The following is a 144,179-nucleotide window of genomic DNA, read 5'->3' on the forward strand; positions in this document are numbered from 1 at the left end:
TGTATTCTTCATTCTAGACAGCTGGGTACCAGTTAAAAATTGGAAGGTAATTTATCATGGAAGAAAAGGAGAATGGATATGACAACCCGAGTTTTCTGCTACAGTGTGCAAACCAAAGTCATTATCATTCCCCATGGCTAGTTTTTCCTCTTATCATTATTAGTAGTACTATCCTTTTTTCTTTCACTAAGACTCAATCTTTTCCTGTTAAATGCATTTTTAGGGAGGTAAGGTAGACAAATGAGGGATTATAACATCTAACAGGACTGAACTTGCAAGAGCCTTCTGCTTGGAAGTTCTGTTTATTAATATAAATGTTCTAACTCCTCTTTGCCTCAACTTCCTATTTTCACAAACAGAAAAACCAATGACCTTTGACCTTGAAATTAGCAAGCATTATATGCAGTAATTTTACTGAAATACTAAGCACCATACTTTACAGAGTATTCAGTAAATACTAGCTTACCAGTCTCTTCATCTTGCCTCTTCCCTTCCCCCTTCATGATTCATACCAACCCAGTTGTCACTTCCTTGAAAGTTCACCCAAAAAATGTGTCTGCAACTTCTTTTCCTTCATCATGCCGTGTGCCCAGCTTTATTAGCACTCACATGGTTATCAAACCTTGCCTCCTAAACCAACCTCCATGATTTCATTCTTTTTTCCCTGAAAGCTATTCAACTTAACACGCTAGAATTTCCAAATAACAAATCTAAAGAGATTTCTGATACTTATAGAAAAAAAAAAAGGATGTCTTGTATGAAAGATACAATATAGATGAAAGCATGCAGCATAATGCCTGATGCAAAAAGTTCAATCCCTTCGGTCCCCACCGTGCTTTACATAAACATGTCCTTGAGCTTGGTGCTCACATAATCCAAATATCAGCTCTATGATAACCTTGGTTTCCTTCTTGTCCCGTATTCTCTTGTCTTATCTCTAAGCAACCTCTGAATGACTTTATCCTAGTGCCTTACCTTAGAAAGTTTAACTAAAATGCACACTCTGGTTTTTCCACTATTAATTTCTAAATTTTTAAAGCAAATATGGAAAAATGCTTCCAACAGTTAAAGATGAAGGACTGGGCACATGGGTTTCACTGTACTGTCCTTTCTGGTTTCTCTATTTTTGAAATTTTCATTATAAACATTAAAAAAATTTTTTAAAGAATTCCAATGTGTTCCTGAAGAATGCAACAACCATCCAAGATGGAAATATGCTTTCTGTCTTTTTTTTTTTTTTTAACATGGCTAAAGGGTTGTGGCTCTCATACGACCTCTTAATTTTCAGCTTTACTGTAGTCAAGTGGTGAATATATGCAACCTCTGCTACTAGATTACAAGCTCCATGGGGGCTTAGTGCATGCCTCACTCATATATGTATATAATATAAACAACTCAAAAAAGGTCACCCAGACAGTAAATCCCAGTATCAGAGTCAGTTCAAAGAATGCTGTAACAAAAATGTTAGGAGCTGGGTAGGTTGTTAAACAACAAACATTGATTTCTCACAGTTCTGGAGGTTCTGTCTGATAGCAGGATGTCAGCATGGTCAGGTTCTTGGTAAGGCCCAACTTCTTGGTTTCTAGACAGTTCCCTTCTCACAGAGAGCAAGCTCCGGCCTCTGCATCTTTTAGGTGCACTAATCCCATCCTAGATTCTGTGTCCCTGTGACGTCATCTGAATCTAATTACCTTCTCCAGGTTTCATCTCCAAATACCATCATATTGAAAATTAAGTTTCCAATATATGAATTTTGGGAGAACACAACGATCAGTTCATAACACCTAATATCTGGCATACCTGTTAAAAAGAGAGATACCTATCTAGCACACATTGTCTGTGAGTAGAATTAGCTTCATAAAGACTTACTGAAGAAAAATAAAACATAGACAACAGCAAAAGCAAAAATAAAATACTATAAAAAATATTTTTCAAAGTAAAAAGCAGTGAAAATTATGCAGAAGAAAATAAAAATTTTCCCACAAATTATTGACAACTTTCTAGATGACCAAAGAAATTCTAGCCATTAGCACCATTCCCTGCCATATCATTTTTGACATCTCAAAAGCATCTATTGAGACTTGAATCTGGAGTTTTCTGCCAAGTGAAATCAGCACCAATTTACCCGCAAACTCCATGATCATACATATCACATATTCAAACATGTGCATGTCATAAGATTCTGAGTCATAAGAGGAGAATTGAATAAAATTTTTAAGTTGAGCAAAGTCGTAGAAATTGGTTAGAAAGAAGACACACAGATGCATTGAAAAATGACTTAATTTTCTAAATACATAAGAATATATTTGGTCTCATCAATAAGTTATCAGTGAGAGATGAGTACCTAGAAGGTGAGTTAAAACTTCCTACAGTTTTTCAGTGTGCATAAAAAGATATTCCTGAGTTTATTCTACAAATGTCTTACTTTACACTAAATATTTAGCCATTCTCAACAAATAGTTTTGACTCCTTCAGAAATTCCCAAGTTAGATATGCTGTGTTAGCTACCTGATCAATTCACTCAGGAATTGGGGCTCAAAGCAAGAAAATAAGATTATGGAGCAGTGTGAATTTCTGGATTTCTTAGAAATTATAAGTTCTATGCCCCAATAGATTATTTAGCACATTTAAAGCATGAAATTATTCAATGTAACCATTGTTAAGAGTAATATCTTTAGAGACAGCAGTATAAATAGCCCCTATTTCCACAGCAACTCAGTAGGAGAAATTATAATTCTTGCTGGAAAATTTTATTATCAGGAAAGGTTATCTTTGGTCATTAGAATGAAGGCTAACAGGAAGAGTAACGGAAGGTCTGCCTATATTCCTGATTGAAAGGCAGGAAGTAGCAAAATGACTTTTCCTCTTGATTTTTATCCCAGTAATTACATGTTTACAAGTTGTTAATTAAAGAGGCAGAAGGGTCTCTTCACCTAGATAAGTAGGTATATCTACCATCAAAGATGAAAATTAATTCTCCAAGTAGTCACCACCCCCCTGAATTTTTTCCCTCATTTGTGGATTCTGGCCTAAAACATTTATTTCTTTCTGTCTGGTTATATTTTTTACAAAGATCACGTGACACAGCACGTGAAATACAACACTTTTCTGTCGTTGCATGGAAGGATAACCTTTCCTCCGCACGGCAGTCACACAGGTTGAGCCTGAAGACGGTATTTACCAAAAATGCATCAGTATTTCATTTCTCCAACATAAATTCACATGGCCGCTCAAGGGATCCTATCTTAACCTTTTGGGAGTCATCTGAAGTACTCCTAACCACCCTTAAAAATTTCAAACTCAAATTAAGGAAGGTTTTTGGGTAATTGAGGCAAATGTAGCACCATGCCCACTGATGACCGAGATGTTGTGGGAGAGAAACTTCTGGTTTTCACTATGAGAGATTGGATAGGACAACCTTCCTGAAATTGGGTAGAATAATCTTCCTCCTCTTAGCTTGCAGACAAAGATGGAGTAGGAGAGAGAATGAGCAGGAGAGCCAGAAAGCAAAAAATTAAAATAAAAATAAAAATGGGACTTGAAGAAAGAGTAGCATCTCGTAAATACAAAATGGTAAGAAAAATCCTATGTGCAGGGCACAATTCAGGGAGGTGCTTCTCTGGAAGCAAGATAGGCATCTCCATAACTGAGCACGTGTGCTGGGTGCAGTCTCCCTGATATTTACCTTGTATATACTGGGGAATGCTATGGGGGTGGGGCCATAGGAGAGGCAATTTACAAACCTGGTCTTTGGAGTCTAGATTGGGAGTTCTCTACTTCATGAAATTGGCCCAGTGGCTTAAACTCCTAAGTGTGAATTTTCCTGACATTTAAATATTAACCTCATGGGACAATTCTATTAATATATCAGGTATTATATTATGTAATACCTAACACATACAGGGTTACTATGTGGTCAGCACTCAGTTCTTTTTTTTTTTTTTTTTTTTTTTTTGTAAGTTTTATTTATTTATTTATTTATTTTAGAGCGAGCAAGTGAGAACGTGCATGTGCTTCTGTGTGGGGGTGGGAGTAGGGAGGAAGATAGGGAAGGAGAGGGAGGACTCTACGCTGAGGCAGAGCCTCATGTGGGGCTTCACCTCATGACCCTGAGATCATGACCTTGAAATCATGACCTGAGCCAAAAGCAAGAGTTGAATGCTTAACCCACTGAGCCCCCCAGGTGCCTCTGTGGCCAGCACTGTTCTTAGTGCTTTTTTATTCAACTACTCCTTATTCTGCACAGCACCACTAAGAGGTAAATACTATTATTATGCCCTTTTATACAGAAGAAAATTCTAATCTTTTACAGATAGTATGTGCAAAGATCTTGCCAGTCTCTCATACACAAATAGAGCTCAGTTAACAAGAATCATTGCTACTTAAAATATTGCTCATGTATCTCATATGTTAGAAAATGTTTTTTTTTTAATGATGAAATGATCTAATTGCTAAACTATTTAGAAAAAGAATCTACAACAAAAGTATTTAGAAAGGAAATATCTCAACAAATAATTAAGGAAACTCTAATCATATTTATCTGATGATTGTTACAGAACTAGAAGTTGATAAAATTTGTCAAGTGTTTCTTTAAAAAAAAAAAAGACTCAATTATTTATCAAAATGGCATAATTACTGAAAAGCAAAACTTACTTCTCTTAGATTTAAAATGTTTCCCCTCTAAAATTTAAGAATGAAAATTTTGACTTTTGAGTCTGATGTCAATAAAATCTAGTACTATTAAGTATGAACACTATAAGGAATAAATATCTAGCTGGGCAATTCCACTTCACATACACCCAAGATGAAGCAATTAATATTTAATGAATGTAGGGTTTCTTTCTATAAAAAACAAAGATGTTTAACATGTTTAGTATCTATAGATTTTTCCAGTATTTCTTTCTGCTGTCCATCACCTCCACCCCCCACCAAGGAAGCAGAAGAAATAGCTCAGAAAAAGCAGTGGGGTTTTAATAATTCTGTTCATTTCCCTTTTAAATTTTACATGTTTATTGTTCAAAAGACATTCTGTAGTACGAATCCCAATTTTTTGACAGCTACATAATGCTCCATGAGTCCTAAGACTTCTCCTCTTAATTATTTTTCCTTTCTGGGTTCTATCTCGGATGAAATGTAAACTAGTTGTTTGACACATGTTATCTTATTACAGATTTGAACTGTTAAGTCCTATGAATAGTTCTGGACTAGTATTTAGCCCTTTGGCACCATCTAAGAAACAGTTGGACTCCATTTGGCAAAAATACTAGCCAAGTTACTCTTAGGAGTCAACCTGATCGAAAATGTGTGTCTAAGGCAGCCATCTGGAACCTGACTATCACTGGGGAAATGGAAGAGGATGTCACTCCCATTGTACAATGGAGGCGAAAAGTGTTTATTTCCTCTCATGCTGATTAAATTTTAAAGGGAAAGGTTAAAATGGAGAATATGAAAAACAGAACTTTGGTCCCATATGTTCTCTCTGCTTTCTCATGTAAATTTGAAAGCATTATGGGAACTGGCAGCTCCAAAGACTGCCAATAGCAGGAACTGACACAATCTAAAATTAGACATTAATGGGGAAAGTCTCTGGGGATGTTAAAAAATGTTCTTTTGTTTGTTTTCTTTTGTGTCATTAAGTAAATGTTGTAAATCATAGGTCACAGATCCTAGAATGCTTCTAAAAGTCAACTCCTTTTAACACTGCGCACAAAAACCAAGATAATTAGAGAGAGCCAATCAGGAATTCACTTTAAAAGAGAAAAATTCTCAAAATGTAATAAACTGGTTATATTAAACAAACACATAAACTAACTACCAATTAAGATAAAGTTGAGCTCTCAAGCTATAATAAGGGGTAGATAGTAACAGTTGAGAAATTAATTTTAAAAAAATCCATATTTATGAAATGTGCCATTTTGAGAGAAAGAATGACAGAAAAGAGTGAGAGAACTAAAAATCAGAATCTCAGTCAGTCCTTGCCTATAGAGAAAATCCTTAGTCTTTGATTATGAGCTAGACCTTGACTTGAAACCAATTCAATGCAGCTTTTCCTAATAGCCACCCTCTACCCAAGCAGAGTTAATAAACCCGCCCTCAGCAATCCTATTGCATGAAATCTGCATTTCTATTTCATATTTATGTCATTATGCTTCTTACTATAGCAAAGTAGGCATATATCATTCCAATTATGGATATCACAGATATTTGTTAATTCTATCCTATTTACCAGGAACTTGGAAAATGTTGGTGAATGGGCTTGTTGCTGGGGAACTTTCTCCCTACTAGGGGGAAAGGATAATAGATAAATCTGTAAAGAAACCGCTTAGAAATGACTTAATTTGACAGTGATGCAGCATTTGAGATAAAGATAGAGATAACAAAGACAAGGAGACTTAAGATCTATAGTGTGTGACTGGGGGCGAAGGGGCAGAATGAGACTGGTGAAGAGATGGTGATATTGTCACACCGAAGCTACAACCTGGTACAAAGGCCCTGGAATGCTGGGGAGTTTAGATTTGATTTTTCTGGTCCAGAATCCCAACTGGTAGAGATTCAGAAATGGATATTTTAAAACGCTTCCAGGATGATTCTTATGTTCAATCACCCAGCCTGATCAGAAAAACTAACCTTTTTGCAATTTGCAGAGACCACTAGCAGAGCTGATATTTTTCCAACATTACACAGCGTTATTATTTTTTTCATATTCTTACAATTATACACTATTGAGTTTATGTCAGTGATTTTTCAATTGAACCATGATGTTGCCATTTTTATAGGTCAAAAATGTTGAACTATCAGTAGTTACATATAATTTAATATATTTACTAAAAATTCCTCAGTATATAGAGAAAATAAATATTTTATGGCTTATTTTGCATAGGAGCTTTGTTACAAACCCTTCAGAAATGGAGTCTTAACAAATCAATGTATTCAGTGCATATTCATGTGTCTCTAAAATAGTTAAGTACCTAATATGGTCAGACATTGTTTTAAACACAGGGACACCACAGTGAAGAAGGCACAAATCCTTGTTCTTAGAGAGCTTATACTATGAACCTTATAAAAGTCATCCTAGAGGGGTGCCTGAGTGGCTCTGTTGGCTAAGCGAGCAGCAGCCTTTGACTCAGGTCATGATCCCAGGGTCCTGGGATCCAGCCTCACATCAGGCTTCCTGCTAGATGGGGAGTATGCTTCTCCCTCTCACTCTGCCCCCCACTTTGCTTGCTCTCTGTATCTCTCTCTCAAATAAATAAAATCTTACAAAAGATTAAAAAATAAAAGTCATCTTAGAACCAGGCTTAACATAGGAGAACCTGCATTCTATTTCTGTCTTAGCTCTGAACTGGCTGAATTATGAAAACAAAAACAAACAAACAAACAAACAAAGTGAAACAAAACCCAACCTAGGTCTCTATTCCATGACATAAAACCTTTTTATTATATAATCTCTCATATTATCTAGCCATAAAATTCCAAGCTTCCGTTTTCCCCAGATTTCATAAACTTGCAAGCTTTTCTGAGATTTTTATGTCAATTAAGTTATTAATATCTTACTTCATAATATTCTATTTGCATTTTGCTCATTCTATTCATAGTAAGACTTCTATTTGTTTATTGCTTCCTTTTCACTTTCTTTTTATTTGCATCCTCAACAGGTAAGTTTTCACTTTTTATTTCTTATTACCTATAGAGCTATCGAACAAATATGAGACAACAGGTGAAATAAAGCATTGCCCAACTGCCTGTAAGGCTAACAGGTTGTGAGCATTACCTCGAGAAAGCCTTATAGGAAAGGATAAAGAACCCCAGGAAGGCAGACTCTATTCCCTCTAATAAATACCTCTTTGATAAGAACAAACTGTGCTTTCTCTTTTGCCTTCTCTGTACTTTCTCTTTTTCTGCAGAACAAAGGGAAGGAGAGAATAGAGAAAAAGAAAACAACGCTAGTTTCAAATATTTGTAAGGGCACCGTAGTTTTTAAAGTTTAATATTACATTTGAAGCATTTAAAATAACAAGTAGTAGTATGTCATAAACCATAAGATTGTTAAAAATTTTTAAAAATTCAAAATATAATGAAGAAGTTAAGTACATTGACGGTTGTCTTAAAATAACTTCAGAGAATAAGAAGAAGGGCAAAGTAGGAAAGCGTAATAAAAACTGTTAATTATTCATTTACTTATTCTCTCATTTAAGTGGACATGTAGTGAAGCAGTCAGAAAATGCGTTAAGGGTCTTCCCTGCTTCAAGGACCCTAGGGGAGACAAAATTTTAAAAGATCCATAAACATATCCCCTGCTCAGTAGGATCTCCCAGCTCCCAACTTCCACAGTTGGGAATAAACCTCCAGGAAATTGAGGGTGAAGCAGTAAAACTACTGGGGTCTGGAGGGGCGGGGGGGGGGGGGGGTGAGGGAGAGCGTGGGGCTCTAATAAGGATTAGAGCCTCAGGATGACATAATGAGTTTCCAAAAGTTTAAAACGTGAAAGCCCCAAATTTTCTACTCCATAACTTTTTCTAGATGAGATTTTTAACTAAAAGAAATCAACAATAGCTTTGTGATCAGGAGTGAAGAAAAAGCTGAATGTGCCCTTTTACTATGTTTGCCTTGAAATTCCTTTTGGCTGGTTGTCAAGATGCGTTAATAGGAAGAAAGCCCTGAAGAAGTCAGGCTATAGGCAAATAGCAGATGAAGTCAAGGAAAAAATAATCAGAGACTCTTATTAGTCCAGTGACGCCCCAGTATCCTCCTCGGCATTCACACTGCCTCTACGAGAATAAAACACAAGTAAGTTTACCTCAAGGTATACATTAAAGGAAGTAAGTGAGCTACTTTATAGTTGGATTTCTGTACCAACCTTTTTTTTTTTTTAATTAAATATTTTATTTATTTGTTTGGCAGAGAGAGACACAGTGAGAGAAGGTACACAAGCAGGGGGACTGGGAGAGGGAAAGCAAGCCTCTTGTTGAGCAGGGAGCCCGATGTGGGGTTCGATCCCAGGGATCCTGGGATCATGACCTGAACTGAAGGCAGACGCCCAACAACTGAGCCACCCAGGCACCCCATCTGTACCAAACTTTTAAAACTACTTACATGTTACAGAACAACACTGCATACAAATGATAGCAAAAATAAAAATGTTTTAATTCTCATCTGTCAGTGACAACTTGAGTAATAATGAGAGCATGAGTGATTGAAGGTAAATTGGCATAAGGCATTGCATTCCTTTGATTTACTAAATTCAAATTTCATATTTTCTTTCACGTGATTCCTTTGCATTTCTCTCAGATAGGCCTGGTAACTAGTCTACACAGTAAGGTTTTTAAGTCCTCATGTAAGTATGCATTGAAAGTTTTTTTTTTTTTTTATTCTTCCAAAGAAAGGCTAAAGCACGTGTTTATAAATATCTTTTGCATATATCCACAAAGATAATTATATCCATGTTTAAGACCCCCAAAGCTGATGCACCCAGTACAACTAAGACTAGATGCTGTCATGTGAAAGAAGAGACAGAGGACTAGGCATGAATTAAGTAACCCAGCAGATCCGAGTGCATTCAGAGTAGAGGACACGGGATTGTGAGGCTCCTATCATGCCCCTTCAAAAAAGAAGCCCCAGATTAACTCACTACCAAACCAGCTTTCTATAAACACTGCAGTTAATCTCCCCCGAGGAGATATGTGGTGCCCCAATCACTGCTACTAGGGGAGATATGGATGGGCTTTGCTTGACAGAGTTGGTCCCTAGATTATGTGTCCTCTCTGGTTGGTATATTCTGGCTCACTTGTTAAAAAAAGACTTTTTGAAAATAGTAACTCGTTGACTGGGCCCCTTATATCTTTCACAGAGGGATGTCTGACCTACTTTATTTTTCACAACAATCTTATGAATTTCACCTGAGTGTTCTGAAGTACTTGTTGGGAATTTTAAATTTTAAATTTAAATTTAAATTTAATTTAAAATTTTAAATCAATTTTTAAATCTGCTTTAAAACTACTCAGAAGAGGGGTATCTGGGTGGCTCAATAGGTTAAATGTCTGCCTTCAGCTTATGTCATGATCCCAGGGTCCTGGGATCAAGCCCCACATTGCGGGGGAGCCTGCTCTGTGGGGAGTTTGCTTCTTCCTCTCCCTCTGCTGCCCTCCCTGCTTGTGCGAGCTCTCTGAGTCAATTAAATAATCAGAATCTTAAAAAAAAAAAAAATACTCAGAAGAATAGACTTTCTAGGTTTCTATTCCAGAAAGCTCTTTAATAATTAACATTTTAAGGTATATCCATCCATTTATTTATTCACTCATTACTCTAGCAGGATTTATTGAAGGCCTTGATAAGCCAGGTACTATGGAAATGAAAAGGAAAAAAAAAATGAAATCATTCTACCCAGAAAGTTCTCAGTCCAATTCAGAAGACATAATCTTACCTGTGCAAAATGAGTTGGAAATAGTTATAATGGAACTGTGTGCCTTCCACTATTATTTACCTTTCAACTTAGATAATTAATATATATTAATATATAATACATATCTTCCTTCACAGAAGAAAAAATGTATTCCTAAGGCATGGAAGAGAGGGATAGCTTTCCCTGACCCTTTCTAATCTTCCCTTGGTCAGTAATTTTTATGGAACAAGAGAATGAGTGATGTGAGCTATGCTAATAGTTTCTGGCCTATGACTAAAGCCTCTCTCTTCCTTTCCTTTGCATTTATGGTTATAAAATAACTCAATAATTTAACACTGCTTTTTCTTTTTAAGGTTTTATTTATTTATTTGACAGAGAGAGAGATCACAAGCAGGCAGAGAGGCAGGCAGAAAGAGAGGAGAAAGCAGGCTCCCTGCTGAGCAGAGAGCCTGATGCGGGGCTAGATCCCAGGACCCTAAGATCATGACCTGAGACGAAGGCAGAGGCTTAACTTACTGAACCACACAGGTGCCCCTAACACTGCTTTTTAATATTCTGAGAAATAAAATGTGAAAACAGAGCAACAACATAGAGAAAACAGATAAAAAATATTTGGGTGAGTTAACATTATAAAGGTGCCAAAATAGTTTTTCTTAAAAAGCCTGGCCAATGTGGGAACGTAAGACTCTGGAACTGGGTGGTGGAGAAATGTGGAACCACTCAAAAGATATGGTATGCTTATCAATCCACTTATTCTAATTATAAGCAGAGTAGATTCTTTCTTGAGAATATTGCCTATAGAAAGAAGCAATATGCTAGAAGAAATTGAGCAAGAGTTGGAAGTAATATATGCTTTCATTTAACAAAAGTGTTATAATCTGCATTCTTAGTAGTAAGAGACCTAAAAACTAAAATTCCTGAAATAAGACATTCTCTCCCCTTCTGGGAAATAAGCTCGAGAATGCTAGCACACCAGTTAGAAAACAGTTCTCTAAATAACAGGAATAAACTGCTATAACCAAATATTAAAGAAAATAAAAGTAACAAGGTCTTGGAATTTGATTAGAATTGATGTAAAACATAAAACCTGGAAAAAATATGGTAACCTGCAAACAATTTGCAAACTATCACTAAGGTCTTCTGTGAGAAAATTTTTCATTCTTGCTAATTCATATACCTAAAAAGAAAATATACTTCATGTACGTTTGTCCTGGAATATTAGGAAAAAAATTAAATAATCACTCTTTTAGATAAAATAGGCCTATAACTCAGAATACAAATGTCTCACTTTCTAGAAATGTAATTAGTAACAATGGCTTAAATATCTAAATATTCTTCAGCATTCAATTATGAACTTTATATGTATGAGTTTATAATTCATATAGGTGCACATAAATGCATTTTATGTACAGTAGAAAATATAGAAATAATTATCTTCATGTAGTTATACTGGAATACAGAAAAAGTTTCTTCTTTATTTCACTTGTGAAACATTCCCCACTACTCTGTTCTCAGAATTCTGGTTTTTTTGTTGCATCAATGTTATCTGTATGTAATGACTATATGAAATAATTGTTTCAAGTTCCTGAGATTTTGGCATTATTTGTTAATGCATTACTTCTTGTTCTATTCTGATTGATGCAGAGCCCTAAAATTATATCAACTGATTAAAGAGAAAAAAATCTTTCCCCCAAAATGTCCATAGCTTAGAACTATGCCCAGCCACATTCAAAACAATTTGATTATATCAAATAAGCCAATCAACAACAACAACATTTCAACACAGAAATCACTTGTTTGTTTTTTTAATTTGAGTATATACCATGTCAGGCATTATGTCAAGATCAAAGACTAGGATAGTAAATAATACAAGAATCCTCTCTAGTTATTTTGGAACCTAACTTAAGAAATTAACAACTATGCAACTTTCTTTATTAGTGAATAATACTAGCAAGATAAGCCAAGACAGAAGGAGCAGTTTGTGCAAAATATCTAGAGTTTAAAGAAAGAATATCATGACTATAAACAACTTAATATGATTACAATAGGGGTGTGGTGTGATGGCAAGGAAATGTGACTGGGGAGTGAAGGAAGAGCTGGATCAGGAAGAGCCCTACGTACTGTAGTAAGACAACCTGCTGCTTGTTGAACTGAACACCAAATGAAGCAAGCTCTCAAGCAGGCAGCCTGAATGAATGAGCAAGTGAGTGAGGAGAAAATTTCTAAGCTTGAAGATATCTTGGTAGAAAACTCTAAAATTGAAAAGCAAGAGAAAAAAGAATGAATAAAACCAGAACAGAATATTCAAGAACTGTGGGACAATACAAAAAGTATAAAATATGGGAATACCAGGAGAAAAAAGAAAGGAACAGCAGAAATACCTAAAAAAAAAAATGACCGATAATTTCCCCAAATTAATGTCTGACACCAAACCACAAATGCAGAAATTTCAGGGAACATCAAGAAGGACAAATGATAAAACAAACAAATAAACAAACAGAAACCAAAAATATGCCTGGACTTATTATATCCAAACTACAGAAAATCAAAGATTAAACATAGATACTGAAAATGTCAGTGGAGGGGGGAAGAAATACTTTTCTTATACAGAAACAAAGATAAGAATTATAACCAACTTCTCAGAACAATTTAAGTAAGAAAAGAGCGGAATGAAAATATTTTAAAGTGTTGAGAAAAAAACCCTAAAATTCTGTACTCTAAGAAATCATTCTTCAAAATTGAAGGAGAAATGATAATAAAGTAGGTGTTACATATTGACACATCAATGTGTCATGTAATTGTCACATAACTGACACATAAGGGTATCAGTTCTCCAGAATGATCCTTAAGGTATATGTACATAGCAACAAAACAAGATAAAAAATAGAACTGCAAAGACAAATAGATGAATCCACTGGCACAGTTAGAGACTTCAGCACCCTTTATCAGAAATGGACAGATCCAGCAGGCAGAAAACTAGTAAGAATACAGTTGAAAAAGCAATACCATCAGTCAACCAGAAACAACAGGCATCTATAGACTACTTTATGCAACAACAGCAGAATATACAATCTCCTCATGCTTGCATGGAATAGTCATCAAGATGGATCACAGTCTGTATCATGAAGCACATCTCACCAAATTTAAAAGGGTAGAATCACACAATGCAATTAAACTAGAAATCAATTACGAAAAGGTAGAAATTCTACCAAATACTTGGAATCAATCAGCACACTTTTAAATAACACATGAGTCAAAGAAGAAATCTCAAGAGAAATATTAAGATATTTGAACTAAATGAAAATGAATGCACAACTTATCAAAATTTGTGGGGGTGAAGTGAAATCATATTTAGATGATGATTTATAACATTAAATGCATATATTACAAAAGACTAAGGATCTAAAATTAATCATCTAAGTTCCCATCTTAGGAAACTAAGAAAAAAATGCAAAGTGAATAAAAGAAAGAATAAAATAAATAATAAAAATTATAACAGAAATTGATGCACTTTCAAACAGGAAATCAATAGAGGGAAATAAATAAAACCAAAAGCTGGTTCATCAAAAAGATCAATAAAATCAATAAGCCTCTATACAGACTAACAGAAAAAAGAGAGTGGACAAATCACTAATGTTACAAATGAAAGAAAAGGTATCATTACCCATTTACGTTAGAGGGAACAGCTGTATGCCCACAAATTTGATAGCTTCATTGAATCTGATAACCTAGACCAATTCCTTAAAAGACACAGAAATAGATATTTAGATGGCAAATAAGCATATGAAAAGATGTTCCACACCATATGTCAGAGATGTGAAAATTTAAAAAAAGAGATAGTGACCATTTTCACTTATGAAAATGATCAAAATCCAGAATACTGACAATGATGTGGAGCAACAGGAATTCTCATCCATTGATGGTAGGAATGAAAAATGGTACAGCCATTTTGGAAGACATTTTGGTGGTTTCCTACAAAAGTAAACATAATTTACCTTTTAATCCAGCAATTGTGTCTCTTGGTATTTATACAAGAGTTCAAAACTTATGTCCATACAAAAATCTATATGTGGATGTATAGAAGTTTTATTTGTAATAGCCAAAATTTGGAAGCAACCAAGATATTGCCCAGTGGGTGATGAAAAAAATAAACTGTGATACATCCACACAATGGAATATTATTCATTGCTAAATAGAAATGAACTGTCAAGCCACAGACATGGAGAAAACTTAAATACATATTGCTAAGTGAAAGACAGCAATCTGTAAAGGCTACATACTTTATGATTCCAACTACATGCCATTCTGGAAAAGGCAAAACTATGCAGATGGTAAAAGAAAACCAAAACAATAACAACAACAACAAAAAACCCAGCAGTTGTCGAGGATTAATGGAAAAAGGGATATGTATAAATAGAACACAAAGGGTTTTGAGGGCAATGAAGCTACTCTGTATACTATAATGATTGATATATGCCATTATCTACTTGTCCAAACACAAAGACTGTACAATACCAAGAGTGAACCCTAATTTAAAGTCATGGACTCTGGGTGATAATGATGTGTCAATGTAGGTTCATTAATTGTAACAAATGTACCATTTTGGTGGGGATGGTAGTAATGGGGGAGGCTATACATATAGGGACAGAGATATATAAGGAATCTATGTGTTTTCTGCTCAATTTTGCTGTAAGTCTTAGATTGTTAAAAAAATAAAGTCTGTTAAAAATGAGTAGACTTTTTTTTTGATGTGAAAATAAAGTGAGATTAAGTGGCAAAAATACCTTGGATGATTGATTCAAAACGTTCAGCACACAAAATGCCATGTAAATGACAGGTTTGCTAGAAGTTGTGCTTTTGTTATCGGTGGCAGCCTGTTTTGGCTTAGAGCATGCTGTTTGGTGTGGTTCCCCAGGAAGCCAACTCTGAAACAAGACCTTTGTAAAAGAAGTTTATTAGGGAATGCTCCCAGGATTAACATCTATGAGGAAAGTAAAAGTATTAAGAATTAGGTTGAAGGAAAAGGTAGGGTGCCATGCAGTAATAATGTTTCCGAAAAGCCCACAGGGAGCTCTGAAACTGAGATGGTTCTTCAGATTTGTCTTGACTGGAAATCCCAGTCACTAGGTGCAGACTACCCCCCTTTGGGATGTATGACCTTGGGCGAAGTAGATATTTTCGGCTGCGGGAAATTTCTGTGGAGAAAACGAACAATCCCACAGCTATCATCAGGCAACAACATTCTAGCATTTGAAGGGGAGTAACCTTCAACCCAGAATAAGGGTGTGGGTGACTAGGCACAGGATCCACAACAGGATATCTACGCAAAATCCTAGTAAACATGTCCGTTAGGCCACCCACAGGACAAAGAATTGTGTTGGAGATATAATCATCAGTGGTTACTTAGGTGAGTCCTATCAGAACATCTCTTTTTGGCATAGGACCAGGAAGAATATACTTCTTTTTAAAAAACTGCCACAACCCAGTCATTGTTTTAATATTCTCCCCTGTGCTAGTTCATTTGTGACAACAGACAGATCTTATTGTCATTTTTAGAGATTACTTAAACTCGGTGAAATCTGCTTGACTTTCCATTTCCCTAGACTGCTTATTAAAACAGCTTTCATAGTGTGATCTTTAGAGAGTAGAGCAGGTCTGAATTAAGAGGTTCTGTTTCGTGGGAGGGTTTGAAAAGTGTGTCATTTAGAAAATGGGAAGTTTTGTGGGTCTCTGAGCTTTTAATGAAGAATGTACCAAGAGATAGGAAAAGAAAAGCTCTCCAAAGGAGTTAGGGTGGTAGAAATAATGATGTCACTCATTTGCTATAGGGTAGCTCTCTTTAAAGGGGTTGGTCTTGGGTCAAATAAAACTACGGGAATGATTATTTAGTCATGTCCACTCTTCATTCCAGGTAAACATCTGGTGCATAATAAAGCCTCTTCTGCATCCTGCCCATGACCCCTTATCACCCTCAGTGGAAAATGTGTGGGTTTACCTAATTTTTTAAAGCTAAGAAAGAGAAAGGAATATCTAACTCTTACTTTTTTGCATCTGACCTAAATTGTTTGAATCAACATAGAACGCAATACAAATCTGCTACCCTGACTGCTAGATCTGCACTTCCCTAAAATAGATTTTCCAATTTACATACTCCACATTTTCAACTCTTAAATGAATGTTGCATAACCCTGGTATCATGGACATGTTTGGAATTCATAATGACATTTCACATAGAAATAACCTCAGGGAACAGAGAGAAAGTGAAGAGTTTGTTTTCGAAGACTGAAAAGTCCTGGGAGATTTTGCCTTGAACAGCAAAGAACTTACGGAAAAATGGTCAAGTATGAGACTAAATGGGGATACTGGAGCTATTTAGCAGAGAGAGAATGCCACATCTCCAAAAATCAATGGAGATTTTCAAATGAGGCTTACAAAAACATATTTAATCATAGTGTGGAGACTGAATGGGAAAGGTAAGAGTGACAGGCTAAGACGTCTATTATCTACAGCAGATTTCATTATGAGCTGTGCGCAGGGATGGAGCGATGTTCATGAACCTCACAATTCTGACATTCCAGGCCAAGATTTCTACCCCATTCCTCCAAAATAACCTCCATTTTCAAAATAAAATAATGATGTCTCTCTTGAGTACGAGTCATGAATTTTCAAATGCCTATTATATGTTGCCTCAAGGAGATCCTTCCATTATGTCAAATTAAATAAATGTTAGTCTTATTTCCTATTTCAAATATGTTGGTGTTTTGTTTTTTTTTCCAAATCCTGTTCATTCACACTACCACCATTCCAATTCAAAATACAAAATGCATTGCCATCCCATCATATTACAGTTACCCAGCAAACTCACTGGTAATGTTAGTTTTATGTTACGGAGGAGATAACTGAGGCTCCGGGAGGCTGGGTATGTGATTAAATTCATGCAAAAAGTGAAAGCTGGATTTTGAGCCCAAGATTCTTTGACTCTAAAAAATTCCTTTCATTACACCAAGTTTTCATTCCATGTTCTCCTTTTCATAAAGCATCATTTATTTTTTTGAAGATATGATTTCTTCTATTTGTATTACCTTTAAGTGATACAAATATCACTTTTCCACATTTGGTATCATAATTCTAATCCATATTTTCTAATGTTTCAACTAACGTACTGGACTCCTGACTTGATGTTTTATTCCTATCTCTCTTTTTTCCAAGTATGGTACATAAGTTTCTACTCTCAAAACACCACTTCTACTTGGCTACTGTGTTACTGAAGAAAATTCATCAGCTGTTTCCCATCTAGATGATAAACTCCTTAACTTGGAATAAAATGCCTTTCACAATCTTGTTTCAATCTATTTTTCTAAGTTGTCTCACATTGCTCCCAAATACACAGAATTTTTGAGCCAAACTGATCTGTTCATGGTAACTCACCACAGTGTCTCTTAAACTCTCTTGAGTCTGTGGGAATTCCTGCCTCTGGTTCTCAGGACAAACAGCTTCCTACATCTGGAAAAGTCATAATGCTACTCTGTACTGAAATCCTGCAATCCTCCGAGCACCATGGGGGGAGTTTTGCAGACATTATTATCTAATCTTCAAATAACAGAAAGAATGGTGTAAGTCTCTCACTTTACAAGGGAAGAAAAATCAGTTTTTAAATACTAAGAAATTTGCAAAGGGTGATACAACTACCAAGAGAATCATGTGCTTATAAATTCCATGTCTTTGTGGTCGACTATACTGTGCTCTACATGCGTTTTACTTTATCTATTTGAAACTTTACCTATAATTCAAAGCATAGCTAAAAGCGTCACTTCATACAGGATTCCTTATATGTAAACGATACAAAAGTATTAGGTCTCTCCTCTGAATTCCTTGAATCTTTATGCATATATGTGCGTACGGGTATTTTTTTTTAAGGTTTTGTTTTGTTTTGTTTTAGAGAGAAAGAGACAGAGGGAGCTGGGGAAAGGGCAAAGGGAGAGGAAGATAATCTTGAACAGACTCCCCACTAAGCATGGAGCCCAACACAGGGCTCAGTTTTACAACCTGAGATCACGACTTGGGCTGAAACCAAGAGTCAGACACTTAACTGACTGAACCACCAAGGTGTCCCTTACAATTCTTGGGACATTAACCATAAAACTCTTGTACCACAGTTCTCTTTTCTTGTGTATTTTATTATTGACTGATCCATTTTTTTATATTCTTTAGGAATATCCTTCTGCGGTATGACCACAGTTCAAAACTTCAGTAGAGATATAAAAATTGTTAAAAAGGTACAGAAATCATTTGAGGATTTTCTAGGGAAAAATAATTCAATGGAGACATGAAATCATTCTTTTGCTAGCACAACGAAGGTAGAGAAATATGTGTAGTTGCTGAAACAGATGACCTTTTCTTCCTGCTACCAGCAAGCACCCAGTAATGTCTCTCTGACCCCTCGGCACAAAGAAAATAGGAACCACAACGAATAGGAAAGAAAATACTAGATCAGGGGCTAGTGTCTGGTGAGTAATGGCTCTGTGACTGTTTTTAGGCTTTCACATGTTTTGAGTAGTGTGGGGGAAAGGGCAAAACCCTCACATTAGAGTTAGTTAGCATGAGTCAGAGACAGGAGGCCAAAGGTGGCATGTGCAGTGCAGTGTTGCAATGACTGGGTGAGATATGAATCAGAGCAGCATTACCTCAAGAGTTTGCATGTGGTGAGATGAATGGATTGTGATGACAGTTACACAGGAAATCTCACTGTACACATGCAGGCCAAGTACATAGTAACTGAAAGCTTTTACCTACTTGTACCTATTTAAATTTAAACCCAAAATTTAAAAAAAAAAAAGGTATGAAACAAAAAAGGTATGAAAAATAGTGATTAATTTTGGCTAGAATTTAGAATAAATGTAGGAGAGAAATGTAAAATTCAGGAGAAAGGTGGATTGAGATCAACTAGTAGAGGCTTCAAAGTTGTTTTTGTTTTGTTTTTACAAGGCATTTTATTTTATGATGTCTTCCTTCAAGATGGAAACACAAGGTTAAATATTTCCAGAGATATTTGGAAATGGAAGGTCTTCTATAATGGATAACATCAGTAGGCTTACAGTTCTTTAGTCTTAGTGGTACGTTTTGGTGTAGGGTGGAGGGTAGGTTTTATTTGAACTCGTAATTCAATGATTCTTCTGGGAATATATGGTCAACAGTGGGGGGTGGATGTTATGTAATTTCCATAAACAGAAATTATTGAGCATTTCAAGTTTTTAGGATAATGGTTTCTCAAATCCTACTGTTTACATTACCAAAAACTTAAAAACTAGAAAAAAAAACCCAAAACTAGTTTCTGTTCTTCAGGCCTTCTAACAGTTTTTAATTTAAACAATGGACATGTATAAGGGACACTGTCATTCGTTCCTTGGGAAGATAAATCTTCTGTCCCTTTGATGTCAGGTCCAATAAGAGTTTAGTTTTTGCAGTCTCTAATTTCTCTCCCCATTTTTTCACTCTTAATACTTCTTTAAAACCACTGTTATCAAGGTCAATTCTTCTAAATTCTGTACCATCTCTATATTCAGTTAAGAGGGGACCCTTTTCTGAGCCCCACAACTTAGAAATCCCTGCTCTGGCCCTTCAGGGCTTTTTTCATAGAGCAAGGAGTTCATGAGGCCAGGACATGACCACTTAGAGCCTATGCTCTTCCTCTAGAAAATATTTCAGGAAACCACAACCCCCTAATTTCCTGTTAAAATCACTTAAGTCCACTTCAGGATCTTCATGGGCCTCTTTCTTGAGTCTGACCCCTTAAGAGTTGATCACACCAACTGTATACTCATCCTTAGTCCAGAGAAATTGCCAATAAGCACCTGCTTGTATGGTGTTAAGAAGTTTGGCCTGAGCTTGCCTATGCAAGAATTATGTCATGGCAGAGCACAGAGTTGATGGTGGAAGAGAAGAGGGACAGGATCCTCATTCTTTCATATTTTGGTATTGAAAAGCCCTCAGTAAGCTAAATTTGAGCGTCTTTTCACAGCACTATGAAGTTCCTTTTTTTTTTTTTTTAAGAGTAAAGAATACCTTTTTTCCCCCAATTGTTAGCTTGATTTATAATAAATATTTAGATGTTTAGTATATGAATTTTGAATGATATTCTTCCTTGAAAATGTTAGTGGTAGATCTGATTAGAATCAATGATTAATTCTCAATATATTTTCTTATCAGTAACATTTGACAGAATGAGTCATTGCCTTCACTTAAGAACTCTCCCTTTCCTTGGCTTCTAGGAGGACAGTATGTTTTCCTGACTCATCTCCTTTCATATTAGCAACAACTTCTCAGCCTTCTTTAAATTGTTGTACCTAAACTCTGAGCTTCATTTCTATCTTTACATATTCCCTTGATTATATCGTCTACTTTTGAATGCTCTGAATTCCATCATTTGCTGATCACTCCCAAATCATATTCTAGCTAGAATTTTCTGAGCCACTCTTCTACCCATAAACTCATGTACAAACGGCCTGCTTAAACACTTAGTTTTAATAATTTGGACTAATAATTAGTCCAAATATATGATATTCAAAATTGAGCTTCTGATCTTTCTCTACCAAATTTATCTCACAGTCTTTCCCATCTCAATACATAGCAACTTCACTCTTAATAATTCAGGCTTCTCTGAAATGCTGAACCTCTCATACTATGTCAGTTCTACCTATAACCTGCATCCAAAAATCTGGCCATTTGCTACATGGTGATAATCTAGCCTAAACCATGTTGCCTTTCACTTTCATTATTGTGAAATCTTCCTAATGAATTTTCAGTACGCTATTCAGAATTGTGCTAACCCTGCCATGTTTTCCAATATCTCAGAGAAAAAGTCAAAGTCATTAACCTAAGAGTCTCTAACCAGTCTGGACCACCCACTCCCACACTTACTAACTCTGCTTTACTCTTCTACAGCCCTGCACTCATTCTACTCCAGCGACTCTTGTTCTCTCACAATTCTTCAGTCACAGTAGGCAAAATGTCTGCCTCACGGCTTTCGTGTTACCATTCCTTTTGCTCAGATTTGTCTTTCTCCAGACAATTTTGATTTTATTCCTCATCTCTCTGATGTTCTTGCCTAAATACTGCTGAAGTGAGCATTCTGCCACACCACTCAGAACTCCTTTCATGACTGTGATTCTTGTTCTTTCAGCTGATAGGAGTGCTGGCTGCTGAGTCTCTCTTGAGGAACTGTGCTTGACCAAAAGGAGCTGTCTTTCCCAAGGTTTTAAATCCTGCCTGAGGGATGGGGTGTAAGGCTTCCTCTCCCTTCTCAGACTTTGAAGACTCATTCTAAAGACTCCTTGTAAATGCATTGTAGTCCAGCCTTTGCTCCTGCCATATTTTGACTCTAATTCTGTAAAGGCGTATCTGCCAAGGGCATTCCCCACCCCACTGTGTCATGTAAATCTGTCTCAGATTCTGTTTCAGGAAACCTAATCTGAGAGAGCTGGTGCAAGGGTGTACCTAACAAGCGGACTCTAAAATGGACACTGGAAAGAGATTATCCACCCCTTACCCTCAACTTCTAGCCAGCTGAACAATTAGACTCCCTTTATGGATGGTAGGTGTATCACTGACAGCTCCTGTCTTCAGGAGCAGTTTAGTTTTGAAAGCTTTTCACCTGAAATGGCATACCAGTGACAGTCAATGCATAGGTGAGCAAAATATTAGTGTTTGTGTTAAGGAAAACAGAAATTATAAGGACTTTGGTGATAAACTATGGATTCACTAGATAAAGACAATGAAGGGCCAAAAGTGATTAATCAACAATTAAATGCAAAATACAAAAGCCAACAGATCTCTTGTGCTGCATAAAAAGAGACTCTCATCTTTTGTAGTAGAAGTAAGGGTGGAAAAACTGATGATCAGCTGTAGAATGTAACTTTAAGTAAGGGTAGGAGAGTTCCAAAGAAATTGAATTTTCAACCTTGACAAGACCACCACACCAAAATCAAAGTCCTCATTCGAAAGGAATCCCTGGTCTGATGCATCAAAAAATCTTGAATACTTAGATTTGGACCATCTCGACTAACAAAAGTAGGATACTCTTCCTTTTTTAAGGCTAACACATCCACTTGCATGAAGACAACACAGAGGCCTTTGTCTTATAACATTTAGCCTGGTGAAGATCTAATCCCACTGCTCTTAGAGATCAGGTAAATAACTATAATCTACTTATGACATAACCTGGCCAGGGAAGCTCTGCACCTGCCACCAGAAGAAAAAGCCACATACCAAAAGAGCTACAGAAATTAACCAACATGTACAGAAGCTAGAATAGATTCATATACATATATATCATATACATATATGACTGAATTCTAAGGTTGCTAGATCAAAGGAAGGTGAGACATAAAGTTAGATAAAGGAGAGGCAACTTGCAGAAACTTATCCCTATGATTCAGGGTGCCAACACCCTGGAAGATGGTATTAACATGTTTTAAAGGATGGCTCTTAGAAGACTGGATATAGCACTTTCCTATGGAAAATAGCAGAGAAGGGCAACAAGAGGCTTAAAGAAGTTGGTATCCTAGACTGGAAAATCAATCAGACTTTAGGAAATGAACAAATAGTTTTCTATGTATTAAAATAATAAGAAATATACCAGTGAAGAAAATTGCAGCATCACTGAGATAGTTCTTTATAGGCAATGGTTAATAAAAAATTCAATTACAGACCTAGGCTTCCTCAAATCAATAAGAATAAGATCCCAAAATAAGAAAGACCAGGTTTCAGCACTTAATTATGAGAACAAAATAAATGTAATATTGGAATGAGAGTCAAAGTCAGAGTGGCAGCCAGGAGACCCTTATATGCAGAGATCTACGAAAAAAGTTCACAGAACAGAATGTTCTTAAAGCCCAAATAAATGAGTAGGCAATATGAGTATTGCTTAATTTAAACAACCAGAAAAGTGAAGGGTAATCATTAGGAGGATAAGAACAGTCACTCTCAAAAAACTGTTATGAACTTTTGTTCTATTTCTATACCTGAGCTATTTCTCAAAGCCACGATCCAATGACTGAAAGATCCTCATGAATGACAGAACTTAAACACCATGATGTATGTATAGGGTGAAGATTTATAAAAGATACCTTATGGGTCTGTGTTAACTTTGATACTTAGAGACCAGCAATAGCATCATGGCCCTCATGCTAGAACGGAGACATATGGGAAGCAGGTAATAAATGGTATCCAGGACCGTATCAAGGTTATGGTGGATCCACTGGATTCATAGACTTAGCCAGTACTCACTTCTCAAGTCCCTAAATGCATAATTGGAATAAATATACATGGTAGTTGGCAAAATCCTCATTATCACTTTTTTTGGTTTATACGGTTAAGACTTAATACAGTGAATATCAAATGGATGCCTTAAATACTGCCCCACCAAGTCCTGGCTGTTATGGTCCTTAAAGGAGGTGTACTGGTCCAGTATTTGTGCTTCATTTAAATATAAATCCAAAGGACCATCTCAGCTTTTGAGCTCCCCATAGGAATGGCTGAGTTCTCTGTTGCAACTCCATTGCAATCTAATTCCTCCTCCTGCCAATATTGCTTGCTTTACTCATTTATGTGGATTGTTCCAAAAAACACTTTCTGGTAAATTTTCTGAATGCATTTTTTTTTTAAGATTTTATTTATTTATTTGTCAGAGAGAGAGAGAGAGCACAGGCAGACAGAGTGGTAGAGGGAGAAGCAGGCTCCCTGCGGAGCAAGGAGCCCGATGTGCAACTTGATCCCAGGACGCTGGGATCATGACCTGAGCTGAAGGCAGCTGCTTAACCAACTGAGCCACCCAGACGTCCTGTCTGAATGCATTTTTTGTATTAAAGTCAGATTTTAGAAAACTTGATCTAAAATAATTACTTTTTCAGTTAGGTCTTCCTGGACAAGTTATATAAAATTCTAATCTCTCATTCTCACCACAACCTTCATACTTCTTATTTCATTCTGGGTTTTTGTCTTTTATTTATTTATTTATTTGTTTGTTTGTTTTATTTGAGAGAGAAAAAAGAGGAGGAGAGCCCAGAGAGGGAGCGGGAAAAGCAGACGCCCTGCTGAGTACAGAGCCTGGTATAGGGCTCGATCCCAGGACCTTGAGATCATGACCTGAGCTGAAGGCTGATGCTTAACTGACTGAGCCACCCAGGTACCCCTTTTCTTTTTTTTTAATTCTGGTTTTTTTTTTTAGATTTATTTATTTATTTATTTGACAGACAGAGATCACAAGTAGGCAGAGAGGCAGGCAGAGAGAGAGAGAGGGAAACAGGCTCCCTGCTGAGCAGAGAGCCCAATGTGGGACTCGATCCCAGGACCCTGAGATCATGACCTGAGCCGAAGGCAGTGGCTTAACCCACTGAGCCACCCAGGCGCCCTTTAATTCTGTTTTAACACTTGCCACCATCTATAATTCTATATCCTTTTAATATTTATTATGTTTTTCAGACAATGTTTATTAGACAATAATGTGAGCCCCCATTCATACTCACACCCTAGAATATAAGCTCGATAAGAGGTATTATTTAATTTCTTTTCTGCTGAATCTGCCATACTTGGTACATAACAATTGTTAAATATATCAACTGTTTAATAAATTCCTGGCATTCTAGAAGTAGTATTTCATACTTGCAATCATGTAGGAAGGAGAATCACATATTTTCAAGACAGAGCAAAGAGGTGTCAAATGCCATATTTCCTTCAGCTACTTACTATTCACCAAATATTTCAATAAGGAAGGTTGTCTTCTATGTATTTTTAGTTTGGAGCTTGCAAACAGAAGAGAAGCAGAAGAGGGCATGGTCACTGGAAAGTATTCTGCCTCATTAATGAGGAAGAACAACCTAACCAGTAACAGACTCCTCTTAGGAATTTGGAAAGTAAAGGATCATCCAACGGATGGTAGCAGTTGTGGGGGTAAGGGAGAATATACATATTAGGTTCTTAAAGAATGGGTACTATGGAAAAACTGAGCTATGGAAAGGCAGGATATTCCTACTGAAGAAAGAAAGCATATGTGAAAGCTAAGTTGGGACATCTAGTTAGGAAAAAGACAAAAACCCAGCTATGATACAGAATGTGTTATGGGAAGTAATGGGAAATGTATTGGGATAGTTGGAGAGTGCCAACTAGATTCTGAGAATATGGCAGCAGGAAGCAGTCATGGTGAAGGAGTTCTTTGATTTTTCAACAAGGAAAATATAATCATGAAACTTGGGTTTGAGGGATTTTAACCTGAAACAATCAGACAGGTTAGAGTGCAACAGAGCAGAGACTAAATCTGTAAACCTAAGAGGTGGTTGCAATTACAGAACTGAAGTGACTGAGGAATAAGATTAAGGGGGTAAGTGGTAGAAACACTGTGTTAAAGAGATGCGGTAAGAAACCTCTTAAATAAGATCAGAATTTGGGACAGAAAGTGGCCCCTTGGGAGATAATTAAGATTCTCCCTTTTGTCGATTAAGCATTAAAGCATTTTCTTAATTTCAAATAATCATTCTGTATAAGCATATTCTAATCTAAAAAGAATATGCAGAATAAGTAAATGTAGAAATCCATTCCAATGAATAAAAATACCTATTTGTATTACCTCTTAAGACATAAGAGCTGCTCAATGCCTGTATTGTAAATTTATTGCACCACATGAATGTACTAACTTGAAGCAGCAAGTTTTGCCCTATTCCCTCCAGATCAAAAGACTGCTCTCAAGAAGTCCCCAAAGATGTGAACTCTCTGGTGGAAATACCATGCACAGAGCTCCCAGAAGTGCACATTTGAGTACCATTAGCAAAGGAGGGATGGTTTGCCTCAAGTTTCATGGGAATATATAAGAATAAAGGTCATTGCTAAGGCAGCCAGGACTCAATCCACCCAGGGACCCAATGTCTGAAGTCAACACCTCCAATAAAATATGGAAACAAAATAAAGGATAATACAGATGGTAGCCTGCATTTACAATTTTCAGAAGGAGCTGAGCCACTGAAGCCACTTATTAAAGTCAGCCACATAACACATCCTCGGAGGAAATCCAGTTTGAAGCCCAGGTAATACTGGCAAAATAGACATCTACAAAAATATGGTTTGAAATCTCATTATGAAAAGCATGTGGGGAATAATTGCATGTCATCTCAAGCTAGATGTGGAATTATGATTGTAAAAGAGTGATTACTCAGACTTTTTTTTTTTTAAGGCTAATGTCCCCTTCTGAAGATTACACTGAGACCCTGACCAAAAATACCAAGAGGAAAAATTATTCACACCATACAAAGCTTGCAATATTTCAGTAACCTTTAGAGCTGAGGACCCTCAAGTCAATTTTTTTTTTTTGCACAACCTGATGCCAAAAGAAGATATCCTCAGTCAGGCTGAAGCTATGAAACAAAGAAACATTTAAAAAGCAACAAGGTTCTTAGAAGTCATTCTCAGTGATTATTCTAAAAGAGCATGACACTCCATTACAATCTCTCTTGCCTTCAAGGTGTGTGTGTGTGTGTGTGTGTGTGTGTGTGTGTGTGTGTATACACAGAGCAATCTATCCCTTCAGCTGGGTAAGACATAGCACTCTATTTTAAAGTGTCTTGGATAGTTTTATGTTTATTTTCAAGAACAAAATTTATGGCCATATTTGTCCCCTGAATAAAAAGCATCTAATTTAGTTACCTTTCCCCATTGTCAACATTTTTTCTCACTATGAAAGGAGGTTTAACCATATAAAGGGAGTATGCTAATGTTATTTTTAAGGCTGAAGGGGATAAAAAATGGTAAATGTTGGCTTAGCAGTTGTAATTGTATATAATGACATTGTTTCAGACCAAAACTGGGCTTTTCCATTGATTTTTGGAGACACCCTAAAATTTCTAGGTTTGAGATAGACCCATTATGACAATGAACCTTGGAAAGGAACCCTAGCCAAACTGTCACCTTGGCAGAGGAGAAGAAATAAAAAGGACTCCAGACCTCATTTATTAGCAAGAAATAATTTTTGAACATTTTCTATGGCTAACGCTGCCATATACTAGACCACATCCAAGCTAGGAAGATACTGTCCCTACTCTATTGGAGTTTACTATTTAATTTTCATCATTTTCTTAAGTCCAGAAAACTATAATCCTAAGTGCAGCCACAAGGCTAAGAGCTGTATTAACAACCCTAGCTCATTAGTAAAGCTGTGGCCCAGGTACCCAGGGGAGACAGCTGAAGAAGGAACCATTCTCTTCTCCCTGGCTCTTCCCAGCCTGCCTCCTCTAAATATAGAAACTTCTTGAATTTTATATCAAGCTTATTTTAATCGCTGATGAAAAAAATCACATAATCCACTCCAAATTGATGACTAAATCTTCTGGGTTGCACAGCAAAGTAGAAGTTTATAGTTTTACACAATGCAGAAAATTGTATATAGCCCTGAAAATGTTGGTCAGTTTAATAACCTACTCAGAGTCCACAGTCTCTCATGGTTGGTCTGAGAATCAACTGAGGGTTTTGGACAGGAGGAGGGTGGGGTGTTGGGTAAGCCTGGTAGTGGGTATTATGGAGAGTATGTGTTGCATGGAGCACTGGGTAAGGTGCATAAACAATGAATTTTGGAACACTGAAAAGAAATAAAATAAAACAAAATGAAAAAAAAAAGTTAATAACCTACTTAGGAAGGCTGAGTAAAATGCATACTTTTTCAAAGGCCAGGTTATGTTTCCACCAAAAAGCATATTTACTTGAATGCAAATTAGATGAAGTGTCTTAGTTTATAATTGCTATGAAACATACAAGAACTTGTATAGTCAAGGTACTAGGTATATTTGATTTTGACATGAAACAGTAGACAAAAACAAATATATTTTAATTTTTGTTATTTTGCATTGCTGTCAGAGTGAACTCTGTGTTCAGGGATGGGGATAAATAAACGAAGCAGTGCACATCTTGTTCCTTTGGGGCAGGCCTTTTGCATTGTAAAAACAATACCACACGATTTGCACGAAGCCTTGCGTACCCACCTCTCCGCATCTCCGTGCTATCACAACATGGCTGTGGAGAGGTGAAATCTAGGAGTTTTGACTATGCTTATATATCTGCAGCCTAATATTGTGTGTGAAAAAGTAAACAAATCAGGAATATGTATTTAATTTGGAAGCCTAAAATTTCCTTCTTTTGTGAATATGCAAAACCCCACCTGTTCAAACTTTACATAAGTTCTCCAAAGAAGAAGAGCACTGATATATTGATGGGCTGACTGTATTCTATCATTTCCTGGCTAGGGCACATTCACACATCCCAAAATATTCATTGAAAGATCTGCCTGCTGCCACAGGTAGCCAACCCTGTTTATAAAATTATATATTATATATCTACATATAATATACAGCCTATATATTAATTACATAATTGAGATATATATCAGTTGAGATTATGTATCAATTATATATAATTCTACGTATTTCAATTGTCATGTAGCTATATATATCTCATATATATAATATATATGAATATATATGTATCTCTTAAGATTATATTATATGTCAATTCTATATGATTATATATTTCAATTATTATATATATATATCTCAACTGAGAGATATATGTCAGTTATGTAATTTATTATATAGAATATATAAATATATCTCAACTACCTTACAAGTGTTTTTCTAAGCCTCAGATAAACAAAAAGTTGTATAACATAATTTTGGCCCCCAACCTTGCAGATCTTCAAATGCATGGTATCTGTTGGGATAGGTGAAAGGCAGTGAACATATTCAGGCATATTTACTGTTCTTACTTTTCAGGAAGAGCCAAATTACCGACCATTTCAAAGAACACTGTTTTTTATTTCTTTGGTACCAAATCAATGAAAGTCCTTCCAGCTCAGCAGCTGTTGCTTAATGGCCCCAAAGAGTGAATGCACTGCCTAAATTGAACACTGTTCAGTGTCTACACCAAGTGGGCCCTCAAGTAATGTTGATAGACTGGTTTTCTCACAAGCAGTAAAAGCTCAAATTTTAGAGACAGATCCTAGGAGACTAAAATCAATAATTTAAAAGCAGTATGGGGGCGTCTGGGTACCTCGGTATGTTTGGCTTCTGCCTTCGGCTCAGGTCATGGTCTCAGGGTCGTGGAATTGAGCCCCTACCGGGCTCTCTGCTCAGCAGGGAGCCTGCTTCCTCATCTCTCTCCACCTGCCTCTCTGTCTACTTGTGATCTCTGTCAAATAAATAAATAAAATCTTAAAAAAATAAAAAGCAATGTGTGTTGAATTCTAGGTTTGTGGCCATACAAAAATATGTATAAATATAAGAACTGCATTCATTTGTTTCCATTTTTTTAAAAAAACCTGTTTTCTAATTAATACTAAGATATTTCCAATAATTTTGAGTGATAATCTGAATATACAAGACTATAAATTTGGATGATTCAATATAAATATTCTGATAGTGATACTGGAAGGATTATGAAGAATTTGAAGACTTAAATATCTGAAGATACAAGCTTGTTGATTAGTAATAACTTTAAATCACAGTAACAACGGTATGTTCCAATTGAACTGTTCTTTGCAGATTATCTTTAGTGTATAGATTTACACCACGTTCTACATTATTATACACTGTTCTTTAGGAAAGATGGGCAAGTTTCTGAAGATGTGCCATAAATGGTCATTAATTTGAAAGCATAATGAATTTCCTCTTTTGCCTCTAGCCATGCAACCATGGGGTTGTGTGGTTTTGCCCTGTGATCAGGTGATAGCTCTGAAAGCATCTCCTTAGGCAAAGCAGGGTCTCAGAGAGTGTGGGAATGGGCAGTTAGGAAGCTCCGCAGAGCACTGCTTCTGCATCTTCCCTCCAAGCCGGAGCTGTGTTCCACATTGGAGAAAGCTCAGGCACAGAAACAAACAAGTATCTACCACCACGAGATGGGGAGCGGAATTAGCTCAGAGAGCAAGGAGTCAGCCAAAAGATCCAAAGAACTGGAGAAAAAGCTTCAGGAAGATGCTGAACGAGATGCAAGAACTGTCAAGTTGCTGTTATTAGGTAATATTTTTTTCCCTCTTGCTTTCAAAACCCCCATTTTTCTTTGCAATTAGGATGTATTTCTTTTCTCAAATTTTAATTTCAGGTAAATTACCATATGGGGAATTTATTATGAATATGTGCTTGGAAACTTAGAGAGATTTTATACGCCCTCTATAAATGTTTACTTTTCTTATTTAGTATTTTATTTTATTTTGCTTAAGCAGAGAGACAAATATTTATGAGATGATTCAATTCCTCTTTGTCAATAATACAATTTACTACAATTAAAGGGAAACTCATATCCATTTATTATTTTCTCCTACACTAATCATTTTCTGAACATCAGTTATTTAGTAGTGAAAACAATCCTTTAATTACAAGTTATATAGAGTTACATTATTTTGTTTGAACAGAAATAACCGTTGAGTTGTTTGATATCAAATTTAACATGTTATTTAATTACTGTGCTGTCAAAACCAATTAGTATCAAGTTATTTAGCGAGTAATGAATGATAAGTTACCTTAGATTAATAACATTGTTCAGGCTTTTGAATATTGCCTGTGCCACCATTTGTATACTTATAAAATACTCCACTGAAACTTTTTTAGGATATTTATATATTGATTCAGGTCAGGATTATGTTCCTTCTTTTTACCCCTTTTTTTTTTTTTTTTAAGATTTTACTTATTTATTTGACAGAGAGAGAGATCACAAGTAGGCAGAGAGGCAGGCAGAGTGGAAGAGGGAAGCAGGCTCCCTGCTGAGCAGAGAGCCCGATGTGCGGCTGGATCCCAGGACCCTGGGATCTTGACCTGAGCTAAAGGCAGAGGCTTAACCGACTAAACCACCCAGGTGCCCACAAAAAGACTGCATTTTATTTCAGAATTGTGTATTGTTCACACAATACCCTCATTTTTTAAGTGCCTCCTTTCCTGTGTCTAGTTTGCTCTCAGTGGCAAAGGTGTCTCAGAGATCAACTGTGGGATTCCCAGCACTTGCTCCGCAAAGAAAAGAAAACGTTCTCTCCTTTTATGCACAAGTTCCATGGCTCACACCTGCCCACAGCACTTGCAAGGAACCACCTAGGGTTGAGTAACTTGGAAAGATGTTGAAGCCAACTCTTACAACTGGAAATATTTTCCCTCTCACTCCAGAGCATTCTCTGAGGCTTTCTTTGATCAAGAACAGAAGTAATGTGGACAAAGAAAAAGCAAATAAAAGATGAGAAGGAAAGCCAAACATTCCTACAAGTGCATTCAGTGTCCCACTTGTACTAAGAACAGTGGAATAAGAGTAATGGTAAAACAGATTTAAAAGTCCCTATTTTTATAATTTTTTTAAGATTTTATTTATTTATTTGACAGACAGAGATCACAAGTAGGCAGAGAGGCAGGCAGAGAGAGAGAAGGGGAAGCAGGCTCCCCGCTGAGCAGAGAGCCCGATGCGGGGCTCGATTCCAGGACCCTGGGATCATGACCTGAGCCGAAGGCAGAGGCTCTATCTAACCCACTGAGCCAGCCAGGTGCCCCTAAAATCCCTATTTTTGAATAAAGTTTCAAAAGACTAGACCTATTCTCAATATGCCAGTTCTTTTTAGATTAAAGTGGTTGGGTTAGATCAAGAAATGAGGGTAACTTCTAGTACCAGAGATTAAAAAAAGGATCATTAGTAGCATTATTTTATCTTTTACTTTCCCCAGACAATTTCATAAATTCAGTTCCAAAGATACCACACAATATGCTTGGATTTATTTGGTTCTGAAAATATGTGTACTGAACTTATTTACACAAGTGAATCAAATTCTCAAGTCTTCCTCTCCTAGTTTATTCCAAAAGTTTGTCTAAGTTTTCCCTTCTGGACTATTCTATGCATGATCTTTCAATTGTCAAGTTCAAAACAATAAAGTCTTGTAAAAACTTTGCTTCAATCCTCCTTTTTTTACTTTAACTCAAATTCTCTAAACAGTATCATTTTATTTGCAATATGGCCTCATTAAGACATACAAGCCCTGGGTGGCTCAGTGGGTTAAAGCCTCTGCCTTCAGCTCAGGTCTATGATCCCGGGGTCCTAGGATCGAGCCCCGCATCGGGCTCTCCACTCAGCGGGGAGCCTGCTTCCTCCTCCCTCTCTGTCTGCCTCTCTGCCTACTTGTGATCTCTGTCTGTCAAACAAATAAATAAAAACAAACAAACAAACAAACAAAAAAGACATACAAGCTTTCAATGGAACTAACCTAAACCTTCCCATCCTCCAACTCTCAAATCCCCTCACAAATGAAATCTACTTAACCTCTCCTATCATTGAAACAGTGATTACTAATGTGTGTAGGTCACGTGGGACGGACTAGTTAGGCCTTGGTAGTGATCAGATTCTGATTCTAATTCAATTTCTGTAAAGATTCAGATTGAAAAATATTTTTGACAGAATTCATTCTTTATGCTGATCCTCTTATCTAATCAACTGTAGGTGCTTAAACACATTAACACAAGTTACAAATTTAACATGTGCTGTAAAGCAGATGTACCATTTTGTATTATTATGGGACATAAGGCTTCACTGAAATTAAAGAGCTATCTAATTGCTATTTTACAAATAAAGGAATACCTTGCAGACAGTTCCCTCTTTATTATGCCTTTTAGACATTTAGTAAAATTACAGAAGAGATGCCAAATCTTTCTCCTTTGCAAAAAGCAGGCTTCTAGGAAACACTGGAGATGACTCAGACATTCCTAGCACATTTGAAAACTGCTGTAAGAATAATAATGCCATGTGCCTTAAAAAAAAAAAAAAAAAGAAAAGCCTGTAAAGATTACCCAGAAAGAGTACATTTTAATAAGAAGAACAAATTCTAATGAATAACATGTTCTCTTTTGGAGAATTCTTTTTTTTTTTTTTTCCTTTTGGAGAATTCTTAAGTAAGTTATTTCTTGAAGACTTAACTTATAAATGTTTGATTAAATTTTATTACTGTCCAAAAGAAACACCTGTCATTAAATTGCAGAATCAGAGTGGATCATTTCCATTCTTTCCATGTCCCCTCTCTTCATATTTTACATTAATTTCTTTTATACGTTTGTAGATTCAGAGCTTAATGGGAAGTATAAGGAAAAATTAACTTTGTTTTCGTATTTGGAACACTGTCACATTTACTCTATAATTTTCAGTTATGATATTATAATTAGCTTTTAGCCAGTGATTTCCAGCACTATCCTATACTGTTTATCATTAATTTTCTTTTAGATCTAAACCCTTCTTTTTTTATTTAATACCATGAAACTTAATGGTGCCATTTGAGCTCTGTTTTAAAATATTATTGCAATCATCTGACTCTTAGGAATGTAAACTTGAACATCCAAATATAAAAGAATATCTACTTTAAATGTGTTTGTATTTACTTAGGTAATCAACATTTTCAATTTTTTCAAATGGTCCCATTTATTCAACAAATGGATATTTTGGAAAGTATATCATTTTTCCAGTATGATAGTGGGAGAATTATGATAATTTTGACACTGTTTAAAAGTTTATTACAAAATGGTGAAACAAAATCTGCACAGCAGAATTGACTAAATAGGTTTATCCACCTGGAAGAGTAGAGACTATAATTCAACACATGTAGAGTACAATGTATTTTTAAACCATTTGAGATAAAACTAATTGATTTAATGCTTTCATTATGATATGCTTTTTTCACATCTCTGAGTTACCTCAGGCTAGCCACATAACATCAGAGAAATGGTGGATGTCAAAGTACTTTATAAACTGCAAAAATCCAGACAAATATGATATATTTTTGTAGTGTAATAGATTTGCAAAACTGAAATAAATTAAATGTCAATAAACATATACAATTTTTCTTCCTTTGTTTTCCTGTTATGTATATCTAAGAGAATAGAAGAGAGAAACTGAGGTTAAATCAAAGTTCTTACTTTTATTCTTTTTTAAAAGTAGGTCTTTATTTTTATTTTTAAAAAATATCTTTAAATATGAGTGGGAAAGTATGCAGGAAACTGGATGTGTTTCTGTCACTGGCTAGATTATGAATTCATCAAATGTAAGAAATTCTATTTTGAATTTCCATTATACCAAGAATCAATGCTTGACAATGGATGTGATCAGACAATGAGATTCCCCCGGAATAATTACTTCAGGATTAACCAATCAATTTCTTTCTGATCACTAGTGGTAAGTGAACAGCATGTAAGACATATTCCTATATGTTTTCAATTTTTTTGTTTTATTTATTCAAATTAAAGCTACCCTTTCCTTGCTATAATAATGTATTTTTGTTTTAAAATATTATAAAATAATTTTATGTTTCTAAAGATAACCAATCTTGTGGATGCACAAATATATTTAATGCAAATGTTCAAAATTGATTTTCAGGAGAGAGAAAACAGGCAGAAAAGTCTACTTGGAGAGTTTCAAATTTTATCAAAAATGCAATGAACTGTTTACATTATAACAGTATGAAAGTTCCAAAAGCAAACCCAAATATTTGTAATATTGTATTTATTTACCAAGAATGGCAGATGGCAGTACCAAATAGCTCTCTATAATGTCTCTTTTCCAACATGCAAAAAGTGCTTAGACAAATGTTTTGCATATATTTGGTTGTTTGTTTTAAGTTAATTTATCTTAAATATGCAGTTAATCTTATACATAGACTCAAGTCTCTCACATAAAACATGCAAACCATGTATTAAGGTATTCCATATTTAGCCAAACGACGATATTTGCTAATGAGATTAAATCCTCTGGAAAAGACTCTTGTTAATGCTGACTTATAACAGAACCTCTCTAGTAATACTACACAACTTTTCTGTATTCCCTTTTTTTCATTCAGACTCTGAATTCTTGATTCGAGAGCAAGCGATTCCATACCTTTCAAAACATTTATAGAAGCATGATGAGCAGCCAACAAAAAGTTATTCACTCCTCCAAACTGTTAGAGAGATAGGAGGGTAGTGAACATTGGAGAGCATAATGACTCCGTGATAGACTGCACATCAAATATACTTCCAGTTAAGATTTTAGACTCAAACCCAGAATCCATCTGCTTATCTAAGTTTTCTCCAAGTATTGATGTATAAATACATCAGTGTAGCCTTGAACCTATAGAAGTAGGATTGATTCAAGGTGAAACTGAGGATAAGACCAATCAAGATTGGAAAAACCACCATTCTGTTGATTAGATCCTGATGCTTTAAAGCAGAAGTCACAGCTGTCATTCCTGCCTCACTATTTTATATTCAAATAGAATAAATGTGCTACTTAGAACTGTTCCTTTTTTAAGGTATCTTAAAGTTTTCATCTCTGACCATTATATTCTCTCACTCTTTGACACATGTGAGTTAGTTCTTCGATTTCATATACCTTCCCGACCCCTTCAATTGGAATCAGCCTAATTTTAGCTGTATTCGTCTGACAGGTCTGAACCATCCTGTCCCTTGAATCTGCTGCCTTAATTGAGATTCATACTCTGCACCCTAGATAATTCCTCAAAATTCCCCATCCACCATTGTTCTGATACACTGAAACCAACCAATCTCCACCAAAGCGATGCTATTCAACATCTTTTCAGCCCTGAGTGCTGATCCAACCCTGACCCCCACGCATTCTCCTAATTTCTTTCATTCCCAGGTGTTGTAGAATAAAATGGCATCATTTTCTGTTTCCTGGCTGACTAACTTTTTTTTAACTTTAGCTGGGCCAATAATTATTTTACCCCTTTGGGGCAACTGTTTCTGTATTCCCAATATTATTTTCATCTAGAACTCCTCCCCTCCGCCTCACCCAAGATGAACAACAGTGTACCAGATAGGGATCGGTCATCATCTCCAAATCTCACTGAACTATTCCACTTTCAGTTTAAAGCTAATTTCAACCACTGTGTTATAAATTTCACCCTCTTCCATATCTTAAGAATTTTGCTTTATGAATTATTCTCTCTTTTCTCTCTCTCTCTCTCTCTCTCTCTCTTTTTTTTTTTTTCTAAGTGATAGAAGTTTATTAAGTGAATTTTCAGAATTCTCTGCTGGCTCCTCCCTTTTGGAACATAGATATATTTCTCTCCATGAGCCTAAAAAACATTCTTTGACTCCATAATCTCCTTGAATTGACCTTACATAGGTACCTTTTTAAACACACTTTTATACTGAAATACTTCTAGTGTTTGCTCACTGCTTCTGTTTTCTTATCCTCTACATTCTCTTTAGTTAACTGCAATCCACCTGTGTATCTTCCTCTCTACTAAAATGCTCTCTCTCACAGAGCCCTGATAACCCCCAATTCACAAAATTCAGACTTTAGTAACTGTGTATCTCTTCTTTAGACATCCTATAATGCTGCAATACCCTCTAGTGTTTTATCCCCTCATGGCTCCCTTTATTGAAGCTTGGTTCTTCTCCCCAGTCTTAAATGGTTTCACCTATCAAGGTTTGTCCTTGGATCTTGGTTTTGCAATCTGTCCTGTCTCTTGCAGATCAAAGTTAACAATCTCTTCTGGAAGAATGACACTAATATCCTTCCTTTTGCCCATGTCTTGATCCATATTTGCAAATTTCTGTGAACTGTGAACTGACTGTACCTTAGGAGACCTCAAAATTATTGTTCAGGTTTATCTCACTGCCTACTTATCCTTAAGCTTTGTATTTTATGAGGCTCCCCATTATATTCTTTCCCATTATATTAACTCTGTATTTCAATCTTCCTTATCTCTTTTGTGATCATTCTCTGCCCACTGCCAGAGGGCAACCTTGTGGCAAAGTTGAGTTTTACTTCTATCTCTGATAGAATGGATCTCGTATTTCTCCACCACTTGCTATTGTTTTCTATCTATGAAAACACCCCTACGAAATAGATATTATCTTCATTTTACAGAGGAGAATCTTAAGAAATTAAGATAATTCAGTTTCTAAGATTACAACATAGTTGACAAGAAAACAAAGCCTTTTTTTAAAATCCCTATTAGTATCAAATTTTTATTCGCATTCTAGGGTCTATGAAAACATGTCAGGTTTTGTTCTTCATTTTATTCCTATGACTTAGCACAAGAATGCATGCATGATGTACGTATGGAAGAATGACAGAATCAGAATCTAAAATATTCCTGTAAGTTGTTCATAGTGTCTAACGCATGGACATATGTTTGGAATGTGGAAAGAGAGCTAGAGAAAAGCCATTATGGCATCCCATAAAGAGCTTATTTAATTCAACTGGGATATATTGATAGGTTTTCAGAATGTAAGTGAAAATGATTATACTCTTTTTTTTTGGCGGGGGCGGGGGAGAGGTCCGAAACCATCCCCGCTATGCTATGAGACAAAGATTTTATGAGAATGATTGAAGTAGGTGGGTCAACTAGGAAACTGTCACTATTTCACAAATACTTGCTAAGATTATAAATTAAAGTGGAAAGTACAAGTTTCAAAGTTAAGATCTGAAGGACATCCAGAGACAAGGTCAACAAAACTTGGTAGCTGACTGCATATGGGTTTTAAATGAGAAGAATGATTAAAGGTAGAATTGAAAATGGTGATCATTTTATTCATTGATATGTGAAAGGCAAAACAAAGTTTAGGTTGGGGGAGATATGAAAGGAGAAATGATTTAGGACATTCAAATGGGTGATGTTTATAGCATAATGAAGTGGAGATATCTATTAAACAGATGAATATCTGGGTCTGGAAATTAGGAGGGACAACTCCAGTGAGCACTAGAGATTTGATATATTCAATCCTCTCTTTTCTCTTACCCAATTCTCAAATGTGTATAAAATAACCATGTAATTAACCAAGGCCTTTTTTTTTTTTAAACTTTAGTATACAGAAAGGTGTGTGTACCTGTTCCACAATTAATGAACACTTAGACAAATCTATCATCTATGTTTCAGTTAAAATAGGCCTCTTTGGGGAAAACACTTTCCCTTTTCAGCCTACAATGTATAGTAATAAGATAAGAAAGAAGACATATTTTTAAAATACTTGTCAAAATCCAAAAAGGATCATATAATCTTTTAAATATTATATTTTTAAAACAAGTATAAAATTGGAAGTATTTAAATTTCATTAGAAAAGATAGTATATAACCACAATATTTCTCACAAATGAAACATGCTTAGTTTGCCTGATAAGGTGTTTTACGGATTTGTGATGTTTATAGTATTCTATCACAGAAATAGGAACTTAGCATACTATTAGTCACAGAAATGTATCAGACACCATAAGCGTACTGATGTGATGCACCAAAAAAACACAGTATTATATCATATTTATGCTAAAATATTTATGTTGAATCTAACCAGGTAAGTACAGAATACTGGATATTATATAAGAAGTTACCCTACACTTTACAAAAATGCAAATGTCATGAAAACAAATTAAAAACAATATGAAAATGGAAATATTCTGAAATTAAACAAATTTAAATAGCATAATAACCAGAGGGAATATATAAACATTAACTGGATTTTGGATCCAAGAAATATAAAAGGCATGAAAAAGATTTTTTGGAACAAACAGACAAACTTAAATATAGAATATATATTAGCTCACATTTTGGATTAATATCAATTCTCTCAAGCATGAAATCTTGTATCATGATTTTATTATGCCTTCTTATTCTTATGCCTTCTAAAGTGTTTATGGGTAAAGTGTCTACTGTCAGAGGTTCAGCAAAACAAAGTATATTATATATATATATATATATATATATATAATATATATATACACACATACATAACTATTTCATAGATGTACGAAAGAAAGGAAACATGACAAAACAAAAACTGGTGAACGGTGTAAAATATAGATTCTTAAGGAAGGACAGGAAGATGGTAGAGTAGGAGGATGCTCAGCTCATCTCCTTCCTTGAACACACTGAGATAATAACATGTACACATACGCAACTAACTCTGGCAATGACCTGCAGATGGGCCAAACAGACCTTCCATAGTTAATTGTAGAGCGGAGTCCACACTGGAAAAGGTGGAGACACAGCTGTGAACCAACCACCCCAAGTGAGACTACCATAAACAGGAGGAACACCACAAGTGCAGCAAAGCAAGAGGATTAAATTCCACCCTGGAACCCCGGGAACTGGGGACTCACACTGGGAGGACAAGTTTCCATAAGGTCTGGCTTTCAAAACTAGTGGGGCTTAAATTTGAGAGGTTTTACAATTCATGGGGTTTAACCCTGACTACTTTAAAAATAAGTGGGCTTAACTCCAGGAGAGTCCAAAAACAATAGGAAACTGAGTCCCTGCCCTTAAAGAGCCTACCTACCACACAGTGCAAGCAGCCCCAGCAGGAACTGGCACCATTCCAAAATGATTCCTGTCTTGGAGAAAAGGGAAGATAACCCCCTATACCAGCATATCCACAATTCCTGCATCCAAGCTTCATTGCCGGCTACACAGGGAGCAAGCCCTGCCACTGGTGTGTCTGCACCCAATGCATTGCAGATGGCTGGGAAGAAAACAGATGCAACTGAGTGACAATAGTCAGATACATGCAGTGACACAAGAGCCACAAACCTCTGGATCATCTGGTTCTGGTGACCAGGGGGACATTGTGATACAGGGCACCAGAGGAACTCTTTCACACAACGCCACTATTTTTGAAGACCAGGAAATATTGTTGATCACCCTATTGCATAGAAGCAAACACAGAGTTAGACAAAATGAAAGAATAAGACAAAAATCACAGAAAAAAAAAAAAAGCTAAATGAAACAAAGATAAACAATATGTCTGGTAGACAATTCAAAGTAATTGTCATGAAGATACTCAGATAACTGGATAAATTCAGTGAGGTCTTTCACAAAGATACAAAATATAAAAAAGAACCAGTCAGAGATGAACCATTCAGTAACTAAAATGGAAAAAAAAAAAAAAATACTCCAGAAGGAATCAATAGCAGATTGGAAGCTGCAGAAGAACAAATCAGCAATGTGGAAAAGAGTAATGGAAAGCAAGGAAGCTGAATAGCAAAGAGTAAAAAATGGAAATCAGTTAAGGGAACTCAGTGACATCAAGAGTGACAAACTCTGGGGGAGGAAACAGACATTTGGGACCAAGAATCACAGAAAGTCCTTAACAATTAACCCAAGGAGGTCCACGACAAGACATTTAGTAATTAAAATAGCAAAAAATAATGATAAAGAGAGCATTTTAAAAGCAGTTAGGAAAAAAAGAAAACTGTTACATACAAGGGCAACCTCATTAGGCTATTTGCTGTTTTTCAGCAAAAACACTGGAGACCAGAAGAGAGTGGTATGATATACTCAAAGTACTGAAAGGCAAAAACCTGCAACCAAGAACACTATACCCAGTAAAGTTATCATTTGGGATAGGAGGAGAGATACAGAGCTTCCCAGAAGAACAAAGTCAGAGGAGTTCATTGCCACTAAATCAGCCTTACAAGTAATGCTAAAGGAAATTTTTGAGTGGAAATGAAAGGTCATAACTCGATGAAAATTATGAAAGCGAAAGATTTCACAGGTAAAAGTAAACATAGAGGAGAGGTAATGGATTAATAACTTATAAATCCTGTGTTAAGGTTAAAACACAAAAGCAGTAAAATCAATTATATCTATAAAAAAGTCAGTCAAAGGATACAGAAAATAAAAGATATTAAGTAAGACTTTATATACATAAAACATCAAAGGGGGAGAGAAAATTGCATGTTTTTAGAATGTGGTTGAACTTAATGATTATGAACTTAATGATGACTGCTCTACACATAAGATGCTATATATGAACCTAAAGGGAATCACAAATCAAAAGCCTGTAACAGATACACAGAAAATTAAAAAAAAAAAAAAAAAGAATTGAGGGATAACATTTAAAGAAAGCCATTAAATCACAAGGGATGAGGACAAGACAAGAAAGAAACCAAAAAGAACTATAGAAACAACAGGAAAACGATGAACAAAATGGCAGTAAGTACATACCTAACAATAATTCCTTTAAATATAAATGGACTAAATGTTCCAATCAAAAGATATGGGTGACCAAAGAGAATTAAAAAACAACAAAAGTCTGAGACCAGATGCCTTCAAGGTAAATTCTACCAAACATTTAGAGTTAATATTTATTCTTCTCAACATCGTCCAAAAAATACAAGAGGAAGGAAAACTTTCAAATGCCTTCTATGAGAACAGTATACTCTAATATCAAAACCAAAGACACCACACAAAAAACAAAAGGGGAGGGGGAGGAAAAAGAAAAAAGAAAAAGAACTACAGGCCCATACCTCTAATGAACTTTACAAGCAAAAGTCCTAAAAAAAATATTAAGTTAAATTCAACAATCCATTAAAAGAGTCATTCACCACAATCAAGTGGAATTTATTTCAGGGATGCAAGGGTGGTTCAATATTCACAAAATCAATGTGATACATCACATTAATAAGAGAAAGGATAAAAAATATGATCATCTGAAAAAGCTTTTGACAAAATAATATCCATCCATGATAAGAACTTTCAACAAACAGGGAATACTCAGTGGTGAGTAACTAAAAACTTTTCCTCTAAGATCATGAACAAAATAAAGATATCCATTTCACTACTTTTATTCAACACAGTACTAGAAGTTCTAGGTACAGTAATCAGACAAGAAAAAGAAATAAAAGGCATTCAACTGGTAAGGAAGAAGTAAGACTCACTATTTGCAGATGACATGTTACTCTGTGTATAAACCCCCAAAGATTCCACCAAAAATATTACCAGAAATGATAAATGAATTCAGTAAATTTGCAGGATAGAAGATTAATATGCATAATCAGTTTCATTTCTATACACTAACAATGAAGTAGCAGAAAGAGAGACTTTTTAAAAAAATACCATTTACAAATGCACCAAAAAGAATAAAATACCTAGGAATAAATTTTACCAAGGAGGTGAAAGACCTATACTCTGAAAACTATACAATATTGATGAAAAATTTGAAGACAACACAAACCTATAGAAAGCTGTACCATGCTAATGCACTGAAAGAATGAATGCCATTAAAACGCCCATACTGCACAAAGCAATCTACAGAGTCAAACGAATTTCTAGAAGAACACCAATAGTATATTTCACAGAACTAGAATAAATTATCTAAAATTTGTATGAAACCGCAAAGACCCTGAATAGCGAAAGTAATTTTAAGAAAGAACAAAGCTGGAGGCATCACAATCACAGATTTCATGATATGCTATTGAGCTTTAGTATTCAAATAGTATGGCACTGGCATAAAAATGGACAAATAGGTCAATGGTACAGGATAGACAGCCAAGAAATAAATGCACACCTATATGAAAATTAATATCCCAAATGTATAAAGATCTTATATAACAACACCAAATCATCATCCAATTAAAAAATACACAGAGAACCTGAACATTTTTCCAAAGACCTACAGATGGCTAACAGACATGTTAAAAGATGCTCAACATCAGTAATCATCATTCACGGTGCAAATCAAAACCATAAGATGTAGGGAAATGCAAACCAAAAACCATGGTAACCTATCACCTCACACCTGTCAGAAACATTAGTATCAAAAAAAGATAAGGGGCGCCTGGGTGGCTTGGTGGGCTAAAGCCTCTGCCTTTGGCTCAGGTCATGATCCCAGGGTTCTGGGATCGAGCCCCACATCAGGCTCTCTGCTCAGCAGGGAGCCTATTTCCTCCTCTCTCTCTGTCTCTCTGCCTGCCTCTCTACTTCTGATCTCTGTCAAATGGATAAACAAAATCTTAAAAAAAAAAAAAAAGGTAAGAAATAACCATTGTTGGCAAGGATGTGGAAAAGGGAACCCTCATGCCCTATTGGTGAGAATGGAAATTGGTGTAGCCACTATGGAAGACAGCTTGGAGTTTTCCCCCAAAATTAAAAGTAGCAATGTTGTATGAGCCAGTGATTTCACTGCTGGATATTTATCCAAAGAAAATGAAAACACTAATTTGAAAAGACATATGCATCTGTCTATTTACTGCAACATCATTTACAAGAAGCAATATATAGTGTCTAATTGACGCAAGTGTCTAATAGATAAATGGATAAAGAAGATGTGGTAAATACAATGTACTCTTAGCCATGAAAAAGAATGAAATCTTGCCATCTGCAACATGAGTGGACCTAGGGATATCATGCTAAGTGAAACAAGCCAGAGAAAGATGCATACCGTATGATTTCACTCATACGTGGAATCTAAAAGACAAAACAAATGAACAAACAAAAACCAAACAGATTCTTAAATACAAAGAAGTGGTGGTTGCCAGTGGATGGGCAAAAGAGATAAAGAGAATTACAGACTTCCAGTTATAAACTAAGTAAGTCACAGAGAAGAAAAGTACAGCATAGGGAATATAGTCAATACTATTGCAATAACATTGTATGGTGACAGATGATGATTATACCTATTTTGGTGAGCATTTATTATATACTCAATATATACAATTGTGTAATGTACAGAATTGTTGAATCAATATGTTGTATACCTGAAACTAATATAACATTGTATGTTAATTATACTTCAATTAAAAAAATAAAATAGACGTTTGCAATGAACTGTTTTCTCAAACTTCTGCAGGTTTTAAGATTATTAGAATAAAATGGAAAAATAAGTGTACACTGAGATATTGTTTATTATCTGGCAAAAGAAAATGTACAGATTTATCTGAAAATCCAGTATGGCTTTGTAAGTAAATCCTATCAATTAGCTCATGAACAAATCACTTAAAATTACATAAAGAAAGAAGTACTTGTGAATGCATTCTCTGACAACTTAACAACAAAATTTAACCGACAGTTACAGGCCAATCTCCCTCCTCAGAAACATAAATACAAAGACCAAAGCCAATACTAGCAAGCTAACTCTAACAATGCATAAAGTGTTTAAAAAAAAAAAAAATGTGTATGGGGGGTTTGTTATCCCAAGACTGCATGGTTAAAATAGTATTAGCACATAAATATCGTTCACTAACTTACCACATTAAAAGAGAAAAATCATTATAGTTATGATAGAAGCTGAACTAAACACAATAAACTTCTTTCATCCATTCCTGATAAAAACGCTTATCAAATAAGCTATAAAGGCAATCCCTTAACCAGACAAGCAGTATGTACAAAAACCTTCAGTGGTTGCCACAGGTAACTACCGTCAGCTCTGTGTACTACACGGCTAGTATTGTTAGCTGCACTAATGATGATTCAGGGACTTGACACAGTTTCCTGCCCCTCACCCTTTCCTATTCAATGCTCTTACCAGGGATTTGGGTGAAGGAGGATTTTCAGCATTTCACACTCAAATAAGATTCAGAGTTTGGTGACATAGAGTGACAAACAAAGTCAAAATTCTAACTACCAGAATTCAACTACCAGAAATGACTGGTCCAAAAAAAAAATGGAATTTAACCGAGATCTCCAACTGAGGTTTAAATCAGATGATGTGTGTGTAGTATGTGAAAGGGGTGGTGTGGAGTAAAAGTAGGAAAATCTTAACTTACTCCAAACTTAATATAGGTAAAGAATGTGATACAGTTACAGAAGAAAAGAAAAAAAAAAAAGAGGCAGCAAATGAATCATGGTCCGAATTAAGTGTCCTATTTAAAAATAAGCACCAAGGGCAAGGGCAGCCTAGGTTGCATTCCTATCCTGCTACATCAGAGTTATCAGTGCTGTTGATAAATCTCCTGATATCTACGGCACAATTTTCAGTACCAGTATTTCAAACACTGTTTTTCACCCAGCTTTGAGTGGAAGGGGTTGAAATATATGTTCTACAAGAGAGGATTAAAGGAACAGGACATATTAAACTGGAAGTCTCTTAGGAAAGAGAGAGAGCATGCTTTAATTAAAAAAAAGTGTTGAGAACTCACCTTAAGTTTAAATATGTCCTGCGTATTTCCTGTCTCTAAGTTAACCTGCCCAGACCTTAAGAGGTAGACATTAATAGCCCCATTTTGTAAAAGTAAAAAACTGACTCTCGATTAAATTTGATCAAGATACCCAAAGTCAGAAATAACTGTGAGCCTGTATTTAATCCAAAGTTCTGATCACATTTTCCTACCCTCAGTCTAGACGATTTGAAGGGTTGTCATGTGGAAGAGACAGATAATTTTGTTGTTGCTCCGTAAGAAAGAGGAAGAGTCAGTGCAACAAAATTAAGTTGGTTCCAAAGGGTGACCCTAAAAACCTTCCATGCCTGCAGGCTATAAATGGATGAAAAGCATAGACTGCATCCCAGTATCTATGACAAGTACACTGCTTTCATGTTAATTTAAAATGAAGGAATTTAAAATAACTTACGTGTTCAAATCATATTGATATTGACATTACCAGAACATATTTGAAAAAGCAACAACATTATAGCATTAACATCGGAGTCAGAAAATACAGCTTCTCTGTTTTAAGCTAGGTTTAGGACTTTGGGTGAGAATCACAATTTCTACTAGACCCATTTTTCTCATGCACAGAATGAAGAGATAGCATAGTTGGTTGATTTCTGAGGTTTTATTCTACTGCACAACTGTGTGATTTTTAAAACCACCTACAAGAAATCTTATGCAGGATAACAAGTTGAAGTGTTTATTCTTATTTTGCCTCTTTTAGCAAATGAACAATCAAGCCTAGAGTATGTTCAGCTGAAGGTCAGTTACAAGGATAGGTACCATGTAGCTTTAACATTATTTTTAATATTTTCAATAAAAATATGGAATAAAATCTCTAATTCTTAGGAATAATTTATAAGTATTAAAGCATGAGGCATAAACCTAAATATTTAATTATTTGAAATATCATCCACTTCCAAGTAATAAAATTCCCTTAGTACCCCTTGACCCAGAAAATAATTTTAGTAATTACCAGTTTGGAAGGCAGAGATTATTTCGGGACACCCTCAGCCTATGTGAACATGCTGTTTTGAGGTCTATATTTGACTCTGTAACATGATCTCATCGTACAAGAATGGAATGGTTATTGTGAACTATGACCCAGAATGATTGTGAGAATGGGACTTAATCATTTATTTCAGAGGTAACTTTATAGAGTTTCAGATAATAAATGAGATTTTAGAGAGATTGACTTTTCTTCAGGAATTTTCCTGTTAATGCTATAGCTGACTGTAGTGGATGTTCATATAGAAGACTAGGGTCACTACATTGAGCAAGCAACAGTCTAGATATCCTTTGTAAAGTCTTCCAAAGAAAATACTCGTATTTCATATACAGGTCCATAAAAAAAACCCACATACTGTTTTTTAAACATGACTGATTATTCTGCTTACCCAAGAAAGGTCATCAATGATCATTTTATTATAAGATACCCTCTAGACTCAGAAATAATTTTGGAAACATGCCAGATCTTAGTGCTGTATGATTACCAATTAAATATAATAGTCAGAAATGAGTTCGTTTTCTCAGTCTCATATTTTCTCCAAAGGTTTTTTTTTTTTCCCAGTATTTCCATTCTGATTGAACAAAATGTAACACTAAATACACATGGCATGAATAAGCAAGAGAGTCCCCATTGGGCCCATTGGCTTTCTGCCCACATCCCTATGACCCTGTAGTTTTCCATATAGCAAAAAGACTATATAGCAAATTATTTATAAATATAAATCTAACTATACATATAAAATGGAGAGATATTCTCCAAATCCATCACCTACAGAGGATGATGCTATAATTTCTTATGTCTACATCTACCATTAGAGAACATAAAACAAAACTACCAAAAACAGTTTCATAATCTTGCCAGATAACTTTTTTATTTTTCCAAAGTGATGCACAGCCTGAAGCAAAATAACAAATTTTCTAAAGCTGGCAAACCAAGATAGTGTACAAAGCTCATTGATTTTCTCTTACCACTGTTGCAAACAAGCAATGCTCAGCCATGCAAAATAATATAGCCAGTTGTCTTCTGAAGATAGGTGAGGTGGTACTTTTTAATTTTTTAAAAAGATTTTATTTATTTATGTGACAGAGAGAGAGGGATCACAAGTAGGCAGAGAGGCAGGCAGGGTGGGGGGTGGGGGAGCAGGCTCCCCGCTGAGCAGAGAGCAGGATGCAGGGCTTGATCCTAGGACCCTGAGATCATTACCTGAGCTGAAGGCAGAGGCTTAACCCACTGAGCCACCCAGGCACCCCAAGAGGTGATTTTTTTTAAAGATTAATTAATTAATTAATTAATTAATTTGACAGAAATCACAAGTAGGCAGAGAGGCAGGTAGAATGAGAGGAAGGGAAGCAGGCTCCCTGCTGAACAGAGAGCCCGATGTGGGGCTCGATCCCAGGACCCTGGGATCATAACCTGAGCTGAAGGCAGAGGCTTTAACCTACTAAACCACCCAGGCGCCCCCAAGAGGTGATTTTTTTTTTTTTTTAAGATTTTACTTATTTATTTGACAGAGATCGCAAGTAGGCAGAGGCAGGCGGGGCGGGGGGGGGGGGCAGCAGGCTTTCTGTTGAGCAGAGAGCCCGATGTGGGGCTGGATCCCAGGACCCTGGGATCATGACCTGAGCTAAAGGCAGAGGTTTTAACCCACTAAGCCACCCAGGTGCCCCCAAGAGGTGATATTTTAATGTGATTTTTATTTGCCCCTCAAAAATTCTACCCTTGGACATAGCAGTTTCTAGTAAATGAGATGGTTTTGCCCCATCTGCCAGTTCATGTTTGATTACATCTTAGAAAGTCTACAAAGAAATATTAGCAAATTCATGTCGCTGATTTTGCATTTATCAAATTTTACACTGTGTGGTGTGAACCACACCAATATAAAGCCATAAGGAAAAGTATGCTGGAGGCTTACCCAAGGGGTCCTCATTTATCCGCACCAGGCAGTAAAATTTCATTTCCCATTAACTTTGCCACTGATACCCTTACTATGTAAGGTGAGCAGCTATTTCAGATAAAACTAGATACAGTTAGATAGGCTGAGACAATACAAATTCGCTGTGAAGTAGAATTAAATTTAGGTGTCACTACAGCTTAAGAAAATAGTGCCACTCAGGCAGAAATGTTGCAATGTGAAAAATATACAAGACAGAGGGCAAAATTTTATTTCCAAAGTATGAATTTACAGAATTCATTTATTCCATTGAAATTCTACAATTAGGCACTCTTCTACGTGCTTTAGATCCATCAGGGAACAAAACAAAGATCCCCGCCCTAGTGCAGTTGACCTCACAGCATTGGAAGACAGATAAGAAAAATTAAAAACAGCATATGAGTAATTTGTAAGTTTGTAGAATAAGGTGAGTGATAGGAAAAAGCAGAGTAGGGAAAACAGAATAAAGTGGGTGATAGTGAAAGTTAAAAAGTGAAACAGGGTAGTCAGGATCCTCCAATTTAATACATATCTTGATATAAATTTAAATAAAATTCTGAGATTGAGGGTTACAAAAAGTCATACTACTTTTGCTTACATAAAAACAGAGGTAAAACAAGGCAATTGACTGCCATGCTGGTAAGGGATATACGTTTATTAGTTTTCCTGCATTTTGATTTTTCCTGGGAAATTTTAAAACTGCCTTAGCTGTGCTACTCTGAAATCTGTCCAAAATTAACAGGCACGTTGAGACTTCGAAGATGTCCCATGACCCAGTTTTTGGAGCTGCCAGTAACCTATCACGCCCCTTGCTTCTCTTAAAGATACAGCAATTAGGATAAGAAGACCAAAATATTTGACTCTTTGGTATTTTAGTTCAGGTCTTTGGTCAATACCATATTTTAACATCATATTTGCATGGATAAGGGTTAGTTGTAACCCAAGGATACATTCTAAAAAAATACAATTTCATATCAATTACAAAATACTGAATTTCCCCAAATACTTTCCAGATTTATAGGTGATTGTATCTTAATTTTATGAACAAATCTGTGTTATCAGGCTTTGCCAACTCATGACGACTCTGGTTTTCTCCTATCTATAAAATCCTCCTATCTATAAAATCAGAACATTCAAAGTTCAAGTGGTTGCTCCTTCCCTACCTCCTCCTTCACAGAGAGATAAATACATAGATATTTATCCCGTAGATAAATGCACTAAAGATAAATAGATATTTATCACATAAGTGCACTAAAAAGCATGTCTTTATATCCCATTTATACTCCATACAATATGCCCTACATATTGCAGTAATTTTAACTAAATTCTCCCATCATTTTCTCTCAGGAGTCATATCCATTTTTAGACTCTTCATATGGCAGCCATCCTCACATTAGTCATCATTTTAATCAACACTCTTATATAAACAGTCTTGAGTCCCACTGCCTGCATTCACCCTACTGTTTAAAATACAGCCATAAAAACATAATATCCTACTTTATAAAGCACACATATATCAGTGCTATTATGGTCCTATTAGACCTTAAAAATTGGTGAAATGGGTAAGGACCTACAATGTTAATGTTCTAAGTTGGTGATGGTGTTTGTTTTTTAAACAAGATTATTGAGATAAAATCTACATATAATAAATTACAAATACGGAAAGGGTACAACTTGTAGAGTTTTTATAGACATACACACCCATGACATCACTGTTACCATAATTAAAGATGCCGAACATTTTCATCACCCCCAAATTTTCCTCACATGCCTTTACAATCCTTGCCTTTCTCCTCTCCCATGAGCAGGAAGAACTAGTCTGCATCCTCACTATGCTTTGGTTTTACTTTCTGGAGTTTTATATAAGTGAAACAAATATACTAGGGACTATATGGGGTAAATAAACTTTTTGTCTTCTGTCCCTCAGCATAAATATTTTAAGTTTATTTATGTTGTTGCATGAGCCAATAGTGTGTTCCTTTTTACTGCTTGTAGCATTTCATTCTAAAGATGGGCTACATTTTGTTCATCATCCCCGTTAACGGACATTTGGGTATTACTGCTCTAGGGTTAAGAAACAAAGCTGTTATGGACATTCATGTCTAAATCCCTGTGAGGATGTATATTTTCATTTATTTGGAGTAAATGCCTGAGTGCAATGACTGGATCATATGACAGATTTATGTGTCAACATCTTAGGAGTTGCCGGCCGTATTCCAAAGTGGCTATACTATGTTGTTTTCTATCAGCAGTGTTAAGAGCCTTCCAGTTGCTCCACATCCTTGTCAGTACTTGGTATTGTGAATCTTTTAAATTTTACCCCAATTTACTGGATATATAATGCCATCTCTTTATGGTGCCATTTGTACTTCCTTGATTACTAGCGATGTTGGGCATCTTTTTGTAAGATTATTCGTCACATATCTTTTTTTGAGAAATGTCGGTTCAGGTTTTTTCCTATTTTTTATTGGATTTTTAGGTCTTCTCATTATGAATTTACAATAATTTTTATAAAACTAGACACCTGTTCTTCGCCTGACATACATGCTGTGAATGTTTCCTCCTAGTCAGTGGTTTGTCATCTCATTTTCTTGATACTGTCTTTTGGAGAGCAAATATTTTTAACAATGATCAAGTCCAATTTATCAGTTTTCAACTTTTCGCTATTTGGGGTTTTTTTTTTAATGTCTTATCTAAGGACATTTTGACTACTTCAAGTTTGAAAAGATTTTTTCATCTACATATTGCTCTAGAACCTTTAAAGAGTTTCATTATATACAAAAACACATACATGTTTATGAATCAATTCAATTAATTTTGGCCTATTGTCATATAAGTCAGTGTCGTTTTGCCACACAGACACGCAGTTGCTCCAGCATCATTCATCTGGTACATGTAGGGCATTTTGACACTCTTCTCTTTACAAAACACCACAGATTTTCTTTCATTCTTGGTTTCTTAAGTACATTGATCTGTTTTATTTTGCATGGTACTTGGCAGATAAGTTCATGCTTATTGTGTCATTACAGTCTTCTAATAATCTTGTGAGGTAAATTTCTTAGCTTATAAGGGAATTAAGGGGCTAACGAATTTACCAAAGATATCGCAGCTACACACAAACATACATGTGTGCACACATGGGGCCAGAGCCAAACCCTCAAACTTAGTTTAGGTCACTTCATTTCAGTACTTCTTGGGTTCCATCTCCCAAGTCAACACTCATATTAATGGCAAAGGACATTCCAGAAATATACTTGAAAGGCCTTGAGACATAGCTGGAAATAATCAAATTTTTTCATCAAAGTTTCCCTTTATATTTTAAAAATCATGTGAATTTTGGGGTACCTGGGTAGTTCATTTGGTTAAGCAGCTGCCTTTGGCTCAGGTCATGATTCTGGGTTCCTGGGATCTACCCCTGCATCAGGCTTCCTGCTCAGCAGGAAGTTTGCTTCTCCTTCCCCCTCTGCCCCTTCCCCCTGCACATACTCTAATAAATAAAATCTTTTTAAAAAATCACATGACTTTTCCATCTCTTTATACAATGTTTGCCAAACATACCAAAATAAAGTTGTATATTGTATATCATCAACTAAAGTAAATGTTCCAGGTAAATGTGACTGGTTCTCTATGTTATCACTGCCACCCCTGTTCCTTCCCATGGAGTGTATAATGGATTTTCAGATACTCCTGCATCATTGTTATCTGCAGGCTCTTTAGGTTTGCTTAGTGTTTTGTTATTAACTTTCCTTTAAGCAGAATATACCTATGTTTGAAGATAAACACAATAATAAAGATAAGAGTCCATTCTTCAATTAGGATAGGCTTCAAACAGTTCTGGAAATAAAGGACAATCATCTGGTGTTCTTTCTTTACTGCTATTTAATCAAACATGATATATGAGAAGACATCCTGGGAGACATTTTCTAGAGACTGCAAAGTTGGGACCACTTTCCTTGGGGTGCAAACCCAGGGGATAGAGCTTTCCAAATTATGTTCAATGCAATAATTTTATTTCCCTGAGAATATACATTTCTTGTTTTAGAAGATACCCTTTACCTTGAAGCCAGACCTATAGCTGGATTTAACATTAATATAGAAGGGTTTTATTTTCTTCTGCTGTCCTGAAAAGTAGGCAGCTAATACCTTTCAAGACTTGACGGAGATTATTTTCCTTCTTTATATAGGAGAGCTATCCGGTCAAGATTTACCCATGAGAAAATGACAACCCGAGGTTTTAGTATCTATATGAATTTAGTGTAGCAATTGATAACACTCCTCTCTTTTCGTTTCAGGTGCAGGAGAATCTGGAAAAAGTACAATCGTTAAACAAATGAAGTAGGTATACACTATTTTATATATTTGATATTTGAAGTCTGTCTGTGTACTTGACCAGTCTGAAAAGAAATACTTTGGGAAACTCTGACAGATGGTCTGTACATGTAGTTACTGGCAGAGCTGTCTCATTTGCCGGGCGAGCCTCTCTCCTATTCTTTCGCAGGGAGCATAACTGATGTGTGATATTGTAATTTCCATTTTTCTTTTAAATTTTGCCTCTCAACAAGATGCACACTCAAAGCAGTCATGTTTTAAATATATTCATCTGGGCATAATCTAGAACTTCGGTATTATGGGTATAAGCCATCAACATTTCAAAATACGTCCATCAGTGACCCATTTGAATTTAGGAGGAAATGGTATTTTAAACCTAAATTGACATTTTTGCCTGCCTGGGACTAAAGTGCTTATTTAAAGTTACTACTAACATGGATTTCAATTTATCTTTGTATTTCTTTTCTCTATTTTTTTTCTTTGTATAATGAAATAAATAGACATGGATTTCTTAATGAGACAACAAATGCAAAAACTCTAAAATTCAAGAATACAATGTCTAAACGAATAAAATTTACACTGGTAAGTGGAAGGGATTATGTAAAGCCCTTTAAGTGATGTAAAGCCTTTTAAGTGATGGCTCCATCACTGCTGGAGAATTTTGAAGGACAACTCTTGCCATAGGAGAAGAAGATAGTCCTTTTTTTTGGCTTATTTTTCTTTCCATGTTGGAGGATCTTGTCCTTTGGAATATGTCACACGAGGGTTCCATCCCAGTCAATGATATGATTGTCTATTTGGAATCTAAATCACTAGTTTTTTTTTTCTTTCCTTTCAGGTAATAAGGTCATGTAAGTTCCATACCAACAATTATTTAAGTTTCACTTTTGGAATTTCCTGACACATGTACTTGCAACCAAATTTAATTTTACCTTTTCTTCTGTCTTTAAAGAACAGGACACTGGTCTCTCCTGATCATTGTTCAGACTGCTCCATCCATTCATGCAAATCATGTCACACCCCCATCACACTCCCACTGTGTTCACCTGTTCTTTTCTTTCAGTTCTAATCATGCTGGAGTTCCTCCTATCTTATTTACCTCTCCATTCTCTATGAAGTTAAATGCAATAAAGCAAAAAATAAAGTTATTTGACTATCTAAAAATTAAACCCTTTAAATATATCAAACCATAATAAAATTTAAAAAGAGAACTAGGAAAAAACTATAATAAATATAAGTAACTGACTGTCATAATATAAAAAGAGTCATACAGACTGCTAAGAAAAATAAGCTGCCCAATACATATAAATGGGAAAAGATTATGAACAGACAGTTCACACAAGACAAAGTTCAAATATCTATTTAAAGCAATATAATGAGGGGCACGTGGATCAGTGGTTAAGCTTCTGCCTTAGGCCCTGGTCATGATCTCAGGGTCCTGGGATCGAGCCCCACATCGGGCTCTCTGCTCAGTGGGGAGCCCGCTTCTCCCTCTCTCTCTGCCTGCCTCTCTGCCTACTTGTATTCTCTCTCCCTCTCTCTCTCTCTTTCTGTCAAATAAACAAATAAATAAAGCAATAATGAGCTATTCTTCATCTTAGTAAATTAGCAATTTTTTTTAATTTTAAACTTTTTTAAATTTCTTCTCGGCGTAACAGAATTCATTGTTTTTGCACCATACCCAGTGCTCCATGCAATACGTGTCCTCCTTAATACCCACCACCTGGCTCCCCCAACCTCCCACCACCCCCCTGCCCCTTCAAAACCCTCAGGTTGTTTTTCAGAGTCCATAGTCTCTCATGGTTCACTTCCCCTTCCAATTTCCCTCAACTCCCTTCTCCTCTCCATCTCCCTATGTCCTCCATGTTATTTGTTATGCTACACAAATAAGTGCAACCATATTAGCAAACAATTTTAAATAATATTACCCAATAAGGGTGAGGTTTTGAGAACTTAATATTTCTCATTACTACTAATAAAATTGTTATAGCAAATCTGTAGAAATAATTTTTCAATCAAACTAAAAACCTAGGAAAATAATAACTTCTGATATAAATAGGTCTCTGAGAATTCTAGTAAAATAATTTAAATTTGAAAAAGCACAAAAGTAAAATGACATAAACATGAAAATACGAACGTTTATACACCAAGAGATTTAAATTAGTCTTATTTAAAATAGAGAAATGAGAGATTAAAGTACCCTAAATTAAAATAAAACACAAGGAAACAGTTTGCAAAAGTGTAGGACCAGTTTTCAATTGCAATATTTTGCATCCATTACAAGTTTCATGTACATGAGAAAGTTGTAATAGAAAATACTTAAACTAGCTGAAAAACTAAGACCCAAAACTGCATGAACATTTTACCCCAACTATGACAAAATACAGTTTTTTAAAAGGAATAATATAGGCCAATATTCAATGATAGTTATTTCTCAATATTGGGATTTAAAGTTACATTGCACCTTCATTTTGAATACTGCTGGGCTTTTCCCATTTTCTGCAAGGAACAAGCACTGCTTCTGTTATTAAGGGAGTCTCCTCATTACCTCCTCCTTCCTTCCTTTCTTCAGTTGACTCTGTGAAGACTAGTCTGCCTTAACTCTCTTCACTCTTCCTTCCACCTTCCATTTACCCTTTAACGATTCTCATCACTGCTGCCTTTGGCTTGCCACATCAACTGCCCTTAATAGCATTAATATTATCTCCAAGCGCCATTTTGTCTGAAATGCTCATGAGTTCCTATCTTAATTCCATTCGACTCCACTGGACTTTTCTCTTCTAAAACGTCACCCTGACTTTTGGAATAACTCCTAGTTTATGTCCTAATTGCCTGCTTGATTCTCAGATGCCACCTAACTGCTGGTGTCTCTAATGCACTTGGCCCCCTTCTTCGCTTACTCTATAGGTTCAAATGAAAACTGCTAAGGTACAATGATTTTCCCTGTCATCTTCAAGCAGACTTCCCAGATTATTTCTTTCACATTCACTCTGTCTAAATTAGGGAAGCAGGTACATCTACCTCCATATTCTATGGATAGGTCCAAATCAGAATAAACAATGCTAAGTTATCTCCCCAGCGGGCCTCCATGCCCCTACAATGAATTACAGCAGCTGCAGCCTCTAAAAGAACTAATCCGGGTGTAGATATGCTGACATTCACTTTCTCAGTTTTGCCACATCTAAACAACTTTCGTCTTCGAGGGTGTCCCTTATCCCTATTGTCGCTGCCTTAGCTTAAAAACCTCAAATTTCTGGGGCACCTGGGTGGCTCAGGGGGTTAAGCCGCTGCCTTCGGCTCAGGTCATGATCTCAGGGTCCTGGGATCGAGTCCCGCATCGGGCTCTCTGCTCAGCAGGGAGTCTGCTTCCTCCTCTCTCTCTCTGCCTGCCTCTCTGCCTACTTGTGATCTCTCTCTGTCAAATAAATAAATAAAATCTTTAAAAAAAAAAAAAAACCTCGAATTTCTGAACTGGATTAATACAATATCCTGCAAAACACTTTTTCCCTCCCTCTTCTTTCTTCCACTGCAGTATCCACACCAACACCAACGGATTTCTTTAAAAAGAAAACTTATCTCTTTCCTGAACTGTACTCTTCATGAACTGTCAAGAACAGACTCCTTGAAGGAAGCACAAGGCACTTTAGAATCCAGCTCTTATCTCTCTTCATTCTCAGGTCCCCTGACTTCCCCCTTCCTGCTTTCTACACCCAGAAATCCTGAACTCACATAGTTCTGCCGACTACAGAAGACAGGACAGCTTAGCGGCTAAAATCACAGGCTCCCAAATCAGAGTGCATACCACATACTGAATATGTACCACATACTGAATAAGTTAGGGGTAGTTCCTTCATTTATCTGTGCCTCCATTTCTTCCCGGTAAAATGTAGGTAATAATTTTACCTTCTTTAAAGGACTTACTGCAAGAAATGAGAAGATATATAAGAACTTAACACAGTTCTTGGCACACACTGAAAGCTTAATCACTGTAACCATCTATTTGGTCATAACTGATCGTTCTTCCTTTTCACTATCTGGAAATAATGACTTCTCCTTGAAAACTCAACTGATCATCGTTGCTCCCAGGCAGTCTCTCGTGATCCCTTATACCTACTCCCAATAAAGTTTATCACTTTTTCTTTTCTAGTTTATTGGACCACATGCAGACATTGTTGCTAAATACTATCACACTGCACAGCAATGGATTTTATGCTCTACCCTTCCGAAATCTACTACTGTCCAATAGAACATTCTATGGTGACAGGGAGATTCTCTTTCTGTGCTCTCCAATATGGCAGCTCCGAGTCATATGAGGCCATTAAGCATTTGAAATGTGGCTGGTGTGAATGAGGAATTTAATTTTAATTAACAGCTGGTGGCTACTATATTGGACAATAGAGCTCTAGCCTATAGGTTTTTGGGGAGGAGAGAAAGTAAAACTTATTCATTCTTTTCAGCACATAATACCCCATGTTGCAGAAAATGCTCATTAAAAGCTCATTAATTGGCACAGATTTAGGAATCAACTGCAAGTACAAAGGTCTATATCACAGAAATGTATTTATGCAGTCCCCAGAAAAACAAGGTTGCTTAAAGTCCTACTACAGCTGGATTTTTTTAAAGTATGCTTTTGCCATTTTGCCTTGTGATGTTTCATTATCCTATGATGAAAGGATAGGAATCAGAACTTGTTCCAGAAAGAAATGCTAAATGCCCCATGTTTACTGTTAACTGCTGTTTTAATTTAGTAACTAAAATAACTTCCTAATTTCAGTTTTTGAAAAAGAACTGAGATTTCTTGAATGAACTTATTCTTGATCTATCCACAAAGATTTTTTTTTAAAGATTTTATTTATTTATCTGACAGAGAGAGATCACAAGTAGGCAGAGAGAGAGAGAGAGGAGGAAGCACGCTCCCCGCTGAGCAGAGAGCCCGATGGGGGCTGGATCCCAGGACCCTGAGATCATGACCTCAGCCGAAGGCAGCGGCTTAACCCACTGAGCCACCCAGGCACCCCTATCCACAAAGATATTTTAACTGCATTTTTCTACAACCTTTAGTTGTCTGCTTTATTTACTCATTAAAGTTATTTGTTTAATCCAACAAGATAAACATGGCCATGCTTAAAATAGAAATACAGCAATTACTGGCAAGCAAATATCAAAAACAGTCAATAATGGATATAAGGGCTACCTCTCCTTTGGCTGTAAAAATTCTTGTATTTAAAAGTTTTACTATCTTGGGGGGCATTTGTATTCTTTTCCCTATGCTAAAGCCTCTCTGTGAATAGTTGTAAAACACAAATACTTCGGAATATGACTTCCAAAATGATGCCTACAGATAGCACTTCAAAAACAACAAAAAGGAGCAAGAACGTATTATACAATAAAGACACAATAAAATAACTAGAATATGCAGAGATTTTAGCTTTTGAAGGTAAAGCTATTTTAATCGATCATTCTAAAACTATAAAACGCTGAGTTCTGATTGAGTAGAAGGAAGAGAGTTCAACCAAGTAACATAAGCCTTTCAACTTTGAGAACTTGTGGAATGTACAAAGATGGAAAAGTAACAAGGGATTTAACAGCAGGTAACTACTTACATTAAAAAAAAAAAAGAGAGAGAGAGAGAGATGCCTTTGTTAATGCTATAAATAGAAAGCAGGCACTTCTATTTTCCAGTGTGTCTTAAGTGATAGGAAAAGAAATGAATGTTCTAGTAAATTACTTTGCTTCCTCTAGACATCAACATCATGTTACAAAGACTAGTTTCAGAACTCTGTATATTTCTTTGTCCTGCGAATCTGGAAATTTTTCTTCTGAAATAAATAAGCTTTCTAACTAAAATTCCTCATGATTTACTCATTTTAAATACTGGTTTACCAGGGCAATTTCTAAGTCCTCTTTATATTTAGCATGAGGAGCCCAGAAAGAAAATATTGTATTAAATCTCAAGGATAATAATAAAATCCAATGCTATAAAATTGTTCAGATTTAACATATACATATGGGTAATATTTTTTTGTAGCAAATATATACTGTAATTTTATTCAAGCAAATTATTGTTGATGTGTTTTAATATTATTTAAAAAACCAATTGCTCAACTCACAAAAGCTTTTCGTGTTTAAACTACAGGATCATCCATAAGAATGGTTACAGTGAGGAAGAATGCATGGAGTTCAAAGCAGTAATTTACAGTAATACACTGCAATCCATCCTAGCTATTGTGAAAGCCATGACTACCCTTGGGATTGATTATGTAAATCCCACAAGTGCAGTAAGTATACAAATAATGACAGTTGTAGTCCTACAATGGAGTTTGAGCCATAAAACAGTAGACCTAAATTTGCAGTACTAATCTACACCAAAAATTTAAGAACATAAAATATGAATTTTGGAAACTTTAATTCTGTTTGGTGTAAGATTTTTTTCTTTAAATGAAACTTTCTGTGTGCCATAATCTTATTTGGCATTAACTATTTTCCTAGGAATCAAACCTAATATCAAATAATATCAAATAATATACTGTATTAAAGAAAAATAATGATATTTACTAAATACAAAAGAGTTTATTCTATAAAATCAAACTGCAATAACTCCATTTTTATTTTCTTAGTTTAATTGTGAGTCATTTCATGGAGTGAACATTATAACATTATAGTAATAGTAATAACATAATTATTACTGTTCAACAATAACTATAAAGACAATGCTGGGTAGGGAAATGACTATTTTAGAGTGCTAATTTTTTTAAAAAGAATTCAAAACTGTGTGATTAAGATGTCTGTATAATAAATACACTCAAGTAGTCAGATTCATGTTTATAAGGTAGCTTCTAAACAGTTTCATTTCATTTTATTTTATATTTTGTAATAATAATTTTATGTTAAAATACATTAAAAACCCACTTCGTTTCAAACCATTTATGTGCAAATATATGTGTCAACTATTTTAGTTGACAAATGGAACACAGAGCATTCTCCAAAGAACAATAGTTAACCACATGCAAAAAAGGAATAAGAGTGCATGATCAACAGGAAAACACTCATTTCCATTTGTTCTGTCCTGGAGCAGCTGGTTGCTTCCAGATGGTATCCACTGAGCTGCTCCCAGTGTAAACTTAGATACCCTGTCCCCTAACAGTAAGAAAGAGAGGAAGAACATGTTAATTATAGAGAAGAATATGACCTTTGTACTTTACTCTACCTACCCTTCCAGAAGTTTAGGGTTTGACTATGTAAATTACCATTGGATGCCATTAGGATGAAAAGAAAAATACCTTTTCCATGCTGTTAATTTAAAAAAAAATTTTAATGGTCAACCCTCATCTTGTTCTGCCATTTTCCAACAAAGAGCACAGCAATTCTAAGTATGTCTTTAGGGCAGATGCTTTGTAAAGCACAGTCAGGAATTGGGTTAGGTTTCTCTTCCATTTTTAGTTTTCTCCAAACCTGGCTCTAGTAAGTCACCGCCTTCTTTAGGTTACAGTTCCCTTCTCACAAGTAAGAGGGGAATTTGCCAGAACCCAACTCCAATATCCTTGTATTCTTTACCATTCCTAGACTTGGTGATCTCCTTTTTTATTTAAGCGTAGTTTGGTTATCCCTCTGACTTTGGCTGTTCCTAAGGATCTGAGACTTTAAATTGGCCCTTCAGAAGCAACCTGGTATAAGCCCCATATTTAAAGATGTGAAAAATAAAGGCCAAAGACTATTAGCAAGGTAGCCTGCGTTGCACAGCGAGTGTTTTGGGCAAAACCCACCTCTTCTGGCTTCCATTAGAGCTTCTCCTGATGCAAGGATGTTTGTAAAAATACTTTTAACAATCCAAAATGTTCGCTAATCCTCCACTGGTTAACATCTTAATGATCTGGCACGCAGGCAGAGTGAAAATAATACAGACTCTGTAGATTGCTGCCACTATGCTGAATGAAACTTTAAGTAAATGCAATTTATTAAACTGTACGTTAAATGGGAAAAACAGAGCAATTTATGCAGCACTGGAAGACTGATACAACTTCTCAGAAGGACCTATACCCTCAAGGGTCAACATCAGCTGTCAGGTACTACATACCCCCCAATTTTGATTCCAGTTGTTGTAAACTATAGTAGTTTCAGTGACCTTCTTTAGTATTTGATTTTAAGATTAATACACTCTTAACTCTGGCTTGAACTATAACCCTGCTAAACATCTATGTGTAGTGTGTGGCTTTCAGAGTTCTATTCTATAGCTTTCAATTTAGCTATTTATACAATTTATGTATTTTTATATTACAGTCCTAAAGGAGAATGTCCATAAGCTTTATTGGTTACTGGTTCTGTAAATTTGGACGAATTACTTAATCTCTCTACATTTGGGTCTCTTCATCCACAAAACGTTAGCACTTTTTTCACTGAGGTTCAAGGACTATTCCAGAAGCAAACAGAAATATAGGAAATCCACTTAAAAACAAAATACTTTAAGATCCTAGTAAATACTGAGTATTTATTTTCCAGTAATCACTCTAAGTGTAAGCTCATTAAAATTTATATATTAAAGTCTACACATCAAACATCATTTGAAAAAACTATATATTTTTTTAAGATTTGATTTATTTGAGAGAGAGACAGAATCAGAGAGATAAAGAGAGGGAGAATACCAGGGAGGTAAGGGGCAGAGGGAGAAGCAGACTCCCCACTGACCAGAAGCTTAACACAGCGCTGGATCCGGGGACTCCAGGATCATGACCTGACCTGAAGGCAGATGCTTAACCCACTGAGCCACCCAGGTGCCCCTGAAAAAACTGTATTTCATTAAACTATGATTTATATGGCAGACACTTGACACGGGATGTACTGAGGAATCAGCAATGAATAAAACAAGAGAAGTATCTTCCCTCAAGAGAAGGAAATCTGTCACTGAACAAGTAATTACAAAGCATCAGCTATTTCAAAAGTGCAGCACAGCTGGATGGAGAGCCAAATTCTCATTTATGAAAAGAATCACTGAAAAAGAAAGTCTGTCACTGGGGGGGGGGGGGGCACAACTATTTAAGAAATGCGTCTGTAAGCTCTGTAACATGTCCACATGTATAAGTGGTTGAAAATGTACATTTCAAGTCCAAACGAGATAATTTGATAAGAGATCGAAATCTCAGTACTATTGGCATTACACTATGGTGTATAATGTGTATTAGGATATGGATGGGAACAAGGAGGTCAAATATTTACAAAGAGAAGATACAGGTATGAAGGAGAGTGGCAAGTTAGGTGCCTGTGCTGAAAAACTAACATTTTCGGGACACCTGGGTGGCTCAGTCACGGGCATCAAGTCCCCTTCAGGCTCCCTGCTCAGTGGAGAACCTGCCTCTCCCTCTCCCCTTCCCCTGCTCCTTTTTTCTCTTGCTCACTCTCAAATAAATAAATAAAAGCTTCACAAAAGAAAGTAACATTTTCTGGTCATTTGGGAGGAACAGGGAAGTTTGGAGGAGATGATGGGAAAGTAAGAGGAAAACCAAGTTTTTATCGAATCGCAGAATTCAATGCAAGGGTTCCAGAGGGAAGTTATCTAAGATGAAAAGTCGTAAGAGGTCAGGAAAGAAGTATATTTAAAGTCTACTGGATTTAATAATACAGAGATCACTGGGGTATCATGAAATGGGTTTTAGAAGAGTTGTGGATGCAGAATCCAATAAAGTATGTTGAGAAATGAGAAGAAAATATGGGAACAGAGTATAAAGACATTTTTAGCAACTATAGCTGAGGAGTAGGAGAGAGAGAAAGCAAACTTATAGCTGAAAGAAGAATGAAGCTAACAGAACATGTTCTTGTTTTGGTTTAATACTTGACAGACTAATTTCATAAATACACAACTTGTAAAGGGGAAAGTTAAAGAAACTAGAGGCGGACATAATATAGGCATTTAGTAAATTTCGACTTATCCTCTCTGGATATTATTCTATCTTAGAGCATCTAAAACATCCACTACCAACTTTTTTTTTTTTTTTTTTTTTTTTTTGACAGAGAGAAATCACAAGTAGGCAGAGAGGCAGGCAGAGAGAGAGAGAGAGAGAGGAGGAAGCAGGCTCCCTGCCGAGCAGAGAGCCCGATGCGGGACTTGATCCCAGGACCCTGAGATCATGACCTGAGCCGAAGGCAGCGGCTTAACCCACTGAGCCACCCAGGCGCCCCCACTACCAACTTTAAAAAATGTTGAAAGTTTTAACACTTTATCACATGATTTGAGTGTTGTTGTGACCATCCTTGAGACAGTGTTCTACAAAGTGAACCCTATAATATGAACCAATGAACACTGATTTCACAAGATGTTCTAGGAGAAAAGGTCTGTGATCAAGTAAGTTTGAAAGCATATATTATAACAACTTCTTGGAAATTGGCAAATTGCAGGGCTCAAAGGCCCTGAGAAAGTCCTGTAGTAACAAAACGACGCATTTCTTAACCTGATATTTCCCAAGATTACAAGGTTGTGATATCCTTTTCCTTCCTTGATGTATTGTTTCTGCAATTTTTGGAAATATGACTTAAAGGTTTAAAATGAGTTCCACAGGGTTCTAGGATCCCCACCACCTAATATTGATGAGGAAAGCCTGGGTAACTTGTAGAGAACATGTACTTTGCTTTCTATACAACACTGTTCCAGATCTACACAACCTTGAGAGCATGAACTATTCCAGAGCCACTATAATTCCCAAGCTTTCCTAAATATATCACAAGGAACAAAAATCTCTTCACAGTGCCACTCAAACTTCTTTGGAGCTATTTGAAAAATGTTAGAAATTACTGGAGAACCTTTTAAGTTTCTTTAGAAACTGAGGTCTGAGTTAATCAGTGTGTTCAGTTTGTTGACTCATTTGTTCTACAATATTTCTGAGACATTCAATGTGTTAGGTTCTGCTCTCAGTCTTAAGGATGTAGAAATAAACAGAACAAAAAAAAATCACTGCCTTCATGTGCTTACAATTGAATTTAAAAGATACAAAATAAAGACATATGCACTACATAGGTAGTAGTAAGTGTCATGAAGAAAAATCAAGGAAGGCAGGGGGCTAGAGAGTAAGGAAAAAATGGAAGTAAGGGTGGCCCTGGAAGGAATTCTTGAGTGGGTGATATTTTGAGAGAAACCTAATGATGTTGGAAATGGGCCACAGGGAAGACATGGAGGAACAGCCATTCGAATGTTCTCAAATGGGGGTTTCGTGACTTGAAGGAACAGCAAGAAGTCTAATGCACCTTGAGGAAAGAGAGACAAATTGGGGGGGGGGGGGGAGATGGAGAGGGAGAGACTGAGAGACAGAGACTGAGAAAGAAAGCTGAAAAGGAATACATGGGTTAAAACATGTAGAACCTTGTGAGCCATGGCATGGGATTTTGGGTTTTGAGTGTGATGGGAAATTACTGGAGCTTTTAAAACATGAGTAAGATTATCAGTAGGAGTCAGTTTTCCATCATTTGGCTGTTTATATAGAAGACAACTTTTTGTAATACTGGTTAATTTGGGTATTATATACTTTAAAAATTCAAATGTGATTGGGGAGCCCAATTTCTTAAAATACATGAATTTTGATTCTTTAAATTACCATGTCAATCCTTTAATAACTATAGAAGAACTTTATGAATTAACATACAGTATGTCTAGTAAGATATTACTTATGGTTAAAGAAACTCTGTATTGCCAGGATTCTCAGCTCAGGCTTCACATTTGAGTCACCGGAAGATTTTCAAAAATACCTTTGCAGAATCTGAACCCCAGAGGTTCTGCCTCATTTTGTTTCGGTTGAGGTCCTGGTGTCAGTATTTTTTTAAAAAGTGCCCCACATGCTTGTAAGCCACAGCCTAGTTTGAAAACCCTCACCATTGACTTTACATATCCAAGGAGTAAGCTAAAAAATAAAAGTTCCTAAAAGACAAAAACCAAGCTGATAGGATGACTGGCCCTTTGGGGGAAGTACTAGGACTGAAGTGGTGGTAGAAGAATACTTCGACACTTACATGTTCAAGATGAGAATGTTTTCATAGTATCTATTCAAATAAAGTATAAACTGAAATTGGGAAAAAAATTTTTAATATAAAGTGTATATTAGAAATTAGCTGGTCTGTAAAGGTATGCTAACAGGGACAACCTAGTTCAAGCAGCTGTTTCATTGCATCCTTTATCCTAAAAGGCACCCTAACAGTGAGAGGGGGCAAATGGGATAATCCCAGCTAAGCTGGCTGGGTCATTCTTTGCCGGATTTGCAGCCCTCTCTCACAACCAACTTATCGGGAAGAAGGACTTAAAAATGTACTGTGCCAGTATATGAAAATGCCGTCAATCCTTAGATGTGAGCCATTTATAATTTTTGGCTTAACAGTCATTGATCAATTTGGGTTAGCAATAAAATCTGAATGTGAAGACAGATGTAATAAGATCTTTAGTCTTAACAGAGCCTCTCTTTGACAATGAGACCACCTTTCCATTTTTAATGCAAAGAACAGATTTTTAGTAAGATGGTGAAATAACCATTATTACTTCTTTAAAATAATAAATTGAATTGTATCAGAAAAGCAGCAAGTTCTCATTGGCCGTTCTTCACTGGGAGCCACCTGACACTGCACAAAATAGTTTGAGCTGGACTCTTCTTCTGATGCTCATTGTCTTTCTTGGTTTGACAACTTAACCTCCTACTTTTGGATTCATTTGCAAAAGACACTGCATTTTCCCCTTGCATTTTGATTGAGATCTCAATGGATTTGAAGTATTATTAATCCCTTTGACATCATATTCAGAAGTTAATGATATATACCAAAATATCCTCATTTCACCATATAATGTTACATAGTTTCTGCAATGGACAACTCTTTCACCCAGCCATTAGAAGGAAACTGACCTTAAGATACATTCAATAAATGGTCAACAAAATTATTACCTAAAAGAATAAGATAAAAATAATAAAACTGAAATGCTCTATTTAAAAAAAAAAAAAGATATGTGATTCCAAATAACAATACATTTTTATCACTGTCACAAAAACATTGCTCTAGGAAGACCAGCAACAACTCTGTGCGATGGCCAACACTCTGCAAGATGGCGGCATGACACCTGAACTGGCTGAGGTAATAAAGCGACTGTGGAGGGACCCCGGAGTTCAGGCCTGCTTTGAAAGGGCATCTGAGTATCACCTCAATGACTCCGCAGCTTAGTAAGTGAATGCGATTGACAGCAATTACAGTTGAAACATTTTATGCTAAGAATTCTCAACATCAAAGATTATAAACCCTGTGTTTGTAATCACCATTGAGGAATGCAAAGAGCTTTATATTTTTAGACTGAAAGAGTAATTGAAGAGAAATAAAGATCAAAGTGACATCATGAGATTTAAAAATCTAAGCAAAGGAGCATTTAAAATAACTGATTTTGAAACTATTTGCCCGAGACCCCTGTTTTGCAAACATTTTCTCTCAAATGAAAGAATTAATCACTGTGCACTGTGCTCAACATCAACACAGTCTGAGGACATGCATACCAAGGTTTCTGGCTATTCATTTCTTTTCTGGTCCTAATACTGAAATCATCTTCTAAAATAAATTTATTAATGACACATGCTTTGGCTGCTTTGGTTCGATGATTAGCATACAGAATTATAGAAGAAAATAATGATTTCCAACACATTTGTGTACTGTGGGATTTTGTTTGAGTCTCAAGAAAGATTATTCAATTTTCACAGCTAGTATCACCCAGCTTGGCAATTACGAGCCACAAGGAAATTTGGAGGTTATGACAACATGTATAATTTCATTACCAAAATTATTTTAAATTTCTACTTTAGTAAGCAAATTTTAAGCTATGCTGTGGCTATATGCCTGCATGTGTGCACATGTATACAAATATAATTTACTTATTCTATATATCTGTCCATACATACCATGTCTAAAAAGGTATAAATAAAGTCCTTTTGATGAACTCCCAATAGAACATGTTAGTAGTATAAAGTCCAAAGCCTTTGGAGAAAAGCCCTGCTCTTATCTCTTTGGTGGAGGAGAGAATGTCTATCATCATATGATTACATAAACTCAAAAAACTGTTTTCTATGTCCAGGTACCTAGCCACATTTTAATACTAACAGAACTCTCTGTAGTATAGAGAGCCTGGCTTTTCTATATAAATCATTGATTAGGGCAGTCACAATTAAGAAACTGAATTGTGGAATATTTTCCTAAAATGTTGCATAACAAAATTCTAGGGAAGAAGGGAGAGATTAAGGGTATTGGTGTAAGTGCTGCCAAAGTGAGCACAAGACCGTGTTGGGAACCATAAATTCCTGTCCCCTCCAAGATCCTTCTAGCTGGCCTAAGAATCATATTGACATGAAACAGATTAACAGGAGAAAGTCAAATGTAATAGGCATACATACAGGGAATCTGCATGACCATGGACATTTCAAAGTCAGGCGAAATGAGATATATATGTTATTCTGAACTAAAGAGAAGGGGGTAGTGGTCAGGGACTTGAGAGGAAAGGAATGTGTTTCACAGAGCGATAAGAGCAGATGTTTGGTAATCAGATTAGTCTAAGACAAGTGTTTGCGATTATATATTATCATTATGCTTACCAAACACTTTGCTCTTTAACCGCAAAAACTTTACGCATTTTATTATTAAAATGGGCAGATGAAATGACCTTTTCTAGTATATTCTAGTATTTCTAACCTTTAGTTTCAGTTTTTCTGACATACAAAATACATAATTTACCATGAAACTATCACATTATAGAATCGTATTAAAAGCAATTAATTATCTGTTCAAGTTAAACGCAATTACACATTTGTACCAACTTTGTGAATGTTGCCCATATTACAATGGTTTTAAATACCCTGACTGATGTACAGAGCAGTAGAAGAAATCTGATCCACCCCGCCACCTTCACTCCCACCTCCACGTCTAAGAAAATTTTTATTAAAAAACCTCCACATTTAAATATTAACATTTTCTGCCCTTAGAAGTCCTTAAAAGATTATGTAAAACACAAAGAAAAATAGTTGAATGGCCACTGATTTCTTCCAAAAATTAACATTTTTTTTTCCAATACTGCCTTATATTTACATTTTACAAGTAAATATATTATCAGATAGGTACCAAACCCATTTCTATTTTGCATGTACTGTACAGGGCAATGGCTTCCTTCCCATGTCCCTTCCTCTCTTTCTCTTTCTCTTTTCCCTCTCTTTCCCTTTCCCCCATTTCCATTTTTTTCTGTTTTCAGTCAAAATAGGATATTATTTTTTCAAACCTAGAGCTCCTTCAGGGCGCCTGAGTGGTGCAGTCAGTTGAGCTTCTGATTCTCTGTCTCGACTCAGGTCGGGATCTCAGGGTTGGGAGACCAGCCCAGGTCAGTCAGGCTCTGTGCTCACCAGAAGACTGCTTAAGACTCTCTCTCCCTCTGCCTCTCCCCCTCCCCCGCCACTCCCCATCCCTTACCCTACTCCTACCCCCCCTCACGTGTGTGCCTGCACTGCTCTCTAGCTCTCTCTTTCTCTCTCTCTCTCAATTAAATAAATATTTAAAACAAACAAAGAACCTATCTCCCTTCAAATTTAAGCTCACAAAGAGGTGAGTCCTAATCAGAGCAGGGAATGCCCTGTCCTTGACAACACCCCACCAACCTGCCCCTATCAGTACTAGCAAACTGAAAGGAAGAGGGCAGGACAGTGACAAACAGGGGAAAGATTCTGATTAATACTTCAGGGTTTACTGATTGAGGCCATCTAGTGTGCTATTTAAATTCTATCAGCGTTAAGATTTAGCAAAGATTTTACCAGAAAAAAAAAAAAAATACTGTTTTTGCATGATTAGAAAAAGATTTTTTTTTTTAAGGTGATTTGAGCCATATGTATGTTGGTCTTCTGGTTTCAGTTCTAGACCACAGGCCTGAGCACTCAAGTCTTTTATTTATTAAAAGCAGTCATCTTAAATGCAAATTTGTTGCTCTGCTAATGCTTCTGCTTTGCTTGAAATCATTTGTACATGCAAATGAAAGTACATTAAATGTGTCTTTACCAAAGTATTCATTTAGTTATCATTCAAATGAATTTAACTGCTATGTTGACATGTTTGCTTTTGATGTTGTTGTTCCTTCATGAACCGACTAACAGTAGACTTTACCTTACGTGCAGACTTAGTCAATACGGAATTCACAAAGGATGGGGCTTCACAAAATAGAAAAGAGATAAACTGGAAAAATCTTCCAGTATTTTCTTCTGATATATCTGTATCTTGATATGTCTCTTGCTTTTAAGAAAAATTCAGCTTTTTTGGAATAAAGCATGGTGAGAAATTTTCACATCACACATACATATGTTTCTGAACTGTGATTGCCTTTTTGTCATCTGGCCAAAACCCCTTTGGGGCATTCAGTCCGTTTGTTTCTGCTCAAAAGCAGAAAGATCCTCAGAGAATAAATTATCCATATTGCTGTTGAATTTACTTTTTTAAAAAATGATAACATAGTTGTGCTGTTTAAGGCATTGTGTGAGGTGCTAATGCATACCAACTCTTCAACTGAGCCCCTGAAAAATTCAACTTCTGAATAATAAGTAATATTTAGCTGGATTCTACCCCTCGAATTCTGTCTGGATGGATGTTTGCCCATCATGACCTTCCTGTTAAGCTGCATATGTAAACTTCGTTTCATAGAATGGCCAGTTTTGTCATAAAAACCTTACCAGACTTTGACTGTCTCTATTTAGCATATTCACAGAAATAGCCATATTGCTAAGCTACTAAAGCCCTGGTATTGAAAGTCTAGAATAGTGGTTGTCAACTGTTTTGAAAGCAATTAAATGCTTTTAAAGATGTGATCTGGTTTCAAAACAGAGCCAAAGAGCAATTCCTCCCCTCTCATCTAACAGACTCTAAGAGAGCACAGGGTGTACTCAGACCTGTTCCTCCTTTTCAGCACCCCTAGATTCTGTGGCCCAAAAAAGGGCAGTATTAGGCTTGGGAATGGCAGAATTTTTAAATATGTCCTCTAGGAAAGAGTAAGGCCACTGACACACAGGTGGAAGAAGGAGTGAATGCAATGTCTAAGTTCAGCCTTCTGTCCCTTGGGTGGGTCACCAATGTCATGAGTTAGTTCCACTGTGAACCAGTAAGAAAGTCAAAGTTGTTTTTGTTTTATTTTGTTTTTTTTTGTGTGTGTTTTTTTTTAATTGCACTAGCTGCATATAATCATGGCACTTAAAACAAATAGTCCAGAGTCCTAAGCTAGACAATCTGTGGAGAACAACACTATTGCAACCAATTACTGTCTTAAAATTCAAAGTACCTAAATTCAAACCATAGCATTTTTAAGATAATCTAGTGCCTAGCGTGACAAGATAGCATTTTGGGGGAGGATGATCAAAACCTGAAAATAGAACTTCTCTCTGAAATATATCCATACACCGCCAGTTCTGTTACTAATACCTCATAAAACACAGGCTAAGGCAGCACTGGTCTAGCAGACTTTATAATTATAGAGACCTCCATGGGTCAGCGGTGCGCCACTCTTCGCCCTGCCGCATCCGGCCACCAAGCTCTGATGAGCACAATTTTAAAAGCACCAGCCTGGAGCTTCATAATTTTAATGGACCCTGAAGTAAAATTTTATTGGTACCGAATCCTGGTCTCTTCAAACATAAATTTAAAAAATATATGCTATTTTTGTTGTTTTATTAGCTATCTTAATGACGTCGACAGAATCACAGCTCCTGGATATGTCCCGAATGAGCAAGATGTGCTACATTCTCGAGTCAAAACAACTGGAATCATTGAAACTCAATTCTCCTTTAAAGATTTGCATTTCAGGTATGCACTATGGCTTTTCTAACCATCTACAAAAGTAGTCAATATTTTTTCACAGAGAAAGGTCTAACCTGTTTCTGAGCTTGGGCTTAGGAAGAATGCTTGGGTATTCTTCCCAAGCTTTGTTCACTCTCAGTACCACTTTCTCTTACTGCTTTCCTATGGCCTTACACCCTATCCCTCATCCTAAGCCCCATATCCTCCTCAAAGAAAAATGCCTTGTCTTGACTAGGTGGGAGCTCGATTTCATTTTCCTCTTGAAACTGATATCCTACTTTGAAAATGAGAGAGAGAGAGAGAAGGAGAGAAAGAAATTATATTTTAATAAAATTTAAGTAACAGGTGCCACAGATACGATGTCCTTTGCCCTCCAATCTCCCATTTGCCTGAAATATTCTTATTCATATCCTTAATTTAAAAAATGCAAATAACTGAGAGAACTATTTGAATGTGATGCTATTTACTGAAGTAACAAGACCTATTTTATAAGTATGGTTTGGGTATGAAAATGAGTCCACTAATTTTATTGCTGTCACATTACCAAGACCTTTCTAGAAATGCAAAACCACTCACTTACTATACCAAGAAATGGAAATCCAAACTGTAATATTATAAAATGTCATGAGACTTAAGTACCTCTCCCTGTGGATTGTGGATAAGATGGACTATTAAACATTAAAACCAGGCTCCAGATGTACCACTTAATAAAATGAAAAAAATAATTAAAAATGCAATAAACTCATTCATGTATGCAAACGGGGAATATTTTTTTAAAGTAGAAAAATGAAACAAAAGTGACATAAATTATCTGCATCCATTTGTGAAGCAAAACTTACTTCAGTGGGATAAAAGCTTTAAAAAAAAATTTTTTTTTTTTATTAACATTGCCGAATCAGATTATCTGCTTAGACTAGATGTTACATAGATAGCCAGGGTATTTTCAAGTTAATATCACAGAAAGCTCTTCAAAATTTACACCTGAATTTCAAGTCCACAAGTAGTTAATTTTCTGACAGATGAGACAAAGATCAAACCAGGATAAAGGGACTGCTAAGATTTGGATCAACATCTACTCTTGGCAAATGTAAGCAGTTTGTCTTCAGTCCTGTCATGGCCATAGTGCAATTCCTCTTTGGCAACAACCTTCTCCACACTCCTGGTTTTTTATCCAGTTTCTATTCCTGTGGGAATCCAAGTCCAATTGCTTAGCTCCTCTGCCCCTCCTAAGCCTGTCAAAGCATTACACAAACTAATAGAATTTTCTGGAGTTTAAACAGGATCATGGACCAGTTATGAAATTAATATCATGTACTGAATACCTAGAAGTTGACAACTCCAGTCAGCCTATGCAACACCAATTTGGTATCTTCTCAGAAATAGTCACTATCATAAATTATCTGCCGTATATATCTCTTCCTTGAACGTTCTAAACCTTAGGGCCTTTGTACTTGCTGTTCTTTTTGCCTAAAATGCTCTCTCTGATACTAGATCTCTGCAAAGACTGTCTCCTTCTTATTATTAAGTTCCAAAAGGAGTTGCCATCTCCTCATGGAACCTTGATCATTCTGTCTACCATCCCTGTGTATACTTGTCACTACTATACCCAATAGTGTCCTGGTAAGCCTATCAGTTGGCTCTCTGGGACAGGGGGAGAAGGAAAGCCTGACATGCAGTCCCTGAAGATCCCTTTGGTATAAAAATACTGTAACAGGGGCGCCTGGGTGGCTCAGTGGTTTAAGCTGCTGCCTTCGGCTCAGGTCATGATCTCGGGGTCCTGGGATCGGGTCCCGCATCGGGCTCTCTGCTCGGCGGAGAGCCTGCTTCCCTCTCTCTCTCTCTGCCTGTCTCTCCATCTACTTGTGATTTCTCTCTGTCAAATAAATAAATAAAATCTTTAAAAAAAAAATACTGTAACAATGGCTAACTAATACTGTAACAATAGCAATGAGAAGTCACTAAATGTAATACTGGGAAGAAACACAAAGAGCTCTCACTTCCCATACCAACATGAGGCAATGCCTTTACAAGATTGAAATATCATGCTGTTTTGTTCCAAAAACAAAACCCTTACTAATGTATGAAATTGACTTCTTTGTTTGTTTCTGTTTCTGTCTTAAATGCTCCGAGCTCCTGGAGGGTAGGAGCCATGTCTCTACAGTACCATCTCCTGTGATTATCATGGTGGCTAGCACAGAGTAGGCTTACAGTTGATTTTTGCCAGATGAATAAACGTGCTAGGCCAATCACTGTAGGGGCCCTAGTTGCTGCTCCTATGTTAGACAAAGAGCCCCAAAATGGAGGCTCAAATGAGGTGAAAGATTTCCCCAAGATCATACATAGAGGCACTATGTAGGTTAGAACACATCTTTCTAACTTCCAAGACCACACTTCCTACACTGAGTATCTCTGTGGGCCACGAGGTAAACTGGCAGAAACCATTCTTTCTTCCATAGAATAAGTGTTCCTTCCAATGTTTTTGGTCCTTCGTAATTCCCTTGAGAGAGAAGAGGGAACAGGGAATAAAACAGCCTGTTGGGTAGCTGTCTAGGAGTTGGCAGGCTCTGGTACCTTCGGATATCTGTGCTTCTGAAACCAAGGGACATGATGACTGCCAGTGAGCATCCCAAACCTCAGATAGTCACGTTCATTTTCTGGAACATCTATTTCTCTCAGTACTAAATAATATTAATAAAATTTAAAAAATTATATTCTGAGCGTAACAGCATTTGCATTAGTTTTTAAAAAAAAAAAAACCTTATTTTAAAGATATGTAACCTCATAATATGTCTCATCAGATTATACTTCTAAACCCCCATTGGTCCATCATCATTTTTCTGTCCTTCTGTGGTTTGTGAGGCACTGAGTCCTACAGGCAGGGGATTGCCTATGCTACTTTCATATCCCACTGGCCCTTACGAAGGAATACAAAAGGTCTTCTAATTCTCTATTGACAGCATCAAGGCTGAAATAGAAGGTGTTTGGGAACTGGATTGTAAAGTCAAGTTAGGACTTCTTTTGCCATAACATTTTCTATGCTACCCAACGGTGACCTCTTTGCCATTCTTAAGACAGGTTTTTAACTCTTGGGGCACCTGGGTGGCTGAGTTGGTTAAGCATCTGCCTTTGGTTCAGGTCATGATCCTGGATCTCAGGATCTAGCCCCACATCAGGCTCCCTGCTCAGTGGGGAGCCTGCCCCTCCCTTTGCCTCATATTCCACTTGTGCTCTCTCTCTCATATAAATGAATAAAATCTTTAAAAAAAACAAAAAAGATAGGTTTTTAGCTCTTTTGTTTGAATAGGTATTGTTTTTCCTCCTGCTCAAGAGGATTTGTTATTTAAAAGGCATCTTCCATAAGGAATGGAGAATATTAATTACTACTCAAATGCAGAGATTTTCTCTAAACACAAGTATTTAAACAATGGAATTTGGAAAATATTTAAATTTTGCTACAAAATATAAAAAAGGCAACTCTTCTTTCTTAAGGAACTATTTAAAACCACTTACTTACATTTTTAAGTTTAGTCACAGCAACTGAGATATATTAATCCCTTAATAAATTCCTACAGTTAAATCACTTTTTTTTTTGAAGGGCTGAATAGGATTATCTATAAATGCACAGGATTTTGTAGTATAAAATTTGGTAGTATTTCAAAATAGAAAGTACAAAAATAAGATACCTTCCAACTTCATTTCAGTAAGTGCCTAAGACATTAAAATATATTGCATTAGCATTGATTTGTATTCACATAGAATACATCATCCTATGATCATTTAAAACTAAAGATTTAATTTGCATATTAAATTAGAGAACTCTAGAATTTTAAATAGGAACATCAAAATAAAAAATTCTCTCTGCCAATATACTATATCATCTTCCTGTATCACCTAATTTAATGGAAATTACCTTAGTGTTCTTATCAAACCAGAACTCCAACTGCCAAACATAAAAGAAATTATCTTCATACATGTTAAAGTACTAGTAAATGGAAAATACAAGTGTGAGCTCTTTTATTTGTTATAAAATAATTCCTTAGGACAAAGAACTTAAAGATTTATAAGGCTTTATCAAACAATTATAGAAAAGTCACTTCCTAATTGTTCCACAATTAAACAAGAGAATTATAAAGACATAAAGCTATGAGGAAGTCAAAGAAGAGAAGTCAGCAACTATTATAATGTGAAGCTTTAGGTTTTGTAAGTTCAACATAACTATTTCCAACAATGTTCGAGTAGATCTATGATATAACATAAATTATAATTTTCTTGAATTTTAAATTGATCATGTGCATTGGTTTCCTTTATTGTGGGAGTATAAGTCAGCTTAGGAGTAAATCTGATTGTCTACCCAGCTGCTAGACTGTTTGACATAAAACCATAAAACTCAACAACTTTCCCAATTGTTTAAAATAGACTACACAACTCAAATGCTGACTATAAAGCCATAAAACCCTGATACCTTACCCTTTATTAATGCCATGGATAGTTTAACAAATAATCAATGTTCAGCTGTCACTTGAAAGCCTTGCCTGTGGATTTTTAGCTGTATGGTACAACTTGGGCATTTAAAAAGTTTTTTTTTTTTTTTAAACAATTCTAACTGAACTATCAGACTTCATAAGGAAATATATATAACCAAACAAATAAGTAAAATAAAACTTCTTCACCCAAACGAGAATTGCACATTTCATTCAATATCATTAATACTCTGGTTACTTTTACTACTCAAGGTATCAAGGGTATTCAATCTATATCACGCATATGTTTACTTCATTAATTATCTCTGTAGATCTGACCAATCCAAATGTCAGTTAGTGAAAAAGCATGTTTTTCTCTGATTTCTCCATTTGTTTTTCACAAATTGGTCATGATGGAATATACATGTATTCATATTCATGTATATTCATATACATTCTTACATATATTTTTTAGATCAGAGAACATCGATTCAATGAAATATGTTAGAAAAGACTTCTACTTTGGAAATCTCTAAAATGTTTCTAGGTTTTAATGCTTTATACCTCTAAAATAAACCCAAAATTAAAATTTAGAGGAAGAGGTCAAAGTGAAGAGGGATGTGTGAAAAGAAATTACTACAATAGCAGCAAAACAACACGTAACTTCTTAGAGCTAACATAATATCCAGTAGACTGAGTATAAGAGCAGAACTTACACAATAAGGTGTTGGTCTGATTTGCTAATGGACATTTCAATTCTGTTATGGCAAATAGCATTAGAGCAATGTTCTATGCTCCTTGGGCCTTTGTCTCTAACTTCAACCTGAGCACATGCACATAGATACACATCACTGTTTATTAAGTGAGTCATAAAATGAGAAGGTAACTAACATGCTAAGACTTTGAAAAGCCATTTTATCAATATGACAAGATCCTCAGAGAACAAATCTTTGTCTTTCGTTCCTCAGGAGAAAGCTATGCCTATTGAAACATGTTTTCTGAAGGCTGCATGATAAATTAAAAGAACAGTGGGCTAAGGGTTATATTACACATTATGCCCCTCACTTAATGTATATATTTACCTGAAGAGGAGAATAGATACCCTTATGCAAGGATGTTAATGTCAGCCGTAGGCTGTGAAGAAGCTGAATGATCAGAGAAAGCCAGGAGAGAGCCAGCGAGATTGCTAGGCTTGCTCTGAATTTCATCTCAAAGATTTTCCAAACATTCTCTTTCTTGGGAAAGCTATTTGAGATTACATTGTAGAAAAGAAAAACATGGAAACCACATGAAGTTTCTGTTTTTCCCTTTTCCTGGTGAGTTTAAATTCCCCTCAGAGTTCATAAATTGGTAATACCCATATCTTGATAATTATTATTGTTTTCATTGCAAGGGACTCCCTGCAATTTTTTTTTCTGATTTAAAACTATTGACATGAGCACAATAAGGTTACCTTCTTTGAGATAAAATATTTGATCACTGTGCCAGGAATATGAGAAAGGAATATTCTACTAATAGAACATCTTCAGATTTATAAATTTTGAATATAATCTAATTGAAAATATAAAAGTAATTAAAAAGAGAAATCATCAGATGGATGGAGATAGCTTACTTAGTAAGCCATAAGAGCAGAGGAAAAGAGGCTCAAAAAGAAAAGCTAGTTAGACAAGCCCAAGTCCTATCTATCTGGTGGAGAAAACTTAACCAAGGTGTCATGGAGTTTGGTTCCTATAGCAATAGCATTTCTACTGTGGAAATTGAATTTTGAGTTCTCTTAGCACTCATTCTATTCATCCAGCAACTTGTGTCCTCATTTGTGATTAGTTAGTTCTCCATTGTGGGATGCCCACGATGGAAGCAGACCTTGAAGAGAGGACTAGGATGAAAGACGAAACAAGAATTAAGGAGATACTTACATGTTCAAATCTAGTGGGTGGAGATACAATGGGTGGTTTTAGCTCAAAAGCTTACCAGGAGTTTAAACCTAAGGATGCATATTCAATCTTCAACACACCAAAATCCACAAGTTAATATATCTTTGTTTGATCACAGTATCACATTCCTTTGCCAACAAATGATCCATCATGTATCTGTCTATGACCAAATGGGGAGTATACACAACACCTAGAATTCTGACAGTCTATACTATCACCATTAAAATCATGGAACAAAATACCTGGGAAGGGGAGTTTTACATTTTTGCCCAGTTTGACAACACATAGAACTACTGTCGGAAATAGAAGAAGGACAGACTCTACAGCAAAGGTAATTCCAGCCCACTGATGAGAGTTTAAGAGTTTTCAAGCTAACTGTGGACACTAGGTATTAACTGAGGACCTCTGGCCCAAGTAAATGAAGTTACACTTGATGAGCTCATAACAAAGCTTCATGATTATACCCACAGCACCTATCATGCCGCTTGGTACATAACAGCCTCCACAATTATTACTTGAATTAATACACCTTGGGCAAGTGGCTTTATTAAAAATAAAAATCACAATTGTACTTGCCTTATGAGTTTATAGTTTAAAATTTGAGTCGATTGTTGCAGCTTACTCACATGCTTGGCAAATAAACTCTCACTGGGTGTGTTAAATTAAGATTAAGACATTATAATTGGTGGGAACTCATGGAGTTAAAAGTCATAATCTAAACTATTTCCATTTGGATTACATTTTATAATTTCAGCTAAGCTATAGATAAAATGATTTTTCAAAGTCTGAAAAAAACACTAAAATACTAAGATTACTTTTATAGATCAACAAAATATTTGACTAAAATTTGAAGGTCTGACTGCATAGTAATTATCTTTGCTTCCATAAGAGTCTTAACTCATTTTCTTAAATGGTTTATATATAATATAACCTTAAGTTCAAAATTATACATAATATAACCTTAAATTCAAAATTCTGTCTTCTTCCTCCATTTATATTACAAGTCTGAAACTGCAAAGGATTTGGCATTAGCAGTACCTATAATAGTGTTTGTTGATACTGGATTTAAATTTCCAAAGCACCTAACTACTGAACTCTTCAACATTATCTTGAGTATTGTTAGCATCTCCTTTTTCAATTTTGCATCGGGGTGCATTTTGGTGTGTGTGTGTGTGTGTGTGTGTGTGTACACACATACAAATTTGAGGAATTCAGTTCTATATGTCTGTTCTCTACCTGGTTCACACATCAAGTGGAAAGTAGTTGAATGGACTCTACGATGTATTCTACTTTTGATTATCTTCACCAAGTCAACTAATTGGAATTTATTATCCCAGGTACAGTTAATGCCTTTGAAATCTCTGTACAGCCTGGATGTTTCTCGGTAATTAACATGTTGTGGTTAAACTATTATGAAAGCCCCATAATTTCTTTTTCTGCTTCTAGTCTCTTATCAAATCTATCTTCTGGACTCAGATCAAAGTGACCTAACATAACAACAAGCAAACAAACAATGTTAATTCTCTGCCCCCAAATCTCCCATAATTCCCCCACTGATAGCTATATAAATGTCATCTTCTCATGTAATACAAAAGACTTAGTTAATCTATTTCAGGGCTAATATGCCAGGTTTGCTCCCACCTGCTCAAATCCTTTGCTCTTGCTGTTTCTTCTGCTGTCTCTCCCTGAAATGTTTTCCTAGACATTCACTTGGCTCAGTCCCTCAACTCCTTAAGCTTTTAATTAGCAGTTTCCAGTTAGTTTAGTTCAAATTATGACCCATCCCTACACTCCTTGCATGTCTCTATCCTAAGTCTGTTCACAAACACCACACAACAAGCCCCACCAACAACACTGCCACCACATAGACTAGAAGCTTCTTGAGGTTGAATCTCTAATGCTTGGCATGATCAATAAATATTCTTTGAATAAATGAATAATTAGGTCATTTATCGCCATGGTTTTACTTAAGTTTTCATGTTCCCGAAAATATACATTATGTGCTTACCCCAAACATGCCATGTTCTTCATTTCTTGATGACTGGCACATGCACTTGATAACTAGCCCCCCCACCCCGACCCCGTCCTATTAACACCATCCTATAATGCAATCCTTTCTCAGAAAGAAAGTGATGTGAGAGAAAGTAAATGGAGATTGGGAGAGACACAATTCACATCGGTTCAAGGCACCTTCCTTGTGAACACTGTGACAGACGCTGACTGTAAGACCTGCGAGGTGAGAATGAGGCAGGGTCACGTCATGAAGAAAGGAGTCGTGTCACCTGGGAAGGAGACGGGTTGTGCCAAAGTCCTGAAGCTGCAAAAAGTTAGGATTAAGAGCTTGAAGAGTAGCCTTATGATCAGATTATATGAAAGAGGAAAGTAGTATGAACAAAGGTGGGAAAAGTAAGCAGGAACCAAAATTGCCAGAGCCTCAAGGGTCATCAGACCAGCCTGTGTGTGGTTTGATGGCTGACAAGCCCAAGGAAAGTCACAGAACTCTGGCCGTGGCTCTGCTGAGAAATGTCGGTGGCTTGTACAAGAGAAGGGGCCTTAGAGAGAAGTGCATGAATTGGGAACTGCATTTTGCATGGGTATTATGTGGAGGGTAAGGGAAAGGAAGGTGTTAAGAATAACTCCTAGTTTCTTTACTGAGTTCCTAGGTCCATGAGGGTGACTTTAACCAAAATACTAACACTTTTACCAAAATACTAACATATTTTCAAACACCTCTTCTGATTCAGTTCTAAGATGACTCAGGCTGACTTAGATTTTCCTCTGAGCTCACATTTTACCTTGTGGATTGCTCTATTTATTATATAGTACCAAACATCTGGATGGGTCAGTCAGTGAAGTGTCCAACAGATGATTTCAGCTGGGGTCATGAACTCAGGGTCATGGGATCAAACCCCTGTTGGGCTCTATGCTTGACAAGGAGTCTGCTTGAGATTCCCTCTCCCTCTGCCCCTCCCCTCACTTTCTCTCTTTCTCTCAAATAAATATAATCTTTTAAGATAAAAGATTATTTATCATATAATCCTATAACATATTGTATTTATCTCTCCAAGACAGCAGGCTCTTTGAAGGTAGTGACCATATCTTTTCATCTTTCTATTGGTAGGCCTAACACAGTGCCCCACACAGAAAATGAAAATGTAATTGAATGAATGAATGAATGAATGTAGGAAGGACTAAGAGAAGAAGCAAGAATCAGAGTATCAGAACTATGTTAGCTTCCAATCTTTTTGTAGGTTCTGTTCATTTAAGACTATGCATAGACTTTTTTTAAATTTTAGTTCTGGTACAGTTAATATGCAGTGTTCTATTAGTTTTAGGTGTACAACATAGTGACATAACACGTCCACACTATGCATAGACTTGGGCCAAAAATCTCTTGAGTCTAATAAATTTCTTACTAAAACTATCAATTGCTAAAAATTGCCCAGTCCCTCAAAGTCAGTATGTGATTTTCTCTAGCTTGCATGAATACCAAAAAAAGAAAAAAAAGAAAAGAAAAAAAAAAAAGACAAACTCTTTTTCTGTAGTCCTTGAGCTGTAAATTGGCCAAAGAAAATATTTTTTAATCAATAAAAATCAAAAGATTATCTTTTGAAGATTTAAGAGTGTTCATTTATAGTTCTAAAAGTTAACATTAATGTGACTTTTGGTGGGTATGTCTAAGACTTGTTATCCTATTTTCATTTTTTTTAAAGAATGTTTGATGTAGGAGGACAGAGATCTGAGAGAAAGAAATGGATTCACTGCTTTGAAGGCGTTACATGTATTATATTTTGTGCTGCTCTCAGTGCCTACGACATGGTCCTAGTGGAAGACGGGGAAGTGGTGAGTCTCAAAGGAAAATAAAGTCAGGGTAAAACAAACAAACAAACAAACCCCAAGCATATGTGCTTCTCAACATTAATACCATATTCCCCAACTAGGGGAAGATCTTCCAAACATAGATGTTACTTCTCAAGTCTTGTTTTTTAATGCCCGATGTTAATATTTTGCAAATAATAATGCTACACATTCTCACCTTTATACCTAACAGAACAGAATGCATGAAAGCCTTCACCTGTTCAACAGTATCTGTAATCACAAGTACTTTGCAACCACCTCCATTGTCCTGTTTCTCAATAAAAAAGATCTCTTTCAAGAAAAAGTAACCAAAGTGCATCTTAGTGTCTGCTTTCCAGAATACACTGGTAAGATACTTTAATTCCATATAAATTCTTATATACACCTATATTTTCCTATCTTCATCTTGACAGGTAACATTTATCAAGTTGAGGCTTATGATAATTGCTTGAGTCATGTATATGATCCAAACTGGAAGAAATCTTACAGTGAAATAGGAAACCCTCTCAACACTGTTGGCATTAAAGCAAAGCTCTAAGGAATAAATGGGAGATTAGGTGGGCCAGCGCTGCTGCTCTATGTATTAAACACTGCAAACTATATTAACTTAAACATTATAAATAATATATTTCAAATTGGCATTTTTTTTTAAGATTTTTTTTTCGAGAGAGAGAGAAAGAGTCAAGTGCTGGAGAGGTGGAGTCTTAAGCAAACTCTGCACTGAGTGGGGAGCCTGACGCGAGGCCTCATCTCAAGACTCTGAGATCATGACCTGAGCTGAAACCAAGAGTCAGACACCCAGCTGACTGTGCCACCCAGAAGCCCCCACCAAACTGGCATTTTTTTATGTACTTCCTAATGAAACTTTAAAATGCAGTTGTTTTTCAAAGTCTGAATTAAGTTTCCTGAGGGATGGTCTCAATGATTTTTGAGAATAGTGACATTTTCTCTTTCCAGTTTTCATTTTCCAGTTTTCCTAGGACCTAGAATTTTAGTGCTAATCCTGTTAATGACTATAAATATCAGGTTCTGTCAGTAGTTTTTTTTTTTTCCTTCAGAGATAGGCTTGTTGTTGTTGTTGTTTTTGTATATAGTTACATCTCTGTTAATGAAATTGTGTGTAAGATGGAAATACTTATGATTTAAATGACAAATAGGGTGCCTGGGTGGCTCATTTGGTTAAGTGTCTGCCTTTGGCTCAGGTTATGATCTCCGGGTCCTGGAATGGAGCCCCACATCAGCTCCCAGCTCAGTGTTTGGAGCCTGCTTCTCCCTCTCCCGCTGCCCCTCCCCCCACTCATGTGCATGCTCACTCTCTCAAATAAATAAAATCTTCTAAAAAAAAAAAATAAATTTTAAAAAACACAAATAGAAGCTAATTCTACTACTTTGCTTTATGGGTAGCCCAGATGTTTCTAGAAGCATGGCAGTCTGTCATAGTAGCTATTTATGCTAATCTAAAACTAGTGCTTCTATCTTCCTTCTAGCTTTGTAAATATTAATTATATGTTATCACATTTATCATGTGATTAAATATAATCATGATTCCATTTTGAATAATACAAACTACATATAGACTCAGTAAAGCTCTGTATGTTTTCTTTTAACTAATAGGCTTATTTCTTAGAGCAGTTTTTGGTTTTCAGGACAAATGAATGGAAAATGAGAGTTCTATTCCCTCTCTAGTCAGCTTCCCATTTCTCTTATCATTAACATTTTGCACTGAGGTGGTGTATTTGTTACAATTGACTAACAGTTATTGATACATTATAACTAAAGTCCATAGTTTATTAGGGGCACTCTGTGTCATGCAGTTCTGTGTGTTTTGCAAATTCATGTCATGTCCCCATCATTACAGTAACATATAGCCTCACTGCCATAAAAATCAACTGTGTTCCACTATAAATCAGTGCTTTACCCCTCCCCTCCAAATTGTGGCAACCTCTGATCATTTTACTCCATCTATAGTTGTACTCTTTCCAGAATGTCATAGAGCTGTAATCGTACAATATATGGCATTTTCTGACAGACTCTTTTCATTATAAAATGCTATATGCATTTAAATTTCCTCCATGTCTTTTCATGGGTTGATAGTCCATTTCTATTTACTATTGAATAATATTTCATTCCATAAAGCAGTTTTTTTCCTCTTTCATCTATCGAAAGACATCTCAGTTACTTCCAATTTTTGACAATTATGAATAAAGCTGCTATAAAAATAGCACAGACTGTGCCAGAGTGTATGGTAAGACTCTGTTTAGCTTTGTAAGAAACTGCCCAACTGCCTTCCAAAGTGGCTATACCATTTGGAGTTCCTGTGGCTCCACATCTTTGGCAGCATTTGGTGTTCTGTTACTGTTTTGGATTTTAGCCACTCTACACGGTTTTAAAGACAGTCCCTCGTGGAATTTTTCTCCTAGTTACAATGAAGTGAGGAACAATAATCTTATTTCCATGGAAAATCTTCATGCTGCTTCCCTCTCCTATGTTAGGTTCCCTCAAAGTATATTCTGTTGTAAAACCATCAACACAAGTCATTTTTAGCTGCCTTGTGTTTCTTAGCATTTGTATTTTATTTCTTCCTTTCCCAGTTGATCCATTGTGAGTCCGGCTACAATGGTAACCATTCCCAACTGTCCCCTTGCCCCACCCCTTCCCCAGAACTCTCCATCTAGCTCTACTAAAGCATCAGTCAGGAGCAGCTCTCTCTAGTTCTACACATGCCATCTCAACTCCTCTGTTCGGTCAGCAACATAGTCCATAATCTGACCTATACCATCCATTCTACTTGATCTGCTGTAATTCTTCTGCAAAAATCTGTCCTTTCCATCCAACTCAACACTCCAAGGTGCACATTTGATCCTGAACCTTACCCTCAAGTCTAGTGACTCAGACTATTCTCACTCCCACTTTTTTTTTTTTTTTAGATTTTTTTATTTATTTATTTGACAGACAGAGATCACAAGTAGGCAGAGAGGCAGGCAGAGAGAGAGAGAGAGAGAGAGAGGGAAGCAGGCTTCCTGCGGAGCAGGGAGCCCGATGCGGGGCTCGATCCCAGGACCCTGAGATCATGACCCGAGCCGAAGGCAGCAGCCCAAACCACTGAGCCACCCAGGCGCCCCCCACTTTTTTTTTTTTTTAAGATTTTTATTTATTTATTTGATAGACACAGAGAGATCACAAGTAGGCAGAGAGGCAGGCAGAGAGAAAGGGGGAAGCAGGCTCCCCGCTGAGCAGAGAGCCCAATGTGGGGCTCGATCCCAGGACCCTGAGATCATGACCTGAGCTGAAGGCAGAGGCTTAAACCACTGAGCCACCCAGGCGCCCCGTCACTCCCACTTTTTGGCATTCAGTCAAACTACTTCCTTCTCTCTTCTAGCTACCCCTCAAGATCCAGCTCAAACACCACCTCGCTCCACTCATCTACAATTTCTATTCTTTTAGTTCATATGAAAACTCACACACCCCCATGTACACAGATACATGCACGGCCTTTGTCATATATATAGACTTCATTGCTCATTTATGTATATATGTTAGTATTTTTATTGTATTTTTATCAAGTAAAGCCCCCACTGAGACAAGCATAGTTCCCAGCACAAATTTAATATCGCATAAATCCTGGATAACTGATCATTGCTTTCTTGACTTTTTTTAACACTGAGTATATCAAACAGCAGCACACAAAGTAAAATCCTAAAACTTAATGACATTTCTAATATTATTGCTTTTAAAATGCAATTAACATTTCTTTCTTTTCTTTTTTTAATAAGGACCAAATACATTTGAAGATGCAGGGAACTACATCAAAAACCAGTTTCTAGACCTGAATTTAAAGAAAGAAGATAAGGAAATTTATTCCCACATGACCTGTGCTACAGATACCCAAAATGTCAAGTTCGTGTTTGATGCAGTTACAGATATAATAATCAAAGAGAATCTAAAAGACTGTGGGCTTTTCTAATCAATCTGTTCTTTCTTCCACTCTTGCTCATGTACACTTTTCAAGATACAAAAGGAAAGGTGCTGTGTGATGTGCTTAGTTTTAACAGTTTAGTGTTCTAAAGCAAAAACTTTTCATACAAAAAAATTACATATTCTCAGCTATATCTGGGTAGGTTTCAGTTTCTCTGGGACACTGATTTTCATGTCCTCGGATCTGAAAATGTACATTTTCAGATTGTAATATGTAGCAGTACATATCAATGACAGTGAGTTTGCTTGGTAGAAAATTTCTGTATTGCAATCCATTTCTAATCATAGAACAATGACAAATGCAAGGTATTCTGTATTATTTCATTGGCCACATTTTGAGAGGCATTTTTACTGATATGTAACTGTGCCTGTACTATAAAGACTATTCATTATTGGTCAATTCCTCCTAATGAGTAAATTGCTAATGAAATGTTCACTAAACATGTACTTGTTGATGGGAAATTCCATATGCAAAAGAAACACATGCAATTTTATCTGCTACATTTTTCTGAGAGAAAAAGTCATTCATGCTGAATTTACCCTTAGAATTGGAGATCTTAACAATTTACCTTTTTATACCAGCCTAGTGGAAAAATGGGACCGTCTGCAAACAACAGTCCCACATCTTGCTCCACAGTGACATGGAACATTACTACAACTGATGGTTGAGGGGCAACTACTTTAGACTGCAAGAGAGAAAAATAACTCAGTTTCTTGGCATTTAGGACGTTTTGGTTTTGTGAATAAGAAGTAGGAAGTTAAGAGTAATTAGGAGTTTTTGTAGGAAAGAAACATTGAGCTTCTATGTTAGTACTGTGTGGTCCATTCTAAATGTCTGACTGCATGCTAATGGGCAAGCCTACTTTTTAAAAGTTAATTTGGTGTCTTACAAACCAAATCATGTCATTTGCAAACAGAAAAGATGACCTTTCTTTTTTAAAATATATGTACCACTTAACAATTTATCCTTTTCAAGTAGGTCTCAATATTGTTCACTCTCTATCCTGGTAGAAGGGGTACATAGATTAGAATAGTAGGTCAGTACATGAGACTTAGAACTACCCTGAAAAGAGAGCTAATTGGTGTTTTACCAGCTAAATTAGGAAAACAGAAATTAAGCAATTTGCCAATCTGTAGCTCAGATGGATTTCAATAGTTCTGTCTCAGGGACACTTCTTTCTGTTTCTGCAACATTTCCTTTCTAAACACTTAGGAATGGGGCGCCTGGGTGGCTCAGTGGGTTAAGCCGCTGCCTTCGGCTCAGGTCATGATCTCAGGGTCCTGGGATCGAGTCCCGCATCGGGCTCTCTGCTCAGCAGGGAGCCTGCTTCTCTCTCTCTCTCTCTCTGCCTGCCTCTCCATCTACTTGTGGTTTCTCTCTGTCAAGTAAATAAATAAAAAAAAATCTTTAATAAAAAAAAAAAATAAATAAAATAAAAAAAATAAAAAAAAAAAAATAAACACTTAGGAATGATCACTATTCAATAAATAGCCTTGACTGGAGCTTTTCTGGCTTTACTTTCAAAAACACAAAGGAGTTATCAACAAATACAATCCAATAAAAATGTCATAGTAAGAAAAATTAATTGGAAATTTTTGCAGAATATAAATCAAGGACCAAAAAAGGGAAAACACTGAGTTCAAGAATTGAATAAAATTTTCTGGCTAAGAACCAATAATCTATATGACAAAACCCCAACATTTTGGCAGGAGATATTCAATGCTAAGAGATACTAAATTAAGATCACAAACACTATCATTTCAACTTTTGCTTTGCCTTTTCATTTTTTCCCATTCTACTCTAACCTGCTTTTCTCTAACAGTGTGAAGAGAATTTTCCATAAGGAAGTAAAATAGTTTGTGAAGTATTACTATTATTATTTGGATTTTGACTTCGCCCTACCCTTAAGGTTTCTCTTTTTGGTGTAAATGGTGGGGTTAGAAATGGTTCGATTTGTCTTTTAAAAATACGTAACTCATTTCAATATGTGCAGAAAATTGACAAGTATCAATATTTACAAAATACTGTTCTCTGGGAAATTAAACTATGTTAAATGATCAAATGAAAACTAGAGGTCACCTGGGGCACCTGGGTGGCTTAGTTGGTTGGGCTGCTGCCTTTGTCTCTGGTCATGATCCCGGGGTCCTGGGATCAAGCCCAGCGTGGTCGGGGTCCCTGCTCAGCAGGGAGGCCTGCTTCTCCCCCCTCCTCCCCTGCCTTCTGCTCTGCCTGCTTGTTCTCTCTCTCTCTCTCAATCTTTCCGTCAAATAAATAAATAAAATCTTAAAAAAAAAATTAGAGGTCACTTTGGATTAGAGGAAAACAGAAGGAAACAAAACCTATTCCTTCAAACCTATTCCTACCTATTCCTATTCCTATTCAATGATTGGAATTTTAAAAATTCTTCACAAACAGTTGTTATGGTAAACAATTCATTTTAATTAAAAAGAAATTTTTAGTAGAGAAAATAGATGTTTGCTTTATTTCTTTAATGATCTGCCTCCTTAAATTGAGTTTATTTCTGATTTCACTTTTTAAATTTTTAATAAAAAGTGGTGGGTCTAGATGCATAGTATTTTGAACTAAAGAAAGTTACAAGATGGAAAGTCTGGAAAACCATGCTTGAGTTAGAAGAAACCTGTGCGGAGACCAGCAATATTAAAGTTGGTTAGAATTCAAACACCTGTTTCAATGGAAAATTCAGCCTTCCAACCATACAGTTGGTCTTCTTGCTTTGATTTATCTCAAAGCAGTCTTAGTCTTTGTCAAATCAAGTGTTATTATACTGTGACTTCCCTTTTCTGTTATTTGAGGTTTCTCTTCCTCACTCAGAATGTCTGTAAATCCTTTTGCCTCAGATTTTTAACACTCCCAACTCATTCATTTCTAAAATGTGTCCAGATACACTGCAGGACCTCAAAGATCTGGTGCAGCCTTTTATAGCTAACAGAGTCACTAACAACTGGTCCTTGTGAGTATTTCCAGAAGCATGAACTTGTCCACAGTTGTCTTTGCATCTTGGGACTAGCGACTAGAGAGTTAAATGAAGAAGAGTATTTACTGGTAATACCCTGGAGTCAAAATATTAAAGCTGGTGACTCTAAAAAGCAGTTCTACAGAAGGGGTTTCAAATTCTGCGAAATCTACCACATACTTCATAGATATCCTATATCCTATTGATTCACAAAATTTATAAACAAATACCAGTCTTCATGCACATCATACAAACTGGCAAACTAGGTTTTTTCCAGTCACGGGCCTCTCCAAAGACAAGTTTTCTTACTTGATCCACTATTCTACTGACTTATGAACTGCACTTCTAAATACTTGCACAGAATCATTCAGGCTCGACTTAATCACACTAAAAACATGATGGGGGGCGCCTGGGTGGCTCAGTCATTAAGCATCTGCCTTCAGCTCAGGTCATGATCGCAGGGTTCTGGGATCAAGCCCAGCTCCCTGCTCATCAGGAAGCCTGCTTCTCCCTCTCCCACTCCCCTTGCTTGTGTTCCCTCTCTTACTTTGTCTCTCCCTGTCAAAGAAAATGAAGGAAATCTCTTTAAAAAAATAAAAATAAAAACATGAGAGAAAAGAAATCTTCTGTGTTGAGATAACGTGTTTTTCCTATGCCAACTTCAGAAGCGGAGACAGATTTGCTGTTTAGCAGGAGTAACAACTAAAAGTAAAATATTCATAGGAACTATAGAAGCAATTGTGAACCCTCTCAGAGTAACTTTAAAAACAGGAGCCACTACCCTCTGCCTAGATGCAGCAAGTATTCAATGGATAATCTAACCAGTTATGGCCTCCTTTCTTTGTGGGTCTTTTCTGACATTCTCACTGACCAGTCTATAGCCACACGAGGGCACACTAACATCGTGTGTTTTTCTACCCAAATGTTGCAAACATAATAAATTTAGATTATCAATAGCTTTAATGAGACAGATAATAAAATCCTATTAAGAAATACAGCTCATTTTGTGCTTCCAGCTCAGAAGCATATGATAATCTTCCGATCATAGTCCAGCGCTGCTTTAGTCAAATCTGTGAATAACAAAGCTATTGAAACAGCTCCAAATTTGTTCAGTGTTAATACAGATATTTAGTCATGCTCTAATTTTTTTTTTTGCCATTAGTCATGCTCTAATTTTTTTTTTTTTGCCATTTCCAAGTTCTTATTTAAATCTTAGTTACCATTCATTTTGTACAGTGTGTTTTTCCATTCATCTACATTGTTTCTAAAATCTTCATTAGTTTACAGTGAAATATGGGAGAAAAATAATTTGATGTTTAACAACTATGTTTCATGAATAATAATTAAATGGCTGCTGATCGATGTGTTTCTTTTCAGTAAATCAAAGTAAAATTCCACTCTGCCAAAACATTAACCATCCTGTTATTATGTTGATTACAACTTTTTCCTTAACCACAACTCCACCAAATCGACAGGAAAATAAGTGCTCTGTGACATTTTGCAATTCCCAGTTCTGTGGCTGCCAGCACATTTTTCATTAGTAATGGCACAATTTTTACTTTAAACCACATTTGTCACTCTCATTAAGAAGAAAATAGAGTCATACGAAAGAAAGAAATAAAAAGGCCCTTATTTACTTCAGATGGGCAGTAATGGCCCTCTAATTTTAACACCCTTCAGAAGCAAATAATATATGAGACACAGAAGCCAAGGGATTATTTGAAAGACATTCATGTTTTCTAAATTCATCAGATTGGAACAGAAGCTAGTACATATATGTGATTGAAAATATTTTTCAGTGTAGATTGTGGTGTTTTCTTTTTTTGAAAAAGAAAAATGGCCAAGTAAGACATGCTATTATGATGTCAAAAAAGTGGTGCCTTTTTCTACTTTAACATATTAAAAGCCTTACAATGGAGAAAACAATAGATGATTATGCTTAGAGTTAGTGGAAGAAGGTTTGACATAAAAAGCCCCACATGTGGAATGCCAAAGACAAAGGTATTATATGCTAAGATTATTTATCCTCTCTAAGGAAGATCTGAATGTTTTATTCTGTTTAAAAATAATCCCAGGGGTGCCTGGGTGTCTCGGTGGGTTAAAGCCTCTGACTTCGGCTCAGGTCATGATCTCAGGTTCCTGAGATCGAGCCCCGCATCAGGCTCTCTGCTCAGCGAGGAGCCTGCTTCCTCCTCTCTCTGCCTGCTTCTCTGCCAGCTTATGATCTCTGTCTGTCAAATAAATAAATAAAATATTAAAAAAAAATACTGTTGAAGAAGTGTATGTATATGCAGGCATATCTTGTTTTATTGCACTTTGCTTTACTGTGCTTGCAGTGTATTTTGCGTATAGTTAGTAGGCGTCTCCAGCTTTGACCCTGTCTTGAGCCAGTCTGTCAAGGCCACCTTTCTGACAGCATTTGCTCCCTTTGTGTCTCTGTTACATTTTGGTAATTCTGACAACATTTCAAACTTTCTCATTATTATATTTATTGTGATGATCTGTGATCGGTAATCTTTGATGTTACTATTGTAATCATTTTGGGTGTCATGAATTGGAACCATATGACACAGCAAGATGAACCAATAAATGATATGTTCTAAGGACTCTGCCCATCAGCCATTCCTCCAGCTTTCTCTTTCTCCTTGGACCTCCCTATTGTCTGAGACACAGTAATACTGATCTTAGGCAAGGCATCCACCCTACCACAGATGCAGGAAAGACGTTAGGGTTGGAAGCCCACAGCCAAGATGAGATGTCTTTGGTGCAAAAACAAAACAAAAAAAACCTGTTTTTTTTTAAAGCATGGGGACAGGACCTGTGGACAGAAAATATTCCCTGGGGTCATGAGGAGTGGCTGATGATCTACTTTCAAGTTGGGAGGGGGTTAGGAATACGGTAAGTCTCGAAGGAATTTTGGAAGCAAGGATTCCAGGTCCTTGATGGGGCTAGCTATTGTTAGGAAAAGATCATTTATTACCATCAAATAAAACTTTAGTCATGAGACCCTCCAGATATGTATCGGTGAGTCATATGCTTGGGGGATGATTGCCAATAGGTATCTTGGGCAGTAGAGATAAAGAAAGTTTCCAAAGGAATTTTTATATGTTAAAGGAGACTTACAGGAGCCTGGAGGGTTGGGATGAGATTGCCTTTTGCCCTTGGCACAGTGTTAATGTCGAGGCAGCAGAGTCCCTAGGGGAATGTCACTCTGCTTGTTTCAAGGACTCGTCAATGGGCTGTTAAGTTGTAAGGAAATTTAATAATTATTCTTCTGCCTTTGTTTCCCACCTCACGATGACTTCTAAATGTTCAAGTTAAAGAGTCGTACACTTCTCACATTAAATCAAAAGCTAGAAATGATTAAGCTTAGTGAGGAAGGCATGTCCAAAGTGGAGATAGGAGGAAAGCTGGGCCTTTTGCACCAAATAGCTAGCCAAGTTGTGAAAGCAAACGATAAGTTCTTGAAGGAAATCAGAAGTCCTATTCCAGTAAACACATAAATGACAAGAAAGCGAAACAACCTTATTGCTCATGTGGAGAAAATTGTAGTGGTCTGGATAGGAGGTCAAACCAGCCACAATATTCTCTTAAACCAAAGCCTAATCCAGAGCAAGAAGACCCTGACTCTCTTTAATTTAATGTGGGCTGAAGGAGGGAAGGAAGCTGCATAACAAAAATTTGAAGATAGCAGAGATTCTTTATTAAGATTTAGAGAAAGAAGCTATCTCCTCAACATGAAAGTGCAAACCAAAGCACCAGGTACATTCTAGAAGCTACACCAAGTTTACCAGAAGACCTAATTCAGGAAAGTGGTTAAACTAAACAACAGATTTTTGATGTAGAGAAAACAGCTTTATTTTGGAGGAGATGCCATCTAGGACTTTCATTACTGGAGAGGAGAGGTCAATGCCTGGTTGATTATCTTATCAGATGCTGGAGCTACTGATAACTTTACTTTGAGGCCTGTGCTCATGGACCATTCTGAAAAATCTTAGGACCGTTAAGAATTATGCTAAATCTACTCTGCTTGTGCTCTATCAATGGAACAACAAAGCCTGGACAACAGACAGCACGTCTGTCTACAATGCGGTTTACTCTATTTGAAGCTCACTGTTGAGAACCACTGCTCAGAGAGAAAAAAGAAGTTCCTTTCAAAATAACATTGCTCATTGACAATGCATCTGGTCATCTAAGAGCTCTGATGGAGAAGTAGAGCAAGATTAATGTTTCCATGCCTGCTAACACAACAGTCTTTCTATAGTCAGTGGATCAAAGAGTAACTTCTACTTCCAGGCCTTACTGTTGAAGAGATACATTTTGTAAGGCTATAGCTGCCACAGACAGTGATTCCTCTGATGGAGTTCAACAAAATCAACTGAAAACCTTCTGGAAAGGTTTCACCATTTTAGATACCATAAAGAACATTTGTGATTCATGGGAAGAGGTCAAATATCAACCTGAATAGGAGTTTGGAAAAGTTAATTGCAATTCTCATGGAGGAGTTTGAGGGGTTCAAGAATTCAGTGGAGAAAGTAACTACAGATGGGGTAGAAACAGCATAAGAACTAGAATTAGAGGTGGAGCCTAGAGATGGGGTTGAATGGCTATAATCCATGAGAAGTCTTGAATGAATGAGAAGTCTGCTTCTGTACGAGCAAAGAAAATGGTTTCTCGAGATGAAAATTAATCCTGGGGAAGATGCTGTGAAGATTGTTGACATGACCACAAAGGAGTTAGAATATTCTAGGAATTTAGCTGATAAAGCAGCAGCAGGGCTTGAGAGGATTGAACCCAAATTTGAAAGAAGTTCTACCTGGGTCAAATGCTATCAAACAGTACTGCATGCTACAGAGAAATTATTTGTGAAAGGAAGAATCAACAGATGAGAAAAAAATTATTTTTGTCTTATTTTAAGAAATTACCACAGCCACTCCAACCTTCAGCAACCACCACCCTGATCAGTCAGTAGCCATCAACAAACATCAAGCCAAGACCCTCTACCAATGAAAAGATCACAACTTGCTGAAAGCGCAAATGATGGCTAGCATTTTTAAGCAATAAAGTATTTTTTAATTAAGGTTTATACATTGTTTCTAGACATAATGCTATTGCATGTTTAATAAACTGCAGAATAGTGTAAACCTAAGACATATGCACTGGGAAACCAAAAAGTTCACTGGACTTCCTTTATTATGATAGTTACTTTATTGTGCTGGTCTGTAACCAACCCTGCAATCTCTCTGAGATATGCCTGCAAAAGTGCAGATTATGTGAGATAGTTTTCCAATGAAAGAAACAATTTTATTTCCCTTGTAGTTTCAGTTAAGTTAGTTCATCATAGTGAGTCTAAAAATCTTTAGTTGGTTTCTAGGACATTCAAGAAATAACCACTTCGCATTTTTATTCACATATATATTTTGTGCTCTCAATGAGAGCTGCAGTGGTGGACCATTATCATCCCCTCCTTTTGAAACAAAAGGCAGAGATTTTTATTAGTAAAAATATATATACAATGCAGAGCACCTGGGTGACTCAGTCTGTTGAGCCTCCGACTCTTCTCAGTTCATGTGACTAACTCTCTCTACATGCCTATCCTTACCCCAAAACAAACACAGATGTCTATTCCTTTTCTAAGTATAAAAACAAGTACTGTTACGCTCTGAAACAGTAATGTAAGCATCTGGGCACTTTGTATTCTGGACCACCATGCTTCGAAGGCTCCGTTAAACTCAGAGATTCCAATAGCAAATTACTCATCAGGTGTTTCATTATGAATCTCTGGTAAAAAGTTCTCCTGAACTGAACTGGATCTTGTCTCTGGAACAGGTAACATGGTACCTCTAGGGAACTCTGCATTGTACTTGAGAACTTGAACTCATGTATCAGTTCTAGAATGAACTATCTCCCGGTGGAAACTTGAACAGTTCCTAATTTTACAAAGTGGCTATTCTTTTCTTTCTTGTTTGAATTCAGTTATTTAAAGAAAATAGAAATGGGAAGACAAATGGATTTTTATTTTTTAATTAACACTTAAAATGTGAGATTTAATGTTTAAAATTTGTCATTTCCTTTACTTTTCAGTTTTAAGTTGAGGGCTTAAAAATGTTTTTTATTGCTGGGTAGAAGAATCAAGCATCTAACTGGCCCTAGTAAAGGCTTCAAAGAGCAAGATTTCATTGTTAAGCCTGGTAGAGTCCTTTTGCCATCCAAGGGAGGAAAAACACATCAATTGAGGTATAAAAGTTTCTTTAAAGAAAATATGACAACTTCATAAAATGACTAATTTTTTAATTGTGCACTTAAAAATGGGTGAATATATAAGTTGTCCCTGAAATCATAATAAACTCTTTCTTCCCTATAGTACCTCACACACATTACATGTAATAGAATAAATATTTAATAAATTATCAAGTTCATATTTCCCATAATTAATTACCTCTCAGCCTAAAATGGAAATGTACTAAACTCCAACAACCCTGTCAATATAAGACCATCCTCTCTGCATGGCTGGTTGCCTAAAAGTAATAAATTATTTTTTTTAAAAACTCCTTGAAGAGGAGATCATTCTCATGCTAAAAGTTTCAGGTTAACTCCTAGAGCTTCAGGGTACATGGCCAAGTCTCTTCACATAGTCAGTGCATAATGTTTGCAGGGTCCGCTCCCACTTCATGCCTTGTCAGCACCTACTTCTTCCTTAAATCTTCAGTCAGAATTTACCTCTTCAGACAGGGGTTCCCAAAACTCACACAAGATAAACTGGTTTATATTTTATAGTTCTTTATGGTAATTTTACTCTTTTTGACTAATTGAAATTTATAATGTAGTGTTTATAATTATTTAATTTAAAGATTTTATTTATTTATTTGACAGACAGATCACAAGTAGGCAGAGAGGCAGGCGGGGGGAGCAGGGAGCACTCTCCCTGCTGAGCGGAGAGCCTGATGCAGGGCTCAATCCCAGGATCCTGGGATCATGACCTAAGCCAAAGGCAGAGGCTTAAGCCATTGAGCCACCCAGGCACCCCTGTAATTTTTTAATTTACATGTATTTTCCTACCTTTCTGGAAGTTCCCTGGGAGCAAAGCCCTTATAGGGGTTTTCTACAATTGTGCTTGATGCAAAGTAGAAATTTATTATTTGTGAATTATGGATAAATCAATTTTTTTTTTTTTTTTTTTTTTTTTTTTACCAGTTCCTCCTGGAAAGCTTCTATTCTCTTTGCCTTTGGATACAATACTTTCCCGATTTTCTTCCCATTTAGTTTCTTCTCCAACTCCTCTTACCATCCCATAAATATTAGTATTACTAAAAATATGTATCTAGACCATATTTTACTACTCTACAGATTATTGGGAATCTTAAGTACTTTTATGACTTCATTCTTTTGTAGGAAAGATCAATCTTCTGATCTCTAGATGTATATATTAACTGCTCCCTGAGACATATAGAAATAAAATTCAACACTTTCAAAATTGAACTCCTGATTTAATGAGTTTAATTAAATTTAAACTCATGGAATCTATCACTCTTCCTATGATGTCTCTCAGTTGTTCAATGCCAACTTTAGGTTTAGCCATTTTCCCCCTCTCATCTGATACCCAACTCAAATTACTCACAAGTTCTAGTGATTCTGCATGCTAAGTATTTCTTTAATTGCCTGCGTTTTCCATCATCATTATTCTGTGTTGAATTCAAGTCTCTCTCTTGCGGAGATTTCTGGGACAGCTCCTTAAACTGTCTACACTGCATCTGTTCTCACCACTTCCAGTCTATTTTCCATCCAAATGACAAGATGATGGTGCTTGTTTTAAACTGCAAAACAACTTCATATAGGGCTTCAAATGTTTCTCTGGCTCTCTACTATTACATAATCAAATCCAACTGCCGTGATATTTAAATGTCCCCTCTGCCTTGATACCTTTTCACCCCTCTAACTCAGTCTTTTACCATTCTTCAATCTAAATCCACTGGCAAGTGTGCTTCTTCCTAAAATAGTCCCCTTCTCCCCGTTCGTTGACTAATAAACTCAATGTTTAAGTTTTTACTTTGTTTTCAAACATTCTCTCCTTATCGGTCTAGGTCTGGGCTACCTGTCTGTCCTTTGTGCTCCCTGACCCGCCTTGTGTCTCCTTTGTAAGCCTTATCATGATAATGAAGTCAAGCAAATCCCTATCAGTCCCGGAAGAATACATAATTCACTTAAAGATAAACAGGGTTGTACCTCCCTCTGTATACAGCATGTGAGGGTGTCCTTGTGTTTTAAAGTCCACAGCTCTGTTAGCGTTCTTGGTGCAGTAGTAAGGGATAATAAAAGTATCTAAAAAGAGTCAAGTATCAAGACAAAAAAAAAAAAATCTTGAATGCATTTGGTAAAGTTTCCAATCAGTCATGCTTTACCTATTTATTTTATATTCCAAAGGGGGCTACATGAATACATTAGCCATCTCTATTTTCTCAGTTATTTACCATGTCTTCGTAGTTTCAATATGAATTACATAAGCTTCTAGAGAGGAAGTCAAACCCATCATTATTTTACAAGACCATAGTATCATCCTAAAGACAATTGAAAAGAAAGCAACACTACTCTTGCCTTTGCCGCCACACTGATGCCTTCGTAAAAAGAAGCCCGTCTAGGATATCTCACAAGGCTTGAAATGAGACAGCTGATCCCAAGCAGATATGTACGTCAAACAGAGTTTTTTGAGGCTGTGAATAATGAATAGCAGCCTATCACAAAAGCCTGTTAACAATTAGTCCACTGCGTGAGAAACGAACCTTAAAATGTGAACATATCTCTTGGCTCCCAGCTTACACAGATAGAATAGTCACATGAAGCACTGTCCTTAGTACAGCAAAACACAGGAATAAAGGAACCAACCTTAGAATCTTTAGACATTTTATTTCATAGCATTGCATGCTGTCTTTATAATAGAGGGCAACCTGTTTAGATTTACTAATATTTATGTTCTTTAAAAAAAGAAAAACAGGGGCACCTGGGTGGCTCAGTGGGTTAAGCCTCTGCCTTCGGCTCAGGTCATGATCCCAGGGTGCTGGGATTGAGCCCCGCATCAGGCTCTCTGCTCAGTGGGGCTCCTGCTTCCTCCTCTCTCTCTCTGCCTGCTTGTGATCTCTCTCTCTGCCCAATAAATAAATAAAATCTTTAAAAAAAAAAGAAAAGAAAAGAAAAACAACTGTCTTTAAGCCTTGCAAAAGCAATTCTGTCCTTAAGAACAGGACACACTTTGAACTTGATAGGTACACAACTGCTTTATAAATCAGATCTTTACCAAAGTATTAGTCACTTTTAAAGCTAATACCAAATGTAGTAGAAATGACTCTATCTGTAACATTCTAAAAGAATGTAAGTCATATGCGCAAAGTTCTATCACAGAGCTTTAGAAAATGCCTACATCTCAAAATTTATAATAAAATTTGTAAAGTTAATGAATAAATTACTCAATGCCTATACACACGAGTAGGGAATAGTGAAATGCTTATTTGTATATTTTCTATAATCTGAATATATTTCTTCTTTTAAGTTTCTCACATTTTAACCTATCTTTATGTAGAAAATATTTCCTTCACTAAGATGTACATGGATATATTTCGTTGCTCAGGAGAGATTTCAGTTGAAAATCAGTACTTTTTCTCAATGAAGTTTAGCGATCATGATCTTTGATACAGATTTGATACAGATTTAGGAATTTCATCATTTCCATTAATCTTGTGTGTAGGAGGTGTTTAATCATGAGATTTTTAGATTTCTTTTATTGCCCTCTTATAAATTTATAAACTCATCAAATCTAGAAAGTTTCCGTAATTTTATCTTCTTAATATAAAGTATGCAGGCAAGTTGCTAAATATAATGGCGTAAATCATCTCATGCTTCAAGAAGACCTAAAGTACATTTTCTGAACAAAGTTTAAAAAGTGTCCTTTAAACTAATAAAACCTGCCAGTTACTTAGTCTTGCTTTAAAGCAGAAGCTAAAGTCCAACCAGTTAGGGGTTGTAAATTTTTTATTCAATTCACAGGGCTTTAAAAAAAAAAAGAATTTTAGGGGTGCCTGGGTGGCTCAATGGTTTAAAACCTCTGCCTTTGGCTCAGGTCATGATCCCAGGGTCCTGGCATGGAGACCCACATCAGGCTCTCTGCTCCGCAGGGAGGCTGCTTCCCTTCCTCCCTACCTCTGCCTGCCTGTCTGCCTACTTGTGATCTCTGTCAAATAAATAAAAAATCTTAAGAAAAAAATTGAATTTTAAAGAAGTAAAAAGTTGAATCTAAAAAAATTTCAGTAAAAACCTTTTCAGAAAGATTCAGTGAATTTACTGTGCATGTACTCTGTGCTCTCTCTCAGTTGTGTTTCAATTCTAAAAATACAGCCAGCATAAATTTCAATTTTTAAAAACATTGGAAGGGGCAGGTTTTCCTTCATGCATAATGACCAAACAGCAATAGCTGTGTAATCTATTAAACTCCCACAGTGTGAATGGTGAATGTGCACAATTTGACTTTCTGATGATCAGAATTTTATATAATTGTCTATAAAAGGTGTTGTGATATCTGCCTTCTGAAAAAAATATTTTCACTCTGGAAGTCTTTTTTCTCTTTGAAGTCAAATCAAGTCTTACTTCAGGAGAGGTCGGTCTGGAAGAGGGCCAGAAGATGTCTGTTTAGATTACCTTTGTGAGCGATGGCAACACAAAGGCCAGCTGAGCCCAGGGCATTTTACAAGTGCTCCAAACCCAGGAGACTGGCATATCAAACACCCACACACTAATTGTGACATTAATCTGCAACCATCAGCTGACTAAGAGTGTTACCACTGTATCCGAAACATGCTGCAGTTTTAAATTGCTTCATCAAGTAACTCATCTAGTGCCATATTTTATTACTATTCCAACAAGGAGATCAAGAATAGTATAGCTGAGTATGAATTTTAAACAAAAAAAGCTCTGTTTTGATACACAAGTTGTATAAGCAGAATATGATAGAACTGTGCCATCTGGAACTCAAAGGACATTATCATCTGTCTATCTGGGAGATTTCTTACTAAATAGGGTGTTTTCAAACTACTAGAGTATTTGCTCCTTTCAAACCCTGGTATCTTAAACCATAATGAATTATTCAACTGTATTATAGACTATTCTGTTTTCAGAGATAGAATATATTCAACACATTTTATTCTTTCTTTAATGTCCCATCATCATTATGATGAACAATAACTACTACATCATAATGCAACAATGACCTTTAGGTTCGTTTTAGGCATGTGGGTTTTATTTTATTCATTGTCATAAGAACTCATACATGTGAGGAGCCCATATGAGTAATCTGGCAAAAGTGCTCTGAGCTGTAGAGACAAACAAGCAAGAGAAACCTCCTCTTTAGTGTGGAGAGAATATAAATAGAAAAGAACAGGGCCAAGTAAAGGTCCTTCAGTTGCACATCTGGGCTGGAAACTCAACTCTCCCTCTCATGGATTAACTGCGTGGCCTGGAGCAAGGTCCTTAACTCTTCAGTATCCACATCCATAAAATGAGAGTAACAACAGCTACAGGTCAGAGTCTGGGATTAAAAGAGGTATTATGTGTGTAGTGTTTAGAAGAATGACTGATCTGTTTAGAGATTATTGGTTATTAAGGGAGGGAGCAGAAAAATTAACATCCAATTGTAATGTATACAGAAATGTGAAGAGGGTTCTAGGTGTCACGGAGAACCTGGCTGGGAGAGGAGGAAGGAATTGAAGGAAGTGGAGGTTAAAAGAAAGAAAGAAAGAAAGAAAGAAAGAAAGAAAGAAAGAAAGAAAGAAAGAAAGAAAAAGAGATTTGGGGGAAAAAATGTCCTCTAAAAGGTTAATACATTAATTAAAAAGGATTTTACGATATATATATCTATATAGATATATATAGATATATATAGATATAACACATTTACCATAAATATTGGTTCATCTTACCAGTAGCATCAGAGTTTGGCAAACTTTATTTCATTTTTACTATATCAATGTTACATTCATTATATTAGGCTTAAGAGTTTTATTATTTACTTGCTTATCCTTTTATCTATCCATCCATCCACTAACCCAATCATTTATTAAAATTTTCAAAGAACTACTGCAAATTGGCTCTTTGAAAGATTTTGTGAAATCATTATGTTTAATATGAGCTCTCTGTTACCAAGATACTTTCAAATTAATAGAACAGTTTCCCACATAGGACAACATTAGTAAAAGGATTGAGGGGTAAGCTTTGCCAGACAAATTTTTAACATAGTAGGTTAAATAAAGTTAAACCTTTCTTTAATGCTGTGTATTTTTGAGGAGACACACTGTAAAGATTTCTTTTTGGAAGCCCTGTTGTTGCAGGTGGTTTTGAGAAATAAAGTCTGGGTAATAAAATAATAAATTCGCAGCAATAACACCATTGCATGGATTTTGTGACAGGTTTCTTGGGCAGAGGCCTTTTCTGCTTACTTCCTGGTTTTCAGTTTTGGTCAGCATAAAGTGACATGGCCACAAACTAAATTTCAATGAAAAAAGGGCACTATTTGTATGCGCAGTAAAAAGCAGTTTTGATAACTGATCAAGTCCAAGTAGCAAGACAGGGAGCCATGTCCTGGGCATAGTGTGCCCATATTGTAGGTAATGCCTTTGTACTGGGAGGACTACCTTCTCCCCCACCCCCAACCCCCAAGCCAGAATGGATCATAGATACTATTTTGTGCAGCAATTTTCTTTAAAAGAGAAGACAAAAAGCTGTGAATAAGAGGAGGCCCTTGGGGTTCTCCAGGGCTTTGATTTTCATCCTGACTCTTTGAACTACATTGAACAGCCGTCTGTAAGTTATGAAATCCTAATTCAGAAACCCTGATCCAACTCTAGCAGAAATCTTAACTGTTCTAAAAGTGAAACCATTAGAATGTCATTGACCTGATTTATTACCATTTTAAAATGCTGAGCCAGAGACAAGATCCTTTCTCTCTTTCCCTAGAAAACCACTTGCCCCTTTGTAAAAAATCAATATGAGGTCATTCATCTGAGTGCAACTCTTCCTTGACACTCAGATTTTTCACTAAAATGCTGTTGTAATAATCTTAACATGGCTTTCTCAGCTTAGCTATTTTCCAGACAATTTAACCCACAGAGTTGAACCTAGAAAAATGTTAGCACTTAGGTTGAGATTTCCCAAAAGAATATACAGTAAGATGTATAAGACATAATTGTACCACTGTGGATTACAATAAGTTACATATTAAGTACAACCACACTATCAGCATCCAATCTTAAGTAGCAATGTCCCCAACCTGAAGACATGAGTAATAATTTCTTTATCACTGCAGAAGACAAATATGTTTCTGCCTTTAGCAAAAAATTGATACGGGAAATCCCAAGTGTACTTATGATTCAGGAAAAGGAAGACACAATTGGCAAGTCTATTGTAATTAAACATGATTTTGATTTTGGAATACATCAGTATGAATGTATGGATGGACAAAAAGAAGGTAGGAAAGATGGAAGAATGTATTTTTTTAAGACATGTGTGAATGATATTGTTTTTTGCTCATTACCATGTCTATTATAACTATAAATACATTAAATTAAATATAGTAAATTAAATTAAATATAAATAAATTAAGCTGGTGCTTCTTGAACTTGCCTTGCTAAAAACAGAGAGGGCCATTTAAAAATGTATATTTGGAGGTTCTCACTCCAATTCTGTTGAAGAACATCCATGAATTTGTGATTGTTATGATCAGGTATAGGGGAAACATTGTTTAAAACATCAAAAAGGAAACACTGTCTTAAATTTTTGTTTCCACTTATATATTTTCTTTTAGTTTAAATGTTAATGAAGCACTTAGACTGTGTTCCTACTAAGATCTCTGAGGGAAATGTGAGTGGATTAGATTAGTGTCTGCTTTCAAAACCAACTACTCTAGTAAGGGAAATAAGTCAGATGTCTCAAGAAGAATTTTATAATAAAGGTATTATCTCCAATCTTGCATTTATTAAATCATTTCCTTATTCATTTATTTACTCAGTAAATATGTATCACTTACCTGCTACAGCACAGGCATTATGTCAAATTAGGGGTCTATAATAGCAAAAATAAGGACTCATTCTTCATCAAATTCCTACTCTAGGAAGGAGAAAGCCATTACATAAATTAGTAACATAGTAAGTATAAAAAGCAAGGTATGCTATGAAAACAGTGAATGTGATCTTACGAGCACATAACATGCAAACAGTGATCTACTCTGATGGGGCCAGCAAATTTTTTCTGAGTAAATAAACTTGACCCAGGGATGAGGATGCAGTAAGGAGATGAAGGGAAGAAGGGAAAAACTCTCGGACAAGGAAATGCTGTGCCAATGCCCTGTGGTCAGAGAAATCATGGGACAGATAAGTTACCATGGTTACTGGAGAGGAAAGGAGACAGTGAAGTAAGGTTGAAAAGATTAGACTAGTCAGGGTCTTCTTAATATACATTAAGGATTTTTGTCTTTATTTTTAAGATGAGTGTTCAGATGAGAAGGCGTGATAAGATTAACAATTAGAAAGGTTCACCTTGGCTGTACTGTGGAAAATGACTAAACGAAAACTGGATTTGCACAGATCTGTGGGAAGCTATTCAAAATGCTCCAAGAGGAGATAATGACCTAACCTAGGACTACAGAGATGGAGAGTAAAATGGCAGACAGACTTACAATGTATTCTGAAGGCCAATGCAATAGACCTTGTGATTAATTCATCGCTAAGAGATATGGTAGGGCTAGTGGACAGCTAGGGAGAGAAAATATTAGGGATGGTGGTAAATTACCAAGGTAGGGAATGGTCAAGAGCACCATGTGTGGGGAGGAAAAAGGGGGTATATGAAAATAGTGTTGCACATGATGAATTTGAGGAGCAGTTGGGACCAAAGATAGGTATTTTTATGAAACATCAAGAAATAGAGAGTAATAGAAACTTTGGATGCAAATGAGATTGTCTGAGGATACAGCAGAAATTTAAAAAAGCTCAGAACACTGTAAACAGTTATGTGACCAAGAGGAGGAGATTGCAGAAGAGAGCCAAAAGTCAAGAAAAATACAGGTAGGATTCAGATCAGAGAGAGTGCAGGGACAAGATAACATGGAAGAATTTTTCAAAACTAGAGAAGAGTTATCAGTTGTTCTATACAGGAAGGATGCCTAGGTGGCTCAGCCAGTTTAGCATCTGCTTTTGGCTCGGATTGTGATCCCAGGGTCCGGGGATTAAGCCCTGTGTTGGGCTCCCTTCTGCCCCTCTGCTGACTCATGCCTTTCCCCACAAATAAATAAAATCTTTAAAAAAATGGTTCTATACACTAAAAAAGATCAACAAAGATGAAGCCTGGAAAAAAATCTACTGGATTTAGGGACACTGATGTTACTGATGACACTTTGGCAAAGTGCTGTGACTGGAAGTCAGATAACCCAGAAATAATAAGAGGATAATGGTGATGATGAGCCCTGATGGTGGGTTTTTTGTTTGTTTTAAGTCTGACTATAAAGAAGAGAGAAGAGGTAGTACTGATCTCAAATGCCAGTCAACATCTCAAACACATTATTTCCCAAAACATCATCTTTACTGTTTTACTCATCCTCTTAATTTCCTTTCATGTTTCTTTTCTATTAAATGTACCTTGAGCCTCTCTGTCACAGAAGCTAATAATCTTGCTTTAACTCATCCTCTCTACCAGGACTTCAGTGGTCCCATACCTCCCTGAGATAGATGCAAAATGGTCTCTAGAACCTTGAGCTCTCTTTCCCCTCTACCCAAATGGGCATGTGACTTTGTTTCAGTAGACATTCCACCCTAGTATCACCATTTAGCTAAGAGCTTAACTTTCATTATGTAACATCTCTTGAATACCTTGCTCAACTATGAGTTGTGCTTATTGCATAGATTTCTATGAAATTTGAATGAGATAATGAATCCTCAGGGCTCATTACATTTCTTGATCACTGTAGATTTCAATGATCATCAGTTGAATTTGAATTCAAGTCATCTATGCCTGATGTCTTTTATCCAGTGTTAAAATGAAACAATAGTTCCCAAAAGGAGTTGATTATGGTAAGTTCTATGTCACCAGGCAGATTTTTAAGACTTAAGTACGGTATTGGCCTCTCCAAGAAATGGAATCTTAAACCAGTCAGTCAGGAATCACCTGATTGACACTAATTAGGTAATCTGCCTGATAGACCCTGCCATCCCCTAAAGGAAAATAACTTCACAATAACCAACTTCCTTTTTTGCCCATTGGGACTTCCTTGTTCCTATTCCTTTCTGTCCATGGAAGTCTTTCATCTTGTACTTCTCCTTGGAGCTGCTATCCATCTATTAGATTCGATGCTGTCTGATTCCTAAGTCACTGAACACAGCACTTAACAAATGCTAACAAGGGTGTCTGGGTGGCTCAGTGGGTTAAGCCTCTGCCTTAGGCTCAGGTCATGATCTCAGGGTCCTGGGATCGAGCCCCACATCGGGCTTTCTGCTCAGCGGGGAGTCTGCTTCCTCCCCCCTCTCTGCCTACTTGTGATCTCTCTCTCTGTGTCAAATAAATACATAAAATTAAAAAAAAAATGTTAACAAAGCACTTAAACTACGTTCCAACCTAGACCACTGAGGGAAATGTGAGTGGATTAGATTAGGTTCTACTTTCAAAACCAACTATTCTAGTAAGGGAGATAAGCCAGGTATCTCGAGAGGAGTTCTAGAATAAAGGTATTATCTCCAATCTTGTATTTATTAATTCATTTAATTATTCATGTATTTATTCAGTTTCCACTAACTACATGTATAAATGAGTAGGAATTATCTAAAATGCAGGTGAGAAAATTAACCTTTAAATAGTAATTCAAATTAAGTTGAATCACAAAATATTCCTCTAAATTTTATAATAATCACATTACTTTAAAATAGATATGTAGTATGCTATTTCAATCTAAGTATTTTTGGGGGGAGAATAAATATTTTATCCACTTGCTATGTAGATCTCAATTCTACTTTAAGGAATATTTTAATGCTAACATTGGAGAATGAGGTTATTTCTGTCTTTTCAACTCCCATCTTATCACATTAATCTGTAAGAACTGCAAATCCTTAGGATAGAAAGTGAAGTAAGGTCAATTTCCTAGACTCAACTAATTCAACCCAACTATTCTTAAAACAAAAAAGTAAACTGAGGGTAGATTAGTTTAAGTCATGTACATTATCTCTATCATTATTTACTGAAAGATTAAGAGGTTAACTTTAAAATAGTTTGATGATTTATAATCTTTTTTCACTTAAGGAGAATTTTAAAAAATACATTTGCAAACAGTGATGTGACAAAAATTAAATTTAGAGTTTATCTCTTATTTTTGATATTAAGGATGGACAAAACTATTCTATTCAGAGAAACGAAGACATAATTTCCACTCACTCACTTGGATTTGCAAATTAGGAAGGAAAAACAAGCCTATCTATGAAAAAGTAAAAGAACAGCAGAAGAGAAAAATCAAGAGCCATTTTACCAAAGAATGGTGGAAAAATCATGAATTAATTTTTTTAAGTGTATATATTTTCCTTTGTGTGAATGATACATCTTTGAGATCTCCAACAGAACTAAACTAGAAAAAGGTGATCTAATAAAGTAAAAAAGAATAAAAAGAATGTCTCTTATACTCTCATTAAATTTTAGTATAAAGTTGGAAAATTTCCAAGATCGGAGCAATCATTCTAGGAAAAAAAAACCTGAGGCAGCAGTAATAGAGGTAGGTGATTTTAATACATTGTTGATTAACTGAACAGGACATAAACAAACAGAAAACATTTATGAGCTTGTAACTTAGACAATAAATTGTAACTTTCTGGAGGAGACGCACCTACTATCCGTGGAACACTGGCCGGGAATCATAGACTATTCAGTGAGAGAAATCCTATTATCCACTCCCTCCTAGTTCTCCTAGACTGCCGTCTTTGAAGAAAATGATACTCTGGGATCAGTCAACTCAGTTCACTGCCACGCCATGTCAGATCTAGAACGCCAAGGTAGGATGCAGTCTCCTTGGGTTCAAACCCCGGCCCTACCTCTTGCTAAATGTGTGACCTCAGCTCTGAGCTTTGCTTTCTTCATCCTTAATGTGTATGTCTTATTCTATTGGAGCTGCTATCACCGAATACCCAAGACTGGGTAGTTTACAAACAACAGAAATTTGCTTCTCAATTCTGGAGGCCAGCACTCTGGAAGATTGAGTGTCTGAGGACAGCTTACTTCCTGGTTCACTCTTCACCACATCCTCACTTATCAAAAGGGAGTGGGGCACGAGCCCATTCATGAATGTTCCACCCTCACACCCTCATCACCTACCAAATACCTCACCAATTAATACCATCACATTGGGAGTTTTATTTTAACACATGGATTTTAGGGAGACACAATCATTCCATCTATGACAGTGGTGATCATGGGTTTCTCATTTATTGAGCTGATCCAAGAGGTAACATATACAAAACATATTGCACAGTGCTTGAGACATATTAAACATCAGAAAAATGCTGTCAGCATTTATGATTTCAGCCTTCCAAGAAATACAGAAATAACAATATAGAAACTGGACCTTGATAACCAACAGAAAATCTCCAAGTTGTACCAGAGACTACCAAGACCTGTGTCTGCTTTGGCTAATTCTCAAGTGAAAAGTGATATGCAGGGTTTTTTTTTTTTTTTTCATTATCAAGATAGAAGCTCAGTGGACATGACCTAAACGTATGCATACATAAGGCCATACTGAAAACCCTGTGAAACGGTACAAGGTAATAGGAAGAAGTCAGGTGGGACTCTGTACACACTCAGCATGATAATAGATGGCAGGAATCGATATGGTTGATGAGCTGGAGACAAAGTGGTACAATTAGAGAAAAAGCAAGTGAATGTTCTGTCTGGGGTATGACAGAGAACATCAGAGGAAAAGGGGAAGACAGTAAGGAGGAACATCACCAGCAAGCCATCCACACAAGAAGTCGGGACGTCAGTGAGATATGGTAGAGAGGCCTGCGTTTGACATAATGAAGAATTCTTTTTTTTTTTCTTTTCTCATTTCTCTCCAATTTTTAAAATGTTGTTATTACACCTATAACTTAAATTGTATTTTAAAGTAATTACCTGGACCAACACGTCTATAGTCAGTATGGTTTTTCTTTTTCTTTTTTTTTTTTTTTAAAGATTTTATTTATTTATTTGAAAGACAGAGATCACAAGTAGGCAGAAATGCAGGCAGAGAGAGGAAGGGAAGCAGGTTCCCTGCTGAGCAGAGAGCCTGATGCGGGGCTCGATCCCAGGACCCTGGGATCATGACCCGAGCTGAAGGCAGAGGCTTTAACCCACTGAGCCACCCAGGCGCCCCAGTATGGTTTTTCCATGACATGAAAATGGATAGTTCTTTGACAACTTTTAACATTAGGACATTTCAAATCCATATGAAAAATAAGGGAATTATCCTTACTCATCATGTAACTTAGGTTAAAATGTTTACTTATTTCTTATATGATTATGTTTGTCTTCCATTTCATCTTAATCTCCTGACCTGCTCAACATATAACTTTCTATCTGTTCAATATGGAATCTTAAGTTTAGCTCAATGTAGTAGGCAGAAATCTAAGATGGCTCCAAGATTTCCACCCTCTGGTGTACACAGCTTATAGAATACCCTCTTCTTTGAGTGTGGGCAGGACTAGTAATATGATAAGATGTCACTCCTGTGATTAGTTGATTATCAGTCGATTTTGAGATAATCAAAAGGGATACACTGGGTGGTCCTGACCTGTAATACCACAAGTTATGTCAAGAATTATTATCAACTATTATTTTGACAGTAATTTAAAAATAACTCCTAATGCTAATGACTATGATAACATAATTCATAATGCTCATGAGAATGTGCACATAAAAATTTATACAGGCCTTTTAGACAATATATCTTAAGAATAAATATGTCCTCTTTTTAAATGCATTTGTCTAAAATGCAGACATTTATCCACAGAAGTAATGCAAAAGAGGGAAAAGATTATGGCTATAAATATATTTACTACAACATATTTGGGGCCTAAATATGGGTTATATTCTGAAGCATACTAAGTATGGTAGAAGAATAGCCAGATAAATGAGAGTTCAATTTCATACAATAAAATGTTCAGATTAAAAATCATAGTAACAAACACTGCAGAATAACAAGAAAATGTTATAACAGAATATAAAGTGAAGACTCAGTCTGATTGCAGTTTTGTCCACATTGCAAGCATAGGATTAAATGCCAGAAGGATATATATAACCATTTAAGAGATAGGTTACTGTGGTTCAATTTCTGAATCATCTGACTGATGTCATTACAGTATAATAAATAAAATGTTTAAGGAAATAATTTTTTTGAACCATCGGACATTTGGTTCACATTTTGAGAAAGCACAAAATGGCAGAGACAGTCTGGTGGTCTTGTACTTGTTGGGATTTGACTAATCAAACTTAGGAACTTTCTACAGACTGTTTCTAAACTTGTTTATATTGTAATCACTATTTTTGTTATCACTCCATTTTGTCACGTAGGTATACTCCCAATGCTGAGATCGCTATGGATCTGCATTTCTACCCAGAGGTGGAGATGCACTTTTACCTTGTAATATTAGCATTTTAGGCAGGTGGCTCATAAACTCTCCTATTTACTGCCGCCGGTATTGACATTTACATCAGTGGCTATGGATCAGAACCTCCTCACATCCTCTTGGCCTTCTCTCTTCTTACTTCAGCCAGTGCTTCACCAGCTTTATTCTCATGAAACTATACAGTGCTTTGTCTGGGCCATGCAGCATCCCTTTGCTTCCTGACTGGGGACAACTCTAATCCTGGGGGATTAGCAGGCACCCTCGGGAGCCTGCTGGGCATTCAGAGAAGTGCAGGTGGGAAATAAGGGTGGTCAACACTAGTGGCGCCAGCCATCATCATCAAAGGATATCAGAAGCTTATCCATAATGCTTTCCTCTTTTATCCTCTCTGGATAGTCAGTTGTACGAGGCCGTTTCTAGGCTCCTTAGAAATCCCTGAGGATGAAGCACCAGGTAGGGTAACAGCCAACTCAACAATACATCCTTACCTTGGCTTTTTCTCATGCACATTCTCACTTCACGTGTTCTTCATCTCTATTCCCCAAATAAATGATTCCTAAGGAATTTTTTCCCTTCAAGTTTGCTCTCTGGAAAACTCAGGTTAGGATCAAATACATGCAAAACAGGGGTGCCTCTGTGGCTCAAACAGTGAAGCGTCTGATTTTTTATTTCAGCTCCAGTCATGATCTCAGGGTTGTGGGACTGGGCCCCACACTGGGCTCCATGCTCAGTGGGGGATCTATTAAGATTCTCCCTCCCTCTGCCCCTCATGCTCACTCTCTCTGTCTTACTCTAAAATAAAGTAAAATCTTGGGATGCCTGGGTGGCTCAGTTGGTTAAGCAGCTGCCTTCGGCTCAGGTCATGATCCCAGCGTCCTGGGATCGAGTCCCACATCGGGCTCCTTGCTCCGCAGGGAGCCTGCTTCTCCCTCTGCCTCTGCCTTCCACTCTGTCTGCCTGTGCTCGCTCTCACTCTCTCTCTCTCTGACAAATAAATAAATAAAATCTTTAAAAAAAAAAAAATAAAATAAAATAAAGTAAAATCTTTAAAAAACATATCTATATAAAACATATTTACGTTTCTCAGTTTTTAGTATATTTGATTGAAGATATTTAAAAACCTAATGATTATGTTTTTAAGCTTTAAATTACACCTTGTGATAACATGTTTAAGCAGAAGTGAATAGTCTCAGGGCACCTGCGTGTCTCAGTCAGTTAAGCATCTGACTTCTCAGGTCATATCTCAGGGTTATGGGATCGAGTCCTGTGTCTGGCTCCTGCTCAGTGCGGAGTCTGCTTGTTCCCTATCCTCTGTCCCTCCTCTGCTTATGCTGCTCTCAGATAAATAAATCTTTTAAAAAAATAAAAATAAATCAACAGAAGTAAATGATCTCAATTGGATTAAAATGTCTATCATATTAAAAAGAATGAAAATGTAATGCTCTTCTCATTAGCTGTAAAATATATGGAGCTGTTTATTTTCCCTCTACTTTTGCTGAAATTTTTACAATCAAAAGTATGCCTTTTAGTTTGTGTTAAGTGCTCAAGCCTTTCCAAATCATCTGCCTTCTCCGAACTTGGATGAAGATTCTGGTCCTGTTCTCGTCCAGGAGGTGTTGCCTCTCATAGGCTGGCCTAGCTGATCCTAGCAGAAGATTGCTTTTTATTAATATTATGGGGTCTTCTTTTGTAGGACGGAGAATGAGAGCAATTACAAAACATCTGGACAAAACAAAAATGGAGGAACATCTAGGCTGCATGCAGATGTGGAGGACAGGCTTAAGGGGAAGTGACCCTGGCTTGGGTCACATAGATGTGGGAGTCACTGCACACGTGCCGGGCGGCCAGCTTGAGAGCTAAGCATTTGGTTTGTTTATCGCAACAAAGTAAGATGAATTTTAACAGGAAAACCGTGAAAGGGTAAAGCAAAGCTTCTGTTGTTTTTTGTAATCGCTCTAATTAAAAACCTTAGAGAAGAGTGGGATTTGCTCTTAATGAGAAAAATAAAGGGCACAGGACTCATGTAACACCTGGAAGCCTCCAGACAAACAGACCATATCAAAATGCAGCATCAAGAATTTTTCATAAGAGAAAGATCATTGGATTCAGTATGAGTAACACAAAAAGAGATGATGGCTGAATATATAGCAAGAGGTCATCCAATTAAAAGAACATTATGAAAAAGGTGAGAAATTATAGAAAAAAATTACACCAGGAGAGAGACTCTTAATTAAAGGAATAGAATGATTTTGCTTCAACTCAAGATGGGCTTCTTCAAAGTAGAATAAATCAGAATTAACATTACCCAAAATGCACCCTGGCCTGGCTCTCAGGATGTTGCTGGATCTTTTCTTGGGTCTTGGGAACCCAAGTAGATCTATATGCTCTTGAGTTTCCTTAGCTGTCTGTCACTCCTCACAGAGCTATGCTTTTTTTGGGCAAAGACTTTAAAATGATACTGCCTAGAGTTAGCTCTGCCTGAGAAGATCTGAGGCTGTGCAGTTTGACTCAAGCCATGCTAAGAAGGCTCCATACTCCTTTCGTGTTTGAAATTGCCCAGGAGGAAGGGAGACAAGAAGAATGGAAAGGGTGGCTAACATTTCAGATTATCTCTGTGTACCATTCCCTACACTGATACACACCAGGGAAGCTATCTTGCGTGTATTACTTGGGTAAAAATCTCTAAATTATTACAATAGAGCTAGATCTCCCTTCTCCTTTTCTCCCTCCTCCCTCTCACTAGAAACCCCTTCAAGGCAGACAATAGCTTTAAGAATATAAACCCCTTAAGATTCAACCATGTGGTTGAATTCTTATTGTTGCTGAGGAATATTCCTTTGTATCAAGACACCGTAATTTGTTTATCCATTTACGTGTGGATGGACTTTCGTTTTTCAAGTTTGGGGCTGTGACAAAAGAAGCTGCTTTGAATACCCACGTACAAGTCTTGGTGTGGACTTATCGCTTTCCTTTCTCTCAGATGAATTCCTGGAAGTAGGTAGGTACCATGTCAACTGTTTTATTCAGCTGGATGTACCATTTGACATCCCCATAGAAGTGTACATAGGAGAGGTTCGATTGCTTTACATCATGGCCAACACCTGGAAAAAGTCCAGCTTTGTATTTTCAGGTAATTAAATAATCATGCATCAGTGTCTCATTTTTGACTATTCATACACCATATTACATGATTCTATTCAAATAAACTCAAGATCTCATGTAAAACTCAAAATCGATGATAACCAAAAACAGATCAGTAGTTGCCTGTGGACATCTGGGTTGCAAGGGTACAAAGAAAAACTCCTGTTTTCTTTCTTCTCACTATTTCATTAATACTTTCAGCATTTTACTTTTGACACCAGATATAGGAGTTCGGGTTTTTCTTTTCTTTACTTTTCTTTTCTTTTCTTTTCTTTTCTTTTCTTTTCTTTTCTTATTTTCGTTGTTTTGCCATACCAAGCAATTCTCGGATTCTCCAGACACCTGCTGAGTGTCCTTTAGCTCAGTTCTGACAATCTCTCTCCAGAGATAGCATCAGGTTCCACAGGTTAAGGGCTCATTCCCACAGAACTTCCTCAAACTTCAGATGACCAGAAAAAGTCTAGGTTGTCATCCATGCTTCTGACCCACCCATTATAAATGAGAAGTTCCGCATCCCCTCCTTCAGCTTCATCATTAGCTAGGATGGCTCATGGAACTCAGGAAATCTGTTTACTTATTAGAATATCAACCTATTTTAAAGGATCCAACTCAGAAACAGCTGCATGGAAGAGATGCATCGGCCACGTAGGTGGAAAAGGGCACAGAGCTTCCAGAACCTCTCCAAGCACATCACTCTGGCAACACTTCATGCTTACCACCCCAAAGTTCTCCAAACCCACCCTTCTGAATTTTTTTTTTTTAAGATTTTATCTATTTATTTGAGACAGAGCTCACAAACAGGTGGGAAGGGTGGGGAAGGAGCCACAGAAAGAGGGAGAAGCAGGTTTCCCACTGAGCAGGGAGCCCACTGTGGGCTGAAATCTAGGACTCTGGGATCATGACCTGAACCAAAGGCAGATGCTTAACTGACTGAGCCACCCAGGAGCTCATCCTTTTGGGTTTTCATGAAGACTTCGTTACATAGGCATAACTGATTAAATAATTGACTACAGAGGATTAATTCAACCTCCGGAGCCTCTCCGCAACCACAAAGTGTGCAACAGGACTGAAAGTTTCCACCCTGTAATTACACTGTTGGTTCCTTTGGCAGCCAAACCCTATCCTGTCGTTATCTAGGGGCTTTCCAAAAGTCACCTCAATGACCTGAACTCAGGTGGTTGAAAGGGCTTGTTATGACTAACAAAAGACATGAGTTTGTTGATCTTATCACTTTGAATATTTCAAGGGTTTTAGGAGCTCTGTATCAGAGATGGGTACAAAAACCGATTTTTTAAATGATAATTTACAGTATCACAAAGGGACACAAGGAAACTTTTTTTGGGTCATGGAAGTATGTGTTACCCTCATTAAGGTGTTGGTGTTACAGATATATGTAAATGTCAAAAATAACTCAATTGTATACTTTAAATCTGTACAGTTGACTATATTTCAATTATGCCTGTTAATTTACAAAATATGCAGTAACTTTATTACAAGGTGCAGCCATTATTAAATGTACCTCACAGATTGGTTATTAGTCTATGTGGCAAAGCCTGGAAATTTTTTGGTATGGGGTTTGTCTAAAACGTTGGAATGGACTGCAAGTCAGAGAAGGGAGCCCAGCACAGCGTAGGAAAGGGAGTGATCCAAGAGAAGAAGATGGAAGGAAACTGACTTCCTGAGTAGGACAGTGTTCCAGGAACAGAGGCATAGGAATCAAAGGAGAAGGTTGTTCTTTGTAGACATGGCTCCTTCACTGCTTTTGGGGATGATAGACACTGTCTGTATCTAGAGTCCTTTCCCTACCCCATCCTTGCTTTAGACTTAGGGAATGGCTTCTGAAGTATCCTGACAGAGGGGTAAGAAGGGAAACTTTGGGAAGGCCATCTACTTTGTTACTGGCTATTCTGAGCCATCTTGGCCTCAATCTTTAGGATTCTTAACTCATGAGAGAGCATTCTATAAGGATCGTGGGAATGATGTGGTATGCTTTTCAGAAAGATCATGGGAATCCTAGCTTCACCAGCTATGGACACTGGGTGAAGTACCTAATCTGTGTAAGCCACCCCCCTTTTTTTCTGCTATAAAATATTATCCATTAAATAACACACAATTAGGCCACTCAGCAAATCTAAGCTTATTTTCTGTGGGTAATGGAACAGTCTAGAACTAGAATTAATGTATTTTTTAAATGTTGTGTTTAGGAAAATATCCAAAGTTGCCTTGAAATTTGACATTTAAACAAATCTATCACTAGGTGGGTCCTATTTTCCTTTTATTTCTAAAATTTCTAATATATATATGTATATATTTATATATACATATATATATGCATTAATTATACCAAACTAAAATTATTTTTTAAAACAAAGTATATGATGAAATAATGGCAATTTGAACCCAACTAATAACATAGCAAACATAGGATGTGTCATATTAACAAAAACCTAAAATAGTTGAGTGGCCTTTGAAATACAAAAATAAATTCCATCTTGTAGTATTATTGTGTTGTCTTTCATATAGCCAATAACTAATATTATATTCTTATTTATACCCCAAAGTTTTAGATGCTGGAAGATCTTAAAAGCAACAATTTCCAAGCCCTGATGTTGTGAAATTCCTTATTCTGAATTTTAAGAACTGTGTTTTTATATTCAATTTATTTGATGCAAATTATTTTCAGTTCAATTTCTTCTCAGTTCAGTATCTCCATTATGACTCTCAAGCAGGGTTGACAACATAGCTCTTCTAACTAATGAATAAACCATATAATGGGAGAACCAAAACTAATCTATGTATTTCACAAAATGCTTCCTCAAAGCAAGACCCTATTATCATAGGTTCAGGGGTTTTTTTTTACTACCTTCATACAGTGGACTCTTCAAAGATCTTTCTTTGCATTATTTGCGTTGGTCAGAGGCACAGTGAATGGGTGTGTGTGTGGGGGGGTGTGTGTTGGTGTGCGTTGGTGTGTGCTGCCCCCTACTGGAGAAGGGCAAAGCTAGGTTTTTATGAGCAGGACATTGCTGCGAGACTTCACATCATTGTCTTCACGTGGACTGGTAAAAGATAAGACATTTAGAAATCAGGAACAGCTTCAGCTCTCATATTCCAATCTACTCTAGATTTATATTCCTACACATTAAAACAGTCACAGATCCAGTCAGCCATATATCCTACTCCAAACGTCAGCAACTGAAATCTAATTTATAGATTGAGGTCGACATAACAAAAAGATTAAGATGCTGGTTAAAAGCAAAGTGATACAAGCTGGGTTTTAAATCATACCCTCATTTTTCTGTGATCTTTAAAGTCTCCTGAACATTAAACCTCAGTTTTATCATCTGTCAATTGCGATTAACAACGTTATTCCATAAAATTGCTGTGAAAATTAGATTTCATGCGTAAAGCACTTAACATAGTTTCTGGAACAAAATACATGCTTAATAAATGTCATATCTACTTATTATTTTCTGGAACTAAAATAAAAATTCCTCACAGAATAACTTTGCTCCCTACCCGACTACAGATATGTATTTTTTAGAATGGTATTACCTTCTATCCAAGGTTCCACCCTGCACTTATTTGTGTTCCTTGCCTAATACTCTATCACCTTATTTGTCATTTTTCTCAATGAACAATTCCCTTTCTTTCAGAGTTCCTTTCTTTTTACTGACTTTTCTTCTCCGATTACCAACAAGCTTCCCAAATTTGAACGAGAGCCCTTTCAAGGTCTTTCCTTTCAAAAATCAAAATTGTTAATTATTACCCCACATTGGCCACCTCCCTGCCTCTTACTCCTTAAACCTTTGTTACCTAGGACTATTTTCAATCAACAGAAACTTTTCTTCCCAAGGTCACCAATGTTTGATCTACTTTGTGCTGCGTTTAGTATCACTGACTCTATTCTTGCTCTTCCTGAACTATTTGCAGCACTGACAGGGCTTTTCTCTTGTTTCCAAACAGCTCCATTCTACTCCCTTCTTCAATGTCACCTTTCCGTTGGCTGCTTAAATATGGACATACCCTTCAGGCATTTTGCCTCTTTCTTTTTACTCTGCACTGTTAGTGATCTTTATTTTCATATTATCTTATCACTCATCATCCTTCTAAAAATGAGTCTCAAATCCACCCTCCCCAGCAGTAAACATCACACCTACCATTATAACCCAGAAATTCCATTCTTATATTTTTATACCCCAGAGAAAAAAACGCAGCCACATGAAAAGGCATGAATGGTCAGCGCAGTGTTATACACAATAATCCAAAAGTGGAAACAACCCAAAGGTCCAAATGATGACTGGATCAATAAAATATGATGTAGCTATAAAACAGAGCATTATTTCACAATAAAAACAAATGTACTGGCACATATGACACCAAAGACAAACCTTGAAAACATTTTGCTAAGTGAAAGAAGCTAATAACAAAAGGCCACGTATTACAGGATTCCTTATACATATGAAATATTTAGGCAAATCTACGGAGACAGAATTTAGATGAACCATTCATAAGAGTTAGAGGGTGGAAGAAGGTGGGAACTGTGACTGACTGCTAATGAGGGCTGAGTTTCTTTTAGGGGAGATGAAAATGTGCCAAAATTTGATTGTGGTAATGGTTGTACAATCATGTGAAAATACTAAAATACTGAATTGTATGCTTTAAATTGGTGAATTGTGGGGTATGTGAATTAAGTCTCAAGGCTATTGAAATTCAAATAAGTATATAAACAAATAAAACACCAGTAAACATCAAGTAGCCTTTTACAAAATCACTTCCCCTTAGAGTATTTTCATCCTGAAAGCTCATCTTGTTACTTTCATATCTTCCTCTGTTTTATAACAATGCCTGTTTCTTCTCTAGTTACCGCAGGCAGTCTTGGAACCCAGAGAACCTAGAGAGAGAATTCTACCTTTATTTACCTTTTTCTTAAAAAGCACAGACTTAGGAAACTAATAGAACACCAGATTCATTCCACACTTAATGTGAAAACAATACATACTACATTCTTAAATCTGCAGTGACAACTTGAAACTCCCAGTTTTCTTTATTGCAAATTTTCTATCCTTCTAATTTTCCAATGGAAAATGTGAAACTTTGGATGTCCATGACTATTTGCATATGACAGGGTATCCATAGGTCTTCTAACAAGGTGATGTATCTATTTATTGAGGAAAAGATGACACCAAGGACAGACTTATTTTTAGCCACAAATGTCAGTTATTCCATAGAAAACTTCTACTCTAAGGAAGCAATGTCAGGGCTCTTATTTTGTTTTTTTTTAATTAATGTCATATATGACCTTTGTTTCACCAAGCGTTTTATGCCTACGATAAAAAGAGGGTAAGCGACAGGAAAATGGTATCTTATTTCTCAGAGTAAATGATCTATCAAATATACAGAGAAGCTGCTCAACATCACCCCTGGCTTGTTTTTAATATCTTAGAGTACGTGGTGCTAAAGTTACTTAAGCATCAATTAAGATATAAAAGATGGGTTTTTTTAATGACACATATTATGTTCCTTAAGAAAATCCAGAGTCTTGTTTTCTGTCAATAGTTCCTATTGAACTGTTGAAAGTGATGAGGAGCCACGGATCTTGATTAATCCAGTCTGATCGGAACTAAATATATAAACTATTTTCTGAAATACACAAAGGCTAACATACAGAGAAATGGGAAAGAATAGAGGCTAAGATTAGCAGACAGAGAAGACCTGAATAATGATTTAAACAAGATAGCAACATACCACTGGAAATATGGGATGTCTCAGAATAACAGGCAAGTGCTCTTTGTTCCCAGACATGGCTGGTGAAGCAAACAGTTTCAATCTTCACTCCTTTCCATACGGTTGAATAACTTTTTAACAACATCTTTGTGTGTTGCTGATTCTTAAGGTTCTCATGTCTAAGTAATGTTTCCTCCTTTCCTCTTATTCAGAAATAGGTTTTCTTAACATATGTGGTGACAAAGTTATTTATGATATACTGTACATAGGAAAAACACTTTTATAGTTTCTAAAAATCTGCTTATGTTTTATCTGTTTTCCCCCTACAAAATTCTAGGATTTGAGTAGGGCCAATATCATTATACGTAATTTGCAAATGAAGAGGCTGAGGCTTAGAAAGCTTGACAAACTTGCCTAAGGTATGCATGTGGTAACATGATCAAGAATGGTATCACTTCCTTCAAATTTAAGCATTCTTTCTAAAACTTTAATTGTGATTTTCTTTCTACATAAAAGTATCTTTTTTTTCTTTTCAAGTCAGAAGATAGTTCATGCACATTAGAAAATATTTATATCTTGTACAAATTTAGAGAGTAAAAATGAGAAGCCCTGAACGTTAAATCCCACTGCTAACTGCTGTTATTAAGTGTGAGGTGTCTCTTCTTCCACTTTATTGCCCTAAAACACACATACTAGGAATCTTAACAAAATAAACTTAAATAACTATCTTGGTTCAAGCTGCCCTAACAAATACATGGACTGTGTGGCTTAAGCAACAAAAATTTAGCTCTCACACATCTGGAGGATGGAGAGTCCAAGATCAGTCCAAGATATAAGCAAAGCAAGCTTCTTTGGACTTCAGGTAGCCACCATCTGGTTATGCGCTCACATGACCTCTTCGAAGGCCCATAAGGAGAAAGAGGGCAAGCTCTCTAGTATCTTTTCTGGTAAAAGCACTAATCCCATCATGACGGCCTCCTCTCAAGACCCCATCTAACCTTTATTACCTCCCAACGCTCCTATCTTGAAATAGCATTACATTGGGGGTTAGGGCTTCGACCTATGAATTTGAGAGAGATACAAATATTTGGTCCATAACAGTGGTATATATTTTCCTGCGAACTGTTTTTATAAACTATATTTGTAAAATATTCCCTATTCGGCAAACATGTTACATCAACAATTAAATGGACATATATTAATCTACCACATGGATCCAGTAAAACATTATTAAATTATTGCCAAACTGAATATTCTTTATGTATCGTTGTATACTGGACTTAGCAGTTCTTGCAGATTTTAGTAAATGTACTGTGAAGTATGAGCACATATCAATTTAAATAGTAGAGCTGTTAACATTTGTTTCTTGAGAGAAATTCTATGAAGGAATGACAACTTTGTGCTTAAAGAAGTTAATAGCAAGCACACCTGGGTGGCTTAGTTGGGTGAGCGTCTTGGCTCAGGTCATGATCCCAGGGTTCTGGGATGGGCCCCACTTTGGACTCCCTGCTCAGCGGGGAGCTTGCTTCTTTCTCTCCCTGCCCCCCACTCATGCTCTCTCTGCCTTGTTCTCTCTCTCTCTCAAATAAATAAACAAAATCTTTTTTAAAAAAAGTTGACAGCATACAGAAGTTTCACATCAATGTCCTATTTGGTTCTTCCAAGGACTATGTAAATACACAGAGTAAATATATTTAACTGTATTTTCATACATTGGGAAATCGAGGCATAGAGATTAAAAATTACTCCTCCAAATTCACAGTTGAGTAAGGACCATTACTGGAATTCAGGCCCAGGTTTATAGGAGTCCATGGCTAATATTTTTTTATTTTCACGGTTGCCCTCAGAAATAAGAAAGGGCCATGTAGGAAGCATGTACTGTTCACTTGAACACTAGAGCTCTCTCGCTTCTGGGATTCTCCTCAGACTACATACGTACCTCATTGCTCAGTCTCACCTTTTTCCCTTATTATACTTTGCCCAAATTCATTTCAAATTCAGATATGACGATTTCCCAATTGCATGTCCATTTCCTTGGAACTGACAGTCTGGACTGTGTGTTCATACCCAGCAAAAGAAGAGAAACTTGGAGAACAAGAAATACCAGCAGAAAACACACAAGGCTCCTGTCACAGTTCCATTGCACACACATAGTTTTTCCATAACGGGAAATGTTCATTATGGAAAAGACTAGGGAGAAATGTGTGTGTGTAATATCTGTACAGCATAACCTTCAATCTAAACTATATGAACGTGCCTCCAATTATGCTGATAGTTACATTGGTTTTTCTTTCGTTCTCATCTATAAGAGATCCTTTCATCTGTATTTATAGCTATCCTTTTGGTAAAATAGAACTTTTTCTACCAAAAACAAAAATTCACTCATTTAATGAGCAGAAACTAAATTACCATGGCCTGGAAAGCATGACAAGAATTATACTCCTAATTTGTGCTGCCAACAAAGACCAAGCATTTCATAAAAGAAGTAACCAAGAGGAATGTTGCACCTACAATATTACTAAATAATGTATGCTAAATTGGACAAAAATCACAGGAAATATGTAACCAGGCACTAATGGGCAAATATTAGCATTTCAAGAATGGTATTTGGACATAAATTACATAGCCACTTATATCACATACTTTAGAAGTTATTAATTATGCCCTTCCTTTTCTGAGTTCTCACAATCCCTGCTGTTTTCCCTTTTCTCACTTTCTCATAGTGACTGAATTATCACCAAATGAGTATTTGTTGAGGTTAAAGTGTCTTATTTCAAAATGCCAATTTTTCTCAAAAGGTTTGGAAGTAGGTATGTGTTATCAGCTATTCATACTTTTATCAATTCATAGAATCTAATTGCTTTCATTTTTAGATCCAGCTGACATCAGACTGAGTGGAAGATCGTGAGTCTGAGTAGCAATAAAAGGTTTGGCACAGAGTGCTTCCAAGGGAATAAAGAAGGTGGTCATGGGGCTCCTGGGTGGCTCAGTGGGTTAAAGCCTCTGCCTTTGGCTCAAGTCATGATCTCAGTGTCCTGGGATGGAGCCCTGCATCGGGCTCTCTGCTCAGCAGGGAAGCCTTCTTTCCTTCCTTTCTCTATGCCTGTCTCTCTGCCTGCCTCTCTGCCTACTTGTGATCTCTGCCTGTCAAATAAATAAATAAGATCTTAAAAAAAAAAAAATAGAATGTGGTTGTGTGTGGATTCTTGGTGCTTTAAGTGGTTTGGGACAGATGAGGACACTGAGCCCAAGAGCAAGGGAGAGGAGAATACTCGAAGCTGGCCTGGGGCAACAAAAAACAGAGTCAAAGCCAGATTGTGAGCTGAGATCTCTCTAGGGGACTGGTCCTTGAGGGGTCAAGGAAGGTGGAAAACAAACATCTTAATCTGTAACCTTTTGGCCTCTATAGAACATTAGTTAAGTTCCCCAATGACCAGTTCATAAATCTCCGCATTTCATCTCTTAGACATTTTGTCAAGTGCTTTCCTATATAGCCCAGAGCATCCTCTGTTGTGACTCAACCTCCTCATTCCCTGGCTGTCTCTCTGGTCTCAACTCTCTTTTTGCATGGACAAGCTAATGGCATTAATAACTCACACAGACTCATTCTCCTACAAACTCAAGGCTGTTGGCTATATTTTCCACCACTGAACTGCAACCACAGGGAAGGCTAGACATGCAATTCAAAATTACAGAGCAGACCTATTGCTTCCTTATCCAGAAAAGTATATCACACCAGGATCAAGACCAAAGAAACTGTGAAAGGCCATATCTTACTAAATTGCTCAGCTGTTTGATTCAGAGTTCATTTTTCTGGTGCTTGAAGATTACTCTTGGATGCCAAGGCAAATTCACAGAGAAATATGCCCAAGCTGAGATCATTTATCTTGATATGGATAATCATACATAAACACTCAAGTTTATACTAAAATGGAAATGTTTTTTCTTTTCCCATCTAGCAGAAACAGTTTACAAAGTTTCTTCCATGTTGTCTAAAATGTTAATCTCTCAAATACAAACAGATAAGGGTATTTACACAAATGTGGATTAATTTCTTCTTCCATGGAATTACTAATATCTGGTCTCTAGAAGTTTTGATTGTCATACTAAGCTCATGTCCTGTCATTGTTGGTCCATACCATATCATCAAGGCTCACACTTCTTGATAGAATCAAGTTTAATGTCTTCATAGGATTTTAGTTCTTTTATTGACTTCAATTCCATCGCATTCCATATAACTTTTTAATTCTGTTATCTAGTTATCTAATCATTAACTTTTAAAAAATTTTTCTTGGTTGTATTTATTGTTACAGTTTTTATATTGTAATTTATGCTCAACATTTTCAGTTCTTTTTTTTTTTTTAATTTATTTGACAGAGAGAGATTACAAGTAGGCATAGAGGCCTACTTGTGAGAGGCATAGAGGCCTACTAGAGAGAGAGAGAGGAGGAAGCAGGCTCCTTGCCGAGCAGAGAGCCCAATGCGGGACTCGATCCCAGGACCCCGAGATCATGACCCGAGCGGAAGGCAGCAGCTTAACCCACTGAGCCACCCAGGCGCCCCAACATTTTCAGTTCTTAATTCTTACTGTCATTCTACAATCTTGCCTACTTATGTTAGTAGGTTTAAGGACTAAGTTTAGCCCCTTGCATTCTACAATCTTACCTACTTTATGTTATAAACATTGAAATATTTTATTTCTATTTTTACATATAAACTTTTCCTTTTAATATTCTTTTATAATTATCTTTTAATTACATTTTTATTTGTCTGATTTCCAATTTTTTGAAATCAGATTATTCTTTAAACACTCTCATCTATTGGTACCTATTCTCTTTTTTATTTGTACCTTAACTGCCTGCTTTCTACTCTTTTAAATTGTCTCTTTTCTTGCTGAATTTCCTTAAGATGGCCATGGGTTAGGCATATGGATCATGTCTACAGAGTAAGTCAGGGGTCTGGGAAACCTACTCTGACTCAACTGTTCATACAGCTACCACTCTAACTCTCTCATAGATATCCTACCCTCAAGGAATGCTTTCTACAGGTCCTTATCATAACCAGCTCCTAAGAATAATACATTTTATCCCCTAGGAAGAATTATTATCTTTATGTCAATATTATATTTAAAATATTGTTATAGGATGACAGACATCTGATTGTTTATATGATGAGTTTGTGTTTGGATTTGCTGGTTTAATATATGTTTTGTGACATATATAAACACTGGACTTGGAGAAAATATGGCAACAGCCTGTTTTAGCTAAGAAGCTGAGGTCTGAAATAATGAGGACCAGGTATTTGTGGCAGAAAGCACCGGAAAGTGCTACCATTTCAACATTTGCTTCCTGCTAATGTATATCTCAGCAGTTTGGCTCTCTTTCCTTTTCTAAGGTCCGTGGGAGAATTTGCTGAGTCCATGACTCTCACTACCTCCTTTCCATTTTAATGGTCCAGGAAAAGCTATATAGACAGGAAGTTATCCTTAAAAGGGTTTCTATGGGTCATTTTTCTGCCCACTGGTGTCTCCCACAAATGTTCATAAACTCTCTGAAGCCTGAGCCAACTGAGATAGACAATCTAAGAAAAAGAGAGACATACTTGATTTGTTCTGGGTATTTCCTGGCATACAGAGACAGATGGTTCTCTCCCACTTTTTTTTTTTTTTTAATCTTTTTTCTCTATAGGTAGAGAGTAAAGCATTTTCAAAATTTTCAAAACTGAAATTGTGGTCACTCTCAGAATAAATTGTATGTTGAAGGCTTTTTTTTTTTTTTTTTTTTTTTTTTTAAGTTTTTTTTTTTTTAAGGGGCCGGGGCTGGAGGAGAGGGAGAAAATCTTCAAGAAGACTCCATGCTGAGCACAGACCCATTGCAGGGTTCAACCCCAGGACCCTGAGATTGTGACCTGAGCTAAAGCCAAGAGTTAGATGCCTAACCAGCTGAGCCATCCAGGCATCCCTGTAGTTTGAAACTTTCTAAGGACTAAGTTTAGCCCCTTGCAAAAAATGACCGAAGTATTCAATCAAACCCTGAATATTAACTCAAGGATGAAAAAACTATAAAGTGATTATCAGCAAGAAAGCTCTTGTCTTGAAAAATTCTCTGTTTGAAATGAAAAAAATATATTCATGGAGAGAAAATGGTCTAAACATCATCTATAGAAAGAGAACAAAGAACAAACTGGCATGGTATCTTCAGCATTATCTCATAAACATATGTTTTATGTGGCAGGTATGTGTATCTATGGTGAAAGTGTAGCATTGGGTACCATGGTCTTAAATGAATTAAGTGTAATCTCTATATTCTCATTTGCATGCCCATGGTCAATTTCATCATTTGTGAAAAGGGAAAAATAGTATCTAATAAGAGATTTAAATAATGTGACCATTGCCTAGGAGATATGTCCTCAAGAAGTAGGAGGTATCTTAATTATTCTATAGTTATCAAACAAAGATTTGAAACTGCCATTATAGATGCTGTAGACATACACCTAGTAAGCACAGCATTTTAAAACCTTTGTTAAATATAGCAGTGATATTTTAAAAGATATTTTCATCCTATAATTGTAAGAAGGTGTTGATTTTTGTCTGTAACTATTGTCCAATTAAATACAATTCATAATTAATCAGTTTGTTTTAAAATTCGTGATGCAGCTTGTTCAATGTGCCAGCAGATCTTCTATCAAAACACACTAATTATAAACTGCTGTATTAGTCATCTCAGGTTGCCACAATGAAATACCATAGACTGAGTGGTTTAAACAGCAGAAATTTATTTTCTCACATCTCTAGAGGCTAGAAAGTCCAAGTTCAAAGTTTGGCAGGATTCAGTTTCCGGTGACAGCTCTCTTCCTGGCTTGCAAAGAGCCACCTACACCTTCCTGTTAAGTCCTTATGTGACTTGGGGATGGAGAGGGAGGAGGGAAGCAGAGAAAAAGGAGAAGGGGAGTGATGAAGAGATTTCTTCCTCTTCTTATAAGGCCATCATCCTATCAAATTAGGGTTCTACCTTCCTGACCTCATATAAACTGAATTACTTCCTAAAAATCCTGTCTCTAGAGACAGTCACAGGAGTGGTTAAGAGCTTCAACATACAAATTATGCAGGAACACAGCTTGGTCCATAGAATCTGCACAATTAGAGAGAATTGTCAACATATTTTAACAGGCAGCCTGCTTTCAGAATATTCAAGGAGCCAAAGTCTAGTAGTAATACATACAGCAAGTTATTTTAATGAGAATAGATTCTTGAATTAACAGGAGAAAACACAGGCTTACATAGGCCAAGATATTTGTCTTCAAACTATAAGAACAGATGGGGGTGCTATTGGTTATGATGGAATGTTTCCCATTAGGGATCTATTTAAAACATTTATAGGTAAAATTTCTTCATCTTTAAAAGTAATTGAAATAACCTCAATGTGTTTACAGACAGCATCCAAAGATAGGCCACCAGAAAGATGAGTTAAATATATTTTACCATAGAATGATAATGCTAATCCTTTAGTTTGTTTGTTTTTGGAAAGGTTTTATTTATATAAGAGGGAGCATGCATGTGCACAAGCACACAAGCAGGAGGAGGGCAGAGGGACAAGCAGAGTCCCCACTGAGCGGAGTGGAGAGCCCAACCCAGAAGGCTCGATCCCAGGACCCTGAGATCATACCTGAGCCAAAGGAAGACTCTTTTTTTTTTTTTAATTTTATTTATATGAGAGAGAGAGAGAATGAGAGCACACAAGCAGGGAATAAGGGCAGAAGGAGAGGGAGAAGCATACTCCCTGCTGAGCAGGGAGCCTGATGTGGGGCTTGATCCCAAGACTGTGGGATCATGACCTGAGCCAAAGGCAGATGCTCAACTGCCTGAATGACCCATATGTCCCCAAAGGCAGACTCTTAACTGACTGAGCCATCCAGGCATCCCAATGCTAATCTTTTCTAAAATAATTCTATCTACATTTTCATTGGGAACTTTATGCTCACAATGAGGTATGTTCACTCCAGTTAGGTTTTCACTTGGTCACTGCAAAAGATATGCCACATTTTATAGTTTCTGTGCTGATCAATATTAATCAACAGAGGTCACTGCTAATATGCTAATCCCCATCTATCAACAAATAAGCCAGGATAGTCAATTCATCTATAATCTAGTCACTTCACATGCATGGGCAATCTATCAACTCATAAAATCCAGTATCATCTGTATCAGATACTAAGAAAAAATATATAACATACATTAAGTGTGCATAAATTCTATAGGAAAAAAATAAACAGATATCTCTTCATAAGAAATCTAGGCCTTTCTAGTATTAGTGTTTCCATAAGAACATTTTGTATTAATACATGATAGAAAGAATTTAATGATTTAGATACAACTAGAGGATGATTATGTTCATGGTATCTATGAATTGAGGTTTCTCAGACGAAGGGTTAATGTTCCAGCTAGTGAGAAAGCATTTCACAGGATGAGAGCGAGCTTTTATGACAAGGAAGGAATGACTGTCTTCAAGTTGGCAAACACATTACCAAAATGGAGTAGAAATCACATAGGAAACACCTCCCTTGGGAATAGGAAATATTGCTGGTTTTTTTTATCTTTTATCTACTATTCTCTAGAGTGTAATAAAGATTAATTCAAAGGCTAACTGATTTTGTTTCTTAGCTTCACTTTTACAGATACTTAAAATTACAACTTATAAAAGAGCCATCCTATTTTTTCTGGGACTACTGTTTACACGGTTACTGCATGGTTTATGTTTTTCTTTTATGTATTCTATTTCAGTCATACTGTGTAATGTTTTAGCATTTTTTTCTCAAACATTTGGAAAACAGTCTTTAAAATAATAATTTCCCTTCAACAACTTACTTAAACAATAACCTAGGTCATCATCATTTGTGGAATTTTATAGATTGACCTACATCTCATGCATCCTAATTTTGCACTAAGTGTTAATTTTGGTTACAGAGAAATAGTCATTTTGAAAAAGATCTCTAAAATTCAATTTTTTAAAGACAAGGTAGTTATGTTTATAAGCTGACAATGAGCAAAACTGACATATCACTTACATCTCTTGATATAGAAGCAGTTTTGATGATTTGAAAATTTGCTAAGCTGCAGATGTCTAATAGAATTGGATGTTTATTAAAAAGAAATAAAGCTCTGTATCCAACCAGCTTTTCTGGAATTGAATAGAACTTCCACGAGTCAGTCATGGCACAGCTTGAACTAATAATGGACACTTAGGATTATCTTACTAAAAGCTCATTTGGGACTGAGACAAGCAGTTCCTAATTCTAGTCTCCTGGGCCATCATTCAAATATATTATTATTATTCAAATAGCTAATGAGACAGGAAGAGCTTGAACCATAATTGACTTGCATTCTCTTGGGAAGTCAGCCCTGAGAGTAGATCAACATAAATTCCCCAAGTGTATTGTCAACAGAAAGTATTGTAATTAATTTACTAGTCAGGCTCAAAGCATTGTGAGTCCAAGAATTGCCCAGTTCCTCCTTTACCTCCATTAACTCCTAGATTCCAACCTCACTAGGAAAAAAAATATAAACCTACATTCACAGATTTTGAAATACAGATACGATTTAAGATATGAAACAGGTGATATTATATATATAGTTTTTAAATATAGTACAAAGAAAATGAAAGCAGTTTTTAAATACAGCACAAAGAAAATAAAAGCAATTTCTAAGTACAGTACAAAGAAAATAAAAGCACCTATCAATGACAGAGTATAGTACTGGATATCACAAAAGTTTGGTTATGTTAAATATTATATTATTTATATTAATAGAAATAATCATTACTGTCATACACCCTAAAATTTAGCTGCTTTAAATAATCCTTTAATCACGCTCACAGTTTTGGGTTTAAAATTTGGACAGGTAAATACCTAGTACTGCAATTGCTGAATCATAGTGTAGGTCTAATTTTTTTTTTTTAACTTTTTGAGAAACTTCCATACTCTTAACCAGAGTGGCTGCACCAGTTTGCATTCCTGAAAACACTACAAGAGGGTTCCCCTTTCTCCAGATCCTCACCAATACCTGCTTCTTGTGTTGTTGATTTTAGTCATTCTGACAGATGTGAGGTGACATACCATTGTAGTTTTGATTTTTATTTCCCTGATGACTGGTTTTATTGAGCATCTTTTCATGTCTGCTGGCCATCTGTAGGTCTTATTTGGAAAAGTTTCTATTCATGTCTTCTGCCCATTTTTAAATTGGATTACTTGTTTTTTTGGGTGTTGAGTTTGATAGCTTCTTTATGATTTTGGATACCTTTGGATAACCTTTTATCGGATACATCTTTTGCAAATATGTTCTCCTGTTCTGTACGTTGCCTTTTAGGTTTTTTTGGTTGTTTCTTCTGCTATGTGGAAGCTTTTTATTTTGCTGAAGTCCCAATAGTTTTTTTGCTTTTGTTTGACTTGCCTCAAGGGACATATCTATAAAGAAGTTTCTATTTGAAGGGATACATGCCCAATGTTTATAGCAGCATCATGTACGATAGCCAAATTATGGAGAGAGCCCAAATGACTGTTGACTGATGATAAAGAAGATGTGACATACATATAATCAATATTACTCAGCCATAAAAAAGAATAAAATCCTGCCTTTTACAAAGATGTAGATAGAGCTGGAGAGTATTATGCTAAATGAAAACAGTCAGTGAAAGACAAATACCATATGATTTCACTCATATGTAGCATTTAAGAAACAAAACAAAGAAAGGGGTTGTGGTGAGAGGCAAACCAACAGACTCTTAACTATAAAGAACAAACATTGTTACCAGAGGGGAGATCAGTAGTGGGGACGGGATAAATAGGTGATGGGGATTAAGGAGTGCATATATGGTGAGTACTAGGTGTTGTATGGAAGTGTTGAATCACTGTATCATACAGCCAAAACTAATATTACATGGCATATTAACTGTAATTTTAATTAAAATTAAAAGATATTAAAATTTGGAGAGGGAGTACTGAGAGTGCCTTGTCTCTGCTACAGTTTCTGGGCCCTCAGCTGGGAATAGTCAATGGCTAGGGGTGATTGAATGATGGAGATCCATTTGAAACCATCTTCACTCATATGTCTCACAACTGATGCGGTCTTGCAGCTGTGACCTCAATTGGATCTATATGAACTACATCTGGTCTCTCTAGGTGGCCTGGCCTTCCCCATAGAGTAAAAGTTACAAGGTAGTCAGGTGTTTTACATTGTGCTCAAGACATCAATGTGGGTGCATCAGAAGGCCAGGTGGAAGTTTCATCACTTTTACAACCTACTCTTGGAAGGTTACATAACATATTTTGAAATGTATGTATCAGCTATAAGCAAGTCATGAATAAAAAGATGAATTCAACAAGATAGGACATAGACCTCCATCTCTGTGTTGGAGTAGTGTCAAATATTTGCAGATATATTTTAAAATTGCCACCACTTGAATGTCAGAACAAAGGCCTAACATAGGAGCATACAAATTCCTACGCCAAAGCATTGATAGTACAATCCAAACAATTTAATAATGTGTTTTCTATAAGTGTCCAGAAAGAGAAAATAACCAAATATAACCAAATATATATAAAATTGATGTCATATTTCTAAAGTTATATGCCAGAACCTAAAATACTATATGAATGCTTCTAAATTACAGTAATTTTTTTAAAAGATTTTATTTATTTGAAATAGAGAGATCAAGGGAGCAGGCCAGGGTTGATGGGGGCTGGGAGGGAACATATGTAGGGGGAGAAGCACACTTTCCAATAAACAGGGAACCTGAAGACTTCAGAAGACTTGATCTCCAGATCCTGGGATCATGACCTGAGCCAAAGGCACTGAGCCACCCAGGTACCCCCACATTTTAACAATTTTTGACAAAGAACCCAAGAAAATTTAATGAGGGAACATAATATTTTCAACAAATAGTGGTAGGACAAGACAACCACAAGCCAAGAATGAAGTCTTATATTCCTGCCTCACACCATATGTGAAGATTAACTCAAAATGGACCAAATGTTTTTATTTAAGAGTTCTTCAACTATAAAAATCCATTATAGAAATTGAAGATGATGCAAACAAATTAAAGATACTCATGGATGGGAAAAATTCAAATTGTGTAAAATGTCCTTACTACTCAAAGCAATCTACAGATTGAATGCAATCTCTATCAAAACACCAACAGCATTATTTCACAAAACTAAAACAAATGATGCCAAAATTTATATGGAATCACAAGACTTTGAATAGCCAAAGCAATCTTGACAAATTAAATATGACAGTGGTAGCACCATCCCAGATTTCAGGGTACACTACAAAGTAGTAATCAAAACAGTTTGGTATTGGCACAAAAATAGATATACAGATCAAAGGAACAGGATAGGGTACCCATACATATAGCCATGCTTACATGGTCAAGTAATCTATGACAACGGAGGCAAGAATATACAATGAGACAAAGAGTCTCTTCAATAAACAGTACTGGAAAACTGGACAGATACATGCAAAAGAATGAAACTGGACCATTTTCTTATGCCATATATGAACATAAACTCAAAATGGATTAAAGATCTCAATGTGAGGCCCGAAACAATAAAAATTTTAAAAGAAAACATAGGCAGTAAGCGCCTGGACTTTAGTCATGGCTTTATTTTTCTGAACGAGTCTATCTAGGCAAGAGAAACAAAAGCAAAAACGAACAATTAAGATATCAAACTGAAAATCTTTTGCACAGTGAAGAAAACCATGGGCTAGACTAAAATGGCAACCTTGTGAACAGGGCAGGATACCTGCAAATGCTTTATTGTTTAAGGAGTTACTATCTGAAATGTGTAAAGCACTCCTGTAACTAAATGCCAAAAAAAAAAGTCACATAATCTGATGGAAAAATGGGCAGAGGACCCAGACAGACATTTCTTCAAAAACATACAAGTGGCCAAAAGATACATGAAAGGTTTTCAACATCTCTAATGAGGGAAATGTGTATAAAAACCACAGTGAGATTTTACCTCACACCTATCAGAATGACTAGACATCAAAAGACAAGAAAGAACACGTGTTGGCTGTGTGAATGTGGTGAAAAGGATGTGATGAAAAGGAACAGTTGTGTTCTGTTTTTAGGAATGTAAATTGGTATAGCCACTGTGGAAAACTGTATGGATGGTCCCTAAAAAAAGTAAAAGAAGAAAAAATACCGTAGAAACCAGTAATTCCATTTCTGAGTATTTACTTGAAAAAAACAAAAACAGTAATTCAATCAGATATCTTACCCAGTAAGATATGTGCAGTATGTTTGTTGCAGCATTATTCACAACAGGCAATATATGGCAGCAGCCTAAGTGTCCATCAATAGATGAGTAGATAAAAATTATGTGGTATTTCTATACTCAGTGTAATATTCAGTCATAAAAAAGAATGCAATCAGTGCCTGCGTGGCTTAGTGGGTTAAAGCCTTTGCCTTCGGCTCAGGTCATAATCCTGGGGTCCTGGGATTGAGCCCCACATCGGGCTCTCTGGTCAGCAGGGAGCCTGCTTCCTCCTCTCTCTCTGACTGCCTCTCTGCCTACTTGTAATCTCTGTCAAATAAATAAATAAAATCTTAAAAAAAAAAAAAAAAGAATGCAATCTTGCCATGCATGACATGGATGAACCTAGAGCATATTATGTTACATGAAATAAGTCATCCAGAGCACTGCAAATGCCATATAATTTCACTTATATCTGACATCTGAAAAACAAAACAAAGTCAGACTCATAAATACAGAGAACAAACTGATGGGTGAAAAAGGTTAGGGGATTAAGAGGCTCAAACTTTCATTTATAAAATAAATAAATCACAGGGATGGAAAAACACAGCATAGGGATTATTGTTAATAATACTGTAATACTTTTGTATGACAGCAAATGGTAACTACACTTAATGTTGTATTTTGCATGTATATAATTGTCAAATTGTTGTGTTGTACACCTGAAACTAATATTGAATGTCCACTCTACTTTGATTTCAAGAAAAAGTTCAGCATAGATTTCCATATGACCCAGTCACTCTACTTTTGGGGTATGTCCAAGAGAATTGAAAATATATGCCTACACAGAAAGTTGTACATCCATTTTCACAGCAGCATTGCTTATATGGCAAAAAATGATAACAGCTCAAATTCTATCAATGGCTTAATAGGTAAATAAAATGTAGCATATCCATATAATGGAATATTTTTCAGCAATAGAAAGGAATGCAGTATTGATAAAACACGGATGAACTTTGAAAACCTCATACTAAGAAGAAGGAGCCAGGCAGTGGCAGTAAAGGTTAAATATGTCAGGATTCTATTTATAAACAATGTCAAGTATAGGTAAATGCACAGAACACAGATTAGTAGCTGCCTGGGGTTAATTGAGGTGGGGGACATGACTGCTTAATGGGCATGGGATTTTCTGGGCAGCTGGGAGATGATGAAAATCTACTGGGTTTCAATAATGGTGAGGGTTTCATCTTGTGATAGAGTTGTGGATAGGGAAAAACCTCAAATTGTGTACTTTTAATTAGTGAATTTTGCAGTATGTGGATTATATCTTATTAAAAATAGGAACATATGTATTTTAATACAAAGAGAAAAGTTTAATATACATCTCTGTCATCTCATAAATTGCCTTAAGAGAATGATATTGATATGGTGGGACCAAGGCAGTTCTACTGTTAAGAGCTTTTAAGTATTATGAATTTTAGAACAATATGCACACTTGTTATTTTAGAACCCACTCAACTTGTTCATTATAATTATGTTATTATGATTTAAAAAGTATAATTTTTATATAAACCTTTCATACACAGTCATAAATATAGCAATATACTTCATTACAAAATAACTCATTTTACTTTATATGACTCCTTTATATGAATCCTTAGAAAATAGTCTTCAGTATTTGTTAAAGCATTTCAGTGAGTCTGAAATTTGATTATAAATTGTTTTCTAAACTGTAACACTTATGCTTTTGTAATCCCAATCATATATCCAGGTACATATTGATTTATCATGCAGAGAACCCAATCACTACCTGTTGGCAACCAGATTGCCAGAATGTTCCATCTACTGTCCATTCAAACTAGTAATGATTAATGTAATTTTGAGGTTATAGGAGCACTACCTTAATCTAAGGATTTCTCCTAACACTGAGAAATTGATCCTCTAAAATACAAAATAACCCTAGTTTTGATTATTGTGCTTTGGTCTGTCAGATAAGGGATTATCAAGGAAATATTTGTAGCTTCTAAGTGTATCCAACAATAAGGAATTGTTGGCAGAGCAGGGAAGGAAGTACATGCAATAATGACAGAAACTGAATCCAACATAATTGCTTTCTGGGGATGGAGGTGATCTGTAAGATTCTCATAGCTTTCGTATCCCCACAGTGGAGACTGTTCAGCATATTTGCTAGCTCATTTCCCTTGTACCTAGCTGTTAAACAGTCAAATTACATCAATAACTAAAAATCAATTTCATATTTAGTTTTATCCCTTTTACTGCCCATTTGGATTTGTTGTCGGTCATTTGTTTGGATGATATTTGGCTTAAGGACAGATGATTTTGGTTTAAGACTAAGATAACATGGATCTGCTTCCTTCTCATTTCAGCTCCCACCTCACTAAGCTCTCGCAAAGAACCTCACAGAATTCATCTTTTTAGCTAATGAGGTGAGGCCTTGACCCTAGTGTCTACCTTGAAATCAAGTGTGTTTACATCCAGAACATCCAGGTTACACACAATGATAGGAAAGGGATAAAAATTACACACATCCACAGCAATACAGCAGCAGGGAAGGAACCTTAAGATTAGAGTTTAAACAAAGACACAAAACACAGACGGTAGAGGGAAAAAGGAAAGGGTTACACTACCATCAATTTTCTATAAACAGCAGAGCACAAAGTCTGAAATTTCAGAGGTCTGTGACATTGGCAGGTTTGCACTGGGGGAACTGAAGAGAGCTCTGGTTGCTAGAGTAGGGTGAAACCTCAGCAGCAGGCAGCAAAGATCCCCAGCATCACATGGGGAGAAGTGGTTCCCCGGCTTGGAGCACATTTGAGAGAGGCAATATGCCTCTCTGCAGGCAAAGGGCCCTGAAGGATCCATAGAGCTATCCCCTACTTAACCAGTAGAGGAACAAAGATGCCAGCTGAGGGCAGCAAACCCTAGCGCCAGCTGTGTATTGCAAGTCATCATAAACTAGAAACCACTGTGAGGTTGTGCAACAGTCTTCTGGGACAAGCTGGCACTGGCCACCCTCCCCCAGAGAATCAATGCAAGTCCCTGCTATGGGAGTCTCTGCAGTGTCAGGTTTTGAAACACAGCCACTGTTGAGATCAAACACCAGAATGCAGCACCATTTGGCAGGTGGACAGCTTGGATACAGGGTGACAGTGGGGATCTGATGGAAACCAGGGATGCAGGAGGGATCATTGTTTGGAGGGCTTTGCATTGTTTGCATTTAAGAGGGCTTACCTAAGAAGTGTGGCTTATATTTCCCACTCAGGAAAGGAGAGAACAGAGTAAAGCCATTTTCCCTAGGAACCCATAAGCTTGATCCACCCCAGTGAGCTTAACAGCACCACCAAGTAGAGAAAGGAGTAGCTATGCCAAGCCCTGCCTTCCTCTCCCCTACCGGTGCATATCCACTCCAACATCCACCTGAGAATCAGTGCAACAGCCCCCTCTCCCCAGAAGACCAGTACAAACCCTTCAACCACACCAAATCAGAATTTTGTGTCCTTTGAGGTCTTTTTGGTTGTTTAGTTGTTTCTTTTCATTTTGTTTTGCCTTGTCTTTCTTATTGTTTTGTTTCATATTTTTGGATACAGAAAGAGCAATTTTTAATACTTTTTAACTTTTATTGTGTGTTTTTAATTTTTTTTCTTTCTCCCTTTGTTCTATCAAGCTTCTTATAAGAAGGAAACAAAAACATACCTAGGATCTAACTTCCTATGTGTATTTATTTTTAAATCATGTTATAATTTTTAGGGTTTTTTCCCCCCTCCAAAATGACAAAATGGAGGAATATGATGCAAAAGAAAGAAGAAGAAATAACAGCCAGAGATTTAATCAATACAGATATGAATAAGATCTCTAAGTTAGAATTTGAAACAATTATAAGGATACTAGCTGGGCTTGAAAAAAAGCTTAGGAGACACTAGAGAACCCCCTTACTGCAGAGATATTAAAAAAAACAAACCAACAAACTAAAATCAACTCAGGCTGAAATTAAAAACACTGAAAACCAAGATGCAAACCAAGCTATGCCATAAAAATAAGGATGGATGATGTAGAGGAATAATTAGTGGTAAAGAAGATAAAATTATGGAAAATAATGAAGCTGAAAAGCAGAGGGAAACTAAAATCAATTCAGGCTGAAATTAAAAACACTGAAAACCAAGATGCAAACCAAGCTATGCCATAAAAATAAGGATGGATGATGTAGAGGAATAATTAGTGGTAAAGAAGATAAAATTATGGAAAATAATGAAGCTGAAAAGCAGAGGGAAACTAAAATCAATTCAGGCTGAAATTAAAAACACTGAAAACCAAGATGCAAACCAAGCTATGCCATAAAAATAAGGATGGATGATGTAGAGGAATAATTAGTGATAAAGAAGATAAAATTATGGAAAATAATGAAGCTGAAAAGCAGAGGGAAACAAAGGTAATGGATCATAAAGATAGACTTAGGGAACTCAGTGACATTAAAATGAAATAACATCTATATCATAGGAGTCCCAGAAGATGGAGAGAAAAAGGGACAGAAGGTTTATTCAAATTATAGCATAAAACTTCCCAAATATGGGGGAAGGATACAGACATCAAAATCCAAGAGCACAGAGAACTCGCATCAAATTCAACAAAAGCTGACATCACCAAGTCATATCATAGTCAAATTCACAAAATAGATGGACAAAGAAAGAATCCTGAGAATGGCAAAGGGAAGAAAGTCATTAACCTACAAGGGAAGACAGGTCAGGTTTGCAGCAGATCTGTCTACAAATACTTAAGACGCCAGAAGAATGACAGGATATATTCAACATGGAAAATAATTGCAGCCAAGAATTCTTTATCCAGGCAAGTCTGTCATTCAAAATAGAAGGAAAGATAAAGAGTTTCCCAGACAAAACTAAAGGAGTTTGGGACCACTAAACCAGCCCTGCAAGAAATATGGAGGGAGACTCTAAGTGGGGAAAAATACCAAAAGCAATGATGACTAGAAAGGACCAGAGAACATCACCAGAAACACCAAGTTTACAGGTAACGCACTAACACTATCTTCATATCTTTCAATAGCTACTCTGAATGTTAATAGACTAAATGATCCAATCAAAAGACATGGGGTATCAGAATTGTTAAAAAAAAAACAAAGAAAAGGAAAAAAAAAGATCCATCTCTATGCTGCATACAAGAGACTCATTTTATACCTGCCATTTGAAAGTGAGGGGATGAAGAACCATCTATCATGCTACCAGATGCCATAATAAAGCTGAAGTAACCATACTTACATCAGACAAATTAGATTTTAAACCAAAGACAATAACAAGAGATTTTAAAAAGGGCATTAAATCATAATTAAGGAGCTTAACCATCAAGAAAACTTAACAATTACAAATATTTATGCACCTAGCTTAGAAGCACCCAAATATTTAAGTCAATTAATAATAAATATAAATAAACCCATTGATGGGGTGCCTGGGTGGCTCAGTGGGTTAAGCGTTTGTCTTCAGATTGGATCATAATCCCAGGGTCCTGGGATCAAATCTTACATTGGCTCCCTGCTCAGCAAGAATCCTACTTCTCCCTCTCCCTCTGCCTGTAGCTCCCCCTATTTGTGCTGTTTGTACAACAAGTAAATAAAAGAAAAATTCACTGGTAATCATACAATAACAGCAGGGAACTTTAACACCACACTTACAACAATGGATAGATCACCTAAGCACATAATCAACAAGGAAGCAATGGCTTTGAATGACACACTGGACCAGAGGGACTTAACAGATATTCAGAACATTTCATCCTAAAGCAGCAGAATACACATCTTTTTCAAATGCACATGAAACATTCTCTAGAATAGATCACATGCTGGGTCACAAATCAGCCCTCAACAAGTACAAAAAGATCAAGATGACGCCATGCATATTTTTGGAACACAATGCTATGAAACTTGAAGTCATTCCAAGAAAAAATTTGGAAAGACTACAAATACATGGATGTTAAAGAATGTCCTAATACAGAATGAATGGGTTAACCAGAAAATTAAAGAAGAAATTAAAAAAAAAAATACATGGCAGCAAATGAAAATGAAAATGACAGTCCAAAACATTTGTGATGCAACAAAAGCAGTCCCAAGAGGGAAGTATATTTCAATACGGTCCTACCTCAAGAAGGAAGGAAAGTCTCCAATACACAGCCTAGACATAAACCTAAAGGAGCTAGAAAAGGAACATTAAATTAAGCCTAAAGTCAGCAGAAAAGATATAATAAAGATTATATCAGAAATAAACAAAATATAGAAACAAACAAAAACTAGTAGAACAGATTAACAAAACTAAGAGCTGGTTCTTTGAAAGAATTAGATAACTGATAAACCTCTAGCCAGACTTATCAAAAAGAGGCCCCAAAGAGAGAAAATCACAAATGAAAGAGAGATCACAACACCACAGAAATAAAAGCAGTTATAAGAGACTACTATGAAAATTATGTCAACAAACTGGGAAATCTGAAAGAAACTGAAAAATTCCTGGAAACCCACAAACTACTGAAACTGAAACAGGAAGAAATAGAAAATTTGAACAGACTTATAAACACCAAAGAAATTGAATCTCCCAATAAACAAAAGTCCTGAGCCAGATGGCTTCCCAGGGGAATTCTACCAAACATTTGAAGAAGAGTCAACCTCTTCTCAAACTGTTCGAAATACAGAAATGGAAGGAACACTTCCAAACTCTTTCTACAAAGCCAGCATTCCCTTGATTCCACAACCAGGAAAAGACTCCACTAAAAAGAATTACAGACCAATATCCCTGGTGAACATGCATGTAAAAGTTCTCAATAAAATATAACAAATTGAATTTGACATTGCATTAAAGGAATTATTCACTACAATCAAGTGGTATTTATTCCTCAGCTGCAGGCCTGGTTCAATATCCACAAATCAATCAACATGATACACCAGATTAATAAAATAAAGGATAAGAATCATAGGATTCTGTCAATAGGTGCAGAAAAAGCCTTTGATAAAATAGAGGATCCCTTCTTAATAAACAAAGGAGGGATAAATGGAACATACCTCAACATCAAAAACAATCATGTACGTAAGACCCATAGCTAATATCATCCTCAGTGGGAAAGAATTGAGAGCCTTTTCTTTACAGTTAGGAACAAAACAAGGATGTCCATTTTCACCATTACAATTTAACACAGTACTGGAAGTCTTAGCCTCAGTAATCAGACAAAAAAAAAAAATAAATAAAAGGCATACCAATTGACAAGGAAGAAGACAAACTTTCACCATTTGTGGACAATATGGTATTCTATGCAGAAAATCTTAAAAAAATTGTTAAAATATTGAATTCAGTAAAGTTGTAGAATAGAAAATCAGTGTGCAGAAATCTGTTGCATTTCTATACACTAATAATGAAGCAGAAGAAAAGTAAATCAAGAAATTAATCCCATTTGCAATTGCAATAAAACCCATAAGATACTTAGGAATAAACCTAACTAAAGAAGTGAAGGATCCGTACTCTGAAAGCTATGTAATAGTTATGAAAGAAATTAAAGAGGGCACAAAGAAATGGAAAGACATTCCATGCTCATGGATTGGAAGAACAAACTTTGTTGATTTGTTCTACCTAAAACAATCTGCACATTTAATGCAATCCCTATCAAAATACCACCACATTTTTCACAGAGCTGGAATAACAATTCTAAAGTTTGTATGGAACCACAGAAGACCCTGAATAACCAAAGCAATCCTGAAAAAGGAAAGCAAAGCAGGAGGCATCACAATTCTGGATTTCAAGCTATATTACAAAGCTGTACTCATCAAACCGGCATGGTACTGGCTTAAAGACAGACACATAGATCAATGGAACAGAATAGAGAACTCAGAAAATCAACCTGTAACTATATGGTCAACTAATCGTTGACAAAGCAGGAAACGATATCCAGTGGAAAAGACTACCACTGTTGGTAAAAGTGGACAGCAACATGCAAAAGAATGAAATTATACCACTTTCTTATACATTCTACAAAAATAAATTCAAAACCTAGAATAAATTCTAAATGTGAGATAGGAAACCATCAAAATCCTAGAAGACAACACAGTCAGAGACCTCTTTGACTTTAGCCGTAGCAACTTCTTACTAATCACATCACCATAAGCAAGGGAAACAAAAGCAAAAATGAACTATCAGGACTTAATCAAGCTAAAAAGCTTCTGCACAGCAAAGGAAACAATCAACAAACTAAAAGAAAACTTATGGATTGGGAGAAGGTATTTGGAAATGATCTACCTGATAAAGAATTATCCAAAATATATAAAATATATAAAGAACTTATCAAATTCAACACATTAAAAAAAAAAAGACACTTTCCAAAGGCAACATCTAGATGGCTAACAGACACATGAAAATATGTTCATCATCACTCAACATCAGGGAAATGCAAAATTAAATTACAATGAGAAACCACCTCAGACCTGTCAGAATGTCTAAAATTAACAACAAAAGAAATAGGTATGGGTGAGGATGTGGAAAAGGGGAACCCTCTTGCACTGTTTTTGGGAATGCAAACTGTTGCAGCCATGCCAGAATAATGATTTCTCGAAAAGTTAAACAACCACCACCAGCACCACCACCACCACCTTATGATCCAGCAATTGCACTGCTAGGTATTTACCCAAATGATACAAAATACAATTCGAAGGAGTAATGAATGCATCCCCACATTTATTGCAGCATTCTCAACAATAGTCAAACCATGCAGAGAGCCCAAATGTCCATCAGTTGTTAAATAGATAAGGAATATGTGCTACATACACACACACACACATACACACACGAATATTATTCAGGCATCAAAAAGAATGAAATCTTGCCATTTGCAATGACATGGGAGGAGCTAGAGTGTTTTGTGCTAAGTGAAGTAAGTTGGAAAAAGGAATACCATATATCTCATTCATCTTTGGAATTTAAGAAAGAAAACAGATGAACATATGGAAGGGCAGGAGAAAAGGGGGAAAAAAAACTATAAGAGACTCAACGATAGAGAACAAAATGAGGGTTGATGGAGGGAGGTTGGTGAGGATGGGCTAGATGAGTGATGGGATTAAAGAGGGCTCTTGTGATCAGCACCCGGTGTTATATCTAAGCGATGAATCACTGAATTCTACTCCAGAACAAATATTGCACTGTATGTTAACTAAAATTTAAATAAAGTAATAGTAATAAGTTTCATTGTAATACCATTAAGCTTTACATCCTTATTTTGAATATGTATATAATGAATATGTATATAATGAAGTTCCCCCTTTATCATCATTTTATATCAACCACATATGTAGAATAGGAACTGTTTCAAACTATTTATTTTCAGCTTGATTTCTTTCCCACTCCCTTTGGCTCATGTCGATAGAAAACAAATAGAGCTTAATTCTTTGAGATCAAATCATTCAACTGGGTACTGATGCAAACTGTGGCAGAGTTAAACCTATACCAGAAAATAAGCTGAAAGCAACTCCATAAAGCCCAAAGGTTTACTGACTCTATCTTCAGTCTGGCACTCCAACACTTAGAGTTTTCATTCAAGCGGTCTCAAGAGCCTACTTTATCCAGTTCAATAATAAGTTTGTGGTCTTTTTGTCTTTTCATTACAACTATCCTGATAATCCTGTCTCTGGAGAAATCTATTTTCCCTCAGATTTTAGACTGTCAAGCATCACCAGGGAGAGTCAGACAGCCTTGTACCTACACACCATTACACATATATGATGCTCTTTTGAACCAGCCTGAAACCAGTTCAGAATTCTCTTTATTGACTCTAATCACCTTCAAATCATTTTCCTTAAAGCAATTATTCACAATCTAGAGTACTACCTACACATTTTTTATTTTAGTCTTACTCTAGCTACCTCCATCTAAATAGTTGGTTTTTAACAAGATCTTTCAAAACAACATTCTCTTTTCATAATTTCCTTTATTTTCAATCATCCTTTTTGACTTTCAAATTTAACAGAAAAGCTGTGCCATCCTATTTTTACAAAGTGAGTTCTTCTACTTGTATTCTTGACTTCATCTTACTTTACCTCCCCGGGACTTGCTCCATTAAATATCTTTTCTGCTGTTTGTAACAACAGAAAGACCACAATTATTTTCTGCTCTTTTGTCCTAAATCTACCCTAGATCCCCAAATTCACTTTTCCCAATCAAACATTTTTTTGAAGACTAGCAACTTTCCTACAACTCAAATAGTGTTAAAAGCATTGCAACCTGTCTTTATCAAAGACATGGTCAATAGTAACATTATAACTCAGTAATATTTAACATTCAGTTTATCCTACTTGGTTTCTCTTTTACATTTTTTTATTTTAAGCCAATCCATTCTTTTTTTTTTTTTTTAAAGATTTTATTTATTTATTTGACAGAGAGAGATCACAAATAGGCAAAGAGGCAGGCAGAGAGAGAGAGGAGGAAGCAGGCTCCCTGCTGAGCAGAGAGCCCGATGCGGGACTCGATTCCAGGACCCTGAGATCATGACCTGAGCCGAAGGCAGCGGCTTAACCCACTGAGCCACCCAGGCGCCCCAAAGCCAATCCATTCTTAAAATACTCTTTACTCTTGACTACCAAGGCACCATTTTCTTGCGGTGCTCCTTCCCCCCATATGACTTCTGGCTTCCTCTAAGTGGCCTTCACGTACCATTTTTCTGTTCTTCCTACATTCTCCTTGAATAATCTCAAGAAACTCCACTCTAATAGCATCTGTGAATGGATGACCCTCAATTCTTTATCCACATCTCTTTTCTCTACTTGGCTTACCACCTCATAAAGGTAGAATAACTTATTCAGAAACTTACTCTCGTTAGAGATTAAATTTCTCTAAGATGTCAGTCATACATCAGGCAATCATTTTCTGCAATGAATGACTGCACTTAACTAGAAATTAGGAAAGTAGAGCTCTAGTTAGTAGCTGGGGTTGGGCAGGGGAATAGAACACACCATTGTTTGTTTGTCAATATTAAATATTTGTTCTGTTGAGCAAGACACTAGTGATAGAGTTTTGCCTGAGGGATATGTAGTATTCCTATAGATGCTGAAAAATATATCCTTGGATTAAGTCAGACCATTGCAGATTCTGATAGATTCCTGAATAGCTTATCATTCTGCTTTCCCAATTTACTTTTAGCCAACTCTCTTTGGCATGATAGGTTGGTCTACACTGAGAAATAGTTTAAACAGTCAACAGTTTCAAAATACTTATCAGATCTCAAGATGTTTCAGATAAGAAATACATGGTTTTAAGAATTAGGACAGAGTGTGGTCAGTACCATGGGGGCATGAGTCCTTTTTGTCTCTCCCATTTAAAACTTATCAAACATTCTTAACTTAGGAAAGCACCTCTGCGCAGGACACCTGAGAGTCCATCTGTGTATCCTGAATTGGGTGGATTTGACTTCAGAAGAGGCTGCGGACTGAGAGGAGTGGTGATGGTCATCGGTCCCACCATGGCCAGCACAACAGAGGAGGTGGAGGGTGAAGGTAGTGAGTGGGGGTTTGCCTGGTTCTGCCCTGCAGCTGGAGAGACCCACTGCTCTTTCTGAAAAGTGACCTCAGTGACTGGAAGGTGTTAAAGGAAAGGGAGGAAGGAAGAAGAAGAACTGAAGGAAAATGTTTCTTGCTGTCTGCCCTGAGATTCTGGCAAGAGGACCACCCCTGGCCCCTCTTACCCCTAAAAAGATCCACACTACCAGATCCTGGGCACACCCCAAACCCCAGTGCTAAGCACACAGCCCACCCCAGTCTGCTGCCACACCACTTTTGTCCCTTTGCCAGCTTTTCTTATGCTAGCATTCCCAATCTTAGTATTGAGTCAGCTCTGTTCAAAGAAACCCGAAACTTGTGCTCTAGTGCCACTATCTGGATAGAAAACAAAAGGAAGTTTCCCAATTACCAATGTGTTAAATTGCTAGAATCAGCGTAAACAAAACTGCACCTAAATAAGAAAAGTGTTAGTACTTCAAATGCAGTGGCAGAGGCACTTTCCATCAAAGACTATGAAAAATCATGGTATTATGGTTTCACAAGAAAATGGCCATTTTCCAGCAACCGAACCAAAAGCATGGAATATTTAATCTAACTGATAAAATATCCAAAATATCTGTTTTTCAATGAGCTACAAGAAAACTCAAAAAGGTAATACAATGTTCGCAGGAATAAAAGATAGTGAACAGATGGACCACTAAGGAGATTCTTATTCAAAAGTGAACCATAAATTCTGGAGGTGAAGAACTCAGTAAATGAGAATGAAAATTGTACTAGAAATCATTGGAAATAGAGAAGATCAGATAGAAGAGAGATTAAGTGAGTTCAGGACAGGAACATAGAATAATTCAAGTGGAGGAGTAGAGGGAAGTAAGATTTTTAAAAGTAAAGAAAGCCCATGAGAACTATCAGATTCCATTAGGAAAGTCAACGTCAGATTAATGAATAGGGCGCCTGGCTGGCTCAGTCAGTAGAGCATGCAATTCTTGATTTCAGGGTCATGAGTTTGAGCCCCACACTGGGTATATAGATTATTTAAAAATTTATCTTAAAAACACGAGAAAAGATTAATGGATATACCAGAAGAAAAAGAGAGGGAGTAAGGGCAGAAAGTATATTTAAAGAATTAACAGCTTAGAACTGCGCAAATCTCAGGAAGGAACTGGATATAGAAATCCACAAGCTAATAGAACATCTTATTATCTCAGTGCAAAAGACCTTCTCCAAGACACATTGTATTTAAACTGCCAAAAGTCAACGATAAAGAAGTTTAAAGGCAACCAGAGTTGGGGTGGGGGGTGTAGTTGGTGGGGAGTATAGTAGCCTGCAAAGTAACCCACATTAGGCTCTCAGCCAATTTTTCAGCAAAAATTCTGTAAGTCAGAAAATGAAGTGACATATTCAAAATATTGAAAGATAAAAATTGTCAGCCAAGACTATTCTATTTGGCAAAGTTAACTTTCAGATTTGAAAGAAAAATAGAGGCTTTTCCAGACAGACAAAAGCTGGGAGAGTTTATCACCTTTCAAACTGCCTAAAAAATGTTAAAAGGAGGTCTTCAAGCTGAGACAAAAAGGCAAAAGTACATAAAGCTCTGATCAAAGTGATAAGCGTACAGTCATAATTAGAAAACTTTTTTGTAAATAGTCTATTAAACTCTGAAGTTATAGTATCAAGCTTCAAGAAAAAGAACTTTAAAAATAACAATAGTTATTACCACTTGGTAATTAAATTACAGCATAAAAGGTAATTTGTGACATCAAAAAATAAAAGGGGAAGAATAAAAGAGTGGAATCCTTATAAACAAATGAAGATAAATGGCTATCCTCAGAAAAAGGACTATTTCATCTATGAGATGTTTTATGTAAACCTTGAAAACCACAAAATAAAAATCTAGAACAGAAATAAAAATCCACAAAAAAGGGGGGGCAACACCTGGGTGTCTCAGTTGGTTAGGCTTCTGATGCTTGATTTCAGCTCAGGTCATAATCTCAGGGTCATAAAGTCAAGCCCTGCATCAAACTCTCTGCTGGGCGTGAAACCTGCTTGAGATGCACCCCCACCCACCAAGGTGTGTGCGCTTTCTCTGTCCCTCCCCCACCCACTCACACTTGCTCTCTCTCTCTCTAGAAAGAAAAAAGGGGGGGGGGAGACTGAACAAATCACCATGGAAAACCACCAATTTACAAAGGTAGATATGGAATAATAAAAATGAAAAACAAAATAACCAGGAAACAAAAGTTAAAATGGCAGTAGTAAATCCTCACTTAT

At 36.4% G+C, this 144,179-nt stretch overlaps 1 protein-coding gene across 1 annotated transcript; it reads left to right on the plus strand.

Annotated features, from left to right (window-relative positions):
• The first annotated feature begins 30,213 nt into the window (after positions 1 to 30,213).
• Positions 30,214 to 85,775, plus strand: GNAT3 (G protein subunit alpha transducin 3). Its single transcript, XM_032304641.1, has 8 exons — positions 30,214 to 30,441; positions 52,529 to 52,571; positions 58,702 to 58,843; positions 65,586 to 65,743; positions 70,257 to 70,385; positions 80,487 to 80,616; positions 80,825 to 80,978; positions 84,405 to 85,775. The coding sequence occupies exons 1-8, from the start codon at positions 30,324 to 30,326 to the stop codon at positions 84,593 to 84,595; spliced, it is 1,065 nt and encodes a 354-aa protein (XP_032160532.1). The 5' UTR covers positions 30,214 to 30,323; the 3' UTR covers positions 84,596 to 85,775.
• The last annotated feature ends 58,404 nt before the right edge of the window (positions 85,776 to 144,179 follow it).

Source organism: Mustela erminea, chromosome 11, assembly GCF_009829155.1.
Source record: "Mustela erminea isolate mMusErm1 chromosome 11, mMusErm1.Pri, whole genome shotgun sequence".
Taxonomy (NCBI): Eukaryota; Metazoa; Chordata; class Mammalia; order Carnivora; family Mustelidae; genus Mustela; species Mustela erminea.

Excerpts from the sequence above, each read along its gene's own strand:
- GNAT3 (XM_032304641.1), top strand. The coding sequence starts at position 30,324 with ATGGGGAGCGGAATTAGCTCAGAGAGCAAGGAGTCAGCCAAAAGATCC. Across the intron at positions 52,572-58,701 it reads ACAATCGTTAAACAAATGAA|GATCATCCATAAGAATGGTT; the intron begins GTAGGTATACAC and ends TTTAAACTACAG. Across the intron at positions 80,979-84,404 it reads CTGCTTTCCAGAATACACTG|GACCAAATACATTTGAAGAT; the intron begins GTAAGATACTTT and ends TTTTTTAATAAG.